The 139,816-nt window shown below is 42.7% G+C and overlaps 12 protein-coding genes and 1 long non-coding RNA gene across 17 annotated transcripts in view; 7 read left to right on the top strand and 6 right to left on the bottom strand.

Annotated features, from left to right (window-relative positions):
- The window catches only part of chordc1a (cysteine and histidine-rich domain (CHORD) containing 1a), a 3,722-nt gene extending 452 nt beyond the window's left edge, over positions 1–3,270 (bottom strand). The window contains exons 1-5 of the mRNA XM_078284263.1: positions 3,207–3,270; positions 2,312–2,369; positions 1,487–1,609; positions 984–1,086; positions 753–819 (exon numbers count right to left, since the gene is read on the bottom strand). Coding sequence (XP_078140389.1) covers positions 753–819; positions 984–1,086; positions 1,487–1,609; positions 2,312–2,369; positions 3,207–3,270 — 415 coding nt within the window. The remainder of the gene's footprint in view (positions 1–752; positions 820–983; positions 1,087–1,486; positions 1,610–2,311; positions 2,370–3,206) is intronic.
- A 6,104-nt stretch (positions 3,271–9,374) lies between these two features.
- On the top strand, positions 9,375–11,406 carry LOC144539388 (uncharacterized). Its single transcript, XR_013504922.1, has 3 exons — positions 9,375–9,434; positions 10,811–10,849; positions 11,265–11,406. It is a non-coding gene; the product is annotated as an uncharacterized LOC144539388 (long non-coding RNA).
- A 652-nt stretch (positions 11,407–12,058) lies between these two features.
- Positions 12,059–15,978, top strand: LOC139931540 (uncharacterized). Its single transcript, XM_078284313.1, has 7 exons — positions 12,059–12,145; positions 12,387–12,496; positions 12,903–13,238; positions 13,702–14,043; positions 14,357–14,701; positions 14,874–15,236; positions 15,538–15,978. Exons 2-7 carry the CDS (start codon positions 12,427–12,429, stop codon positions 15,558–15,560), a joined length of 1,479 nt encoding a protein of 492 aa, XP_078140439.1. The 5' UTR covers positions 12,059–12,145; positions 12,387–12,426; the 3' UTR covers positions 15,561–15,978.
- A 1,268-nt stretch (positions 15,979–17,246) lies between these two features.
- nlrc3l (NLR family, CARD domain containing 3-like) lies at positions 17,247–29,458 on the bottom strand. The gene is made up of 12 exons (XM_071925629.2): positions 29,131–29,458; positions 28,727–28,882; positions 27,488–27,580; positions 26,263–26,437; positions 25,093–25,240; positions 24,400–24,492; positions 23,240–23,592; positions 22,100–22,309; positions 21,734–21,909; positions 19,901–20,174; positions 18,473–18,685; positions 17,247–17,818 (listed from the first exon to the last, which is right to left on the bottom strand). Exons 1-12 carry the CDS (start codon positions 29,154–29,156, stop codon positions 17,429–17,431), a joined length of 2,307 nt encoding a protein of 768 aa, XP_071781730.1. The 5' UTR covers positions 29,157–29,458; the 3' UTR covers positions 17,247–17,428.
- Positions 29,459–30,493: 1,035 nt separating this feature from the next.
- numa1 (nuclear mitotic apparatus protein 1) lies at positions 30,494–48,787 on the bottom strand. Of its 2 annotated transcripts, XM_071925561.2 has the most exons (24): positions 48,656–48,787; positions 48,274–48,346; positions 48,087–48,172; positions 47,842–47,915; positions 47,401–47,489; positions 47,185–47,259; positions 46,907–47,000; positions 46,489–46,696; positions 45,802–45,941; positions 45,427–45,538; positions 44,771–44,888; positions 44,490–44,630; positions 43,576–43,689; positions 39,279–43,295; positions 38,852–39,061; positions 38,302–38,492; positions 37,478–37,615; positions 36,466–36,601; positions 35,665–35,881; positions 35,331–35,467; positions 32,327–32,614; positions 31,946–32,047; positions 31,501–31,818; positions 30,494–30,911 (listed from the first exon to the last, which is right to left on the bottom strand). In XM_071925561.2, exons 2-24 carry the CDS (start codon positions 48,310–48,312, stop codon positions 30,882–30,884), a joined length of 7,074 nt encoding a protein of 2,357 aa, XP_071781662.2. In that variant the 5' UTR covers positions 48,313–48,346; positions 48,656–48,787; the 3' UTR covers positions 30,494–30,881. The 2 variants fall into 2 exon arrangements, with proteins under 2 accessions (XP_071781662.2, XP_078140481.1); XM_078284355.1 differs by lacking the exons at positions 46,907–47,000; positions 47,185–47,259; positions 47,401–47,489; ... (2 more) ...; positions 48,274–48,346; positions 48,656–48,787 and having other exon boundaries at positions 45,802–45,938; positions 46,489–46,507.
- A 1,109-nt stretch (positions 48,788–49,896) lies between these two features.
- lrrc51 (leucine rich repeat containing 51) lies at positions 49,897–52,353 on the top strand. The gene is made up of 4 exons (XM_071925746.2): positions 49,897–49,948; positions 50,791–50,996; positions 51,403–51,551; positions 52,218–52,353. Exons 1-4 carry the CDS (start codon positions 49,897–49,899, stop codon positions 52,351–52,353), a joined length of 543 nt encoding a protein of 180 aa, XP_071781847.2.
- Positions 52,354–52,898: 545 nt separating this feature from the next.
- lamtor1 (late endosomal/lysosomal adaptor, MAPK and MTOR activator 1) lies at positions 52,899–58,166 on the bottom strand. The gene is made up of 5 exons (XM_071925732.2): positions 57,946–58,166; positions 56,798–56,943; positions 56,577–56,654; positions 55,718–55,841; positions 52,899–55,367 (listed from the first exon to the last, which is right to left on the bottom strand). Exons 1-5 carry the CDS (start codon positions 57,985–57,987, stop codon positions 55,275–55,277), a joined length of 483 nt encoding a protein of 160 aa, XP_071781833.1. The 5' UTR covers positions 57,988–58,166; the 3' UTR covers positions 52,899–55,274.
- A 739-nt stretch (positions 58,167–58,905) lies between these two features.
- On the top strand, positions 58,906–62,035 carry sfrp2l (secreted frizzled-related protein 2 like). The gene is made up of 3 exons (XM_071925652.2): positions 58,906–59,513; positions 60,481–60,561; positions 60,840–62,035. The coding sequence occupies exons 1-3, from the start codon at positions 58,991–58,993 to the stop codon at positions 61,256–61,258; spliced, it is 1,023 nt and encodes a 340-aa protein (XP_071781753.1). The 5' UTR covers positions 58,906–58,990; the 3' UTR covers positions 61,259–62,035.
- Positions 62,036–64,103: 2,068 nt separating this feature from the next.
- tomt (transmembrane O-methyltransferase) lies at positions 64,104–66,706 on the top strand. Its single transcript, XM_071925708.1, has 4 exons — positions 64,104–64,365; positions 64,815–65,011; positions 65,340–65,462; positions 66,509–66,706. The coding sequence occupies exons 1-4, from the start codon at positions 64,104–64,106 to the stop codon at positions 66,704–66,706; spliced, it is 780 nt and encodes a 259-aa protein (XP_071781809.1).
- A 198-nt stretch (positions 66,707–66,904) lies between these two features.
- On the bottom strand, positions 66,905–70,918 carry anapc15 (anaphase promoting complex subunit 15). Of its 2 annotated transcripts, none has more exons than XM_071925758.2 (5): positions 70,870–70,918; positions 70,347–70,476; positions 70,033–70,092; positions 69,511–69,651; positions 66,905–68,921 (listed from the first exon to the last, which is right to left on the bottom strand). In XM_071925758.2, exons 2-5 carry the CDS (start codon positions 70,464–70,466, stop codon positions 68,874–68,876), a joined length of 369 nt encoding a protein of 122 aa, XP_071781859.1. In that variant the 5' UTR covers positions 70,467–70,476; positions 70,870–70,918; the 3' UTR covers positions 66,905–68,873. The 2 variants fall into 2 exon arrangements, with proteins under 2 accessions (XP_071781859.1, XP_071781868.1); XM_071925767.2 differs by having other exon boundaries at positions 69,511–69,648.
- A 1,125-nt stretch (positions 70,919–72,043) lies between these two features.
- folr (folate receptor) lies at positions 72,044–83,745 on the top strand. Its single transcript, XM_071925721.2, has 5 exons — positions 72,044–72,335; positions 79,963–80,099; positions 80,481–80,669; positions 81,242–81,377; positions 83,446–83,745. Exons 2-5 carry the CDS (start codon positions 79,971–79,973, stop codon positions 83,718–83,720), a joined length of 729 nt encoding a protein of 242 aa, XP_071781822.1. The 5' UTR covers positions 72,044–72,335; positions 79,963–79,970; the 3' UTR covers positions 83,721–83,745.
- A 4,494-nt stretch (positions 83,746–88,239) lies between these two features.
- On the top strand, positions 88,240–123,375 carry inppl1a (inositol polyphosphate phosphatase-like 1a). The gene is made up of 27 exons (XM_071925605.2): positions 88,240–88,676; positions 98,219–98,282; positions 99,381–99,528; positions 99,648–99,729; positions 102,008–102,154; positions 103,203–103,293; positions 104,922–105,011; positions 106,635–106,733; positions 109,235–109,385; positions 109,988–110,094; positions 110,865–110,967; positions 111,548–111,744; positions 112,100–112,217; positions 112,779–112,875; positions 113,066–113,204; positions 113,315–113,414; positions 113,709–113,797; positions 114,175–114,256; positions 114,463–114,552; positions 115,415–115,528; positions 115,950–116,126; positions 116,401–116,556; positions 116,973–117,057; positions 118,024–118,113; positions 118,409–119,147; positions 119,397–119,530; positions 120,117–123,375. Exons 1-27 carry the CDS (start codon positions 88,507–88,509, stop codon positions 120,214–120,216), a joined length of 3,759 nt encoding a protein of 1,252 aa, XP_071781706.1. The 5' UTR covers positions 88,240–88,506; the 3' UTR covers positions 120,217–123,375.
- Positions 123,376–126,571: 3,196 nt separating this feature from the next.
- On the bottom strand, positions 126,572–129,920 carry phox2a (paired like homeobox 2A). Of its 3 annotated transcripts, none has more exons than XM_071925679.1 (4): positions 129,698–129,920; positions 127,408–127,595; positions 126,994–127,072; positions 126,572–126,954 (listed from the first exon to the last, which is right to left on the bottom strand). In XM_071925679.1, the coding sequence occupies exons 1-4, from the start codon at positions 129,918–129,920 to the stop codon at positions 126,572–126,574; spliced, it is 873 nt and encodes a 290-aa protein (XP_071781780.1). The 3 variants fall into 3 exon arrangements, with proteins under 3 accessions (XP_071781780.1, XP_071781774.1, XP_071781763.1); XM_071925673.1 differs by having other exon boundaries at positions 126,572–126,974; positions 127,014–127,072; XM_071925662.1 differs by having other exon boundaries at positions 126,994–127,079; positions 127,391–127,595; positions 129,698–129,911.
- Between the last annotated feature and the right edge of the window lie 9,896 nt (positions 129,921–139,816).

The following is a 139,816-nucleotide window of genomic DNA, read 5'->3' as shown; positions in this document are numbered from 1 at the left end:
ATACATTATGTGACCCAGGAGTTTTGTTTAGGTTTGAACCATTTTATGGAGGAGCAGGATCAGATCTACTGTAGGAAAAGATCTGGTGTGATGGCGCGCCACACTGAGCACTAATAACACTCTGATCTCAGGAAAATCCTTTCCATTGAAAATAATGAAAGAAAGACAACAGTGCTGTAAAGATGGGCTTTCTTTGCCAGTTCTCCCTTGGAAAATAGTTTTTTAATGTCAGTGGGACTAACCTGAAGGTAAAATTAAATGTTAAATTGAGAAAAAAAAAGTTCCAATGAAAATTAATGTTGCCCTACTATACCTAGTAACTAAACTAAGATTAACTAAGCTTGATCGGTTTAATCTCAATACATTTGAACTACCTCCTTGCACTGAAATCAGCAAATATTTGCAAAAAACATAAATGCATTACAGGTTAAGTGTGATGGTGGCCCTATGTATTGGCCTTATATACATCAGCTCACTCCTGCAGGAATTAAATATCTTTTCTTATGGCTATGCTAACACTACAAGACTTTCAGGAGTTTTGTTTTTCCTTATTCATCTGTCACAGCAGAGGTTTAGAGAATGTCGCCTGAATCCTATTGAACGCCCCTAACTCGTCTTTGTCACAATGGAGCTCAGACATTCAGCAGAAATCGCCTAAAACTGCAATCTGCATGGTTTCCCTTTAACACATATTTTGTTTGTTTTATGTTCACTGCTTTGGTTTTACTTTGACTGTAAAGCAAGATCTTCACTTGCCCCCCATAAGCTGATCTTCTGTTCAAACTCTTTATCTCCCTCAAACACCACACAGACTTTAACCTGGAACAGTCAGGGACAAGGTTATGTGAATATGTGAATGTGTAATTGAGAGGGAGAGAGAAAGAGTGAATGAGTGCATATAATAATGAGTGTGCATGTGCTGTCATGTAGCTTTGTGTGTGTGTGTGTGTGTGTGTGTGTGTGCGTGCCTCTTGTGTTTTTACCGTGGTGCTGTTGGCCTCCACATAGCTGAGCTCTGGTAAGGAGTTCTTGGCGTAGATGGAGATGATGACCTGACTGCCTGTTTGGTGCCAGTCAAACCGACACTGCATCACCTTCCCTAGAGAGAGAGAGAGAGAGAGAGAGAGAGAGAGAGAGAGAGCATGATGGAGGCAGAAATGGAGAGGCAGAGGGGGATAGTGAGTGAAGACACATTATGAGAGACAAAATGACACACAGAGGCAGAGAAGAGGGGAAGCAGATCAAAAGCAGAAAAGAAGGATACAGAATATTGAGCATTCATAACACCAGTTCAGTCAAATTAGGTCAACTAAAGACATGACCTTTTAAATGAGTAGACATAAGACTCTTTCTCTCTGACATGGGGCTGCAAATGAAAACTTCCTCACCGCTAATGCTAGCATGTTTAGATGTGTGTGTGTGTTATACCCTGGCTGACTGTGACAATATTGTCTCCCCCCTTTCCTAGCCCTTTGGTCTATGTCGGGGTGCTTCCTGTCTGACCTGGTTGTGTTTCCTCCAGAGATGCCTTCCTGTAGTGCAGCCCTGCTGGGACAGAAAGGAGTTGAAGTCAGCTGTCTTCTTCCTGCAGCAGCTCCAGTACTTCATACTGCAGACAGACAGAAAAAGCACACATACACATTTATTCAAGGCAAATCAGCACAAATATTTCAAAAACTACACTTAGTACAACTACATACTAAAGCCTAATTGATAAACACTCTTAGTATCTTAATAGCTCATCACACACACAAAGGTTTCCAATGCAAACAAGGTCATAAATATGGTGTGTGCATGTGCATGTGCTTGTGTGTGCGCATGTGCATGTGCATGTGCATGTGCGTGTGGATGTGTGTGTGTCCTCACCCCTCATGGCATGAGAAAGTGTGTGTGTGAAAGAGTGACTAAAACAAAAACTCATTTTAGCTTCATGCATTGATGTCAGCTGCTGCTCCCTGGACTGATGTTGACATCTGGATGCCTTCCACTGTGGGCAAAATGCTGACATCACACCAGGGAGACCATCTTTACACACCTGGTCCATACTGGCACTTTTTTACTGCTGATTCCAAGTACTGAGCTGATCAATTACTTTTACTCAACAATACAGACTTAGACCATGAGCTTGAGGACAAAAAAAAAAAGATGAAGATTATCCCTTTTTCCCATTTCAGAGATGTAACCTTTTAAGGGTGAACATGGCTAGAAAGCAAGATGTTTTCTTTTGATTACTAACATGTAACCGGTATCAGAGCCTGTGCTTCCTAACAACTCACCTGCCTACAGATATTAGCCATTTATTTCAAAGGGCTGACCCACCTTGAGAGCATCGTGAAACACGGGCACCCCAGGGTGGAAGGTGCAGGCATACTGTGTGCGGAGAAAGAAACATGACAGAGCTCACTGCTTAATTCACAACAACAATACGCCTCTTGTTAATGATCAGCGTTACAGATCAGTATAAAATTTACCTCCACTGCAGTGACAGGCTTCATATGGCCTGCCAATTTGCATTGCAGCTGCAATTTGTTATCTGCCTTTGGAGTAAAAAGGTGTGGGTTCATCTCACGGCCAAAGGGTTGAACATGTGTGTTTCTAAATAGTGTTAAATGACTCTAATCACAAATAGATAACATGAGCCAGCAAATTTTCAAAGCATTAATCCATTGGGGTCCCAAACTGGGGTCCAGGGACCACGAGGGGTCCTTGAGGGGGATCCAGGGGGCCAGGCAAACTTATAAACAGTGTAATTTCACTCACTAGTGGTCAGCATAATGAGAAAATACGTACAGATGACTATATTGATGATAGGCTTGACTCTCCACTGTAATCTCCACACCTGCTGTACAGTAGACGTTAATGTAAATCTATACCAAGTCATTTCTAACAACAAAAATCTTCTCAGATGGGGTTTCTTGGGACAAACTCTTATCAAGCAGGGGTCCGTTGTTTAACGCCTATCTATCTGGGGGTGCCTGACACGAAAAAGTTTGGGAACCTCTTTAATAACACCAACAACAAGCAGGTGACAGCAGAGAGACTCTGAATATCAGCTCATGGTAGCTATACCGACACCTATCGCCAACGTTAAACTTGCCATTTTAACGAGCAATCCCGAAAGACTAACTTTTAAATTCCAGTTACTATCAAATATAACGGCAGAATAAATATGTGAGATGTGTTTTGAGGAATGTAACGGTAGTCACCGTCGGGGTTGTTGTCCGGATCAAACCGTTGTCCGCAGCCCTTGTTGTAGCACAACAAAGACATGCTGCTGTCCTGTCGAAAACTGACAACTTCGGAAAATCATCAAATATATGCCTAATCTCTTAATACATTTAATTTGTATTTAAATTATATCTAAAACTAGATTCATTTCATATTAATTAACTGGTTAGCTGTTGTACGACTTTGTGCATGTGGGACTTGCGGTTGCTGCAGCAGCTCACTTTCCACAAACACGCACGCACGCGCACACACACGCACGCACGCACACACACACACACACTCGGCATGGCATGGTGTCAGTGTATTGGATTTAATCAATTCCATCACTTGCTACAGTTCAAAACACGTGGTTCATTACAGATACACGTGCAGCATGGAGTAGCCTACACTCATTGATAGACTACAAAAAATTGAAACACAATCATCTTCATTGTCAGAAAAAAATATTTTACCTCCTTTGACTGCAACAGAAGTTATAGTCACTTAAGCAGCAATCATTTATTATCTCAACTGGTGGATTCATCTATGCTACAGTTAATGTCATCAGAGATGGTTATGTCAAGACAGAGGGGCACTTGGACTGAAGGTCTGTATGTTTCTTTCCAGGATCCTCCAAGGAATCATGGGCGGTGGCAGGGCCACATTCAGCAATCCATGCATGACACTGCAGTTTAGGAAACTGTTGCCATTTATATTTGTGTCACCCTCACTGCATATAGGTATAGCACTCTGCACTGTATATTATTCTAATAAGGTCTAATCAATGTGCAAAAAAAAACATGCAAATTGACTAAGAGTACACGACATGGACATGCAATCGTGAATCCAACATCTTAATATTCAGTGGTGATTGTGGGCAAACTCTGTCAAAGAGGTGGGTATAGGTGGTATACTGTGATGCCAAGGCAAAGGCAATTGGTTTGATTACTGGGTGTACTCACCAAAAGCACTGGGTATGCTCTCTACACCTGAGTACACCCCAACTACACCACTGCATATGGCTCATGAATTCGATGTCTGTCCATTTCTTCTGCTGGACTAAAGACAGAAATATTACATTGCATTAATGCTATCTAATGCACTCCAGTCCTACATGTTATGAACAATATGCACTTTAACTCTCAGTCTGCATGCATTTTACTTTAGCTTGCTTGTTTTCTTGATCATTATTTTTTTTTAATGATTTACCTTGTGATATTTTGAACTATTTTGCAGCTAAATCTGATGCTGCATTAGGTCTATACGGTGTGCACTTTATTGCAGAGGTGTGACCGAGTCAACATTGCTCGAGTCTCAAGTCAGTCTCAGTCTTGAGGCCCAAGTCTCAAAGTCAAGTCTAAATGTGGATTACCAAGTCAAGTCCAAGTCTAGTCCATGTCATTAATGTCAAGTCTCAAGTCAAGTCAAATCTCAAGTCTAAATGTAGAAAAAAAGCTATGAAAAAAGCTGATATTAAAATGTCAGAACAAATGAAGTTTAAGTGAATTCATTTAATATCTTAAAGAATACAAAATATCTATGACTTTTCAATGCAATATCATTTTAATAGTTTTTAGTTTATAGATTTCTATAATCAGTTTCAACTTCAATAAATTCAATCATTCCATACAAATTCAGTAAACAGAATTTAAATTCAGTCGTCTGGTGGAACAAATCTCATAACTTTCAATCTAAGTAATTTACACAAGTAGTCCATGGGCTCAGACCCAAAATTTAACGTACCGGTACCGCCAGATCTGACAACGCATCATCTGCGGTCTAGCACGTTTAAGACTGAATGAGTCAGGGAGGACTCAGACACATCGCGCAGATAGAAACGGATGAAAAGGCACGGAGAAGCCCAAGATGCCGCTGCACAGATGTCTGCCACCGCCATCCCTCTGAGGAGGGCCGTAGATGATGACAAGGCTCTCGTGGAGTGCGCCCGGACGCCTTGTGGCGGCTCGGCTCCCGCCGCACTGTAGGCTTGTGTGATGGCATCACACAGCCAGTGTGACAGACACTGTTTTGACAGAGCCGAGCCTTGTGAATGCCCTCTGTAATGAACAAACAGCTGCTGTGTCTGTCGGATGTTTGCTGTGCGCAAAACATACTGAGACAAAGCGCGCACTGGGCAGAGTCGGTGAGACGCTTCCTCTGCCTCATTTCTGCGAAGCGGGGGGAAGAACCCCTCGGGGGAAATAATTCTCGACCGAAAGGAGTTTGTTAGGACTTTAGGTGTGAATGAGGGATTTGGCTGTAAAGTCGCTGCACTTCCATCCTCTCTAATAGAAAGGCAGGACGGCGAGACCGACAGCGCGCATAAGTCACTCACTCTCTTAGCAGACGTCAGGGCTAGGAGGAGCGCTGTTTTCAGGGATAGCATCTTGAGAGAGATCTGGGCTATCGGCTCGAAAGGGGGACCCCCCAGAGCGCGCAACACCAGAGGTAAATCCCACTGCGGAGCTAGAGAGCGTATGACAGGTTTCTGTCGTCTGAGTCCCTTTAAAAAGCGCTTAACCAAGGGATGCGCGAAAACTGATCTCTCTCCATAGCCCTCGTGGCAGGATGAAATGGCTGCAGCATACGCTTTGATTGTAGATGGAGCCAAATCGTTATCTACCAACGTCTGAAGGTAGGTTAACACGAGAGGCAGAGGACACGACGTGGGATCTGAGCCTCTCTCCACACACCAGCGCTGAAAAGCAGACCATCTACCCGTGTAACACGCTGTAGTAGAAGGGGCTCTCGCACCTTGGATAGTGCGCACCACCGCAGGGGGCAGACCTAACCTTTCCAAGCGCTCCCATTCAGCGGCCAGGTCCACAGTTGTTGGCCTATTACCGGGAGGTGGAGGATCACACCGTCCAGCTGTGACAGTGCGTCTCTGCGCCATGGGAGCTGCCACGGTTTCCCCGCCAGCAGCTGCACCATGGTCGGGAACCAAGATGCGCTCATGCGTTCTGGTGCCACCAGAATAACCGCTAGGTTCTCCTCCTGAACACACGCTAAGAGGCGAGAAATCAGGGGAACTGGGGGAAACGCATAAAGGAGAGCCAAAGCGGGGGATGTTTGACCGGCGGCTCCTGGACGTACACATCCCCGCCTAAGAGGCCATGAGCAGGTGCAGGTTGCTCTGCCAGCATCGCTATGCCCCTCAAATCCACCGCCTGCTTAATGATGTCCGGCAAGTCCAGGAGAAATCCTTTGGCGGCCGGCATGTGGCTGGCAGATTGGAGCGGAGAAGGAGAGTACCGCAGCAGCAGAGTACCGCAGCAGCGGAGCTCCTTGCCGCGGTGGGGAAGGGGAAAGCCGCAATTGCGGGGCCCCGCCCTCAAGATCAGGCTCCAGGTCTCCCGACAGGGAGACGGCAGAATCAGGAGGAGAGCCCGAGATGGAGGGAGCCGAGCCGGCTGACTCGTGCCCGCCATCAAGGATTTCCTCCGGAATATTCGGGAAGTCGTTGCCGCAGAGGATCTTGTCCAGCTCGTCGTCCGGAGAGACGGCGCCGCGGTCAGCCCAGCTACCGTCATCGCTTCCCTCCACCTGGAGCGCCGTGAAGGCGTCCGCCCGCCGCTGCAGTTCCTCCACAGGCAGTCGAGCACAGAATTGGCAGGAGGCCTGCGGAGTCAACGCTAACCCGGCGTGAACAGCACCCAGGCAAGCCTCGCAGCGGGGGTGGAGGTCCGACGGCAGGATGTAGCCGGTCCAGCAGGCGGTACACAAGTGGACAGCTCCTCCGGCGTGGTGAGATGACTTCTTCATCTTCTTGTTCTTCTTGACTGCTTGATCGCTGAAGAAATTTTGGGAGCAGAGCTCAGGTCCTGACGCTGTATATTCTGTAGTTGAGGACCTGAGTGTAGCCACTGTAGCGTAAAGTGGCGGGAAAGAAAATTGCTAAAGAAAATTAGCTAGCTAGCTAAACTAGCTAGCTAGCTAACGTTACCTCTAAATATGGATCTGGCTGGGGATAAGTTAATTCACTTGAGGCGGTAAACACAGTCTGGTTACGTTTTTAAACCTTTTATTCTGTTGATGGGTAGACTTTATCTTTGTTTGAAGTACTTTGAACAAAATTACTTACAAGGGCAAGGCATCTGTCACAGACTAGCCTATGGTCCTAGCAGTCACCAGCCACTAGACTCACTCACTGAACACGCAACTCACGTGCTACAGAGATGCTACAGAGATGGAATCTGGGAAACCTGGACATAAACAAAACCTTCAAAAAGTGCTGTGTTTATGTGTTAATTATTTCAAAAGTGGAGTCGGCTTCTATTAAATATACTGTATATTTTCAATTACATAATTTATTTAAAAATAATTTATATTGGGGGGGAAAGAAAACAAGAATAGCAACAACAACAAAATCTACAAGCGCTAATAGGGGAAAATAACAAAATGTCCAATAAATATGAAAAGCTGCTCCTGTGGAAAGGCTATCATATATTAATTTACTTATATTGACCCTATAAACAATTTAGTATAGGTAAGGTTTTGCCCACTCAGATGGTACCGATATCTGGTCTGGCCCATGGACTAAAGATCTGTTGTCAAGACTTTAGAAACCTTTTAAAATCATCAAAGTATAAGTCAAAGTCCCAAGTCACCAGAACCCAAGTCAAGTCAAGTCTCAAGTCTTCTCTTCATGCATCAAGGCAAGTCTCAAGCAATTAAAACTGTCCCCACCTATGCCTTATGCACGCACGTGTTATATTGTCTTTTTGATAAGCATTTAGCGACAGTATAGCAACCATTTTTCATACAGCAAGTCCACAATTAGAGGCCAGTTTGTTCAAATTTAACAACGGAAATTTAGAGGGGATGGGTGGGCAGGTAAACATTCCCTCATGTTTTCCTCACATCCTAGAACCTACAACAACAGATACATTTTTATCTTGTATACTGATCGTGTAATTTCCTTAAATTTCTCTTTTCTGTAGTAGATAAGCAGTTTCCAGAGAGACAGATATTTGCATCCTGTAACAGTGTAAACAAAGCTCCCGTCTTTGTAAGCCTTTTGGATTTGGATTTGGATTTGCATTTGCGTGCAGTTGGTGGAGACGGGGAGCCGTTGTTCCTTATTCGTGGATGGACCAAAACATCTCTTACACACAGTTACAATACTGCCTGATTATTCCTGTTGCATCAGACAGAAATCATGCAGAAATACCAGCCACACTCAATATCAAACAACATGCTAGCTTTTTATTTTGTGGTTACAGTCACACTGCTCAAATATTTAAATATCAAGTTATGCAGAACATTGTTGTGAAGTATGCCTCTCTTCAACACAACATCTGCATTTTATGGTAGCATATGGCTTTGCATGTTTTTGTTGGACTGGACAGAGTTGTTTTGCATCGAATTTGGATGCACTGTCGATTTGCTGGGGCACATCTTACATGGGCATAGCTTTGTACTGACATACATGGCAATATACCTGACACACCTAGTATATTTTATTTTGATCTTTATTTTATCTATTTTATTCTGTTATATTTACTGCACTTTAAAACCATGTTTTTTTAGTCCTTCCTCTTATTTTATTGTATATTGTATCCAATGCTGAATTATTTTTATTCTGTTGTGTTTGCTCCATGTTTGTAAAGCACTTTGTAACTCTGTTTTTGAAAAGTGCGATAATAAAGTTTAGAAACAAGTTGTTGTATTTGTTACAGAATATTCTCTGCTAAACATCAAAAAGACATGTTTTATTTTGAAAGGGAAGGACTTTTTCAGTATTGGTTTGCATTCATCGGTCTATACTGCAAAAGTTCTGAAAATAAAATATTATTTAGCAAGTCAAGTCACAGGACTATAAACTTCACTATGACAAACTGGAAAACTGGTCTCTGTTAAGTACTATTTCTCTAAAACATTTGGTACACTGGTAACCTATGGAGGCAATAGAGATGGGCAATTCTGACAAAAAAAATATGACCACCAGTATGTTTTCATGATATTTTGGTTGTTAGTAGCTCTCTATGTTACCCACATCCCCATCTAAAGCAGACTAGGATAAACAAACTTCAGTGAAATTCAGTGGTATTCCCCTTTAAGACGAATAAGCGCCCAGGTCCAGGTCTGGGTGTGGTTCTCTGGTCAGAAAAGGGGAAGAGAAAAACGCCTCTATAAACTGATGTTCTGTGAAGATTCCTGTTCATATTTCCCTGCCCATCCGTCCATCAGGTCCTGGAGAGGGAAAACAAGTCTTCATTGACTGGGTAAGTTACCCAAGGCACTAACACCTGCTATGACCTGTCACTAGAATGAAACATTTTGTATAATTACTTCATTTCAAGTGATGTACATTCAGTCAAGTCTTTTTTTCCATTAGAATTAAGAAAATTTCTAATAGGTAGCCTACATGGTAAAAAATACTTGTATAAGTATCATTTATGGCTGTCTATATTCTACATTTTTTCTATGATATTAAAATGTAAAAAAAAAAAAAAAAAAAAAAATCAACAATCTCATGATACTTTAATCATTTTATTTCTACATAAGTTAAGTGTCAATATCAGGCAATATTGCAACTGAAAAATATACATACTAGAGCTATGACAGTAAATTTCTTATTAATTGCTTATTAATAATGTTGGTATGGGAACATTATGTGTACTGATACACTGTACTGGTTTACTATTGTACTGCTTACAATCATTGTATTTTCCTGTGAGGCACACACCACCCATCTGGTATTCCAGTTGAGGTCTGACTGAACTAACTTCTCTGTACAGCTGTTTAGTTTTGCTCAGATGGGCTACAGAAATACAGAAAACATCCACACTGGATATTTGGTTTGGTTTGAGAAATCTGGTTTAATAGAAGTGATTTGTGGCTCTTCAGGGCCAAAATACATCAGATAATGAGAGCATATCTGAGACCAGTTTGTCATGTGACCTGAATCCAGCCAGAGCTTTCTCCTCTGTCCCTATACTGTCTGAATAAAAGGCTGACAGGACAGTCCATACGTCTTTACCAGTTAAAAAAAAACAAAAAAAAAACACTTATCAGACCTGGGTCAAATAGTGGTTCCAAATAATTCTTAGCATTAGTTTGAACCCACTGAACTAAGGTTTACAGCCCTCTGATAGTTTCAGGTAAGATGTCACTCACAGAAAATTATACTAAACTGACTTTCAAATTCTTTCTTTACTCTTTTCTTTTCTTTTCTTTTCATAATTTCTTGGCTCTCATTGTGCTGTCCTGTGTGTCAAGAAACCCTTCTTATCACTTTAATTAAAAGAGTCAGATTATTTATTCTGACTCAAATTATTAAAAATAACAACCACTAAACATGGATAGTGTTTGTAAATGTTTGTATTTCTATATCTGAACAGAAATAAGCAGTACAGAGATGCCTTTTTCATTGATCAGGACCTATCGGCAACATTATTGAGATGAGCATTTGACTACCAAAGCACCTTTACACAGCCAAAACAGTCATACATTGCCTGATCATATTTCTAAATCCATGTACAATTTTGATGAATGATTGGAGGTAAATCAGACAGATCAGGGAATTTTGAGTTGTTTATACGTTTTCCATCTGAGCTCAGCAATCTGCATCCTTGTTATGTCTTTTCTATATGTTTAGAGGCCATGGCACAGTTGACCCCTCTACTGCTGCTGCTGGGTATGTTCCTCACTCAGTGGCCATGATCAGTTTGTAGTTATTTTTAATAGGTGAAATATTTTTATAAACCATTATTTGTTTTTATCCCACCTACACGCATTTGTACTTTTCTTTTCTTTATGTTTTAATCACTGTGGGGTTTGTTTGTTTTTTTAATCATTTAAGTGTTTTATCGCTGTTAAATAAGCGTAACTAAAGTGGTAATTACTATAGGTGTAATTCTCTGCATCTAGATTTACATTAGAATAGAATATCTGATTCTTATATCTGATCTTCTGTTTCTGTGTTTGTTTCCTTGCTGATGAGATTAGGCTTGGAAAAAAAAAAAAAAAACAGTAATTTCTATCAAATATAAACAAAAAAGTGTAATTCAGAGAGATAAAAATGTTCCTGATGTGATCTCCCAACTTTGCAGCAATCCAACTCCCATTGGTTTCAGGGACTGAAATATGGGTACCAGAGGGATTCAGAGTCACTCTTAACTGTGACTGCAGGTATAGATGCTGGTTTTATCGGAATGGATGGAGGAATTGCCATTATGGAAACGCACATCTGATCATTCAGCCAGGAGACAGCAAGACCTACACTTGCTGTAAAACCAAATATTTCCAAAACTGCAGGGTTTCATATCATGTGACGGTAGTAAAAGGTGAGCACTTGAATCTCTTTGACAAGCTGGGTGTTATGTTAATAATCAAACTAAAACAACATCCCACCCCCTAAAAAAAAAATCAAAAGGAACTGAGGTGATGGGGTGAGGTGGGCAGGCAGTAGGGGGTATAGTTGATGGGGGAAAGGGAATGGGATCTGTGCAAAAGGCTTTTCACAATCTTAAATCTTCAACCCCATGGACAAATTGATGGAGTTCCTCTTTTTCACTGTAGTGAGTAGTGTATTTCTAATTTATATTGACAAGCTGACAATGTGACATTTAGGACACATTGTATTTTTCGTTAGACTGAAGTTTGTGATCCAGGAAGCAGTGAGTTCATTTTATTTTTATATTGCACCTGAATAAGCTATAGCCTATTTGCCAAGAGAACGGGATTTAGCAAGTACAGAAAATGGATGAATGAATGAATTAATTAATTAATGGTTTAAAATGTCTCTGCACTCCCACTTTAACGATTTTTGTGGATTCTGATATCTCCATTCAACAGACTGTATCACAAACCTGCTACATGGTGTTGACATTTATGGACCGTTAAATCATCACAGCACAGAAGATAGTCCAACTAACTGTAGGCAACGCTGTACCAACACTGACCACTGCCAATATTTCACATTTTATAAACGGTAAATGAAAATATTTTTTCCCCATGTGTAATAATTGCCAATGAAATCAATGTCATAATTACATGTGGTGTTGTAGTGAGTATTGTCTTGCCACTGGTGATCTCAGTTTATGTGAGCCAGCATGTTTGTGTCACATATTTTATGATTACAGAAAAAAGACACACTGTAGCTCAATATAACTATGGGGAGCATTGACTCAATAAAGCTTCTTTATCAGATTCCTATTTTTCTCCCATATAAGTAAGGATTGTTTCCTCGGGTACTCAGAACCTCATAAGCATATGTGGATAAAAGCTAATGGAGAAGCTATCTCTGGGTACTCTCTCAGGAACTGCAATGGAATTGCTAGAGGCAAGTACTGTAGTTTTTTACCTATTTACGTTACATTTTAATTTAGGTTTCTTTTACCTAATTTAACACCACAAGTCAATGAAGAACAAATCCTTATTTGAAATTATAGGCTAGTCTAGAAAGAGGCAAAAGGCCTCGTGAGACGGAGTGTGGGCTGTGTCTACATTTGAGATTTGTCTAACAAAACCAGAGATCCAGAGATAGATAGTCTACTTCTCTTACAACAATTAGAATGACTTTTATCAAAATGAAATTTCACCTGGGAATTGCTGAAGATGTTTGTGGTGTAGACCTACAGTATCTGTGGTAGCAATAAGCAGGCTATGCAACATTTTTGCCAATGAATACTTTTATATGAATTATTGTTTTCTTACTTTACCGGTAATTCTCACTTTATTTCAAACAGTAATTAATTCAGCCAAGAAATACTGCCCTGTCAACCAGCCGGGAAACTGGAGTGAGGCGAAAAGACACTGTGAACAGAAAAACATGAATCTGGCCATCATACACACCGAGGAAGAGTCTAAAACCTTGAACAAGTTGAACCTCCAGGCTGATGTATGGATCGGGCTCAAAAGAAACAGTAGTATACCCTGGAAGTGGTCTGATGGAGAGGACTACATGTACACTAACTGGGCAGATGGTTATAATCCTAATTCAGACTATCACTGTGCCATTTCTGCAGACCTCAAGTGGCGTCCGACGCAATGTTCCGCTACCTTCCACTTTGTCTGTCAAAATGGTACAGGCCTTCACATTTACCTTTTACTGCTATTTAGCAAGAGACTACCTGTTGGTTGTTATTGTTTTTATTTCACAGTGACTCATGACAGTTAATACATAAGAACATGCTATAGGCCTACTTGAAAGGCCTACTTGTCTCCAAAAAGCAATATAGGTTATTCTGACCAAAGGAGAACACCGGTGTCATTTAAAGTAAAAGCCCATTTAATACAGTCTAAGTTCACATATTCAGTCATTCTGCAATGCATGCCGTAATTAGATTGTTTAACATTTACTCGTTTTTCGTTGTTTGTTTGATATGAAAACACTCAACTTGGACACAATGAAATGAGGATAAAACAGAAACGCTGACAAAACCAAATTAAATGATGGATGTAGCTTGGGCAATTTTCAAATCTAACTTGTTTTTCATATTGTACAAAAATGACATGCAACAACCTCATCTCACATCTTTTTCTTAGTTACTAACAGATTGGAAACAACAGAAAAAACATATCAAGTGATTCAAGCTGAAAAAACACAAAAGGAAGCTGAAGAATACTGCCAAGATCGTGGACAGATGATAGCAAGTATCACCAACAAAGAGGAACAGGTGGCCTTTGATGCACTAAGAGCAGGCGTTTACTGGATTGGCCTGAAGCATGCCAATAAGAACAGTCCCTGGAGGTGGACCAGTAGAGAACCGGTTCCCGGGGACAAATCCTGGTTAGATAGTGCTGATGGGGATTGTGTGAAAATAACCTCTGAAATGAAGTGGGAAGCAGATAGCTGCTCCAGCAAGAAAGACTTCCTGTGTTACGGAGGTGAGCTCTACCTAATAAGATGATCAATCTAGAACTACGAGCAACAGAAAAATCTGAGTTTTTAATCCTTCGGAAGCCATTAAATAAAAAAAATTTAAAAATAAAAAAAAAAGATTTGAAAATATGTTTCACATGCAGTTAAATATCAGATGTTTCTGCTTCTGTGTGGATACTGCCAAAGCCTCAGCCATGCTCAAAATGATTGTTTTCCATATTGTGAATTTTTAAATATTTTTGTCTGAAGCATCTCATCAGAATCATGAAATTAGTGAAATTCTTCTTATTATTAAATGCTGTAATGCTCCCTTGACAGATGAGGACTCTGACTGCGAGGAAGATGCAACCACTCCTGGTAACGATGAGAGTTCAACCACTCCTGGTAACGATGAGAGTTCAACCACTCCTGGTAACGATGAGAGTCTAACCACTCCTGGTAACGATGAGAGTCTAACCACTCCTGGTAACGATGAGAGTTCAACCACTCCTGGTAACGATGAGAGTTCAACCACTCCTGGTAACGATGAGAGTCCAACCACTCCTGGTAACGATGAGAGTCTAACCACTCCTGGTAACGATGAGAGTCCAACCACTCCTGGTAACGATGAGAGTCTAACCACTCCTGACTGCCATAACGGTGGAACCACTCCTGACTGCCATGGTGAGTATATAGGCCTTTAGAGAGAGAGAGAGAGAGAGAGAGAGAGAGAGAGAGAGAGAGAGGATGCATAAATGAGCAGTGTGTGTGTGTGTGTGTGTGTGTGAGTGTGTGTGTGTGTGTGTGTGCTCTTTTAATCTCACATCTCTCTCTTGTGTTTTGTGTGGAACCACAGGCCATGCAGGCCTGTGGTTCCACAATGAATCCAAAAGCTGGATTAATGCCCTGGAGCACTGCCTCAATAATGAATCCAGCCTGGTCCACATCACCGATCAGACAGTGCAGGTTGCTGTGGACCAACTCCTGGATGGCAAACATTTACATCGAGATGGGGCGTGGATCGGCCTGGAGCGGTCCATCTTTGGCTGGGACGTCCCCTGGGTGTGGACCAGTGGGCCACCAGTGGACTTCAAACAGTGGGACAGCAGTTTCCCCCGCAACCCCCTCAACTACCACTGTGGAAAGATCATCCAGAGGGAGAACGAACTCAAGTGGCTGGATGACTGCTGCCATGTGGAGTTGCCTTTCATCTGCCAGTGTAAGTTGTTGACTGAACTCTTGACGGAGGCCCAATCTGGGATCACTGTCATTGCCATGTTGTGTTGATATTGTAATGTGATTTGAGACCTGGGGCAAAGCTCTTGCCATAATGCACGTCGCTACTGGGACCTAGGGTTAGATTTTCTAAAGCCATATAGAGGACCATGTAAACCTTAAGTCCAGGCACAACAGGAAAACTGACAAAAACTGGTGTTTACAAGATTTCCAGGTGACAGCAGAAATGAACTTCTGTCTCACTGCAAATTCTGTCTCTTTTTTTGTCCTACATGTGTCGGCAGATTTCAAACACAAGACTGCATGAGGCCCTCCAGACTACACAAGAGTCATCTGCAAATGCTGTCACAGCTTTTTACACTTTTTCCATTCTTTTAATATTGATTATTTTATTGAATATTGGTGTATGGGCTATTGATTGTTTGATATGCTGTTTATTGCACTTCTATTCCTTTTTGGACAGCTCAGAACTCTGATAAGCTATTTTCCCCCCTCAGAAAATCTATGTAGGCCTATGTATGAAAACAAGTGTTTGTTAATAATGTTATCATTAATCCAATAAAAAAAACTATATCCATCTGATGAAGTATTTCACTTATTCTTCTGTATTCTGATAATGGTTTGAACATGCTTGACTGAAAGGTTGAACACCGTAGTCACACGATTAAAACTCAAGGGTAACAATTCACTATATAAAGCACAACAGTAGTAACAATTTCGGATTGGTAGACATGGATCTATTTTTGATTGGCTTATTTGGATTGGCTGGACTATATGAAGTTTTCAACTCCAGTGAATGGTGCCGCCAGCCTGCATGTGCACATCTCAAGCACAAGCGCGGCGATTTCACGGGAATGAGCTTTGCTAGGCAGAGCCAGCAAAAATCTGCTCACTGGTTCCACTGTGAAAATCATTTTTATGATTTTTATTTGTGCCTGAGAGCACACACACATACATGCCAGAAAATCCAGCATTATAAAATGTAATTTTTATTGATCATTATCACAGAGAAGCTTGACTCAAGAGTGAATACAGCAAGTACAAATGCACACATAGGCACACGCATACATAAGCACACACACATAAAATGATTTAAAGCCCAGCGTATTTGAATATAAAAAGGAATCTCTCTCCCGCACTGATCTTTTTTCCATCAGATTGTCTTTCAGTTTTATTATGCACAATCCTTTTTTTCAGATGTTAAAGATTAAAGTAGACATCCTACAAGACAGCTTCATCCACTCCATGCCACACAGAAGAAAACACTACCTCTAACAACACTGACAAAAAAACCTTTCAGCACATCACAGTGTGAACTTTCTCCAGTGTGGCCTTTCAGGTCGCTTCCCCCACTTTTTTGTTTCAGGTCTGTCCGCAATAAACTGTAAAGCTTCCTATGAGTCCACAAAGTCGAACTCCCATTGATTGCGTTTCATCACACCTTGTTCTCCAGATCCCTGTGCCACTTAGTTTCAACTTCCAAAATCTCTAAACCAAGGGTGGATTCCATGTCAAAGTGTTTGTTTTTTTTTGCCACTCCCATGCCTTTGGTCGAAGGGGAAATATCCACAATATCTAAATAAAAAATGGGAGCCAAATGAATGAAGCTCCATTCATATTACGTCAGGTGAGGTAACATTAGTGCTCACTGTATAGCGTGACATTATATATTCTAGTTAGATTATTGCAAAATATCCCCTGGATTGGAATGCATAGATTGATCATTTTCATTTGCCCAGTACAGTGGTAAGATGGCTGCTATTGAATGTCTGATGTTGTCATCGAAATTAACATTGGTCTAATGTATGAAACTCAGAAATTTGATGCATTACCACAGCCAAGACATCATTTAACTGAACAATCCACGTTGTGTAGAGTGTTTCCAACGTTTTGAGTCTCACTCTATGATCACTAGAATTTTCTACAATTCTATTCTTCGTACAACTCTATGACAGAAACATGAAGACAACCATAACAGACCAGGAGATACTCATTCTGTCCATCTTAATTCTTTAATTCCAACTTTCTCAGTCTCATGCTCTGTCCACACATCAAACACAGCTCATTTCCATAAAAATGCAATCTAAAATTCTATGGCAACTATCTTAGCTGGGCCATAGAAGACCATGATTCACTGTGAATCCTTTCAAGCCACTGCACTCAGGTGCCTCCATCTTAATCATCCTGCTGGGTCAGTTCTCTGAGGCACTCCTTCAGGTTTTCCCGTCGCTCTGCTGGGGCGCTGTCGATCGTCTTCTGCAGCAGCTTCTCCGCTTCGTCCAGTCCGCCCACCTGCGGGGTGCGGTGGCGGGAGAGCAGCCCCCTCAGCAGATCGTTGTGGTTTTCCCGGCAAAGCATGCCGCACAGGAAGCGCAGGAACAGGTCGTAGTGGCCCAGCGGGGAGCTGAGGGTTCGCCCCAAAGCACTGTGGACCAGGCCTGCCGCTGACTTGGTCTGATCCTTGAGCATGAAGAGCTTGGGGATGTGCAAGCCGGAGTGATGACCCAGAACGTTCCTACCCTCCACACAGAACATCAGGAAGGTGTACACAGCGGCCATGAACTCCTTGAGGAAGGAAGAAGAAGTGTTGCTTTTTGAGATTATCCCCATGAGATATCCCGTCACATGCCACGTACTTGGGACGCACTTTGTGGTTTAAATGCCCGCCATGCACCCACTCTCTCTCCGATAATTCCTATCTCTCTAAACTATATTTAAACTGATAAAATAAAATGGAGGTGAATTTATGATCCTAAAGGAGCCCAAAAAATACCATAAGGCATTTTTACTTAATTTGATAGTCAGCTACAGCATAAGGAGACAGAAAAGGCAGGACAACGAGAATGGGAAGATAAGCAACATCCAGATTCAAAGTCACAATGCTGTGAAGACATGGGTATATGTACATCAGCCAGCTAAGCTACCAAATCACCTCAACCTCAATCTCTATTCTCAGAAAGAACACGTCTATCATCATTAACATCAATTTCTGTAGCTTGCAAGTCTCTGAAATGTTGGCCTTTAACTTCTTTTACAAGTATATTTACATTTTATTGGCACGTATAATCATGGCAAAAATTGAAAATGCAAAGTAAATGTTAAATGCAAGATAAATGTTATTCAATATATTAGAATTACGGTACCGGCCAATACAAAACAGGATATTGAGGTATAGTTTCTGAAAGGTGGCATATTTTGATATTATCTGACAGATTTTACCTGAAAGGTGAAGTGAATGAAGCAGAACTTCTTCCCATTTGAGGCGGCGGTGGGGAGCTCGGTGCAGAGGCCAGAGAACATGACCACCTCCTTCACCTTCAGGCCGTGCTCCTTCAGGTCCTCTTCAGAGAACAAACTGATATTCTTCTCCAGCATCTTCAGGGCCATCTTCCCCATCTTTGTCAGCATACTCCTGTCATCATCGGACCATTTCTGAGAGGAAAGGAAACAACAGCATGTGAAAAGTAGCTCCTCTGACAAAATGCTGGCATGAAAGTAAAACTCGGTGTGACATATGGCTTAAGTTATCATTAGCCATTTATTACCTTTTCTTAAATTGAGTTATGAATATCAGGTAGTGTTTAGCACTGCTAACCGTATATCTCGATAGGTGTGGCATACTGTATGTTAGCATATACTTTGATATTATGTAACCAGCCAGAGTGCATAGAAACCACATTCTTAAAATTTCAACTTTCAGCTCTTGACTCTTCATATAAAAATAACACAACAAAAAGTAATAACAAAAATGTTGTTATCTTCATTTGGAATAACAAGAGGCACTTGAGCTGCCTAATGTCCTAAACATAAGCACCATGATATATTAAACATAACCAGTTATGCTAATGAGGTTATTGATTAAGCTAATTAATGCATTAATTATACAACATACTTGTCTTCAAATAACACATAGGTGGTGTTAACATGAACTCTGTATCTGTATTTTTTACTCATTAATATGCAAATCTATACAGCAAGGTGCTCCAAAATCTCATCAGATCATCTACTCTATAGGGGGAACCTGTGGTGTCAGTATGAAGTTTCTATCAAGTTTTGTTCTTGAGTTATTGTGTTCACAAAAATGTGTCTACAGACAGACAGACAGACAGACAGACAGACAGAATGTCCTTAATATCAAGTACCATGGTGACAAGATATAAAAACTAGAAGTTATCAAAATACTACTAGTCACTTATTAATAGTATCTAGTAACAGCAGAATAGTAACAAGTAAACATTAGGATAGGAAAAAAATACCTACTAGTAATTAATTCATAATAACTAGTTAGAATTAGATTAGAGACTAGTACTAATTAAAATATTGACTAGTGAGTTTCTTTTACTAGTAAGAACATAAAAGTGACTTGCAAAAATGAAATTATTCACTAGTAACTAGAAAATAACTACTAGTATTTATTAAATTGTTACTAGTAAAAAGAGATAAGTGACAAGTAATAAACAAATTAGTCGCTAGCATCTGTTAAATTAGAAGTACTATCTATTATACAGCAACTAGTAAAACTACAATAGTGACTAGTAACTAGTACCTGAATAGTGACTAAAAAATAAGTACTAGTGGCCAATTTCTGACTTGTGCTTCTTAGGGAATAAATGACAAAACGGCCTGCCGCAGACAAATGCACTCTACCAGTTCGTTTTCCCTCTGTCCATAGTAGCGCAGCAGCTTGCGGTTCGTCTGGACGACCAGGACGTGGATGTAGAACGGCGTGAGCTTGGGGGGATCCAAGCCATAGCCCTCGTAACGGTAGCAGCGCTCGAACACCGTGCCCACCATCCAGCAGACAAAGGGTTGGCGACAAAGCATTCTGAGTGACGGCAGGCGCTTGTGATGGGCCTTGATGTTCGCTGCTAAGCCTGGATCCATAAAGCGCCTGGTCAGGAAGTCATCTTTCATCTCATCACTGGAGGAACGAGAGCAGAAAATTAATAAACTGGATTGGTTGACTGAAATTGAAATTTACAGAACTTACTGCCGACCTTTTTTGTCATTACTAGACAGATGAAAGTGGGGAGAGACATGAAAGATGAGCAAAGAGAGCGGAATGACATGCGCCAAAGGTCCTGGGCCGGATTTGAACCCCAGACATCGCGGCCACATGGCACGCACCTAAAACTGTCCGATTTTGTCCGTTTTCATGCCATTCCAGACAAATTTTTCACGTCTGGGAAAAATCTTTTGTCGTGAACGATGGTCGCCAGTCTTTGTTTGTTCAGCGTGACAAGGTCAAGCACAGCCGGCAGTGTCAGAAATTTGGGCCCATATTGGTGTAGTATGACCGGTGCCACGACACTATTCTGGTGAGTGACCAATGGGAGCCCAGTAGGAAATGATGGCATATTAGCACGCCAGCTGTATAAAATGTAAACAAAACCAAACAACCCAAAAATAAAGCGTGACGAAGCCACTGACATCTGTTGTGATACAATAAAAGAGGGCAGACTCCTCTTTTTGGGCAAAATATTGCTGTCATTACCGCCGGCATTTTTAAATTCCCTGGGTCACTTTTGTTCAGCGTCAGACGCGGGGCGTCGCAGCTCAGTTGGTGTGCCGTCAGCAGCCTCGTCGCTCAATCAGTCGCACAATATGACAGTGGAACGGCTTGAATTCGCACAGTCTGTCAGGCTGATAATGAAGATTTTACATCTGACATCTGACGTCATCAAGTGAACGCAGAAGATGGTCACAATCGCACAGTCTGCAAACAGCTTTAGACCACTGAGCCACAAGGACGCCTCAATCAGACAAATTTAAATTACAACATTAATGCATTAAGTACACCAACAGAGCAAGTAACAGCAGCAAAAATGAGCAGAGGTCGTTTGGGTATATGGAGATTTTAATCCATGATGCATGGAGACTGGGATTACTTTTGTTTGTTCAGGACGTTATGACTTACTGTGCTTTTGTCCATTTACTTAAATAATGAATAATAGCAGTGGTGAGCACTGATAACATATGCATATGTGTGCAGTCACTGCCTGATATAAATATGGAAATGGATAAAAGAAAATATATAATTTCAGCTTCTGTGACAGTTTTCATAGAAGCAGCACAACTTAACCTCAGACTATTAACTCTAATGTACTAATTACACTGATAATTACAAGATTTTGAACTGATACTACAATAAGTGTTTCCCTGCCCGTTTTTACTTGTTAGCAGCAGAACAGCAGGGTTGTAAGGGTTGCAAGGATCATTATCTTAAGTCATCTGGGGTATGTCTTTCTAGCAAAAATGTATGGCAAATAATAATGCGACACGCAAAAAACACTCAGATCAGGTACCACTGTACTTTTCAATGCAACAATAGAACACAAATAAACGCACGCACCCACGCACCCACACAAACAATCAAAAGACTGACACATGCACATACTCAGACAAGAAAGACAGACACATACATAGAGACACACACACACACACACAGACACACACACAAACACACATACACACACACACCTGAAGCCCTGTATCTCTGTGACTGTGTCTATGAATTTAGCTGGTATTTGTGAGACAGCTGCCCGTCTCCCCAGCACCCAGACGCGGGCAGCGGGAAGCAGAGTGCCTCGGATGAGATTTACAATCAGGACGTCCGGATGTGCTGGAGTGTAAATGTCAGTTATCTCTGGAGAATTCTGGAGGGAGGAACCAGAGAAAAAAAAAACAGAGTATTAGTTGTTGTTTTTTTCTTCAGATCTGTTGCTGGTTACCATTTGTTAGCGCAGTGCCTTAAGAAGTGTGTACCGCTATCATGTTATATTTCTTGCTCCTATACACAGAATACGTCTATGTGTACTGTAAGTGTGTGTGTGCATTGGCAGATACCTCCCAGTCCAGAGCAGTTTGGTAACAATCAAACGAGTCCAATATGAGGAGAAATCTACAGTCAGGCTCCTCCAGGAATGTCATGCCGCTGCACTCATAGTGATGATATTCTATCACCTCCATAATGGACATCATCTTTGAAGGAGGAAGGTGGTGGTTGCGGAGAGACCAGAGGCTTTCGAATGGGAGCTGGATGACAAACTGCAGGTCCTGAGAAAAATGGATGGGAACATGGTATCAATTGCACACAGAATATCGAAACAAAATCAATCTTCTGCGCTACTTGCGTAAAAGAACCATTTGCAGAATTCACATGTGCTTGCACCCTGAGTTTCCCCTTAAATTTCCCCTTAAGTAGCCTCAAAGTTAGAAAAAGCATTTTCAGTATCAAACTGTATCTGCTCGTTCCAATGCTTCATTGCAGCTATAGCACGCTTCTATTGAAACCCAAGATGCCATTTTTATGGCTGCACCATTACATCAAATGGAAAAAATCCAGATGTTTGTGCATCATTTTATTTTATCCATGTATTCTATGTTAGTAGCTATTTCCTTTATTTCTTCTTTATTTCTTTATTACCTGTACTTGACTTACTTTACTTCTTTGGTATTGTCCGTCAATTGCTGCTGTGGCACCTGAATTTCCCCAAGGGGACCAATAAAGTGCTATCTTATCTTATCTTATCTTAATTCAGCATTAAATGTTTGGTATCTTTGGAAACCTTGGGATCTAAAGTTCTGTAGGTTTGAACAAGGCTTGGCCGCAAAAAAAAAAAAAAAAAAAAACCCTCCAAGCTATACATAAGATAAAATGTTGACAATGTGAATAAAATATTGAATTCATAAGTGGCCCAGTGTTGCTCAATGGGTAGAGCATGCCACTAACTCTTCCGGGATTACAGATTAATTTCCAGTCGGACCTATACTTTGTTTAAGATAATCTAATGTACGATCTCATCGTACTATAAGGCGCTTTGCGTAAAAATGTTCACTAAATTAGCGGGATCTGTGGACCAGGGGGTCCCCATCAAAAATGAGTGATAGTTAAATGATGATAGAATGTATAGCAAAAGTTTGGGAATCCATACACAAAATTACATGTTACGTTAGGGTGTAGAATTAATTTTCATCATATCCCACCTTATTGGCGACCTCCTCTGCCCAATCCAGGGAGAACCTGCCCACAATGACAGACAGGCCGATTCCTGGAATCCCAGAGGTCAGCACTGTCCTCACCAGCTGGCCGTTATCCTTACGCATACGGAACAGGCTGTTGACCCCAACAAAAGTGTCGGCGGTGGGGACCTGGACAGGCGAGGGGGGGTGCGGTCGGAGCTCATGGCAGGGGTCGATTCCTCCGTAACCACAGGTGGAAATCTGGGGCTCAACGTAGATGGTGTCAAGGAGGTTCTGCTTTCCCGACTCGGGGACCCCCTCATAGATGACCTGGTGTTTTCTGATTAAGTACTGCTTCAGATGAAAGCGGACCAGCGCTGGCGTGAAAGATGAAGAACAAAAGTAAGAAAACAGCCATAAGCCTTTTAATAGTAACGTGATACTTAATTGATCTCATACGGAAATTGTCTTTCTGTCCTTGTTTTAACTGTCTCAGCTTGGACTGAGATGGTTTCCTAATACTCCTTTGATTTATATGGTGCCTGTAGAAAATCAAGAAATGGCTTGATAGGGAATAGATGTAGCAGAATGGATTTTTTATTGACAGCAAAGTCCTACATTGGAGGAAGAATATGGTTTGTCTCTTTTCAGCTGTTAATACCACATTTCTTTACGGGGTGAATTCGCACCAACATGCAGGAATTTCCATCACTGGAAAACAGGGGCAGTTAAGAATAGTTCAACAGAGTACTCATGACCCTTCCCTCTGTGCCAGATGAATCATGGGAAAAGCAAGTGTGAAGAGGGCAATCACTGAAAACAGTGGCTATTGTGTTCATTACAGGAATGTTAACACAAGAAAAAAGAAATTTTTGCACACCTAAAGGTCTTTGAGTGACAGCGGCGTAGAACAACAATCAAAAAGGTAGGTGCTGAGAAAGGAATAGAATCCCGCACACTGTCTATACTTGCTTGATAATTTAATACGACGTTTGGTTTATCGCCCTTCATCAGGCAAACATTAATTATGAACATAAATTATCATGCAAGTATAGACAGTGTGCGGGATTCTATTCCTTTCTCAGGAATGTTAACAAATATGATAATGACATGCTGAACAGACATCTCAGACAAACCACTTGTCCCCCTGAATTGGGAGCAAAACCAGAGAAGTGCTCACTGACCTCTCTTGCAGTTCTTCTCCAGTTCGTCTGCCTCCTGTAGTTTTTTGATGTGTCGTAAATTATTGATGCCGTTCCACAGGGCTTCATCTTGGTCTGCATGACAAAAATAACCAAACATCAACAAATCTATCACTCCTCATACATTGCACAGGGCCTAATCCTGACCTGCGTGGCAATGCACTTTACTGCAACTGCTACAACTATTGCTACAATAACTACTGCTGCCAATTTACACACCCGTCTGTTGGGTGAGCTCTTCACTGCGGCCCCACTACTGGCCAGACTTCACAGATGTATTTTCCATCACATCGCAGCAGAAGCATATGCATTCGTTGATTTTATTTCCTGAATGAGTGCGGACTGTGTTGTCACTGATGCGAATTGTACCACAGTTCGCTTGGAACCGTACTCAGACCGCCGAGTACAGGTGAACTTTGGTGCGGTTCCTTGGTCCGCACCCGAGTTTGAAAAAAGCTTTCACATTACCAACTTTTGACAGGAACTGTACCCAGATTCGGGCTAAAACACCAGTGTGAAAGCCACCTCAATGTTCACTTCACACCCACCATCCCAAACGGTCCAGGTGTTGAAACCTGCAACCTGATAGTCACAAACTCACTTCTCTAACTTTTGGGCCCTATTTCTACTATACCTACTAAATCTAGAACAGCTGCTGCTGCCGTGTTTTCTTACCAGTGAGCTCTATCATCTTGTCCACCAGGTCGAGAATGTCACCCTCCATGTCACCCACCCGGGTGATGTCTTTTTCAGTTTGAAAAAACCACAGCTTAAATGCCATGAGCTCTTCCCTGGTGAGCCCTGACAGGATATTCTGGAGGTTCTACAGATGGAGAGAGAAAAGTATGAAAAGACAAGTAAACATATCATCCTGCACAAATGATGCAGGCACACATTGGGCCAATCAGTAACAAGATGCATCATCCCCCAAGTTTCATCAAAATCAGACCGGTGGTGTAGCAGTTACGGCCTTTTAAAGTTTAAAATTTTGACCTTTGATTTTAATTCTACTAATTATTAAAAAATAAGAGTCCATGTGATCTAACTTAATGAAAATGAATTTAACTTGTAAAATTGAAATTGACAAAAGGCTATAATATCAGGGCAGCATTCAGGACAATAAGCTGACATTTTGGTGATGTGCAATAATTTATCACAATGACTAAATCATAATATCTTGTCAGTTACCAGTCATTGCTCCACTTGTCCACAGTAATGTAGTTGTGAGTGTATTGCATTCATCTTGAAAAAAAAATCGACGAAAAGGACCTTGTAATATCGAGATCTATTCTCATTATTATCACATCTTTTTTCATCTATTTTCATCCTCATTATTATATATCATATATCATCACTCACAAATAAGCTGTGAATTGGAAACATCCTCTGCCTCTGAGTGAGGTGGGGTGTAACCATGGAGGGCGTTGGCAATTGGTGAAGTGTTGTCCAACGTGGGACTTCCAATATAAACAAAAAAGTGTAAACAAAGTCATGAGAGTTTTGAGTGTAACTGGCCGAGCTAATCACGTTACCATTTGGAGAGGTTTATTTTTTTTTATTTTAAGGGTCTGACATTGTTCTGATGATACAGCTGTGCTGCTACTTCATTGTTTCAGTGTTTACATTTTCGCCTAATGTCAATGTCATAGATACTCTTGCCCCGTTCGTCCAATGAAGGCTTTCTGCGTGCATTAATTCAAAAACATTCAAATGTATTTGGATAGGATCTACTTTTATGTTTTTTTAAAGCTTAATTAGGCAATGCCTAGCAAAAGTTTGTAGATGCACATATCTACTTCATGGATTATGCCCCCCCCCCCCGCAGACCAACTGGGGTGCACCAACCTTGAATATGTGTGGCATGTCCTGTTCTGGGTGTTTCCTGTCCCAGTCCTCAACCTCTGTCTGCATCTGCTCCTCTGGTTCCACAGGAGAAGGCGGCTCTGGGGAGTCCGCTACCACGACGTCTTCCTCCTCCTCTCCATCCACTTCCTCCAAATCCTCCAGTTCACCAAACGACCTGAGGGGCAGGATGAGACCCATGAGCTTGGCTAAGTGACTGCACTGCAAAAAATGTCCATTTTAACAAGTCACTTTGTCTTGAATTGAGTCTTGTTTACCTTCAAGAATTTTGCAATTTTTTTCTTGAAACAAGTGACAATATCTTGAAATAAGGCGGATCACTCCACTAAGATGGATATTTTTGCAGTGTTCACAGGGATAGACTTGTTCAAATCTTAACAAAGGAGACCTAGCTATTGGCCACTCTCCGGTTCAGGTCTTATTCGGGTTAAGCTGTTTACATGCACCTTTACCCTCTTTACTCCTGGCATTATAATGCATCTCATATCCATATTGTGTCAAGATATCTTTTAGCTGGATTGCATTTACACCTGCCGTAAAAATGCATCCAATTTGGGATCAGATTCATCTTTCCCTCGCGAAGCGCTACTTGTCACGCATGTCACTTTCCCTCATACATCCTAGAGATGGCAAGTGCTAAGAAACTGGCATAGTTTACTTCAGTTACCTTTCATTTACACTACTTTGGTAACGTGGTCAAATGCATCTCTGACCACCTCCGGAGGTGGTTTGAGTTATTGTATCTTCAACGCGTCTTGAATGCATTTACAGCTGGATTTTATGTGCAGTGTTAATGCCAGCTGTAAAGGGGTACGTAGATGTTCCTGACAAATGTCTTGATGTTACAGGCAATTTAACTTTTCACTATAATGACTCGGACATGGACATTAAGACTGCCAGGCTATAGTTGCTGCTGGAAATGCATTCACCCCTACAAATTTACCAGCATAAAACACCAAAGTTATTGTTAAAAGTTTTGCATCAGGACTGATGGGAGAAAAATGAAGGGAGTGAGATGTTTACATGTCACAGTGACCAGGTAAGTGTTGGAGTAAGCCAGGCATTTTAACTGAGTACGAGCTTACCTGAGTCCTTACCCTGAGTCTAACTAAGTTATGGTGTTTACATGCACCTGTGTGTGTGTGTGTGTGTGTGTGTGTGTGTGTGTGTGTGTGTGTGTGTGTGTGTGTGTGTGTGTATCCTCCACCTGGTGTCTATGACACAGGCTCCTAGTGGTTTGGTCTGCTGTGTGGTCTCAGTGTAGAAGGTCTCTGGAGACTCGGAGCGAATTAGCTGTAACCTGGCAAAAAAAAGAACAAGAGACAACATCACCCTGGTTAATCTCATATTTACAATTTAAAACATACTTGAGAACACAGGATAAGAATCAAGAATAGAACACATGGTAATTAATCAAGTTTACAGATAGACATGCCAATATAGAATCCAAGCTCTGTCGGGCGTACACAGCATACCAATGCAATCAATTTGTTTTGTGCGTTGTAAAAATGATTGGGATGTAGTCCATTTTTTCATTAGAGATCTAACATCTGTCCATGTTCCATAAGGTTAAAAACAAGTGGCTTTAGAACATGTTACGCCTGACTAGTGTTGAAATGAATGGTTGATTAATTGATTAGTCGATTGACAGAAAATTAACTTTTAATTTTGATAAACGATTAATCGTTTTAGTCATTTATCATGTAAAAATACCAAACATTTGCTGGTTACAGCTACAGCAAAGATTTGCTTGCTTTTTCTGTTTCATGTCATTATACTTTTTTGGTGGCTAGTCAGACTAAGTAAGAAATTGTAAGACGTCCCTTCTGGCTCAAGTAACTTGTCATTATATTTTACATTTTATAGACTAAATGATTCATCGAAAAATTAATCAATATCAATAATGAAAATAATAGTTAGTCGCAGCCCCACACTTGACTCTTGATATCGGACTTCAGTTCTGGGAAAATTACCTCAAACTGTTTCTATATCTTAACCTGATATTGGCCCAAGTTCCAAGAACGGTATCAGGACATCAGTCTGTTTCTACAGCATTGATCATCAAGCTGTGTGTTGTGATCTTTTTGTATTTCCTGGCATGGTGAGCTCGTTATATTTTTGCCATTTAGTCAGCTGAAGGTGACTAAGAACTGACTTCACTTTTCCATCAACACACACAGACAGTTGGGAGCTAATCAGTCTTGCATTGTGGCAGCCCCACAACCCCCCTGGATCAGTTTGCAGGTGAAACGCCTTGCTCAAGAGCACACCATCAGTCATTTTTGTGAGAGAGCAGCATTAGCAACTCTCCAATCATCGACTTTACTCACAAATCACAGGCTCTCTACTTGAAATGGTGATCAGAAATAATAATTTAAAAAAAACATACACACACACACAAAAGCTGGGCTTCCAGATGGGTTCATATCCAACAAAAGCACAGTACCCTGTGACATCCTGAGCAGGTATTTCAGGTAGTGCTGCTGGGACAACCAGGGAGGGGTTGACCTGGACTACCTCCTCCTCCTCACTGTCACTCCTCATGGAGCCATAACTGGAAGGTGGTCGCTCCCACTTCTCCTCATTCCCAGGCTCAAAGATCCTACACGGACAGGGGGAGTCAGTATGCGTGGGTGTGAGAGACATAGAGTTTGAAATGTATTAAGTAGATATATAACTGATATATATAAATGTCATAACGATACAGATCATATGTATTTAACAAAATCTGACAGATGAGCACACAGACTGATAGACAAGCAGCATACAGCTTGAGAAAAAGAGAAATACATGGCCTTAAAGTGAGGTGTCAATAGGCCTGTGGCAGCTGAAGGCTGTGTTAAGACGCACCTTTCCACCTCTGAATCCGGGTCCATGGCTCCGAGTTTATTGTACAACTGTAGAAAATGTTAGCTTAAAGCCTGACGATATTTATCGCATTTGATCCAGCGATTCGAGGAAGTGCATTCAATGTGCTACTCCAAATGAGACGTTAGGCAGCTGCTTACTGCGATCATAGTAGTGTGTTATGCTAACATTTGCAACAACGTAACCATACATATTATATTAGAAACATTTTTTTCAACAAATACACCGAAACAAGCTTCAAATTGTTTCAAAATATCGCTTATCTACCCTCCCCCTGAACTTCCTCGAGCCTCTTTCCGTGTCGTCTCTTACTTTCGGTTTCGGGATACCTACACTCGTGTTGAGCACAAGGAGGCGCCATACGACAACTCATCTCGCGCAGCCACACCTCCGTCTCGAGCTCGCAGAGCGTCTGGAGCATGGACTGGAGTTCTGTTGGATAACGAGACCTCGCGGAGCCAGGGGTAAACATTCGATTGGCTCTGAGTTTGAAAACACACACCCCGGAAACGCCACCTAGTTTGTTTTTCTGTCCGGGTAGAAACCTCCTTGGTAGAAACAAGTTTCCTAGTGTCGCTCAAGGAGGTTTTATATTATCGCTTATTATAGTGTTGCTACACTAATGATAAAAATGGATGAAAACTTCGATTTAAGACTACTTCAGTTTTGTAATTAGTATGCCGTCGACATCAAATAGAGTCAACGTCGAAGTAGGACAATATACAGGTGAACACAGGGGCCATGTGACCATAAAATCAGAGGATTAACCAACATCACAGATATTAAGAGACATGTTACAGCATACATATTTCATCACATTGAATAAAGGCGGAATATATAATAAGGCATTTGGCAGACTTCTTACATGTGATGTTTTTCAGGGAAGTAACAGAGTTCCAGATCATTTAAAAATAATCAACTCATTTACAATAGACATATCAAGACATATCAATTAAAGCTTACAAAATAAAATAGAAAAACAGTCTAGTGTAATAGTTTTCTAGTCTTACTTAAATTAAATAAGTTTTCATATCGTTCCAAAAAAGCTTTTCTAACCAACTGCTCTGCTGAAAACTTGTTTATCCATCTCTTATTATGGGTTATTATCTATCATAATCCAGACAATATTAAAATAAAAATAATTTAATTTTCAGTTTATGCTGCCATAATTTAGGGGGGTGATAACACTGAAACCTATCAGAAGGCTCTCAATCCTGGGACCACCCACAGCACCCATGAAGTGACCCAGACTCAACTCTGACCCAACAGCCACCAAGGGCTCACAGTCCAACAAAAAGCCAGCAAGCTTTTCAATATAGCCATCCCCAAAATAAGAGAACATCCGTGCCATTTAAATCATTTATTTTAAAGACAAAACACGTAAATATAATACATGGAGAAAAGAAAGGTAAACCAAGACAAGGCTTTAAAAAGTCCTGAAGGGCAACAAAAAAAAAAAAGCTGATCAAAGAATGATCAAATAAATGAAACCCCTGATTGACACCGGCAGTAAAAAAATCTATAAGAGCCATAGCCAAAGATATAAATCCAGAGTGGTAAAAAAATAAAAATAAAAATAAAAACTTGAAAAGTGCCATATTCACTTTGGGGAAAATATAGTATTTAACAAAACCTGTAGTGTAAAAATACAACTACTGCCCAGAATAGCATTAGAATCTTGATGAAAATCAAGCTGGACTGAGGACGATCAGATCTGGACTGGCAACCAGGCCTCAGACCTTGAAGCTCCTGAAGCTCATCATCTGTGGAGTAAAACAAACAGCAACCAGCAGATTAAACCAACAGCACACGCAGACAAACAGAAGTTCTTACACAATGTGAATATGACAAATATTACTTAGTTCAACAGTGGCATCCCTGTGGGAGAAGTCTTGTGCTCCAGTATAAGAAAGGCAAAAGTGAGCATTCCATAGGTTGATGCATAAAACAAAAACACAGTGAATGTTATTCTATAAATGAGCACCGATGACCAGGCTGCAACAAGTGTGGAGAGAAAACCCGCAAACCAAAGTTAAAATTCCTTATATTGACCCATATAGACCTTTTATAGTCTTTCAGGAAGATTTATTCTTTACAGCAGACACACCAGGCCTCTGAAAACAGTTTTCAATTGCAGCAGTTAGCAACAAGGTAGGCATGATATGTTTTTATTTTGACTAGTTGAGCAGGTTAGGTCACTTATGAAGGAAAGCTGCTGACCATAACCAACTCCCTTTGTGTGCATCTATGTGCTTGTATACCTTGTATTTCTATTATTAAATCTCTTAGTGAGTGTGAATCAATGAATGGTTAAATGGATCATAGTGTGTCCCTCAAACAGTGTGTGTTCACCTTGCGAGCGCTAGCCGTCAGGCCTGGTGACTTGGCCGTGTTGCTGGTGACTCGCGGAGACTTCCTCTGTCCTCTAGCTGCCACCTGGGGCGACTTGATGCTGCCAATCCTTGCTGCTCGTCCCACGCCGGTACGGGAAGCCGCTGAGGACATGTGTCCCGGGGACTTGCGGGAAGTCGTCTGAGCGGGCGACTTCCTTGAATTTTTGCCTGGGGATTTCCGGGTGGAGCTGCGCAGTTTGCTCAGCCCTTTCTGCAGGTAGCTGTTTTTCTTGGGGGTGTTTTCAATGGTGAACATCATGGATTCCCTTCGCGCAGCCTGAGAGAATCACACATGGTGCAATTGTGAGAGGAGTGTGCAAAACATTATATGCAGGGCTGTGTTCATGACAACATACAGTGTGTGTGTGTGTGTGTGTGTGTGTGTGTGTGTGTAAGAGACTCACTGGACTGAGGACGGGGCGAAGTTGAGAGCTGGAAGGTCCACTGTTTATGTTCTTGTTTTTGGGAGTGAGGGGACGGGGGAAACAGCTGGCCTTAACCTTTTTCTGTCAGATTGAGATAGGAAGACAAATGTGGAAAGACAGATACAGAATGAGGAGAGGGTTGCAGGAAGGACAACTTATGACTCAGATGTGGTCTTTCTCCATTAGATTCACACTTATGCCATTTAGCTGACACTTTTATCCAGAGCAACTTCACAATGACTGCGGTAGGAGAATAACCTTAAATTCCTAGATCACCAACATTACAGCAACCAACACTATGGAGTGCAAAATTTAACAAATATTCATCTTCCCCCCCAACAATACTAAAAGCAAACCAACCTCCGGAGAAGTCTGAGGCAGGAACAGTGTGGATGAAGGTCGCTTTGTGCCTTTCGGGCTTCGCAGCTGAGAAGAGCTGCCGGTTTTTGATGGAAGCTGGCCGGGCATCAGCGACTGACGGTGGGAACGAGTACTGGCACCTGTCTGTCCCACCATGTAGGAGAGGCGGTGGGAGGTGAGAGAGTCTTGCAGCTGGCCAGGCATCATGGACGCCCGGCGGATTGTCTCAGACGGGTCGCCCATACGGAGTTCTTCGTCTGTGAAAGTGAAGGCAGGGCAGAGGCCAGGCTGGAGGAAGAGATACAGACAGGGATTTAGTGAGATTGGTGGGTGAGGAATGAAGTAGTGGAGAATGATCCCCCAGATGTCCTGGATCAAAAATCATTTCTTCTGTTTTCTTAGTGTTTACAATGAGATGATGGTCATCACACCATTGTACAAACTTTTTAACCTCCAAACTATAGCCAGAAATGTCAGTGTCTGTATCCATGAGTCCCAATATGGCAGTGTCATCAGAAAACTTGACAATAAAAGTGCTGGGATGACTGCTTCCACAATCATTTGTATATAATGTAAACAGAATGGGAGAACTCACACATCCTTGAGGAACACCTGTATTGATGACTTTAGACTCAGATAATGTCTGGTTCACTCAGACCTGCTGGGTCCTGTTGGTCAAAAATGAGTGATACCACCTGATGATATATGGGTTAACAGACATCTGTCTGAGTTTACTGAGGAGTGTGGCTGCAGAGTATTAAAAGCAGAGCTGAAGTCTACAAACAGCAGTCTGGCGTAGGCCTTGGGGTTTTCAAGGTGTTGCAAAATATAGTGTATTATGGTTAGTATAGCATCATCAGTGCCACGATTGTCTTTATAGGCAAACTGATAAGAATCTAACTGTCCATTTATGTTTGACTTCAGCTTCCACACCATCAACTTTTCCAGACACTTCATTACAATAGAGGTCAGGGCTACTGGTCTATAGTCATTATTTTCTTGAGGAACAGGTTTTTTTGGAAGAGGAGTAATGATTGCCATTTTCCAGAGAGATGGAACTATATGTGAATCAACAGACCTTTGAAAGACAGAGACCCAGGCTGGTGTAAGTTCCTCTGCACATGTCTTCAAAAGGAAAGCTGAGACATCATCAGGGCCTGTTGCCTTATTGGTGTTTGCTGTTCTAAAAAGTCTTGTGACTTCCCTGGGACTAATGTCTATCCTTGGAACACAATCATCAATTGTTATGGTGCTAATGACACATGTCACATTCTAAAGAGAAATCATGTGAATCAAACCTAATGTAGAAGTTGTTCAAATCATTTGCCATGGTATTGTCATCTGTTGTGTGCAGTGGTTTCCTGGTGGGAGTCATATTTGTAATGGATTTCATAGTGGCCCACAGGTCCTTCGTAGTATTTGCACAGAAGTCCTCCATGGATTCCTTGTATTGTCGTTTAGCTGTGTTCAGTTCCTGGTTCAGCTCGCTCTGTGCTGATCTTAGTTGCACTAGGTCCTTATTCCTGAAGGCAAGCCTCTTGCGTTTGATACAATCCTTGACGTCCTTAGTGATGTAGGACTTGTTGGGATACAGTTTTATTGTCTTTTGGAGTATCACAGCATCCACACAGAAGTTAATATAAGCTGTGATGACTTCTGTGGATTTGTTCAAATCAGACTCATGGAAGATGTCCCAGTCTGTGCTCAAGTAACACCCCTTCGGAGTTTCAATACTCTCGGTGGACCAGACTTTAACAGTTTTTACAAGGGGTTTGCTCCTCCTAAGGACTGAACGGTAGATGGGAATAAGCTGAACAGTGTTGTGATCAGAATTGGACAGCGGTGGTTTGGCTCTAGCTGTATATGCGTTCTGGGTATTTCCATAGCATTTGTCAAGAATTTTACTGTTTCTAGTGTCACATTTAATATACTATTCAAACCCAGGTAAAGACATTTCAAGTTTGCAATGGTTGAAATCCCCCAAAATGAGCATGGGAGCATCTGGTGTACGTTGCAGCTGTCTATGTGCACAGTCTGCCACTTGGGCCACAGCTCTCCCTGCGTTTCCACTTGGGGGCACATAAACAGCACAAATCACAATGTTCCCAAACTCCCTCGGAAGGAATAACGGCCTGAGACTCAATAGCTCAACGTCCGGGTTACAGATAGTCTCTCGTGTGGTGTATTGCCTACACCACTTATCATTGATATAAACACATAATCTGCCCCCTCTTGTCTTACCCAACTCAAGACTCCTATCAGAACGTGCCAGGGAAAAGCCATTCAACTCGAACGAGTGAGCTAGAAATATCCGGCAACCAAGTTTCTGTAAAAACCATGACACATGACTCGCGGTACTTGTAGCAGGTTCTGGTGTAAAGTTTGAGTTCGTCCATCTTATTCCTCAGGGAGCGCGCATTACACAGGATCAATGATATTACATACATATACAATATAAATACATTTACATACATGCACTGCTTATACAATGTGTTTTTAATTTTAAAAAAGCCAGAGTACGTGTTGTCTTATAAGAGCATTTAGCTTTTCAATTCCTTAATTGCAGCACTCTATGCCCACTAATATGAGAGAACAAACTGAGTTCTCAAGTCGTGTGACATTGTGAATTCATTTGCATACAAGAAGGGAATTATGGGAGTTAAGTGAAAATTTACAAATAAGGTGTGAAAATTCATATACTTTCACAAATTTCCCTTCCTTTTATTTAGTAGATGCTGCTCAGTAAAGACATGAATTGTAGTAAACAATTTTGTCAACCGATGGCCCACAAATACCGAGGAGTGAATCATCTCACCATGACTGACTGATCCGAATTTGCCTCTTGAAAAACTCTGTGCGGTGCCAACTGCACCATGGCAAATACAAAAAATAAAACTGCATCTGACCAAATTGCGCCTGCTAATTGTGTATATTGTATACGTATGTGTGATTGCATGCATTTAGTGTTCAGACAGTGTGTGTGCTAGTCTCCCTCTCTACTAACCCCAGACTCCACGGGGTAGCTGCTCTTCAGATGGGGAAGGCAGGCCTTGTTTCTGGCCTGGAGTTCAGCAAGCCTCATCCAGTCATCACCTGCACCGTCTGGCTCATTCTCTGCGCCCACACAGAACGTACTTGTAGCTAGAAATACGCAGATGGAACAAAATATGTATATACATTTTTTATTATGATTAAAAATTACCTGTACACCTTGTAAACCCCACTTCTTCATTCATGAAGCCCGTAGTGTGCTGCAATAGGAGATTATTTTTGGACGATACCGTTTCGCTTTCCCTAAATTCAACCTGCTGTGAGCGAGCAAAGTTTGTCCTACTCACCCCGTGGATGGACTGTGCTGTGGACGGTGCTACGTCTGTACCCTGGAAGACTGAGCAGCTGGTCACTGGCAGCGCCGGCCATTTTGGCGGGCGTGTCAAACAGCTCCATGGAGATTGGCCGTGAAGTGTGTGTGCTGTAGAGGTTTGGCTGGGAGCGGGCAGCGGCCAGGCTATGGAAAGTCTCATCACAGTCACCCTCACCATGGCCTGGGGTCTTCTACAGGTGAGAGTTCAACAATCACTTACAAGATATTTGACTGTACTAGGAGGGGCAATTTCAGGGGGGCACGACAACGCACAGCGTGTAATGTCTCTTCTCCTGTAAAACTGTAAAATTTAGGTCAAAACTGAAGTTATTTTCAATCTTGGCCTCATGTTTTTTACTTAGTTTTTTTTTTTTTACATTAGATTTTTCAATTATCCATGGCCTGAAACTTAAGTATATTGCGACATTAGATACGTTACTTTACTTTAACTAAGCTAGTTAGCAAGTAGAACCTCGGTTTAGTAACACCAGGCTACAGATTCAGACCTAGATAGCACAACCTTGCCCGCCTAAGACAAGATACACCACACTGGTTAGTCATAATCATAATGACAATTTATGAGTGAGCCATAAAAAGAGTGAATGTGATTTTTCACCTGTGTGTAATTGTCTTTATCTGTGCGTACTTATGCTTTCATGTCCGTTTTCCAATTTGTATTGCTGTCATTGTGTGACATACTGTGTTTAACAGTGCATGTGTTTGTGTGTGTGCATGCACAAGAATACACGTGTGTGTGTGTGTGAGCTCCCTCCACCTTGGTCATGGTGATGTTGATAACCTGCATAGTCCTGCGTCGTTTGACAGACGAAGTTGGATTTTTCCTGGCTGAATCCAGCGCAAGATCACCCAGAGAGGTCAGGCTGTGTTCCAGTTTGCGCTCTGTGCTGGTCCTGCAGTTGGAGCAATGAAAACATGGATGTGATCATGGTGACACTAACAAGAACACTAACAGCTGGAAATTCTGTGAGTGTGTGTCTGTGTGGGAGGGGTATTAACGTGAAAGGTATGGGTTTTTCGTGTCCAAATATATCTGAAACATGTATTATCCAGTCAATATTATAGATATAGTGGTAGAGTTGCCGGCAAATAAGATTTGAAAAAGGGGGCGTATTTCCAGGCAAATAGCCAAAACAGTGGTGGTGGGCAAAGTAGTAAACATCAGTCGGCCATTTTGCTGAAACAGCAGCTTGAGTGTTATATGCAGGGTTGTTGTTGACATATTTTCCCATTTCAAAAGTCACATTTTTCCAGACCTAAATTCCCTGATTGGATTTAAAGATTTTGGGTCAGAGTTCAGTATGATTGTTAGCTAAGCTATATCACTTTATAGCTGAAGATTAGCTATACATCATAACAACAAATATAATTTGTGAAATGGCAGAAGATCGAACATCTACACATGAAGTCATGTGTACTGGATCTGAATAGTTCAAATTAATTTTCCATACATGTACAGACATGCATAGAAAACATTCTCCATTCTCCTTGTGCTTTCTGGCAGTTGATAAAATAACAAAATTGTGAAAAACTAGCTATTTGAATATGGAGTAACAATGCAGCACTGAGCAATGTTTTTTTTTTTTTTTTGGTTTAACCAGGCTGGCCAATTCAGAACATTTTTTTTTTTACATACACTGATGGCCTGATGAGACAGGGGAACACTGCAACCCCCACTCATACATACATTACTGATAGTTTGGGTAAAAAAAAAAAAAAAAAGGGAAAACAATGAAAATTCTCTGGTTATTCTGTTAAAATGAGAAGACCTGTTGATCTGTCTGCTGTTCATGGGTGTGAAGTAGAGGGTCTCCAGTGACTCTGCCTGTACAGTGCGTCGTTTGGCCGCCAAGCGCTCTGAGCTACGAACCAGTGGAGTGCTGGACTCCTCAGGTGCTGATGGTTTCCTGCAAGGTAAGCAACAGAGGGCATTATATAGGGTTTCCACTGTGGGCCTGATTTAACATTTCATGACCTAAACATTTTTTTTCTCGCTGGTTTGATAATGTTTTTCAGCTCCGGAAAGAATAGGGGTAAAAAGTCTGGTTTCCTCTACAGTTGGGCTTGCTGTGGAGAAGTGGCGATACACTGCACTAAAAAAACACCATGCAGTAAATACATGGAATATGCACAACAAAATGTAAAATACATTGTTATACTCTGGTTAAGTGACCCATTTGTACAATTCCTTGATATTCAATGACTTCCAGACAGAAAAAGTCAGGGAATTTGATTACACAAAATATTGCTGAGATTAATTGGGGGAAATCTACAGGGGGAAGAGAGCGTATGGTATCCCCCTTGATAGGGCAAAAAGCATCTCCAAGTATGATGGAAAATAAATGGTAATGTAGTCAATAGTCAAAATAAGGGAAGAAATAAGGGCAGCATATAAAGCAGGAAATGTTTTTTCTGAGTCTAACAATTAACTTGCAGTCAACACTCCTTTTTTAAATACAGTATATGCAATATTTATGTTGTTCATTCTCGTTTGGACTGGACTAATTCTTTGGGGACAAAAAAAACATTTGGGCAGTTGCACTTGAAATGGCTGCCACAGATTTCACGCGACTTGTACTGTGAGGTGCATTACCTTGCGGCGTTGAGAGAGTCTTCCAGAGAGCTATGTTCCAGGCTGTCAAAGCTAATGTTATGCTTCTCCACCTGTGGCCGAGTCTGAACCCTTGTCCGTGCGTTGGGAACCTCAAAGTAACCTGACTGTGTTACTCTTTCATTACCACGGATCTTGTTCTTTTCCCGCAGGTTATGGTCAGCAAAGGCCAGCTGAGACAGAGATATAGTCAAGATTGACATTAGGACCTAGTGCTTTCCCAAGGTTGCACAAAACTAAAATGTGCCATTATGGCTAATAGATTACCATACAAAGTATTGTAACTATAAGCAGTAAAACTTCCTTCAATTTTTAGTCATTTTAAAGTTGTCCCTCTAATGTTGCATTTATTGGCTACATTTTATAACATTGATAGATACTAAACTTTTTGACAATTACTAGGTACAGCATTTTGCTTTTGTATAGCAGAACAGACAGTATTTCAATCTCTTTTTTGTGAGCATGTGTGTTATTCAGTGTGTATAATCGCTGTATTCAATGTGTGTTTCTCATGTTTCAAAACAGTACCAACCTGTGCTTCCAAACTGGCCACCTTGCTCAAAAGGTTCTTCTCATTGCTTTGGGCCTTGTCCAAATCTAGCTGCAGCAGCTTGATTTCAGTAGTGACAGCCTTTACTTCGTGTTCCTTAACCTCTAAGGAACGCTGCAGTTCAGCCACCTGCTCCTGGCTTTCCTGGAGGAGCTGTTTCTTGCCATTGTAGTAACTCACTGCCTTCTCCATCTGTGATATTATAGAATGAACATATAGCTTAGTCCTAATGCAGCACATGTAGGAAGATAACATGGCTAGTGAACATTAACAGACTGGTCAATGGAAGTAAATATCCAACTCTATTATTATTGACATTCAACAATTAAGTTAGAGGTATGCACAAGAGATAAATTGAAAACTTCAAAGTGCGTTGTGTTCAGTGGGGACTGTGTGTGATCACACTCACCTGTGCCTTGTAGTGTTCTACAGCCTCTGATTTAGCCGAGAGCTGTTCCTGCAGGCCTCTGCTGAGCTTCTCCTTTTCTTCAGCTTTCTCCTTCTCCTCCAACAGTCTTTCTTTCTCCATTTTCAGTGACGCCAGCTCATGCTGCATCGCAGATTTCAGCCTATCAGAGGCTTTGCTCTCTCTCTCCATGGCCTGTTTGGTTTGAACAAGCTTCTCTTTCTCAAGGCCCAGGACTTCAAGTTGTTTCTCCAGAGCTTTCTGATTTTGTTCTGCCTGGAGTATTCTGGTCACTAGAGCTTCTTTCTCCAGAACAAGAGCCTCCTTTTCCCTGTGAGTGGATATCTGCAACTCCCGTACAACCTCTTTCTGTCTGAGGGATGCTGCTTGCATCTCTCTGTGTTGGCTGAGGTCTGTATTAACTGAGGCTAACTGCTGCTGGAGGAGGTCTATCTGTTGAGCATGCTCCTGCTGAGTTTTAATCAACAGCTGCTCTTTAGCCAGAACCTCCTCCTCCGCCTTCTTCAGGGAGCCAGAAATGCTTTCCATCTGCCTTTTCAGATCCTGGATCTCATGCTGAAGGACATCTCTCTGTTTGGAGCTCTCCTCCTGTACCTTAGCCAGGATTCCCTCCTTGGCTTGAACTTCTTCTTTTTCTTTTCGAACCAAGTCAATTTGGACAGCAACCTCTTCTCTGAGGCTGTTGAGCTTTTGGTCCTTATCAGCCACGACTGAGTTCAAGGTAGACAACTCTGTCTCAAGACTCTCAAACTTCTCTTGAGCCTTTAGGAGGAGGTTTTCTTTCTCACTCTGAGCTTCCTTTAGCTTTTGAATCTCTCCCTCACATGTGTAAATCTGTTTCTGCAGAATCTCCTCCTGTTGGGCTCTCTCCTGTTGATTCATGGCCAACAGCTCCTCTTTAGCCTGAACCACCTCCTCTTTGGCCTGGATCTCTTCCTTTAGTCTCCTCACCTCCTCTTGAGAGGCTACCATCTGTTCCTGGAGCACTTCTCTTTGCTCAATACTCTCTTGGTGGTTCTTGGCCAGCAGATCTTCTTTGGCTTGAACCTGCTCCACCGCCTTTTTGAGAGAGTAATCCATATTGTCAACCTGATTTTTAAGACCTTGGATATCCTTCTGTAGCAACTCGGAATGTGCAGAGTTCTCGTTCTTCAGCATGACCAGCTGTTCCTCTTTCACTTGAATCTCCCCATTTAGCCTCTTCACTTCCTCTTGAGATGCTACCATCTGCTCCTGGAGTGCCTCCATCTGTTGAGTATTCTCCAGCTGCTGCTTGGCCAATAGATCTTCCTTGGATTGCATATCCTCCTCAGCCTTCCTCAATGAGGAGCCAAGACCCTCCACCTGGTTCTTTAAACCTTGGATCTCATCAAGTAGCAGGTGTGATTGCTCTGAGCTGTCATTCTTCAACAGGTTAATCTGTTCCTCTTTAGCTTGGATCTCCTCCTTCATTTTCCTCACCTCGTCCTCAGAGGCAGACACCTGTTGCTGCAGAAGTTCTTTCTGATGAGCACTCTCCTGCTCCTGGCTGGTAAACATAGACACCTGAGCCTGAACCTGTTCTTCTGCCTTTTTGAGAGAGTCACCCATACTTTCTACTTGGTTTTTCAAACCTTTGATCTCTTGCTGTAGCAATTCAGAATGTATAGAGCTGTCGTTTTTCAGTATGACCAGCTGTTCCTCTTTAACCTGGATCTGCTCCCTCAGCCTCCTCATCTCCTCCTCAGAGGTTGCCATCAAGTTTTGAAGTTGATCTTTTTCCTGAGAGCTCTCTAGTTCCTGCTTAGCTAGCAAGCCTCCCTTGGCCTGAACCTGTTCTGTTGCAGCTTTGAGAGATTCGCTCAAGCTTTCTACCTGAACCCTCAGACTTTGGATCTGATTCTGCAGCAATTCGGACTGTTCACAGCTCTCAGTCTTTAACAGATCCAATTGTCCCTCTTTAGCTTGTATCTCCTCCTTGAGCTGGTTGACTTTTTCCTCAGACGCTGCATTGCGCTCTTGAAGTGCCTCAATCTGCCATGAGCTCTCCTGCTGCTGCTTTGCCAACAGATCTTCCTTGGCTTTAACCTGCTCCTCAGCCTTTTTGAGAGAGTCACCCATAATTTCCATTTGGTTTTTCAGACCTTGGATCTCTTGCTGTAGCAATTCAGAATGTGTACAGCTCTCATTCTTTAGCAGGATCAGCTGTTCCTCTTTAGCTTGAATCTCCCCATTTAGCCTCGTCACCTCCTCTTGAGATGCTACCAACTGCTCCTGGAGTGCCTCGCTCTGTTGAGTGCTCTCGTGCTGCTGCTTGGCCAATAGATCTTCCTTGGATTGCATATCCTCCTCAGCCTTCCTCAGTGAGGAGCCAAGACTTTCCACCTGGTTCTTTAAACCTTGGATTTCGTCAAGTAGCAGGTGTGATTGCTCTGAGCTGTCATTCTTCAACAGGTTCATTTGTTCCTCTTTAGCTTGGATCTCCTCCTTCATGCTCCTTACCTCCTCCTGAGAGGCAGACACTTGTTGCTGCAGATGTTCTTTCTGATGAGCACTCTCCTGCTCCTGTCTGATAAGCATAGCCACCTGAGCCTGAACCTGTTCCTCTGCCTTTTTGAGAGAGTCACCCATCATTTCTACATGGTTTTTAAGACCTTTGATCTCCTGCTGTAGCAATTCTGAATGTGTGGAGCTCTCATTCTTCAGCATGACCAGCTGTTCCATTTTAACCTGAATCTCCTCATTTAGTCTCTTCACCTCTTCTTGAGAGGTTACTATCTGTTCTTCGAGTGCCTCCCTTTGTAGATTACTCTCTTGTTGGGTCGTAGCCAGTAGGTCTTGCTTAACTTGAATTTCATGTTCAGCCTTTTTGAGAGAGCAGCTTAGGCTTTCTTCCTGGGCCTTTAAGACCTGAATTTCATGCTGAAGAATCTCCTCCTGATGAGACCTCTCCTCCAGTAACTTGGTCAGCATCTCTTCTTTGGCTTCAATCTCCTCTTTGGCTTTTCTAGCCATGTCTGCTTGAAAGGCGACTTCTTCTCTCAGGCTGTTAAGTTGTTGGTCTTTATCAGTCGAAAGAAAGTTGACAGTACACAACTCTGTCTGAAGACGCTCCATCTTTTCTTCAGCCTGGTGGAGGAGGTTTTCCTGCTCTCTCTTAATTTCCTTTAGTTTTTCTATTTCTTCTTCAGAAGCAGCAATATGCTTTTGTAGCATGTCCTTCTGTTCAGTTTTCTCTTGCTCATTCTTTGACAACTGTTGCTCCTTGGCCTTAATCTCCTCCTCTGCAACCTTGATCGAGACACTCATGCTCTGCAACTGTCCCTGGAGGTCCTTAACCTCACCTCGCAGCTCATGCACTTCCTCCTGAAACATAGTTATCTTCTCCTGCAGATCCTCTTGGGTTTTGGCGCTTTCTTGGTGTTGCTTGGCCAAAAGATCGTCCTTGGTCTGCACCTCCTCCTCAGCCTTCCTCAATGAGGAGCAAAGACTCTCCACCTTGTTCTTCAAGTCTTGGATCTCCTGATGTAGCAGTGCTGACTGCTCAGAGCTGTGTTCCTTCAGCTTATCCATCTGCTCCTGTTTAGAGTGGATCTCCTCCTTCAGTCTCCTCATCTGCTCCTCAGAGGCTGCCTTCTGCTGTTGAAGTGCCTCCGACAGTCGAGTACTCTCCAGCTGATATTGCTCATCTTTGATTTGAGCATCCTCTTCAGCCTTCTTCAGTGACGTGCTAATGCTGTCAACTTGGAGCTTGAGATCCTGGATCTCTTGTTGAAGAACATCCCTCTGCTCAGAGCTTTCCTTCTGCAACCTGGCCATTATTTCCTCCTTGGCTTTAATCTGTTCTTCTGTTTTAGACATTTGTTGCTTCAGTAGCTCTTTCAGGTGAGTGATTTCTTGTTGATACTCCGCCAACTGCTGTACTTTGGCCTGAACCTCCGCCTCTGCGTTCTTCAGGGAGCCGAATGCACTCTCCAGCTCGTTCTTCAAACCCATGATTTCATTCTCCAAAGTTTCTTTCTGATTAGACAGTTTGTGGAAAGAGGAGTTTGTTCAGTGGTTAATAACTTATCTATAGCAAAAGAGATTTAAAGGGAAAATCCATCTCAGATAGTTCATATACTTCTTAAATTTCTTTCATATAATTTATATCTTGACCAGTCAATCCATTTTGAAATATTTTCTCCAAAAGCTAAAACTAAACTAAAACAAAACTGAAGCTGGCCCATTGACAACATACAGTATGTTAATTATTTTTTAGGCTAGATTTTGACCCATTACAGATATGTATACACTTTACCTCCATTATGGGCCCCATATTCTCTCCTTTCTCTTCCTTTGTGACTCTGCTTAGTTCATCTTCCAAACATGCAATCTTGCCCTGGAGGATCTGAATTTGTTCACTCAGGAGCTCCTGAGGATAAAGGAAGGACATTAGAGGATATTAGTAAAGGAGCACATACAGACCAAACAATGTTTCCTCTAATTTTGTATCACTGTTCGTTGGGGGCAATCTAGGGTTTGATCTCGTGTCTTTTTTCCTGGATTAAATTAGTAGTAGTACTACTAGTTTTACAAGTGAAACTGCTCTTATTCATTTTTTTGTTTGTTTTTCTGTTCTTAACTGTGGGCTTAAAAGGATAAAACCCCACCAGTGTATTTGCCACAGTCAAAAAGTACTGTGTTCTACTGCAGGTTGGCCCCTAATTTTTTACAAAGTCTTTTATCATTGGCAACGGGTAGCGTTCATTAGAATAATGGATTCTCATCAGCACAAAACCTATACAATTGCTTTGCCTTTTGATCTACGTATCCAGCAGACAAAAAAGCTCACCATGTGCTTTTCTTTTCATGTTCTTACTGTAACTTATGTTTTCCCCTACATCGTTTTACCTATTTAGGTCAAAATAAGATCAGATCAACAAACAAGAGAGATCAAACCATTCAGGGCGTTCCTGCACAAGGATAATTAACTTCAACCCAATGATTACGAAATTAAATAAGATAGTTATGTGTGGTTGTGATTAGTTATTTCATATTAAATGACAAGCGATGCGCTTTGCAGTGTTCCAAAAGTTGACAGCATTTAAAGTTTTGGATAATATTGCTTAGCAACAAAATTTAGTTCCAGGGTGTAGAAACTGAATCAGTTGAGGCTTAAAGAGTTCCAGACCCATTGATGTCTTAACTTCAGCTGTAAGGCTTTAATCTGACCTTCTGGGCTGTAGCTTGGCTGAGTTCAGACTGTAGGTAGAAGGTTTTGCTGCTCCACTCCGCCTGAGCAGATTCTTGGGTTTCTGTAAGCCTCCCAACCTCAGCCTCGGAGATGGCCAGCTGTGAACACACTTCTCTCACCTGACACAAATGAAAAGGAAGCATTAATACTTAAAATTTGGGATTTTGTCTTCTATCCTAAGCAACTTAAGAGGTGTAAAAAGTAGAATAGGCCAAGCTTAACAAGATCACTATTATTTCAGTTGCCATTATTTCATTACCTGGACAGAGAGCACTCCATTCTCTTCTGTCAGCTCATCCACTTTACGCTCCATAAGTGAGGAGTCACTCCTGAGGTCTTGATTTTGCCTTAACAGCTCATGAAGACGCATTTGTAACCTAAGAGAGACAGTTAGGTGAGCAGTGTTTCTCAAACTGTGGGTCAGGCCATTTATACATTAATAAACACAGCTTACCCAGAGGTCCTGTAGCTTTTTCTGTCCGAGGCCCAAATGAGAAATAGTCTCTTGTCATACAACCAGCACTCATGAAAAAAAGATTCACACCACAAGAAGCCCCACATGTATTTTGGATCTCTCTGCCAAAGCTGGGAAACCAAGACTCTGGCCCATTACATCAAGGCAGAAGTCATGAACCTGATCCACTGGGAGACTGACTTTGTGGAATCAAAATATTTGGACCTCTACATCCAAAAAGGCTTTCATTGTAGTACTCAGATACTAACAGTTATGACCCAGAAAATATTCCAAAACGTTGCAAAAATCGTACAAAAGGAAAAGCTGCACAATATATCTATCTGTGACACTGAGTCTTTCAATCTTATTTAAAGCTTTGTGAGTTTTCCCAATACTAGGCTGAATTGTCCAAGATCTAGGGGGGGGTTTCTTTAGGTGTTTTGAGTTCTTTAGGTGCTTACGTGTTGCTCTTGGTCTCTAGCTCATGTATTTGTTCACTGGCAACCTGCTCCTGTTCACCTTGCTCTTCCTTCAGCTTATCCAGACGGTACTGTAACTGGTTGATATGGGATTCTGTAGAGAAGACACGCGTGGATAGAGAGAAGTTTACTGAGTGAGATGAGAAACAAAGCAAATGTACAGGAGGAGGTAGGTGGAGTTTAACAGTTTGAGAAAACTCATTCAATTTGTGAAATATTACATGTAAAAAAAAAAAAAAAAACATGTTACATAAGTGGTGAGAGTACAAGAAGGTTTTACCAATTTCTGCTGTGAACCTCATCAGTTACTTTAACCAACCACAAACTAGGGGATAACTGTGCTTTTAGATACTGTACCTCTCTGTGTAATGAGGGTCATCTTGCTAGCCAGCTCCCTCGCCAGCCCATCCCTGTAGTCTCTCTCCTTGATCATCTGCCTTTGCATCTTCCTCATCTGAAACTGAGGCGTGTTCATGACATCTTGCAGAGGAGACCTGCTGCAGGAATAAAGGCAAATTAAAGTATTAAAACCCAAATTTTAAGGCAAAATATTTCTCAACATTGCATGGACTCACAATTAGCTTGTTTATTGGACAGAGTTTTGGTAACCTGTCATCCCAAGATGTTAGAGACTTTGGGGGAATTAAAACAAATCTGATTCCCCTCCATGTAACTTTAGCAAAGCATGATGGAATTGAGTATCTTGAAATTCGAGTGGGTGGGAAGTTTTTGTTCCAAAACAGAGTACGGACTGGAAAGTGAGTTTTGAAAGCCAGAAATCTCAGCACCTGGCAAAGTAATCGTTCAGTTATTCGCATTGATTAAATTCCTACCAACCCAACGCAAGACATATTATGGTCATTTATGGGACAGTAAAAATGTCACTTATTGCCCCTTTAATGTTTTGTGAATTTGTAGGAGTTTGCCTGTGGATTTCAGAGAACTCTGTAAACTTAGGATTCAAATGCTAGCCTTTCACCATTTACTCACATTTGATGAATAAGACAAGCAAGGTGTCAGATCAATGCAAGTCCAGAATGATACCTGACTGAGGAAGAAGCCACAGTTTGCAGGTCCACAAACTTGACTTTCTGCGTGCGACGGAAGACAGGGGACTCATCATCTGAGAGTGAGGAGACAGTTGACAAACTGCAGGTGGAGGGGCTTTCATCTGAGAGTGAGGAGACAGTTGACAAACTGCAAGTGGAGGGGCTTGTTGATTCCTCACTTTTGACAATCGAGGCTGGCACATCTGAAGTTGATGGAGAAAGAAGAGTTTATGACAGTATGGTCATTTTACATCTCGCAGGTTAAGCCCTAACCACAATGCTAGCATGCATTTCATTTTGCAGCTGAATTGAAAAAAACATTATAAATGAGTGTGTAATACTGATGGCTAAAAACTCTTAACAAGATGTTGTATCAACCAACGAATGGAAGGTGAAATACTATTGTGTCTTACGTTTCCTCCCCAAATAGGCCTCAAGCCCACTGCTCAGGGAAACACAGCCCTTGCTCTCCTTCACAAAGCGGTCAGTTAGGGTTGCAATCTCCCGCTAACAGACAAGAGTGGGGATGTGATCAGATTGGTCAAAACAAAACAAAACATTAATTACAAACAGCAGGAACACATCTCCAGAATGGAAGAAGTGATACAACATGGTGCTGAACAACAGACAAAGGACAGCAAGTAGCAAAATTATTGATTTATGTGCCAAGCCAGAGGAGCGCTCCCCTTACCTCCACTTCATACTCCAGCATGTTTAGAGTACAGCGGTCATTCATCATGTCATGGTACACCAGCAACAAAAGCACCTGATGAGACCACAAGGGACGAGTCAGAATACGGCTACAGTCAAAAATATATAGACACTTAGTCCACAAAATTGTGTATATTTGCAAAGAGATAATGCAACCAAAACAAAGTGTGCATAAGAGCACGTAGCGAGCACATACCTTTGATATTTCCATTGTTAAGTTGACGCCATTTCTTATGTTGTCCCATGATAATGAAATTCCATTGCCTGAACTGAATCTGCAGTCTCCTAACAGGCAACAACAACAGAGATGAACAAAACCCAAAATGAAAAAACTTCACCAACAAGTTGCAGAACACAGGAGAAGCACTGACAGTGTAAAATAGAATGCAAACGGTTCATATCTTTCAACAAACAATAAGGTCCAGTGGAGAACTCAGGAAATAATGTGCAGAAGTACCAGTTTTTTCACCTCATCTTGTTTGTACTCACCTGGCCTTTAAACTGAGTTTAAAACCCATGTCTGACACTGTACAATACCGCTGCACAACCCCATCTCACTCATTTCACTAAATTCCAGAACTTGACTAAAAACCTAATTTATGAAGATATCTGACAATTAGGGGGGAAAAAAACTCACTTTCCAAGAAGTCAGCGATCAGCTTCAACCGATCCTCAATCGACTGATCGAAACAATGATTGGATTCTTTTTTCCTGAGATAACATGGGGCGAAACAAGACGTTAAGGTGTGATCCAAGGCATGGCCACCTCTACACTATCAGGTAAAGAGGTGGAGCCATGTTTGAAATGTAGTTCAAAACCAAATCATCTGACTTCATCTTGTTTACAAAGACCAAATATTTCAACACCTCGCTCCTACTCACAATTTATGAACGACTTTCAACAGGAGTATCCCATCTTGCAAATCGTTGATATTTAGCTCTCGCTCGGCCAATTTCGTTTTGTTGAACTGTAAAAAGATGGTTTCACAAAGTCATGACAATTTAGTCCAACCGCAGTTATCTCGTAAAATAACACTAAACAGGTTAGTGATGTGAGTGACCCACTTACCCAGTCGAGCAGAGCCTTAACGCCCAGGTTAATGGCCATTTTGGCTGTCGCTTGCTCACAAAGCGTTTGCAACCTGGCAGTGTAAAAACCATATGTGAAAAGAAACCTGTAAACAACTCAGTAGTGTAACGAGTGAGTCGACTTGGGCTGTTTTAATTAACTTCAACGTATCTGGCGTTAAATTCAGTCATTTCCATTAATAAAGTTTAAAGCAAAGCTAACCCTACCTTAAACTTTATGCACAAGTTAATTTACCTCGAGAATGCTTAATGGCTAATTTAGCTAACGTCAGCTACTTACAGAACAGCTCGCTAACTAACGGCGTAGCATTAACTGTTAATCTACAAGTCTACTAAAACATATCACTCAAACATTGACTTACTTTAACAGCCTACCCTCGTAGCCACTTCTTTTTGCAGCTTTAATCAGTTTATTTGAGACAAGGTCCTGCCTAAACAAATTAACGTTAGTAAAATATCAAACTAGCGCTACGAAATAAACATTTCCTCGCAGCTCTATGCCAAAACCAGACTAAATTCAAATAGGTAGTTGAAGATTGAACCAACCAATCCTCTTTCACTCGTCGGCGCATGTGAAATTACAGGAAGCTGATTGGTTTAATGCCCGGAGTGAACAGAGAGGAAGTAAAGAAGTGGGAGAGAAATCCCGTACTCACGTTCATCGTTGTTTAAATGCGTAACCCAGACCGCCTCGTTTACAGGAAGTGAGTCAAAACAATTTTGTCTTGGAGTTGGTCCCGTTGTGCACATGCACAATGTACCGGCCAACTTGCTAACATGAACAGAAGTTTAAACTTGAAATTGTTAATTGATGCTGATCGTGAATCCTTGTCGTTTAAAATAAATACTGGCAATCGTCTTTGTTGCATCTATCAGTTTGTAAATGTGCGCATGTGCAAACTCTTCGAAACGCGTCTATTGTAGATTCGTATCATAAATATTTTTTTCATTTGTTAACAAATAATTGTTGGCCTAATTGTTAATTACGCACCTTTACTACTGCTTATTACACATTCAAATAGAAGCCTGTACGAAAGCACAATTTAATCATGGAGAATGCAGATTTTACTCCAACTACAATTCCCACAATATATTTGTTCGTTTGGTTTCCTTGGAAACGGGTCGTTGTGTGAGAATTGGTATGTTTCTAATATGTTTTTTTTAGCTAACGTTAGGTCAAAGATTAAATCAAGAAATAGCTTTCTAAAAACTGTGACTTAAGTCATATTGTAACTGTCGCTGATAGAAACGTCTTTGGACCTGACGTTAGCGAGTCAGCTAAGAAAATGCTGGGATAACGCATTTAAATTTTTAGAAGCGACGGAGATAGGCGATATTGTCTGCCAAGAGAGTTAGCAGGACAGTTAAATCGAGAGTTAATCCATATTTTCTGGCTGACAGCCTAAATCGTCATAAATTCACAGTGTACATCATAGGAAGTAGTATGCAACTGATGTAATTTATATGCCAAAAGGGTGTTTTAGCAGGGACAAAAATAAATGTATGCTGTTTCTGAAAATCGAATTGATTTAGGTTTAAATTTCTGGTTGTTTGTCTTTAGGATCAAAGTTTCCCCACCTGCTTGATGTACCACTCCTGGAAGATGTATGGCGCTCCAGTGGATTTATCGCACAGATCCATCAACTCTATGAAAGGTATACCCTAACAGAAAATCCCTATAACATTCCTATATGGTTTTTTAATCTGTCTGTGGTTCTCAATAGTGAGTTTACAGTGAGTGACCTTATGGTATTTATTTACTCCCTTATTCCCACAATCATCCTATAGGCACTTAGTGTTGCTGTGATAGTTGTAGTATCCTAAAATGTATCATAGGATTACACCCTTAGAAAGGAGCCATCATATTAGTTTCTCCCATCTGAAATCTGTCTCAGTTTAATGGAAGCTCTTTGGGTTTGTTAATCAGAAGTACATTTTCCGCTAGGACCCCCACTAAGAAAGTTAATTAAAATATGCTCATTATAATATGTAGCTGTTTTTGCCATGTATGGATACAACCATAAATTAACTCCTCCATATGCTGCCTTAATGCAGTGCCCATTTCGTGTTCCATTTAGTGAATGGGAATAAAATAGAGGAATTTGGTGTAACTCAATTAAAAGTAGAAATACCTTGATGGAATGATACTCTGGCAAAGTGTCCACCAATCAAAACTGTACTTGAGTAAAAGTATTTAAGTATTTGATACCAAGTGTACTTAAGCATCATAAGCAAAACAGCTCAAGATAATTCCTCGTATTTCTGTGCTGGTAAGCATTCCATATTCAACAGAATGGACTTTAGTGATAAAACTAAAGTTGCCAGTGATCTATTTATGCTCGCTCTGATTGCAATGCATTATTTTTAATGACCTGAACATTTATTTTAAAACATTTTTCTTCATAACTTCACTTGGATGAGTGAAGTAAAAAGTATATTTCCTTTGAAATGCAGTGCAGCAAAAATATGAAGTTAATTACTTTTCTCCCTGTTTCAGAAGCACAGTCGGAGAAACCCAGAGATGGTCTGCGGCCTGTGAAGAGAAACTGTGAACAGAAGTACCTAAGCCACTGCCTGCGTCTCAGTAACAACAACATCAGTGACCTGAGCGACCTCCACAACACCATCGCCCACTTCCTGGCTGTGCCGTCGCAGCTCGCCTGGCTGGACCTGTCCTTCAATCACATCTCACACATACACCCAGTGAGCTTGCTCTCTCCTCGGCGTGCTTGTTTGCACGTTAGCTTGCTCCGTTGCTTTCTTTCTGTCTTTCTTTCTTTCTTCTTTTTGACACATACGTAGATTTACTCACGTGCAGCTAGCACACATTTTGCATTTCCATGTACTGTGGGCCAACTATAACAGGAGTGATAGCATTCCATTTCTTTGCATTTCTCTATCATATCTAACCAGAGCAAAGGAATGTTGAAAATTGTAATTGCCCTGTAATTGCTTATTTATTTCCATATGAATAGCAAATAATTTTTTTCTATATCATGCCTAAATAATTTTTACATTTACTTTTTCTCATGATATTTGTGTCCCTGTATAAGGGTTTGCCGCTAATGTGCAACATACCTGTGTGTATGTGTGTGTGTGTGTGTCCCAGGTTTTGTGCGAGCTGCGGGAACTGCGTGTGTTGTATCTTCATGGCAACGGCATCTGTAACCTGCCAGAGGTGGACAGGCTGGGAGTGCTGCCGCATCTACACACCATCACCCTGCATGGAAATCGCATAGAGACCGAGAAAGGCTACAGGTCACTCTTTGTTTGTTTGTTTGTTTGGTTCTTTCTTTCTTAGACACACACTCCCTGGCTCTAAGATGTTGTGTTATGCCTTTATTTCTGGGCCATTGTTTCTGGTTCATAATAAGAACTGAAATGAAACTGTCAGGCACCCAGCAGTGACCCACAGCTGCTGGTGTTTTGCCAAGGACAGAACCTGATACAGACACACAGATGGCGCCCCGTACTCTCACACACTTGGGGGGTTATTCCACCGCTAGAAGTCTGCAGTTACATTGTGTGTGTGTGTGTGTGTGTATGTGTGTGTGTGTGTGCATGTGAAAAATGGATGCCTGGCGAGCTTGTAGGTACATAGCATTTTAACAGGTGCTTAAATGGAGCAGAGATCAAGCTCATATTACATATCCTGTTCCAGTCTGCATAGCAACACCAGTTACACGCACGCACACACACACTCACACACACACACAGAAAGAAAGAAGGGTCACACTTGTTATTGGCTAAAACTGTATTCCAGAGAACTGATCACTCGTGCATCAATATAGCTTTTTGATTTCATTTTATTGAAATGATTGATTGAAATCTCTCTTCTTCCTCATTCAACATGCACTATGGAAACATAAAAATGACCATGAAGCATCTGGATTCTCAGATAAACTGGTTTGTGTGTTTGTTTAGGAGTCATGTGATTTTTGCCCTGCCTCAGTTGAAGACGGTAGATTTCAGCGCCGTGACATGCCAGGAGCGAGTCATGGCGAATATTTGGCATCGTCGCAACAACCGCAGCAGAGATACCAGGAAGAGCCTCCAGTGACAGACAGATGGCTCCACGGTGCTGAACTGCAGTCGTAGTTTCACCAGTATGTTCTGTGCTCCACATTCACAGCCGGAAAGCTCTCCAATGAAGTAAACACTAAAACATCTAATATTTACCTCATGTCTGTCTGTGTATATCTGTGGGGAAACCAGTACTTCCTTTCTCAAAAAGGTTCAAGTTTTCTTCACTGTTTTATGAAAAAACAGTGATTTGCTTTTAATAAGTAACAGATGGATATGAAGTGATGGGGAGGCACATGCATGAATGACACTGAATGGCACATGCTGACACATGGGGACTTTAGCTCTGAAATTGATGTTTGTTTGCAAAGTTCACTAATGTAACAGCAAATATGTGGGGTTTTTGGAATATCTGAATATTGTTATGGATAACGGTTTGGTTAACTGGCTTATTTTGTCGTATCTTGGAACAAATAAATCAGTAATTCATTTTATTATGGGCTGATTATTTAGTGAACCGACCACTCCCCAGATACACGTACACAAATTTGTGCATTATTCTTAAGACACACTCATCAGTGCTTATGTTGAAAGTCTTTAATGAATTAATTGAACAAAAAAAACGAACAGAATATCTTAAAACTTTTTGGTACTAGCCTAAGAAATTACAAACATAAGTCAGGTAGTATTACACATTTTGAGTAATAAACAAAACCAACAAAAAATATGCTAAGAGCCCACTGCAAAAAGCTCAAATTAATTGTCTGGTTGAAATAATCACAGCCTTGCAGATCATCCCTTTACAGACCCAAGAGAGGCTCACCCTGCTCCCTGACCACGCACACACTCTTGTGCTCTCATCCAAAGAGCAAAATACATTTAAAACACAAATAAATAATCACAATAAAGGTCATGGATCATTTTATCTGTGGCGGGACATAGATTGTTACCGCTCTCCCACACTGCTACAATGGTTAGTTTCTGATTAATATGAATAACTCAATCATATTACAATCTGCAGCTAGAAGCTTTGTTTAAAAAGCTAACAAACTCAGGTGTTAAAAGTGTTCTTGTGTTTCATAAAAACTTTTGTAATCCCCACAAGACCTTAGCCAATCCTGACCAATAAACTCTCTACAAAAGGGGAACTTCATACAATCTGTCTACTGTTTTACTGGATCAGAAAATTCTGTACAAAGAAGGCATCACTGCACGTTGTCTGCCCCTGCATCCCCCCACACCCCCAACCCACCTCTTCCAACATGCCTCCATCGCTATTAAATATGTGACGTTCTGGGATATGAATCAAAGGATTTGCCAGCTTGATTATTTTAGTGCTAGAAAACTGGAAAGAGGAAGCATGTTCCTTTCTGTAAACTCGGACAAATGTGCCTCAAGAAAGCTCCCATCTGTGCCCGCCCCCAGTAACATTTGTTGGCTCACCCAGCACCCTCTGCTCGTGTTTGCATCCTCACCCAGCGAAGGATACCAGCCTTGACACCATGCCCAGGTCACTCACGATTTGGCCTTTACTGGAATAACTAACAGATTACCAACCCTGCCTGTTTCAATGTTAGTTTTCTACATTATTCCAGTGGAATGTGAACCAAATTTACTGATACCTTTGTTGAGACTCAAATTAATTTTGATTTCAGTTTAATGGTTTGTCTTCAGGTTGTCAGGATTAGAGGTTTCTTAGTGCGGCGTGCCAGAGCTGTGGTATGTTTGATGGCCGTGTCTGGCCTGCGTACATCACACACGATAACAGGGGCTATTTAGCATTACTATCTTCCAAATTAAAGTGACAGCTTAACTAGAAAAGAATAGAGATTCCCCTTATTTTGACTGCCATCTTGTCATCTTTTTGCTGTGCTAGGAGAGAGACTGAGGAGTGGACAGTGTCATCCCATGAAGTCAGAACAGGGTTAAGACACATGCAGTGAGAACTTCAGCAATGTGGTAATTTTTTTTTATCATAAGTGGGTAAAACATGACTCTGCAAAAATTAAGTGTAGAACCTGCACACGATGCTCCAAAATCACTTTTATTAATTCATCTTCAAGTGATTTTGGAGCATCGCGTTCATTTTTGCAGGCTTCTCTTCAACCCAGCACCGAAGAAAATGTGCTTATGACTAAATGAGTTCTAAAACATGACTCTGCCATTGCACTTCCACTTCTGGACTCATGTGACGTTTCCACGACGACACAGACCGCTCCTCATTTTTCCTGTTCTTGGATTCCTCATCTCCTGTTTAATGGAGATTGTATGAAGTAGACAGACCAATAGCCCCCACCTGCCTGGTGCCCACAACCCTTAAGCTCCATCCCTGGTGAATATACATTCTTCCACGGCTGTGGCTAACAGGCTGAGGTGTAGCGCCTCGCCCTGCGTGCCTGGTTATGTAACTACAGAACAAGCCAGGGAAGCTTCACATGCAACACCAGCAGCAGCCTGAATATTCATTACCAAACACTGTCACTCCAAACAAAACATACACATCTTAAAAAATATCAACAACCGAAACAGTCCTGACAACCATTTATCTTAACTGGGCATCTTAAAAATCTTAGACAGGCAGATCATTAATAGGATGAGTGATTAATTTTCCAGAGGTGGTTCTGATAAATGCTGTGATCCAGTCTTTAGGTATAGAGGAGGCCTGGTTGTTGCAAATCTCAGATCACACCCTATTGGCCCATCTAGACTGTCTTCCACTGCCCACTAGCCAATGAGTATTTGCCATTGGCCCATAATGAAGCATGCTAAAGGACAGCCATAGGGTGCAATTTGAGGTGCAATTCCAATCGTCTCTGTCTTTGTAGCTGCTAGAGGCATAGCTAAGAAGCACAGGGACCAAGATGCTTAGATACAGGTCGGGCTGGGGAGGTGAGAAGGCAGGACTGACAGAGAAAAGAGAGGGATGGGAGGAATAATATGCAGGCCAGAGGGGCAGAATCAGGGAATGGCAAACTGAACCACCAGTTCTTCTTTCGCATCCACCTTGATCTGAGAGATTGCACTGTAAGCGTAAGCTGCTATCTTGGACACCTGCAAAAAAGAGGAAGCCAATAAGAGTTAATGTACAGTGTGCAAATACATTACACATTAATTGGACAAAAGTGTGTCCATCAGAAGGTGTTTTTGCTTATTTTGTACAAAAAACACATTGGCTAGCATAAGGGGCTATTTTATGCCACACTTATAGCAACAACCCCAACACACACTGAAATATCATACAGCTCCCCATGTTCCATATTGTTATCAAAAGAGTATCTCTCCATTCCAGAAGGAAACCAACAAGAAAAAGGCACAAGGATGAAGGCAAAAAAAATGCTAGAGCTGATCACGCATCCCAACTTATATCTCCTGTATTTCAGTATCTGCTGGTGCATGATTACCTGTTGAACATCTGAGTATGGCACCAGGTCACTAGCGAGCACTTGGTGGGGCTGGCTGGTGAGCGAGGGGAGAAGGTGGGCTTTCTTCTGGGGCAAACTATTGCTCAGCACAGCCAGCTTTGTACTGAAACACAGCAACGGAAGCTTGTTTAGTCCTGAAACACTCAAGAAGCGCATTTACTCCAGCAGACCTGGCTAACAAACAGGCACAGTGAATTAAAATAAACTGCAATGCAAGAACATATTCTATTCATTCTGCACAATCATTTTAAGTTCTTTACTGATGAGCGAATAAAGGCTTTTTGACCGCACATTTTACTTTTTGGAATATGCATGTATGTTCTGAATAAGCTTTGCCCCCCTCCATAATATTTCAGCAATCTTAACATTTAACTAGAACATTTAAATAGCTTTGGGTTAGTGAGGTTTTACCAGACAATATAATGACTTATAGCACCACATAATGTACCTTCAGCATAGAACTTTGCCCAGCGTCTTGTAAACTAAGAGTGTTACCATTGTAGGGTTATGACAAGTCAAATAGCAATACCATCTCAAAAGCTTATAGGCCATCGGTGATTCAGCTAGTGAATGATACTACCTGCACATGAGTACAACACAGATTGATTCATCTCTCATTTTAAAGCCACCCTTTGTCCAGACAGACAGACACACATACCCGTCCCATACCCACACCCACGCACAGAAACAGTGTATGCTCTGCACAACAGCAACAAAAACAGGAGACAGCGGCAGAAGAGCAAGAGCACTCCGATGAATGGCAGTGTTGTGTCCAAAAAATCCCTCTAAATCTATCAAGAAGTAAAACATTAAAAATAATTGCTGATCACCCACATACCTGTATTGCCGAGCTTTGTCCATGTATTCATGCTGCTCCATCATGACGGAGTCTGCAGCCGAGACATCAATGATGTTCCTGCAGAAAGAGAGAGAGAAAAACATTGGATTCATTAAGTGAACACATTACAGCCTGGGCATTCCACTGTGAAAAAACGTATTACCAACAAATAAGTACTCAAAGGCTGAAGTCTGGCTAGTTTGTGGGTTTATGTGTCTTACTGTGCTGTCTTGGTGAGGATGGATGTGAGGAGGGCCTGTTCATCAGTGCGCGCCGAGGGGACGTTGGCAGTTCTCCATTCTGTGCCGTTTGGAGGTTTGCTGTCGGGGTTGGGGTGAGGGATCAGCGGCTTACGTTCATCAGGGTCCTTGGACACAGAAAACACATCATGGTCAATCAGAAAATAAGTGTATGGATGAAGATCAAAGTTTTTCCAATCAAGGAAATTATCAGGACAGCCCAAAAGGCTCACATACACTCACACACATCTCTCCAGGAAACCCACAGGCAGAAAACCTGACCTGAAGTCAGATTTGCCATTTCCCCACTAAAGTAAAGTGTTAGAAAGGGAGCATGAATCCTAAACTTTGTTCTAGATTCACCAAATTGAAAAACACCTGGATAAGAGCTCACCCTTTCCAAATCCCAAATAAATCCCTGGTCCTAAATAGGTTAGGTAATTCTAATTGAATCACTGAAACCAAGACAGTTCACTCTGATATGAGTCAATTGAACTATGAGCCTGAGATGTCTAAAGATATTCTCCATGAGGGAAGAACTGACTGTTTCCAGAAACTAAAAGCAGTTTTTTTTGTTGCAATGCGACTTTGCTGGTCATATGATGCAACACGCATCAGGGCGACGCTGTCCGGAATATAAGGGTTGGTGTTAAAGGGCCTGTTTACGGCAGCGTAGTGGTACTAACTTAGTCAATATTGTTTACACACTGATGCATAACGAGTTTAGTTTTACGAACGAAGTTACAATACATTATCTCTGCTGATCGTGTCCAAAAGGTTAAACTGACTTCAAGGTGACCGCAATATTCGATGACGTAAATTGTTACTTTTCCTTAGAAACATGCTGGTTTACCTTCAGATTTGTACAGTAATTTGGGACTGGCTACTTGCTAGCTGCACTGCCTGCCCTAGGCCAGGCCGTAACTAAAGGCTTTAGTTTAACAAGCAAGTTGTAGCTGTTAAGGTGTCACAATCAGTTTCATTTCCAACACCTCTTGGTAACGTCGATCCAGGTTTGTCAATTAACAACACCCACTATAAATTAAGCTCTATCTAGTACTTTGTTTCCTGCTAAATTGCAGCGTTTAGCATGATAGCTTCCAGCGTTAGCTAGCTAGCCAGACGGCTACCTGTTCTGTGGTCTCGTTTTCGCTGCTGTAACAGCAACCCATGGCGTCCGAGGGGCGTCCGGCGCTCTGCCAGACCACACAACCCCAGCTTCTCTGCTCGGTGACCCGTCTGCCCAGAAGAAACACCGGCTCTGTCCTTCACAACAAGCGGACAACTTCTTTCCTGGTTGGTTTCCTTGCTTCTTCTAGCAGGCTACTGTCAACAGCAGCTCCTCGGACGAGCTATCACATGACAGCAGCTCTGGCGCAACAACACCGCGACCACTTCCGGTATTCGAGAAGCCGCTGTGACCCTCGTCACGTGATACTGGATTCCTTTATTATAACAGAGAGCGAGGGGATGCCTGGAAGTTATTTCTGAAAGGACGAGGAGCTATTCACTTTGGTGAAAGCAACAAACAAACATAAAATGGCATATTTTATTAAATTCAAACATTGTAAAGATTAAATCAAGCACTCTCGGTCTGAACTCCATAAGACTAAAGAAAAATGTTAAACAGGCAACAGCAGGCGAAGACAAATGAAGAGACCACAACATCTGAGAGAGCCGATCTAAATTACGGTTCTGATAAGGCTGGTTGGTTCTCATGTCAAAGAGGAGTGTTTTTCTGGCAGAAGATTAAAGGGTCTCTGATGATAGAGTGCCACACACACACCATCTTCAGTCATCCACAATAATCAAGACTAAAATCAGTGTCACAGAGATATGATGCCCAGGGCAAACTCGCATTTAAAGCCTCGCTCCTATCTGTTTTGCCTAAAGTATACAGTTTACAGGAATGCCCACATTAACAAACAATAGATCATTTGTTTTAATCACAGATACCGGTAACCCCCACCCACGCCGCTAAGTGTGGAGGCGTTGCAGAAACCAGTCTGACAGGGTGGGATGCCTGGGAGGCGCCTGCCCTCTCATTTACCCCCATTTCCATTTCCTCCCCTCCTCTTTGTTTACACCTCAGGCCGGTCAAGTCTAGACTGGGACAACGAGGCGAAGTGCAGCTGTGTGGGCTCAGTCTGTTATTGTTCCCTGCCGAGACTAACCATGTCTGTTTCTGTTATAACTTTTATAGGACTATTTGCAGTTTCTTATGCCTCTGAAGATCCTCCCGCCCAGCTCGGGCCGCCGTCCCTCGGGTTCAGCTCCTCGGTCCGCTCGGTGTGTAAACCCATCCCGAGTACTTTGTCTCTGTGCCACGGGATAGGGTACAGGCAGATGCGGATCCCCAACTTGCTGGGCCACGACTCGCTGCGGGAGGCCCAGCAGCAGTCGGCGGCCTGGCTGCCTCTGGTGTCCAAGCTCTGCCACCGGGACACCAAGAAGTTCCTGTGCTCGCTGTTCGCGCCGGTGTGCCTGCCGGAGCTGGCCGGGCCGGTGAGTCCCTGCAGGAGCCTGTGCGAGGCCGTGAGGGACGGCTGCGTGCCCGTAATGAGCGCGTTCGGCTTCCCCTGGCCCGAGATGTTCAACTGCACCCGGTTCCCGCGCGGGACCAATCTCTGTATCCCGGCAACCGGAGAGCTGGAGGCGCGCACGAGAGAGGAGGTCAGGCACGAGGAGGCGTCAAAAGGTCAGTGAGCGGATCGGTTTCTGCCAGAGACACTGTGACAGCTGTTGGTTCGTTGCTGAAAAAAGCAATTCGTTACTCGTTACTGATTTAGAAAGTAATGTTCTTATAGTTACTACTCACCAGGAGCAGTAATTCGTTACTCTACTCGTTATTGTAGGCTATTGTAGGCTCCATTACACTCCCAAAATTGGCGGTTGCATCCTCTTTTACCTTCAGAAGGATAACTACAATGTTGTTGTCATCCACTTGCTTAACAAAATCAAATCAGTGGGAATCTGGGGATACAGACGGACAAAGTAAACTTTTCAGCCGTTTCTTTAAGCTAGCTCAGTCTGAGAGGATGACGGCTACAAAATAGCTGTATGGGGATGGGATATAGATAATTCAACATCAACCTGACATTTAAAGGGGAGTAATAACAACAACTGGTAATTGTATTATCACTGACATTGAAATAGTAATTCGTTACATTGTTTGTTACTGGGGAAATTGATAACATTACTGTAGCCTACGATACCACCAACAGTGGTTTCTGACTACATGGCCAGAATGTCAAGTCCTCTGTACCCAACAAAGACGTCAGTGTTAATTTAACTGTAGAGTGTAAAAAATAGCACTATACCAGTGTTTATCCACACTCATCAAAGTTAATTTAACACTATGACAGGCTAGCTGTGACCATCCACACCAGAGCCACCTACTCTGTGAACAAACAACACTCCAGTCAACTCTTGGAAACTTTACATAATTGTCATTAACACTGGAAAAATTGCTGTGTAATGTTTGATGGAAATACTGGCACTGCTGCTCCAGGACAATAGTCCTACCACCCCATCCTTTAGTCAAAATCCATTCTTTTTTTTTTTTAACATCACACCACATGTAGACTATCTCCCACCACCCCCACTGCAGCCACACACACACATGCACACACAGTCATCTAATCCCCTGTCCTTTTCGTCCCCAGGGAGCGTTATCTGTGATGCCTGCAGTCTGGCTGCTGAGGGAGAGACTGACATCCAGGACAACTTCTGCCACAGTCCATATGGTGAGAACAAATAGCCTAGTTAAGGAATGACACACAAAATACATAAGTGTCTTTTCTTTTGTGAATGGAATGCACTTTGGGGAGAAGAAAAACAGCACATATTCTTCTTTATCCATTACTGTTGGTTTTGTCGAAATTGAAAACTTGTTTGTCACATCACAGACCACAAAACTGATTATCTACTCAAAGAGATGGTTGTGTTGTCCCTGCACATACACACAATGTGTGTGAAATGAAGCACACGTTTAATAGGTGTTCTCTCTCTCTCTCTGTCCCAGCCTTTAAGCTGCGTCTGGGCAGCGTGTCGATGGTGGGAGGCGACCGTCAGCTGGTCCCTCTGGGCCGGAGCCGCATCCTGAGGTGGGCTGGTGGAGGGGCGGAGAGGGCCGAGGGGGTTGGAGGGGCAATGGTCCACAGCGCTTTGTGGCTGCAGGAAGGAGGCAGCTGCACATGCCCCGGCCTGGACTCTTCACAGACGGAGGGAAAGGGGGGGACAGAAGAGGAAGAGATGGAGAGGGGACAGCGGAAGGGAGGAGGCAAGGAGGGGAACGGGGCCCCAGGCGGATGGTACCTGGGCCTGGCTCAGGCAGAGGAGGGAAGGCTGGTGCTGACTCGGCTGGTGAGGTGGACCAGAGAGGACAGAGAGCTGAAGAAGTTCATCAGGTCTCTCCTGAAACAACCCTGTTCTGAGCCATAGGCAGGCACTACAGTTTCCAGTGGCAGAGCCATGTCAGCTCTGCAGTCCTGTCCCATGGATGTTGCAGAGTAACTTGTGATCATGTGCAGCTTGTGATTCTATGGTGCTAATTAACTGGTGAGGGACAGGGACACAGCACCTACAGTGCAATCTGCCCAAAGTCTTTTTATCAATTGCCATCTCCTGCTAAGATCTATATCACTCTAACTGGGACAGGATTCATGTATTTTGCTGGACTTGCTGAATAAAATAGCAGCATCTTGGATTTGCATCATTCGGTGCGTCCAACCCATTCTAAATGCAGATTTTTCAAAGAGGGATGCTGATTAGTTGATGCTTTGGACACCTGCACCTCACAGCTCCACCCCCACCTCCTTACATAATCGTCACGCTTGTCACATCGTACACACATCTAACTTTTTCTCTCATCATCTTTATACTGACATTTTATTATGTATTATAATATCATTTTGATGTGAAATGGAGCTACTTCAGGCTCCAGACAAAATCTCAAATGAGCAACAAATCAGATGAAAGGAGAAGCACAAAAAGGGAAGGAAAGGAAAGGTGATCTAAATCTGCAAACCGCGACTAGATGAGCCCTGAATACCACAAATCTATATTAGTTCAAGTTATAGTATATTGTGACTTTTTTCAAAACAAGTGCCTAATATGAGGTGACTGCACATATTTCAATACATGGTTGCATTTGTTGTATATTCTTGAGATAAGTATGTATTATATTGTATTGACTGCTGTTGGATGTTATTCCATAAATTAGCTTTTTATACTTTACTCTGTGTTTGTGTGGATCTTTCCATGTGGGTGAAGAGAGAAACTGGACTCCACACACAGACACACACCTGCCGATGTTACCCTGATATATCAAATGTCTGTTTCACACTACCTCTCTCTCTCTCTCTCTATCTCTCCTCCTACACCCATTATAAGTCATACTGTAACTATCATTGGACATGAAGCTCCTTGTGCGTCAGATCAAAAATGACAAAGGCCGATGAACAGCTGTTGACATAGATATATTACAACCAATGACTGTTGATGGTAAATAATTAGAGGATATACATACGTGCGCGTGATGTATAAATTATTTACATACCCAGGTCTCTTACCTCCTCTCTCTCTCACACACACACACACACACACCTTCCTTCACTTGTCTAAGCAGTAGTGCCGCTTTCATCTTCGCTGTCATCCTCACTGCTATTCTGCCCTTGTCAAACTTTCGAGAAAGCAGGTGAGTTTGTGTGTTTGTGTCTTTGTTTTGATGATTTTTATACATCAGTTATATATGGTACAGGCTGCTTGTGGAGTCTACAGTTACAGGAGGCGGTAGAAAGATCTAGAGAGCCTGAGTTCACATCCACCATAGAGCCAGTAAGTGAAGGCATGTATTTATGTGTAGATCACATGTTGGGTAGATGAAAGGTATGGAGGCATTTGTTCCACAATGTTAGTTATCATTTTGGGGAAATTATTGTAGTAGTAGGGTTAGGGTTAGTTAGGTAATCATTTTTACCTTAAATTCAGCAATTAATATTTCTAAACTACAGATGATTGTATCAATTAAAATTTGACTATTTTAGAAATAATGGTCTTATAATAGCCATCTTAAATATTAGCTATTCCATAATATGCTTTATTTTAATGTGAAGTTGTGTAATGTCATTTCATGGCTTTGATCATAAAATAAGCAAACTTGCACAGACCTACTGCAGACTCTTGGCACCACAGATGAATGAGGCATGATGCATGTGGGAGTAAGAGTGATGAGTTTGCCTCTTAAATCATAGCTAAGCTTATTGTGTTCATGTGAAACGGCCAGTGATCTTACACAGGTAACAATGCTATCCCTGAATGCAAAGCCAGATTATTCTGGCACTCTAAATATAGAAGTAGTATAGAGTACTGCATGCCTCTGATAATGACAAGAGTCATCATAGATGTCTCCCTATATTTCCATACTCACTGCACTGCTAGTCTGCTACCAAGAGGAACTGGTTGGAGTATTCTGCAGCGTTAATGCAAGATACATGCAGGGTTTTGCACGTATAAGTCGGTCCTACTGCATCTGTGTGAACTTTAGATGGGGCCGTTTTAAGGAATGTTCAGGAGAAAGATCAAGCATCTGAGCCTGCACACAGAAGCCAAATTGACATTTTGTTAACACGCATGACAAAATGCATCGCCCTAACATCTGTGGCATTAGGTAAAACTGAGGGAAAAACACACCCTTCCTATCTGCCATCCCCCTTTAACTATGAACAAATCCACCACTAAGTACATATTGCCCTACAAAGGCAACAGGCTGCAACTACTCAGAGTGAAACTGAGAAAATGTCCCTTTAAAGTTTTCATAACTGCCCAAACAAATGACTTGGAAGAAGATCTTAGAAAATGAGGTGATGTAACATTCTGATCTAACACGGACAGAAAAATGAAAAAAATCAAATTTTCAACCAAGATTGAAGTTACTGCCTTTCTCCTTTGTAGGGAAGCATAACTATAGTGTAGATTTGAAATACAGTGAGCCAATGGTGTTGTTGTCCACCTAATGAGTGTGACAGCAGAGAGTAAAGCGACACCAAGGCACTTCTCTGTAAAGTATAGGCACAAAGTTCATGTAAAGGTTAATTTGAAGGAGCACAAGAGAAAATAACATCCACAAAATATTTCTCCCAAGTTAACTGAGAAATACACAGAAAATTGATGGGAAAACAACACTCTTGCTCTCCACCATCCCCTTGTTGCATATGAACATGAACATGTATGAACACAAATGAGCAGTGAATCTACCTGCCTCTCTGTTTTGCTTTGCACATGCAGGATGGTGTCTCCTGCCATCGCTCTGGCCTTCCTCCCCCTCGTGCTGACGCTGCTCATCCGGTACCGCTACTACTTTGTGTTGTTCTACCGGGCGGTTCTGGTCCGGGTGTGGAGGGACTGCGTTACCGGCCTGAGCCGGGAGGAGCGGGCCTTCCAGTACGTCCTGACCCACGCCACCCCTGGAGACCCGGAAAGCATCCTGGACGCCTTCGACACCTGGTGCAGCAAGGTGGAGTTCATCAGCAACATTGGGCCTAAGAAAGGTGAACAGATAACTCAGATAATACAACCCTGTGTCAGTTTATCAGCAACATTGTCCATAAGAAGGGTAAACAAGACACCATAAGTAACAACGCCTTACTTCCAAGAGTTGGGGATTAACATAATACATGTAATTTACTGTAATCTGAATCCAAAAAGGGTAACTGCAGTCTGTTATAGTTAGAAAAACACAGCTATCTGATGACAGATACCTTTGAGAAAAGCACAGAAACTCTGAAAGTGATTGAAGACTGAAAGGGCATTTAGATATAGAGGAACACACAACAGCATGAAACAGAAACTACAATCCTCACCTATAAATTCAAGTTATACAGTTTTGTCATTGGCTCTCACCGGGAGAATGAATAATGCGAGTATAAGTAAGTTCAGACCAAATGACCTAGTTTGTCTTTACCCTGGACATGTATAGCCTATGTGTGTGTGTATGTAGGGAAGATCCTGGACCGGCTGCTGATGGAGCAGAGCCCTCTGACAGTGCTGGAGCTGGGTGCTCACTGCGGCTACAGCACAGTGCGGATCGCCCGGGCTCTCCCGCTGGGCGCCAGGCTCTACAGCGTGGAGATGGACCAGAGGAACGCTGCCATCGCCGAGAAAATCATCCGCCTGGCGGGGTTTGACGACGACACGGTGAGAGAGAGGGGCTGCACACACATTCACCCACACACAGACACAGCTTTGCTCATACACATGCATATATGCACACACTCATACCTATGCACATGCACACCAAATAGTTTGCTATATATCCTGTAACATGTCACAGCAAATTCAGCACAGTACTAACACTACCAGGGTTAGGAGTTCAGTTCCCTGTGGAGTAATGCATGTTTTTTTCATTTCACTTCTACATATGGAGAGTGTAAAAATTATGTTATATTGCATCCATACGATGGAAAAGCTTCTCCAACTATATATTGGCCAAGTTTTAGGCTTATAGGCCAATGTGTGTGTTCAGGTGGAGTTAATCGTGAATCCGTCTGATGAGGTGATTCCTCAGCTGCGGTCTGAATATGGTCTGGAGAGGCTGGACTTTGTCTTCATGGACCACTGGAAGAAGTGCTACCTTCCTGATCTGCAGGTGACTGTTGGCAACAGAACATAACAGACTACTCACACCTATTCACAACTACTAGGACTGTCTTTTAATTTCTTTTCCTTGATGTCTCTCAGAAGGATGACTAAGAGGGCAGCATGATCTGAGGCAGACAGAAGTGGGGTGTGGTACATACACAAAGCAATGTTCAACCCACATGAGACTGCATAAGAAGCTCACAGCATGTGCAGACCTGAGTGAAATGTTGTCAACTCTTATTGTTTATTTTAAATACTTGCTTGGAGTATCAGAATGGTATTGCATTTGATTTTTCAGATACTTTCCTATGATAGTCTAAACTCTCTGGTCCTCATTTTTATTGTCTGGTGTTGCAAAAACACCATGTATCTGGCAACAAAGTAGGCTAAAGGAAAAATGTATTTGCCAATACTATTCCAGGTCTGCACATGTGCAGCATCCCAAGTTCTGACTGTGATGTCTCTACCAAAAGTGAATGAGAGAGGTCAATGTAAATGCTAATGCACCATCGAAAGTGTACCAAAGGAGATTGCTGTACTATTCTATGAAGTGGCCCTGCTGGGAAAGAAGTACACAAATCTTTTACTTCAATAGAAATATCCTTATAGATCAGTACTGTAAATGTTAAAGTCCTCCATTTAAAATTCAACTCAAGTAAAAGTACTGCTGTATGTATTTGAAATAAAAATTTGTTAGAGCATCAAAAATCAATCAGTCCTACAAAATACTCCAACTTTGACATGCTAACCTCCAAAAGGAGGCCAGTGGGGTCAGTGGTCCATCTATACTGACTAATTGCTTCATTTAAAAGAAGACTGAAGTCAACAATGGCCTTGGTTTATGAACTAATCATATTTTGCATGCAAACCTTTTTTTCTTCAATGCAGCTACAGTAGTAACTGCTTGTTGTAGATATATTTAGTGACATGGGATAAGAGGAATATGGACTTTGAAATATAGTGGTGTTAAGTACTTAATACTTAATTTGGTTACATTACTGCCTGTGTGTGTGTGTGTGTGTGTGTGTGTGTGTGTGTGGCTGTGTGTTACAGATGCTGGAGGGCTCTGGTCTACTGGGGAAGGGGTCTATGATCGTGGCCGACAACGTGTTGTTCCCCGGGGCTCCCAACTTCCTCCGACACATCCGCAGGAGCGGCCTGTACGAGTGGAGGGTCCACCGGGCCACACTGGAGTACATCAAGGGCATCAGGGACGGGATGGCCGAGCTGGTGTACCAGGGAGTCAAGTAGACTGGGACAGATATCACACACAACTATGAAGATACACTTTACACTGGCTGGGAGTGGTGTGAGGAGGGATGAAGAGGAATGACATGCCCCATTAGAATTAAATGTTTTTGGTAAAATGTGATTGAAAATGAACTGCAAATTACCTCAACGCTCCACAAACTGTTAAATTTCAGCCAATCATCCTCTAATAACTGGCATATGTCAATATTTAATTGTTAGTCTTTCAGAGATGCATTACATGTCAAACAGCCTCTGTTCTCTCTAAAGATATGACTTATTCCATATATCCAAGGCTCCCCACCGCTCATTTTACTATGATCACCAGCGCCCCCTGCTGGGTAAAAAATAACTTTCTAAACAGGAAAAACAAATGGTGCTTTTACAGGAATCATCTTGCATGGATTTCTATAATTAGTAAATCAGTGAGCCCAGTGCTAGTCTCTATATACAGCTTGTTTATTTAAACAAAAATAATTAACCATTTAGAAAATGATCATGAAGAGCAACTTCATTAAATATTTTATGCAAAATAAAACACCACGGTTGTATTTCATCCAAGCTTATGACTGTGCTTCATGTAGTTTAGTATAGATAATGTTCAGAGGATGAGGGACCTTCATAGTTCATGAAAGACCTGGGTAAAACTTGACCTTTAGCTGATAGTGAAATTATAGTTAGCTGACTATTAACCTCATCCCCAGGCGTTTCAATGCCTCAGGAATGCTGAGCACCATGTAAAAGCAACACTAAATGGGCATTGAGTGAATTATGGCCATGGCCTCCCAAAAGAGTATTTTTAGCTACACCAATTTCAAGATCATCCTGCATCAGCACTGCACTCGTTTCTGATAATAAACAGAAAAGGACAATGTTGACTCATATGTTGTAATAGCTAATTCAATATATCAACAGTAGCACTGAACTAGTGGAGGTGTGCATAATTTACCTCATCTAACATTTAGACAGCTTAAAATGCAGCCACATCACTCGCTACCATGGTAAACTGAGTGTTCTTCATGATTGAGGAATGAAAATATAAGAAACTACATTTTCTTTTTGGTTTAATAAAAATGACCTGTTTTTAACAGAAAGAGCCTTGTATCTATCTTTTTAGATAGACGGCTCTGGACAGAGTAAGAGTTCACTGACCACAGAATTTGAATGGACACAATGTGCATTCCTATTTCAATCAACATTCTTGAATGGTCACGGCTGCTACAAACCTTCAACATAGTTGAAAAAAAAAAAAAAAAAAAAGCAGTTAAAATGCACTTCACCCAGAGAACTGATGCATTGCATAATATAATGCACATTTTCAAGACTATGTTATCAAAATTGTATTGAAGGCATATGAGTTGTAACAAAAGAGATCAGCAGAAACAATATGGAAGGTCCCTTACTATCCATTCAAATTCTATGAAATTACCACATCCAGAAGTGCACTAGCTGACTGAGCTGTTGTTCGTGCCAAGTCAGCTGTTTGGAGACTCTCTGAGATGAGGCACATGACTGAAGACGCAACAAAGTCAAAGTTCAAATCAGAGGGTTAGTGGTTAGAGACGACTGAGGTCCTTAAGGGGGACGCCTGCTGCCGCCACACTGTGTGTGTCTGACAGAGACAGAAGGCAGCCAAAACATAGAGACTGTCTGCAGTTCTATAGGGGAGGAACGGATAAGAATGGCTTTGTGTGTGTGTGTGTGTGTGTGTTAGATAGGGGGGGTCTCTCCAACTACTTTAAAACATTTATCAGTGTTCACACATTGCCACTAAAAAAAAAAAGAAAAAACACAACTGGGGGCAATCTCACACGTACACAAGCGTGCACAAAAACACACATCCATGCTAGTATCTGACACCTCAACCTCTGTGTTTGTGACAGCGTGAATGTGCGCCATGTACAAACAATACAGTTCCCAGTTGAAGTCCGGAGAGTTTTCGAGGCTGAGGGGCGGGAGTGCAGCTTGACATGAGACACTTTAGCTGGATTTACCCCTAAGGCCTATAATGATATAAGCTTTGATTCAAGATCATTTCATATTCTTCCTGTTTACACAAATATGAAAATATATCTGCACCACAGACCTAAAGGGGTAGTAGTCAGGCTTTGAGTGGGCAGTGTAAACCCAGCGTCACACAGCTTGATGCAGACTGGACAAGTCTGTTGGCTTAAATCATCCATTGGTCTTGGTCCTGGTCCGCTCCCTCCATGTCCACCTGACACACAGAAACAGAGACAGATTCAAGACAAAACAGAGTTATTTCTCTGTTTAGGGAGAGAAAAGTCAACTAAATTCCACTTGTTAACAATGCCAAGTCTTCCACATTTTAAGCCAGACACACACAAGTTTTTCAACCAAATGAGCATCAAAATTACCCTCCTACCTTCATGCGATGGGATTTTAACACCAATCTTTTACAATTTCATGAAGCAACCTAGTCACATTGCAGTGGATGTTACACTCTATGTGACCTAATGTAAATCATTTACTGTGAAGTACTGAGAGGGCAGGGAAATGAACAACAGAGGGAAAAAAGGCAGATACATTTTGAATAAATGCAATTAAAACAACTGGAGTTTGCCATCTGCAGTGAACCCTACTTGTGTATAGAAATAAGCAATCACAGCAAAATCACTTCCACTAATTTAAAATACTATTTAAACCAGCAGCCAAATAAGATCTAAGAACACATAATTACTAGGAAAACTCTGTTCTAATAACAACAAATAAGATTAAAATAGATTAGTTCATCATAATAAATCTGCTCTACATCTCTGTGTTGGGTGTGACCCCTGAACTCTGACCTCGTTGATCTCGCCGTCATCCGGTGACTCGTTGTAGTCGTTCATCTCATCCATGTCCTGCATGTCCTCTTCATCTTCAGAGTCTTCCTCGCTGTCCTCCTCATCCTCGTCATCCTCCTCTTCCTCCTCGTCAAATGTCTGCTACACACAGTAAGCACAGACAACAAACATGGAGGAGACACACACACACACACACAGATCTGTTAATATAAAAAGGCAAAAACTCCTTGGTCTATAAATGGGTAAATATGGGTAGACTTAAAGGGTATGAATGAGTTATTTTTCAAATTTGCATCTTTTCTGAACTATTTACAATACAGTGGATGCCTTTTACAGTGCATTATGAAATGCAACAAGCTCCAATTTATTTTCTTGCATAGCACAGGAACCAGATGTAGCCAGTTACCATGAATTTCTTGCTGTGGCACAGCAACACTCTTGGTCAACTTTCATTTTTGCTTTAAAAATGCATTTGATGAGATTTGTTGAAATCCATACCCCAATTAAAGGCCAAATAAATACCTCAAAGATGGGTTTCCCAATGGGCATCAGGTTGTTGTCCTTCTCAGCAATGCTCTGTAACTAAGGTAGACAGACAAACACACAATATAATGTGTACAGAAGTTGAAAAATAGGTCTTTCTCTGGTTGAAATGCTGTTTTTTGTGTTTTTACTAATTTGGTGGCATACGTGAATGTGTATAAAAAAAACATGTTAGTGATTGTGCATGGACACATACCGCATGAACGTGTGTGAGAGAGGCCGTGCTTGCATGAACGTGCGTGTAATGGCTGCATGATGTGTATTTTGGATGAAGCCGGGCCGAGGCTGCTCACCCAGGTCTGGTGCTGCTGCTCCTGCTGGTGCAGCTCGGTCTCGTCAACACAGGGCCGGTCCAGGTTGAACCACAGAGACTCCGTTATCCGAGGGAACAGAGACGGGAACAGAGTGGACATCTCTGTCAGGCTGACCGACACACAGGGACAAAAACACAAACACACTGCCAATCAGCTTCAGGACGGTTGGACGTGTAACAACAGGCATTTAAACCCGGGTCTTCACTGAGGGAAACCAATCATTTCCAGTCAGTAAAAGGAAACGTTAGAACTGTTTGTGGCAAAGTAGGAAATGTATTGTAAAACAGCATAAACATGTAAACAAAATATGAGACGTGACAGAGATGGCGGGGGCACATTAACAGATCGTTACGACTTTCAGACCAAGTCTTCCTTTTCGAGATGACGCGCGAAGACTAAATTTAATCTCGAAGCCATGTGTGTCGTGGATAATCTAGGGAAACAACACTGAACAATGTGGAATTGTTTTTTGTAATCCTAAACAATATAATTCGAGATTTACCTGTCAGTATCTCACCGGCTTTCAAAAAAAAAAAAAAAAAATTCAAAACACTCTGGCCGGAAACCACTGGTGTTCACCAATAAATGCCCCCCGAGCCCCGTGGCCCACTTCACAAAGGTTCCGCTTTGGTTTTCAAAAGGAAGGTGAAGCTAAAAGAACAGGGTCAGCTTGCTTATATCAGGTGTGATAGAGGGATTAACTAATAACATATGAGTATATAATAATACATATAGTCTGTGGGACATTTTGGCGCATGAATAACTATCAATATCCCAATCAAGGACATTTGTTTAGAGCCTGATAGGCTACCATCCCTAAATGTCCACATGAGAGATATGAAGAGCTAATGATGGCTATGATGGATTCAAAGGTCCCTAAATCCCATCTGTGAACCTGACACTTGTACTTATCATCTGACCTAGGGTCAGATGATAAGTACAATTCACTGATACAAGTCACTGACAGGCCAGGAGACATCTGAAATTATTTATAATATCACAATACCATACTAGTTGTTCTTTTTCATGTGAAAACTATGATACAGCTGACTCATTATTTCTGTTTGCAACAATATGAAATACCATTTATATTTGGAGGAAGTTAATAAGTGACCCCCTGGCTAGCACTGTTTGGCTCTTTAGTGGAAACCACGCTATGTAGGTCTACTCTGAGTCAGCAACAATAAAACTAACGACATGTTACACAAAAAGCAAAAGCACCCAATGATGGTGCATGCATTTTAACAACCTGGCAGTATTTTAAAATACCTTAAACAGAGGATCAATAGAAACCTATCTTCATTATCACTTGTTTATTCTTCTTATTGCAAGATTGTGTGGTTATTTGTTTTTATCAATATAGACACGTCCAGGTCATGTTGCCATGTCACACCCAAATGGCCAGCAGAAATTGCTTTACTGTGTGTGTGTGTGTGTGTGTGTGTGTGTGTGTGTGTGTGTGTGTGCGTGTGACTGGGGTGGGGTGGGGGTGGGGGGAGGGGAGGGGGGGGGGGTAGTGTGCCAGTGGTGGTGGTGGCTAAAGGACGAGTCCTTGAGATAAGGCTCAACCTCCCTCACAGTAAGTCATAATAAAACCTGTGAATCTTGCACATTGACTCTCTCTCTCTCACACACACACATGCACACATACACATATACACACACACACACACACACACACACACTCCACCTCTCTCTCTCTCTCTCTCTCTCTCTCTCTCTCTTTCTCTCTCTCTGTCTCTTGGTCTCGCTCTCTATCTCAAACACACATGCCATTCAGACAGACTTTGATCTTTGGGAACATATTAATTGACAGTACCGCAATTATCCACATTTCACATGTTTTAGGGCAACCCTAAAACCATTAGGGTTTACACATACACATACACATACACACACGTTGACCAGAAAGACTGCAGATTGTTTGGATCAGCATTTCACAAAGGAATCATCAAGGGATCTTACAAGGTAAAGTGAATCATTTCATAGTTGTCTGTAGAACTCTTACTAGTCTTTGAACCTGTTGCCACCAAAGGTATAGGCTTTATTTTTCTTTACCTACAAGAAAAATACATCACCCAGTATATTGGTTTATAGTGTAAGTTTTCACTTTCTGCTGAATGAAGAAGACGGAAGAGGGATTACTGGGCTGCGTTTCCCAAAAGCATCATAAGTCTAAAATGTTGGTAAAGTAGCCTAGAAGTACAGTAGGTAAGGTTTCCCAAACTCTTAACTAACGATGCGATATCGAATTTAGAATTTAGTAAAGGTATGAAACTTTGATCAAGATATCAAATTACACTCGTAGGGGCACCACCTTCATAGATGAAGGAAAAACAGACCTTTACTTGGCTATACTAATCAGTCATCAATCTGAAGATCATGAGATCTTTTCAGTTCAGGGATTACTTTTCTCTGCAGAGAAGGAAATACAGAACAACCAACTTTATAGTGAATGAATATATTTATTAACTCCCTAACTAACTACTAGACAAACAAACAAACCATGTAATACATGAAACGGGGGAAATGTGTGACAAATGGACAGATGATAAACCAGAATAAAACACTAAACTATAGGTTGAATAATGAAATGAGAATGAAATAAAAATAAATTGAGAATGAAATGAAAATAAAATGAGAAGGAAAGGAATATTGGAATGACAATGAAATGAGAATTAGGGATAATTATTGGCAACAGTAAATAGTGTTATGTCAATTTAGAAACGAGGCGGGTCGCTCTAAGGGATCAATCAGACTATACTAACTTTCCTGATTGGATTAAGTGATAATTTTAGTAAAGCTTTTGCATCAACTCAGCAGAAAAACATGGAAAATGTTTCAGCCTACTTGTCTGGTCCATCAGGAGGTTTCGACCGTGTAAACTGGTTTCCCGAAGATCAGCGAGTCTGGTAAACTCGGCGATAGTCGGGTCGCCTGGCAACGGCAAACGATGGAGTTGGAGCAGGTCTTTTGAAAAAGATGCTCTTTCAGGTGGCTGTCCTTGCAACTGGCTTTCCGCTGTCGACCGGACTCCAGGCAGGATGGAATAGGAGGCTTCAGCAGGCTGATCGGTGGTCAGCTGAGAGAGTTGACTGGAGCTTCTGGCTTCTCTAACTTTTACTAGCCTAATTAACGGATTAATAGCTAGTTCTTAAAATAACTTTAAAATAACGAATAACAGTCTTCGCGGTTCTGGTGATGATAAAAGCGAGGCTCAACTTCGGCTTGTAAAAAGGCAGGATCACATTAGTGACAAAGAGTAGCTACAAGGCAGCGAGACTGAAGTCTTGCTTGTGAAGTGGTTGGGGAAAGAATCCTCAGAGCATGTGCATAGGATCAAATCTGTCCACATCAAGCACCCAGCATCTGGGCTGAAAATGACATGGGAACGTCTAGAACAATGCTATGGGACACCCGAAGCTATCGAAAGGGCTCTTTTTGCAAGATTGGAGAACTTTCCAAAAATAGCCAACAGAGACCCACAGAAGCTTTGTGACCTAGCAGACTTACTACTAGAGATCATATCCTATCTGGATACAGCCAGAGGTATCCATCCTATCATCGAAAAACTTCCGTACAACCTCCAGGACAAATGGACATCCTATGGCTCAAGATTTAAAGAAGAGTATCGTGTAGCATTCCCCCCATTTGCTGTCTTCTCTAAGTTCATCCACGATGAAGCTAAAGCTCAAAACGACCCGAGTTTCATCCTTCCTTCGTCCAGTAACACTCCTTCCAGGAGAGAGCGTCCCGCTGAAGGTTATGGTCATATGATACAGCGGGTGTCAGTTCACAAGACTCAGGTATCTCCTCCAGGCCAGGAAGACAAATCTACGAAACCAACCGCTGACCTACTTAAGACTGTCCCATCCACAAAAAGTCACACCCCCTCAACAAATGTAGAGGCTTCAGAGAAAAACCTCTTGAGGAACGGAGTATATTAAGGAGAACGCGATTTGTTTCCACTGTTGTGCATCCACAACCCACATAGCTAAAAACTGCAGGACAGCTGTCACATGTACAGAGTGCGGGAGTGACAGGCACATTGCAGCTCTACATCCAGGCCCTGCACCCCGGAACCTGATGCCACCTCCACCCAATGCAGAGCATGGCGGGGAGGAGGATGGAACCAAGGAAGAAGTCACACCAAGGTGCACAGAAGTATGTGGTGAGGGAATGAGCTCTCACGCCTGCTCGAAGATATGTTTGGTTAATGTGTACCCCAACGGTCATCGCGAGGCGACAAAGAAGATGTACACTATTCTCGATGAGCAAAGTAACCGGTCTCTCGCGAGACCAGAATTCTTTGACATCTTTGATGACAACAGCGTCCCATCTCCATACACATTAAAAACATGTGCAGGCATCACCGAGACAGCTGGAAGAAGAGCATGCGGCTATATGATTGAGTCAATGGACCAGAAAATCAACCTGCCACTGCCCCACCGCTCACTGGTTGAATATGATAAGATCCCTGACAACAGGTTAGAAATACCTACCTCTAATGCAGCTTCTCATCATAGACACCTCAAGGTCATCTCAAGTGAGATCCCTCCTTTGGACCCTGAAGCAAACATCCTCTTACTGCTGGGTAGAGATATTCTCCGCATCCACAAGGTTCGCAAGCAGATTAACGGCCCACATAATGCTCTGTTCGCCCAGAAATTGGATCTAGGCTGGGTAGTCATAGGGGATGTATGTCTTGGTACAGCCCACAAGCCTTCTGCTGTGAACACCTTGAAGACATGCATTCTAGAGAGTGGCTGTCCGAGCTATCTCACCCCATGTGAAAGTCATGTCCAGGTAAAAGAAAACTTCGAAATGACAGTTCATCAAACACTTCCAAAGGTGCAACCCATCTCACTCAGCACAACTAAGAATCCTGCAGGAGAAGATGTAGGTCAGTCAATCTTTCTCTGCACTAAGAACGACAATAAGCTCGCCCCATCTATTGATGAACAGAAGTTCATACAGATAATGGACAGAGAGGTTTGCAAAGACAGCGCAAACAGTTGGGTTGCCCCACTGCCCTTCTGTTCTCCAAGGAGACGGCTTCCAAATAACAGGGGATATGCTTACAAACGTCTTACAGCTCTCTGCCACACTCTTGAGAAAAAACCTGAAATGAAGGAGCACTACTTGGATTTCATACAGAAGATGTTGGACAACGACCATGCAGAGTTGGGCCCATCATTGCAGGATGGAGAGGAGTGCTGGTATCTCCCATAGTTTATCATCCCAGAAAGCCTGGCAAGATCCGTATAGTCTTTGACTCCAGTGCTCGTTACGACGGAGTCTCTCTAAATGATGTCCTTCTCACCGGACCAGATTTTAATAATAGTCTTCTAGGGGTCCTAGTGAGATTCAGAAAGGAGCTGGTTGCTGTCACAGGGGACATTGAACACATGTTCCACTGCTTTGTAGTCAAAGAGGAACACAGAGACTACTTACGGTTCTTGTGGTTCCGAAACAACAACATGAACAGTGACATTGTGGATTACCGTATGAAAGTCCATGTCTTCGGAAACACTCCTTCTCCAGCCGTCGCGATATATGGTCTAAGGAGGGCTGCAAGAGAGGAAGAGGACAGCTATGGGAGTGATGTGAGGAGATTTGTAGAGGAGGATTTCTATGTAGATGATGCGTTAAAGTCCTTTGCCACAGAGGAAGAGGCAATCAGTGTTCTCCAACAAGCTCGAGAAATACTCGCACTGTCCAATCTTCGGCTACATAAAATAGCCTCAAATAGAACAGCCGTGATGAATGCTTTCCCCTCTGATGATCTTGCCAGAGACGTTCAAGACCTAGATCTGTCGAAAGATGAGATACCCTTGCAGCGCAGCTTAGGGATTTGTTGGAACCTGGTCTCTGACAGGTTTACATTCAGAGTTCAAGACAACGACAAGCCATTCACACACAGAGGTGTGCTCTCTGTAGTAAACAGCCTTTTTGATCCTCTAGGATTCGTCGCACCCGTCACAATACAGGGCAAGTCCCTACTCAGCTGTCATCACAAGTAGGAGAATGGGACTCACCCCTTCCTGATGACAAGAAAGCAGAGTGGATGAAATGGAGAGAGTCACTTCAACATCTGCAGGAGCTGCAGATCCCCCGATGTTACTCCTCTTTCTCCCCTGCCAGCGCCAAGTCTAAAGAACTGTGTGTGTTTGCTGACGCCTCAGCCAAGGCAATCTCAGCCGTTGCATGCTTGAAGATCACCAACCGAAACAACCAGAGTGATGCTGGGTTTGTCTTTGGAAAATCGAAATTGTCTTTGGAAAATCGAAATAGTAGTCTCGAAGGGAGACTATTATTCCTCGCCTCGAACTCTGTGCTGCTGTCCTTGCAGTGGAAATCGCAGAGTTTGTAGTCAGTGAGATGCATCTGAAGATCCAACGAATCCAACAAATCAGACAGTCAACGTCTCCAGACCAATGGAAATATGTTTCATCTGAGCAAAACCCAGCGGACCATGGGTCAAGGTCGGTGCCAGCCGCACACCTCGCAAACACAACCTGGTTATCGGGGCCACCCTTCTTATCAAAGCCCCTCACTCTTCCCTCAGCACCTGAGGTGTCGTTTGACCTTATTGAACCTGCGTCGGACGCCCAGTGGTGTCTGTGCACATCACTCAGGCTTTCAAAGGTCAACTGGGAGTAAAGCGCTTTGAGTTTTTTAAGTTTAAATTCTCTTATCAGAGCAGTAGCATGTCTATCACACATTGCCCATTCCTTTGCCCATTCAACTGAAGAGAACAGAAGAGCTGTAAGGGGTGGCATCTATGTAAGAAGGGCTCTACTGTAGAGGAGCAGGAAAAGGCAAGGAGACTTGTGATCAAAAGTGTCCAGCATGAAGCTTATTCCGAGGAGATAAAGGCAGAAAACTGAATCCAATCATTGACAGCGATGGACTCCTCCGTGTAGGAGGGCGTATATACCAATCTCAGCTGGTCCTAAGTGAGATAAACCCCCTTATCATTTCAGGCTATCACTACTTTGCAACTCTGATCATAAGACACCACCATGAGATGGTAAAGCACCAAGGTAGACACTTCACAGAGGGTGCCATCCGGGCCAATGGATTATGGCTGGTAGGAGGAAAGAGATGCATTCAGAGCACAATCTTTAAATGTGTCACCTGCAGAAAGCTTCGGGGCAAGATCGAACAGCAGCAGATGTCAGATCTACCAGCTGAAAGGCTGCGCACAGCACCACCTTTCAGTTACGTCGGCCTCGACGTCTTTGGACCCTGGGAAGTTTCTGCACGGCGCACTCGGGGAGGTCACGTAAACAGCAAGAGATGGGCGGTGCTGTTTACATGTATGTGTGTAAGAGCAGTGCATATTGAGGTTGTTGAATCTTTGAGTACCTCCAGCTTCATCAATGCACTTCGGAGGTTCTTCTCTCTCCGCGGCGCTCCAAAGCAGATCAGGTCAGATCGAGGTACTAATTTCGTTGGTGCCTGCAAAGAATTGAAGATGGATGAACCACACACAGACCTGAACAAGTATCTTCAAGAGCAGAGATGCAGTTGGGTATTCAACCCACCCCACTCATCCCATATGGGTGGGGCGTGGGAACGCCTGATCGGTGTTGCACGCCGCATATTGGACTCCATGTTCTTGCAAATGATATCCCCTCAACTTACCCATGAAGTCTTCACCACTCTAATGGCCGAGGTATGCGCTATTATAAACGCCAGACCCCTCATACCTGTGTCGTCAGATCCTGAGTCTCCACTCATACTCAAACGAATGGCCTATGGCGGTGGTAATAAAGGCTTTCCCTAGTACGGATCAACTTACAAGGAAGGTGGAAGTCAGACATTCAACAGGGAACACCCAAGGTTTTCTCCAGGCCTATTACAGAACTTATTCTCCTCCTATCCCCAGCAGACTCGAATGTAGTAGTCTAGTACCTAATGAAGTGGTGTAGTGTCTTTAAAGACACCAGGCGGGGAGTGTCATGGCCTCTGTATGCCATGTCCTAAGAAATACATTAATCTATTTCATATTCTTCAGTCTAACACTGCCACCTAGTGACACAGAGTGAAAATGCTTGACACAGACGACGACATAGGAGAGACGTCTCTATTCAGCACTGAACATGGAAGAGGATAATCAAACTGAAGAGAACACACAAGTAGTAGGAGCCTTTATTCATGGACATTTTTGTATTGATTTCACAGTCAAGTTATGTCTCTCAGTAAACTCAACGACAACGCAACCCCTCGGTCTCAAGAGTCTTTCTGGGCATATTTGATTGTTTAGCTAGCTGGATAAACTGCTTTAACCATGGAGAGGGAGGCCAGCATACCTGTAAACCAACACTTATGGATTGCATAAAACCATTAAATGAAACATGATTAGACAATAAAACTTTCACTGTTCAAACTTTTCTGTGAACTGAGTTGTTTTAGCAGAACAGCCCAGATAGCCTACATACTTAATAATCTTAACATTTAAATCACAAATACATAGTAACTTTGGTGGTTGATATAGGGAAACAATGAAATAGCACATAATTATCGATGTGGGGGCCAAGAATGGGTAAATATAATCAGACCTTAGGTAGCAGTGTGGTCCCAGGGGAATAACTGGGTCCAACTATTGGGAGGATAATTAAAACACTTAAGCATATGATTAACCAATTTAGTATATAATTCACACTATTCTAAAAACTCATTGGAGACATTAGGAAATACCAAGTAGAGAAGAGGACTAAACCAAGAAGGAAAAGAATTTATGGATTTACGACTTTTATGGCTCTATCCAGAAAGGTGGGGTTTTCCTACAGAACTAAAAAGAGAAGGGAGAAAGCAATTCCTGGTCCTTTTGGTAACATGATACAAAATGTATTTAATTATCTAATGTGACTAATTCACATCAATTCAATAGAACTCAGTCTTCTGGTCCAGATAAAAAGAAATCTTATTTTAATTTGTGTGAGGGAGATCCTGGTCTGCAGTCTGATGTGGCTTGTATATAAAACTTCAGAAGAGTTGTCTGATTGGTGGAGGAGATCCCAGCGTCAAGGTGACACTTTTGTAGCTTTAAAGGTGAAGGGTCATTTTTGTTCCTGGGAAAGAATGTTACCCAAGGGTCCATTTTGAGCTGTGGAGACCTGGTTCTGCTACAACTAAATGACTGTGAACTGAGGAAGAAAACAGTGTGTGTGTGTGTGCGTGTGCGTGTGCGTGTGCGTGTGCGTGTGCGTGTGCGTGTGCGTGTGCGTGTGTGTGTGTGTGTGTGTGTGTGTGTGTGCATGCGTGTGCATAGCTTATTTGTATCTGTGTCTTCCTTGCAGTAATTACAGCAGTGGTCCTCAACCTTTGTCATATAGAAGTCAGTATCATCATTCAACAAGATGAAAAAGAACTGTCAGAGAAAGAAAATGCATGTGTTTACTATGAAGGGAAACCCCATGGTCATAAGATGATTTTATACATTTTAATAAAGTTATTGTATATTTTAATTTCACATAGATTTTTCCCCTCATCTTTCCTGTCCATTTGTTGTCAAATAATCCTGAAATGCTCCTTAAAATAATCCCTTAAAACATAAAATAAGAATTTCCCCTCTGTGCTCCCTCAGGCAGAGCTATGTGGGGAGTCGTGGTCTTGCTGCTTGCCCTGTCCAGTGGCGCCCTGTCTCTGGACAAACTCAACATGTGTATGGATGCCAAACACCACAAAGTAGATCCTGGCCCCGAGGGACAACTTTACCTGCAGGTAGTGAATAAAAACACCCTTGGAGATTGTCCTATCAAAGATTGGGTTGGAACCCAATGGTGAGGTGCCGGGACATTAAAATGGGTCCATACATAAGGAAGGCCGAATGAAATACTGCAAGATTGGCGTAGCATAAAAGCAGTGACTTTTTTCTATTATTAGCCTACTTCAGCATTAGCCTGCAAAATGAGTTTTGGCTCACAAAAGAAATTCAATTGAAAATGGGGTGCATGTCTTATTTGAATAGTGGTTTTAAAACCATGTCCCTGGAGCCCCATGGGCCCACAGAACTATTGTAATAACATATTTATGTTATGCATTGCCTGTCTGTCTGTCTGTCTGTCTCTCTGCCCCCACCCCCCATTTCCTTCTTTCTCCCAGTGTGCTCCATGGCGTGACAATGCATGTTGCACAGCCAACACCACAGCAGAAGCCCACAATGATAACTCATACCTCTACAACTTCAACTGGAACCACTGTGGCGCCATGAGCCCCCAGTGCAAGAAGCACTTCATCCAGGACACTTGCTTCTATGAGTGCTCGCCGCACTTGGGACCCTGGATACAAAAGGTGTGTGCTGTGCATATACTGTATGTGCGCTCTCTCTCACTCAGTCTCTCCCCTCTCTCTCTATGTATGTGCGCATGTGTGTACTCATATCACTAGATGGCAGCATAGGATACAAGTTGCAAATAGAAACAACTTGTCAGAATTACTAAATCCATAAATATGTTGCTGTAAAGAACATCGTTGTTATGCTGTTCTGAATTTCAGTAATCAACAATCACCAGCTAATTACTTTTTATAAACATAGACTCTGTAATCTGCCCCTATTTCATTTTTGGAGGCCCTTTGTAACTCATCTAATAGAGCATTGCATTACTACTGCCAGAAATAAGGGTTGTCCACTCAAAATATAGTATATATCCTCACATTACTTAGATCCAGTAAACAACACACATTATATATACAGTATATTCTGATGGGGAAATTGATGCCCATCCGTACTGTGCATTTAACAGTAAAACAATTGGCTCAGTTTCCTCATGGAGATCAGGCACACAATGAAACACAATGACCCCGCTTCCCCACAAGGATCACTGACCTTTTGCCTCATACAAACCACTCAACTGTGTGTGTAGGTGGACCAGAGCTGGAGAAAGGAGCGCATCTTGAATGTGCCTCTGTGTAAGGAGGACTGCCACAGCTGGTGGGAGGACTGCAAGCATGACTACACCTGCAAGAACGACTGGCACTATGGATGGGACTGGAGCACAGGTGAGTTGAGACACACACAGGCTGACACCTCACGCCCTGAGGTACATGAGCTTTCAAACAAACTGCAGGGGTGAATTCCAGCTGGGGATCCTGTCGAGAACACCGTGCAGAGAAAGATGGCCACTTATAGGTTACAGATATGTGTGCATTCAAGTACGACATGATTCAAAACACTGCCATTTGTGCACTCAATGACAGGAGTTGATACCTGTGCTTTCTTCCGTAAAATATACCAATGAAGGGAGCTGAACATAAAGGTAATCTCCACCAGTCTGTATGCAGGAACAAATTCCTCAAATATGTACTAGAGATGGTTCTGATTCTCACTCTTTCTCTTCACTGCTGCCTCTTGTTCAGGTCCTAAAAAATGTCACTGGTTCTGTTTTGTGTTCTGTGTGTGTTCTCAACAAAAACATACTCATGAGAGTGAAGAGAATTAAGATTATCACTAATAATTGGAATTGAGCGTGCCTGTCTGTCTGTCTGCCTGTCTGCCTGCCTGTCTGTCAGCCTGTCTGCATGTCTGTCTGCATGTCTGCCTGCCTGTCTGCCTGCCTGTCTGTCTGTCTGTCTGTCTGTCTGTCTGTCAGCCTGTCTGCCTGCCTGTCTGCCTGTCTGTCTGTCTGTCTGTCTGTCTGTCTGCCTGTCTGCCTGTCTGTCTGTCTGTCTGTCTGTCTGTCTGTCTGTCTGTCAGCCTGTCTGCCTGCCTGTCTGCCTGCCTGTCTGCATGTCTGTCTGCATGTCTGTCTGCCTGTCTGCCTGCCTGCCTGTCTGTCTGTCTGCCTGCCTGTCTGCCTGCCTGTCTGCATGTCTGTCTGTCTGCCTGCCTGTCTGCATGTCTGTCTGTCTGTCTGCCTGTCTGTCTGTCTGCCTGTCTGTCTGCCTGCCTGCCTGCCTGTCTGTCTGTCTGCCTGTCTGCCTGTCTGTCTGTCTGTCTGTCTGTCTGTCTGTCTGCCTGCCTGTCTGTCTGTCTGTCTGTCTGTCTGTCTGCCTGTCTGTCTGTCTGTCTGCCTGCCTGTCTGCCTGCCTGTCTGCATGTCTGTCTGTCTGTCTGCCTGCCTGCCTGTCTGCATGTCTGTCTGTCTGTCTGCCTGCCTGTCTGCCCGTCTGTCTGTCTGTCTGTCTGTCTGTCTGTCTGTCTGCCTGTCTGTCTGTCTGTCTGTCTGCCTGTCTGCATGTCTGTCTGTCTGTCTGTCTGCCTGTCTGTCTGTCTGTCTGTCTGCCTGTCTGCATGTCTGTCTGTCTGTCTGCCTGCCTGTCTGTCTGTCTGTCTGTCTGTCTGCCTGTCTGTCTGTCTGTCTGCCTGTCTGCATGTCTGTCTGTCTGTCTGTCTGTCTGCCTGTCTGCATGTCTGTCTGTTTGTCTGCCTGCCTGTCTGTCTGCCTGTCTGTCTGTCTGTCTGTCTGCCTGTCTGCATGTCTGCCTGCCTGTCTGCCTGCCTGTCTGTCTGTCTGTCTGTCTGTCTGTCTGCCTGTCTGCATGTCTGTCTGTCTGTCTGTCTGTCTGTCTATCTGTCTGCCTGTCTGCATGTCTGTCTGTCTGCCTGTCTGCCCGTCTGCCTGTCTGCATGTCTGTCTGTCTGTCTGTCTGCCTGTCTGCCTGTCTGTCTGTCTGTCTGTCTGTCTGTCTGCCTGTCTGTCTGTCTGTCTGTCTGTCTGTCTGTCTGTCTGCCTGTCTGCCTGTCTGCCTGTCTGTCTGTCTGTCTGCCTGCCTGTCTGCCCGTCTGTCCGTCTGTCTGTCTGTCTGTCTGCCTGCCTGTCTGCCCGTCTGTCCGTCTGTCTGTCTGTCTGTCTGCCTGTCTGTCTGTCTGTCTGTCTGCCTGCCTGTCTGCCTGTCTGCCTGTCTGTCTGTCTGTCCGTCTGCCTGTCTGCCTGTCTGCCTGCCTGTCTGTCTGTCTGTCTGTCTGTCTGTCTGCCTGCCTGTCTGTCTGTCTGTCTGTCTGCCTGTCTGCATGTCTGTCTGTCTGTCTGCCTGCCTGTCTGCCCGTCTGTCTGTCTGCCTGTCTGTAACCATCCCCCTCTCACTCCACACCCGTCTCTCTCTCTCTCTCTCTCTCTCTCTCCATCAGGCAGTAACAGATGCCCTGAGGGCAGCAAGTGCAGGAAGTGGACTGACGTTTACCCCACACCCAAGTCCATGTGTGAAGAGATCTGGTCCAAGTCGTACCTTTACACCACCCTGTCCAACAGCTCAGGCCGCTGCATGCAGATGTGGTTCACCGGGCCAAACCCCAACAAGAAGGTGGCTGAGTACTACCTGAACAGCGCCCGGCAACAGCAAAGCTTTGCCTTGACGACGCTACTCCTGCTGGCGGTCACATCCTTCTCTGTAATGATGTTCTGAATAAAACCATCGCAGTCGGCTGTCACTGTCTCGCATCTCTGTCTGTGTCTGCCATTGTAGTGATTTGGCATTTCTGTATCTTAGTATCCTGATGATATGATGGCTAAAGACACTCTCTGTCTATGTGATTTCATGTTCATAAGGTTTCTCAGAACATTAAGATTTGATTTCAGGTCAGGCCTCCTCAGACACTTTCTTTTTTTTTTTAACCTACAGGCCCAGTCTAGATATTTGGTCATGTCATATGGCCATTTGAACGTCTCCATGATGTAGTTGCATTGGGGTTGCCTATATCATCAACTTGACCTGTACAATCTGGTAGTCGTGGCGGAGTAGGAGTTACCAACAAAATTGACACTTTAATATGTGTGAATAGGACCCCTCTGCTGTGTGTCCTGGTGTGTAGACCCCCAAAAGTAAATGTGTATAGTGCGTTCATTCATCATTTCTCAAAAGTATGCAAAAAATGAGTAGATCTTATTTTATCACTTAGGGATTTTAACATCAATGTTTGTTGCCTGTCCTGTGGTTTTGCATCTGATTTTCTGAATCTTTGTCTTTTCATTTAGTTCAGTATGTTAAGAGACTTAATATTGTCATTTGGATTAAACCCAATTAATGTTGCAAAGAAATGTATGTAACTGACCGTAAGGCTATTGTTTTTAATGTCATGTTGCCTTACTCTTATCCCAGCCTCTTTGCACGTATCCGCTCTCACATCTTTAAATCTGCTTCTGCTAGCAAATTCTCAGGGGCATTTTTGAGAGACTCTTCCAACACTTCTCCAGTGCCTCTGCTAAACACCAAGGAGATTGTTGAGCATTTTTACAGCACCTGCTTAAGTATTCTATGCCATGTCTAGATGAAAACACTCAGGCCATCAAGTCAAGAGACAACATGGAAAAGCCAAATGCAAATGGGAGGCTGATAAACTGCAAGTGTCCTACTATATTATGAAGGACTTAATACCAAAATATAAAAGAAATTACAGCTGCAAGAGTGATGCATTTCTCTAACCTTATTTCAAAGAATTGAAGAATTCAGTTTGGTCAGTGTGAGCAGATCTTTCTCTGATACAAATGTCTAGAAAGCAACTATCCATTGTAGATCATCTTTTTATTTCTGTATCTAAGCAAGAACAAACAGCTGTTAAAACAAGTCTTTTCCAGAAACGTTCGTGAATACAGGATCTGATTTCTAAAGCTCTGGAAAACTGATTATATTTCTGATGAATGGAGCCTTTTTTTCCTCACTTGACCACAGGGGGTGGGTAATAGTTTATCTGTCTTTACACTCTTTCAGCTCCGTCCCTCTCTGTTTTTGTCGTTCCTTCTTTTTTCCTTCTTCTTTTCTCATCCTCTCTCATGTTTCTCATTTTGTATCTTCCCCTGCACCAATCCTTAACATCTCTTCAGCCTCTGAGCCCAGCCAACCATCAAAACCTATCAGTGTCTATCAGACAGCCGCAGTGTGCTTTCCATGGGAAACCGTCCATCTACTGTGACTAAATGGGATCAAATTCAACTCCTGCTATGCTGTCACATTTCTCTATCTTCTCTTTTCTCTTTGTTTTCTCTGCACAATCTGACATCCCTATAAACTACTGACCAATGATGGACAGTCCACTCTCCTTTTGGAAACAAAAGGAGAGTATTGCAACCCTTACAGTTGCAATAGAATCAGTAAAACATATGAAAAACTAGTTACAAAAACAAAAAGTAGTCATATAGCTACAATAACATCACCCAAAACAAGATTCTTTTTTACCATCAAAATGTATAAGTGGCAAAAATCAGGGTAGCACAGTAGTTGTGTGTTTAGAAAAATGTGGAAAATTCAAAATAGGTTGTGTGGAAAAAAAAAATAAAAGAAAAAGAAAAAAATGGTGCTTGTCTACAGTAGCCAGGAGGGACACACCACATAAGGCTGTGGGGTGAAGTTTCCCTTGAGCGCAGACTAGGGATCAGCTTCAGAACCCCTTTGTAACATCAACCTTTAGGGAGGAAACTGTAAAACTGATCCAGGATCAACTTCTCTCTACGCCGGGCCCCAGTGATCACAGCATCACATGACCACTCTGGGCCAGCTAGTGGTTAGCGGGCTGCACTGCTCAGTAATTACGGGGTTCGATTCCCCTGTGTGTGTGTGTGTGTGTGTGTGTGTGTGTGTGTGTGTGTGAGAGAGAGAGAGAGAGAGAGAGAGAGAGAGAGAGAGAGAGAGAGAGTAAGGGTGTGTTTATGTCTCTCTCTCCCCCTCTATTTATGTGTGTTTGTGTATTTTTGTCTCAAGATCTCTTTATGCGTGTGTGTGTGTGTGTGTGTGTGTGTGTGTGACTATGTGGGGCATGAGTTTGAATATGTGTCTCGATGCCACGTCTGTTTTCAGTCTGTATGTGGTCCATCAGGTCTTCGCCCTGTGATTGGCTGCTGGTCACCAGGTGTGTCACAGGATCTGGCACCAACTACCTGGAGCTGATCAAAGATGAGCTTTCACTAAAGATGGACAATTTCACTAAACGTGTCTGAATATGCATTTATCGACTTTTGTGCATTTTGCTAATTTCACAAGGCAGGACTGAACATTTTTTAACAAGAGACTGTTGATATAGTCTGCAGTACTTTTGTATTTTTTTTTAAATGTTACAATACCTTTTGACAGATATCAGATGATGATGATACTGGAACCGTAATTCCCTTTTTTTCTGTAAGCAGCCAAACCTCTTTTTCAAATATCTATAAAACAATGCCCCGAGGAAGAACAATGAGCGTCAGCTGAACTAGCACTCTAAAGTGTTAAATTGTCTATTTCTGCAACACTTGCCTTGACCAGAGAATATTTCACCAGGGTTCAAATGATAAATTGAAGTGCAGTCTCAACAAATACCAGCAATTCATCAGTGTCCCACAAATCCCTTATATTTCCAAAATGCCCCATTTTCAGGAACTGAGAAAAAACGGATTGATTGTTCCCATTGAGGTTATTGCCTTTTACAATATTTCACATCATATTTTAATATTTTTTAAAATTCTCATCTGAATGACTTCATCGTAAAGAGAATCGTAAAGGTTTTTTTTTATATAATCTCAGTCAATTACAGTAAAATGCAAAAGTGGAAAATTTGCAGAAATGAGTTCTTTGTAGGACGGAGTGGATTTTCTGCCACACTAGCTTTAATATGATGTGACATCTTGCAACACACTTTATAATCTCTGCAAGCAGACATAATGTTAGGCCACATGCTTTTACAGTCTTTTACAGTCTTGCACAAACACACACACACACACATACACACACACACACACACACACACACACACACACACACACAGGCAAACACAGAGTGATGCCATAGCCAGAAATAGCAAGGGGATGGCAGCAGTCCCTGTGGCTATTAATACCCAGCTTTTCTGAGGTCACTCGCAACACACACCACCCTGTCAAACTGTAACTCTCTGTCTCTCTTTCTCTCTCTCTCTCTCTCTCTCTCTCTCTCTCTCCCCTTCTGTATTCATACCATAATTCATCTGCAACTGGAAAAAAGTAGAATTAAAGTATGATAACAGAATAATGCAATATATATAATGATCTCCAGAATCTCAGTAGGCCTGCTGTTTCCAGTAGTCTGCTAATCTGCCCCTAAAGGTGGACACTTACACCTTGTGCAAGTGTGTGTGGTCTGACAAAGAATTGCGTAACTGGATTGGAGCTAGTGTTGAGCAATTAGCCTGGCCTGTTCAGTGGCTGAAGTCTCATTGATTTTCAAATAGGCAAGTCCTCAGGCAGTTAAAAGTAAGGCCATGTAGGCTTCAATTGACAGCGAGTCATCTGCGATGCCATGATACAATACTTGGCCGAGAAAAGGCAGGGTTACCTATCCATTATTAGTGAATTATGAAGGGAAGCTGAATGGTGAGCTATCTTTCTGTTCAGATTTGTAGCCTTTTGTCTAGATAAGTGAATTTATTTGAATAAAAAAGCTTCCATTGGTGCTGCTAACTGGTGTAGGCCTAGTTATGGGTATAGCAATTAAAAACATAGAAACATAGGCCCATCGCAAATGGGCCTATGTTGAAAGAGTGTTGAAAGAGAGTTTGAAATTAATAGAATTTGAAAAACAATTTGTCTAATTAGGCCTTAGTATATTTTGTCAGTGATGAGTCATCCAACAGGAGGGAGCAGTCCCTTCCTTCCTCCACCCGTTTATCCCTCTCTTTCTGGCTCTCTCTCCCTCCATCTCTCTTTCTCTATCCCTTCATCCCTCTATCTTTCCCTCCCTCTCTCTCTCCCCCTAGCTGCGTCAAGCTAGTCAAAGATAGCCCAAATAACAACGAAAGTGCGATGAATTTGCCTTCAAACTAAAACGTTGCAACGTACATTCGTCAATAAAGGCTTTTATTTTGAACATTTCGACCGGAAGTTGAATATGTTATATTTTGACGGGCTTGATGCTGGTTGTCTCTGCTGTTCTCCCCAGTCTCCAGTGTGGATTTACATACTCTGATTTCCGTGGGACTGGGAAGCGAGAGAGGAGGGCAGTGAGCCTTTTCAGGAACTGAGGAAACAGCCGCAAACAGCGCACAAATTAACAACTTGAAGCCCCCACAGCCCCGCCGTCGGTTTTTCCGCACTTCCTAACGTACCTCGGAATACTTTTCTCGCTTCTTCGGCTTTCAACGGATCTCTCACTGGATTTTTCCCCCTACAACTCTACTCTGGAGGTCTGTTTGGAGGTTTCGGAGAAGTCGGGAAGCAGCTTGAGTTTGAAGCCGGTTTGAAGGGCTGTGGCCATGGCCGGGGGTGGTGGGGTGTCTCCGCTGGGGCCCGCACCGCCGATGTGGTATCACCGGGACCTGAGTCGAGCCGCGGCCGAGGAGCTGCTGGCCCGGGCCGGGAGAGACGGCAGCTTCCTGGTGCGGGACAGCGAGAGTGTCAACGGGGCTTACGCTTTATGTGTGCTGTAAGTAACTTTAACGCAGGAAAAAAAATATACAACTCGCATGAACTTTGAATTTGTGTGTGCGGCCTCGATTGGCTTTGCTAACGGGTTGTGCGACGAGAAAAGTGCCACTGCTGTGGGGTTAAAATGTTCTTTTTCCAGTAGGACGTTAGTAGACATCCTTCCAAATAGTCTGGTGTGTGTTTTGTGTTTGAGTCACAGTCTGTTATTCTGGCTGGCTTGACACTGATTTGCTAACGATAGTTCAAGCAGCTACAGTTGTTTATAATATAAACTTCCCAACAGCAGCAAACTGGCATAATTTGTTCTTGTATGTGATCAAACTGTGCCATAGGCCTACACTCACCATTGTTAGACTTTCAATAAGGTTTCAGCCAAATGCATTTGTTTACTTTCTCCTGGAAGGCAGTGAGTGGGAGAGAGAGAGAGAGGGTGGTGAAACTCCAGCATGGCACACAACTTTAGGGCTGTCCCTGTCTGTCTTGTTGGATGTGGTCGCCTGCAGTGCCGTTTTAATAGGACACACTGCTACAACCAGCCTGCGGCTGTGAACAGTGACATTAGACTAAATGGTGCTCGAGGTAAACGTTTATAGCCCGTTGGAACCGTGCTGATGTTTCTAGGCCCAGCTATTGGGACCAATACAGTGATGAAGTAGTTGGCCTAGTTGATGAGGTAGACATACTATTCCCAGTCACCTAACATTTCATAAAATGGCAATAAGGCGGATGTGTTCAATGTGAAGGGGAATTAGAAGGCATGGCATCCCCCTTGCTAAAACAAATAATCAAATGCCCACCCTCCATTGAACAAGGGAGAGACCTACTTTGCCACCTCACCATCCCCAATTTTAATTGGCAACAAACTCTACTGTATATTTAATTATGCACAGTGAAAGAGGTGCTTATACTTTGTATACCTTCATATACCCCCGACTAGTTCAGTGGATCAGTAGGACTATCAAACTTCAATACACAGATAATTACTCCAGCTATTACAAATTTGAGCTGTGGACATTTTGTAATGACTCAGTCAGGTCAAAAGAGATGTTAAAGACCCCTAACACTGCCATTGACCAAACTGTACATGACTCATGTGCCCACACACACACACACACAAATGTATAGACTACTGATTGTGCAGATAGATAAGCACTGCAGGAAATATCTGCAGGCCTGTGCCATGTGACAGAGTACTCTGACATTGAATCGACCTACATCCCCTATCTGATAGTTTACCCCATGCTGTGTTCACTGTGTGTGTGTGTGTGTGTGTTTCTGTGTGTGTGTGTGTGTGTGTATGCGTGCACACCTACATATGTATTTGTTAGTATGCTTGAATCTGCAAATGCCTGCATACAACACACATACTTGTGATGGACGTGATGGATGACAGTACGGCAGAATACATATTTTGTAGTTTGAACACACTAGATGGAAAACCTTCCCTCTGTCTGTTAGATGGTCATGTGTGTGTGTGTCTGTGTGTGTGTGCGCATATGCCTGCACGCCTATTACACACAGTAGACGATGTTGTCACCAATTTGTAGTTTGGGACCTGGACATGAAAACCTACTACTGCAGTTGTCATGTTGGAACCCACCAGAAATAGTCCTGTGACCCGTTTTGGGTCCTGACCCATAAATAACAGGATCTATCGAAGAGAACGAGATCTATAAAAACTTGTGACAATATCCATTTGTTGGATGTAATTCAGTAGGTAAATCTAATGACCAACAACATTCCTCACATCCATATCTCAGCTGTTTCCTGTTTGATCCCCATGTCCACCCTCTCCCTTCCTCTGCATTTTCACCTTTAACATCATGGATTGTTTCATCCCAGAAAGTTGTTTCCTCCTTTATACTAAGAGCCATCGATGCAGCGAGTTTGACTTTGAACACACTGTTACTGCTTTTCCCCAGAAGAAGTTTTGGCTCCAATATGTAAAAGTACCATAACATTGTCATTGTTTGTGTGTATGTGTTTATATGTGTGTGAATGTATACTCTCTCCAAACGAATGAATAAATACTGAAGAAGTGGTACCAGATTAACAGGGACACATTAAGAAATCCTGAATAATTGGGATTCAGGGGCGCTAATATTCTGCATTTATTGGGAGGATGTAACATATTTGCCATTAATTCTGTTCAAACTCCTGTAATGTGAGTCCAACCTCAAACTCAGCCTGGTTTGGCCATTGCCCCGCTATTTACCCCTCTCTAGTCCCATCAGACATGTGCAGGGGCCAAAAGAAGGTTCAGGGAGGTGAACATCATTTTGTAATTTAGATGAATGTATCAGTCATAGTGCTATTTATATGTGATTATATATATATCTGTGAGGATTGGGTATTAAAAATAGATACCAATTAGGACTACACCATTTTTTTGTATCAACATCGATTTGAAGGCATCAAAAGGTGATGAAATGCATTGAAAAGATGTAAATTTTTGTATTCTTGCAGTGGGATTTATGTGGTTCTATTTCGAAAGCAGATCACGTATGCAAATTTTACACAGAAAATATTTTACTCTGTTATATAATAAAATATGCTTTCATTAAGGTGCCAAAATAGGTATTGTTTTAAATTGGGTATAGAATTTAAAGTGATGGAACTGATATCAAAACATTTCCAACTATACCCAGCACCAGGCCATGTGGACCACTGATCTTTTGAGCTGTCTATCTTTAAACGTTATGCCTTTAAAAGAAGAAGTTCCTAACGCATCCTGATGCCATAAATAACTCTTCATAGAGGAAAAGATAAGGTCAGACAACACTTTATATTCCACCCAGTTCACATGAGTTTTAGCTAATATTGTCGAGTAGTAAAATGCATTTCCAGGAAGTAAAAACTGAATCAGTGGAGGCTTGAAAAGGCACAGCGTTTTTAGTCACAGCTGTGGTGGTGAGACGTCCTGGAGACTCGGTGGGCGGAGGTCTGTACCAGGTACTCATGATGTTATTGCATCTCCTTTCATCATCTCCCCCTTCTTTCCTTTAACTCCCCTCTATGTTGTCAGCTACAGCAAACAAGTGAAAACTAGCAGAGTGCTAGTTACAAGTTTGCCATGTGGGAGTCTATGGGCACATAATGAAATATTGCTTTTCATTAGCTGCACTGATGTTGTTATAAATACCAGTTTTTATGTAATTTGTTGTTATGGTTTAAGCAAACCAAAGGTACAACAGTTTTATTTCAAGCAAAAGTAAATCTTAATTTGATTGGAGTCTTTCAAAGTAAAAATTAGTAGGCCAACAATATTAAATTACAGAGATGAAGTTGAGGTAAAAAGATAAAAATACATTGCCACAATATTTATCCTCTGCATACAAACCAACTGTGGTTGCTCATCATGAATAATTAAAAGATTTCTTCTTCAAGCTGAAGTCATGAGTCAGTCTAAATGAAAGGTTTTAGACAACTTTTTTTTAAAAATCCCTTGAAAATGTTCTTTTATAATGGATTGGAAAATATTGAAGTTTATCCAATTCATTAATCTTTGTGAATGCAGCATCCACTTGTAGTAGAGAACAAAATATGACAAACATTCAGTGTATCAAACAGACTAATGTAGTAGAATCAAATCACTTACCTTCTCAAGAAATCAGGGAACTTAGTTTAGGCCTAAGTCACACAAAAAATTGCAATGGAAAAAGCATTTTAAACAACCGCACTAAAAATGTCTGCAAAAGAGACAGTTACTTTACAAAAGACACAGACCTTACTGCCACAGGCCAGTTTACACAGGCACAGTTCAACAGACGCCCCTAGAGAACGGTTCAGTGGTGGGCCAAACCTGTACCACACATGACTTGTGTCTCTCGAGCCCCTTTCACACATAGAACCCCTAAGATTGCTGTATTAAGTTTACCGGCACCGCTAGTGGTTTCCCCCATTCACACTTCTGGCTACTGTCATCACACATGATGACATGACGGTCGCGGATAGGAGAGGCGAGGCTGGATGTTTCGTTTAAGGTACACGATGGAAGACGTCCCCTGTTACTGTGTTTCTCCTATACTATTATCAGTATGCCTGTTAATTTATTAGAAAATTTGCTAATTTTGCCAGTTTTCAAACATTCAGCTCTCCTGCTCCAAACAAATGCCTGCCGTGAGCAAGTTGCAGAATGAAACATGCCTCTGCAGAGTCTCCTGTGATTGTTTCACTCTCTCCACATCAAAGTTTAGCCTATTCCATAAAACTGTCGTAACCTTTTGCATACTTGACCCGGGCATCTAACAGCTTTTGTTCACACTAGCATCACAAAGGAACATTATTGGGAATTTCACTAGGTCTTGAGGGGGGGAAATTGCCGGATGAACTTTGCCGGAATAACGACTCCGGCTCCCGTTCACGCATGACCCGGACACAGAATATTTCCTGAAGATTTCTGGGTGAAGCTGAAAGGAGCTTCTGTTGTCATAGGACCTTAAGCTCTGTGGAACACTGCTGGGTTTCTCCCATGTATTTCGGTACCAAGATCGCCTTTGATTCTGGGATGGCACTGAGAAGGGGGATTTTAACGCCTTGGGCTCAGTACACAAACGGAGTTAATTGTAAATTGAGTCTTTCAACATGGAAAGTAAGCTAATTGAAACTGAAAATGGACCCAGGTGACCCATTTTGGATCCCAGCCCAAGAAACACTGACATTAATGCCAAGATGTTTTTTTTTTTTCGGAAATCTGGACACGGGTAGACATGGCTTCTTGTTGGGCTTGGGTTTGCCCGCGTGACTTATGCACACAGACACACACACTTCCTTATGCAGGGCTTCAGAGGCAGCAGTGTGTTTAGGAAGTGTTTCCAGTCCGCTGCGGTCTGAGAATAGACTGGTGAGAATAGTGTTTGTGTTGGTGAACGGCGGTGGGACTCCGGGGGCAGTTTGTCTCGAGGCCTCAGCCTCTCACTTCCTCATATTTTCAGTTTCACTTAGCAGACTTTGAGTTCTGTATAAATGTCTGCCTGCAGTTTGGTTTTAAAGGAATTCACTGTCTTTTTTGGGAAGTAAGCACTTTGATCAGCTTACCATTGTGCGATGAGAAGATTGACAGCTGGTTGTGTGTTCAGTATTTAGCATGCTCGCCGTCTTTACAGATGATGCTAAGGTAGCTTGTAATCATATAGTGTGCTGAAGCGTTGGACCTCTCTGTTCACTGTTGCAACTTGAATAAATACTGCAAACACAGAGGTCAAACTGCTAGTTTCTTATTGCACAATGGTAATTTAACCAAAGCGCTTATTTGCTGAAATATTTTTGTATTCCTTCTACAAAGGAGATAGTGGGCAGGGAAGTTTCCTAACTTTTACACCAATATCTTATGTTAACAAATGGGATGACAACAAGAGGGATGCCACCTCATTTTATCTCCCATCAAACCGCTACATCTGTGCAGGCAAGTCTGCATGCATATATGTTTGTGTGTATGCATGTGTGTGACAACTGAGGAACAGATACACAGAAAGATTTACAGTTATTGTTTTCAATTTCTCCTAGCAGGAAGATGTTCCTTAGTGTCAGTGTAGCACGTCTAAACATGTAGGGGTTCAGACATGGCCTGCTGTGTATGTGTGTGTGTGTGTGTGTGTGTATGTGTGTGTGTTGAGACCCAGAAGTTTTAGTGAAAACATTCCTCACCAGGGAGGTGTGTGTGTGGTGGCTGGTTGTGGGGGGTTGTTCAGAGAATGTAATTATAAAAATAATGGTTTCTTTTTGAATAGCCATTTTCAAAGTCATCAGAGTGCTTTGTTTAGTTAATGGTCAGTGTAAATCTATAACCCAAACTGCCAGTTTATCCTTTTCCTTGTTTTTATAACTGCCTTACTGTTCCTTGGAATTAGTTTAGGCTAAGCTACTTGTGATGGTAACTTACGAGTGTCTATTTATTCTACTGTTTGTGCTTACTGTAGCTTGCTCTGCACAAGAGCATCAGATGAATGGCTAAAAGCTGTGATGCAACACAACATTTGATGTAATATTAGGCCTATTTAATTATCAAAGCCAGTTGTTGGAGCATGTTGATGCACATATACATGGCGGTCTTGCCCATCGGCACCTCAGCAGTTTTGGGCTTACTTTCTGTAGGAGCACTTGTGCCCGCAAGTTGAAAAATTTGGGGGGCTAGTTAAAGTGCAATTTTTGGAGTACTGTAACATTAATGCATCACTATAACATCAAACAAACATACACACAACCACTCACTTACAAACACACGTATGTTTGTTGTCGTGTTTGATCCGTTGTTGTCCGGGGTTTCCTTGGTGTAGCAACCTTCTTCGTGGGTTTTATTTTGTGCCTCATTTCAGTACGTTTTTTATGCTTTTCATTTAGCAAGAAATCAGACAGTCAAGCTAGGCCTATGTGCTGGACAGACTAGCTCTCGCCTCCTCCTCACACTATACCTAGCCTGCTTGTTGCATGCGTCATCCATGATGTGCCACGCACAACCATATACAAAGTTAGAGATATTTTGGACTTGTTGTTTTTTATTATTCTGATTGTAGCATGGTTACTTGGGTGGAATCCTTTACTGAGCTACAATTTCATCATCACAAATGACGGGGTTAAAAAATCTGCCACCACAAGTCACTCACACCAGTGCGCGGCGCCTATATATTTATTCACATTCGCACACTGAAACTTTAACTCACACATGTGAGTGAAATGCTCCATAGATTGAACCAGCTGGCCTTCAACTATAAGAAAGAATCCTTTACCAAGCTGCTAACCTGCGGCCCTTTGAGGCCGTGGAGGTGGACAGTGTTGTCTGGTTTCTCCACCTTGAAGAAGGAGATAGGTTTGTGTGTGTGTGTGTGTGTGTGTGTGTGTGTGTTTAGCCCTCAACTGGTGCTTGTGTTGTTTGGAGGAGAGGAGGTAGCAGTCTAAACAGACACAAGGCAGAGGAAGTCAGTGAAGCAGTCTGTACCTTCAACACGCACCACTGTTGACAACACACACACACACAGCATGCCTTGGGCCTGGGTTAATACCTCTTCAGGCTAGCTCTCTCTCTGTCTCTCTGTCTCTCTCTCTTACACTCTCTCTCTCTCGCTCTCTCGCTCTCTCTCTCTCTCTCTCTCTCTCTCTCTCTTGCTCTCTCATTCTATTGCTATTATAATTTTGACGCTACTGAAACAATAGTATTTACTCCACAGACCTGCAGAGAATCTCATCAGCTGCCAACTATCCCCTAGCAGGAAAACACACACACACACACACACAAGACACACACACATACACACTGCATGGCCATGGATTCTGTGCCACAATGTGTTGTATATACATACATATGTTTGTTTTTGTTAATTTCATGATTGCAATGTGAGGGCTAATTATGGAGATGGGTCCAGAGTTCAGATAGACACCAGTAAAACAAAGGAACAATGGAGCCTACTGTCCGTCAGTATTTTACTGTTGGACTTTTGAAGGCAGTAGCAAATATTCATCTAAGCTTATATTAGAAGTCGGACCAACTGTTAGAGCTATGGTATTTGGGACAGTTTTTCAAGCAGTGTAGATTGGCAATATTGTACACTGCTACATTTATGTAAACCAATGTAACATGGCATATGGCATATGAGTCAAAACTGACCATCTGCTGTGGTTTCCAGTTGTGTGACTACTGTAAAAACCCTAAAGCTTTCAAAAAGAGGTATTGGTCTTGAACTCGATATCGCACTGTTCATTTCAGTTCTTCCCCATTCCTTATCTTTCACACATTTTCACACTTACTTAACATTTAGCTAAGTTGCTCACTCAGTCAATTTCTGTTTTTTTTCTCTCTCTCTCTCTCTCTCTCTCTCTCTCTCTCTCTCACTCTCTCTCTCTCTCTCTCTCTCTCTCTCTCAAGCCTAAGATGATAGACACACACACACACACACATTTCACTGGTGTTAAAAAAAACCTGATGTCAGAGAGTAACATCACCTATGAATATTTCAGCTCCTGAGCAGCACCATTCTTAATTCTTGGTTGACTCTGTCACTGACTGTGTTTGCATGCAGCCGAATAATCTCTCAATATTATTTATTTCAAATGAACTGATCTCAAATAAACATCTTAACTGTACAAGAGTGACAATCTCTTCAGTCAGGCTGCAGTCTGACTGAATGAACATGCTAGACAGTTAATCCAATCCAACTGTAGCAGTACTTATCATTTGGGATTGAAAGAAATAATCTAGTTGCAGTTTGATGTAAAAATATGTTAAAATTTGAATCCAGTCCGTGTTTTAGTGGCAGTAGGACACTGACCTGGAAAGACCGGAAAAACAACTGCGTGGTCAGGGCAGAATGAATTCCTGGGATGGATCTCTGCATGTAACCCTCATTCGTTTATAGAGCGTACATACACAGTCCACACACACACACACACATGCAAATAAGCAGCACATGGGTGTTTTGCACAGGCAACACCCCATGCAACCACACTTTTACAGAGAAGCACAACCAGTACTCACACACACATTAACACACAAAAAACCTCAAGGTTTGCCTGGCAAATTGTGAATTTTGTGTCTGGTCCACTGAACAGACATGAAGCGCACACATGAAAATCATTGAGCTCTGGATTTGACTGCAGACATGTAGTCACAGCCATGCAATAGTAATGTCAATAAATTGATCTGCCAACGGTTGACTGAAAAAAGGGGGTTCTTCAGTCAAAACAAAATCCAGATCCCCATTTCTGACACCAAGTTGTTGGCCGCATCAAAGAGGTATCCCAGGTTCTTAATCGTTTCTCTGTTTTGGGGAAAGATTTAGGATAGAGCCAGGAAAATGTCTTCTAGCCTGTAGCCTAACTCACCGATGCTGGTGTGTTTTTTGCTGTACCTTCAAGTCACGAAGTCAATGAAACGGCATTTTCGAGAGCATCTTGCTTCTGTAAGTTGACATATTTCCCGTTGAAACAGGATGTAGTGGCGGGACATAATACGAGGAGAGACCATTCAAAAGTGTAAACCAATGGGATATCAGTTAGGGAGAGAGAGACAGTTTTATTTGATGGGAAAGGTCGGAGTACTGGGATTTTGATATAAAAATACAAGAAAATGAAAATGCTGTACACCTTTTGGCATCTATTGTTAAATAGGTGCATATTATGGCATGGATAATTAGCTAGCAAGGTGTCATGTCATTGTGACTTTAACATCCCCCACTGTCTGCAAGCACAAGGTTCAGTTCTCTTCTGTTCTGCTCTACTGTATCATGCTACTGTAAGGCTAAAGCCCGCTCACTACTATGACAGACAGCAACAGGTTGTAGACCCCCCTCCACACACACACACACACACACATACACACACACACACACACACACACACACACACACACACACACACACACACATTGTCAGATTGAAAATGTAATTTGTCTGGTTGGAAGAAGAATTAGCAAATAGTCTAAAGGTCACTGTCTCTTTTTTTCCCTCCCTCCTTCTTTTACTCCATTTATTCCATCCTCTCTCTCGCTCTCTCTCTCTCTCTCTCTCTCTCTCTCTCTCTCTCTCTCTCTCTCTCTCTCTCTCTCTCTAGGTTTCAGAAGCATGTCCACACTTACAGAATCCTCCCAGATGATGAGGCATTTCTGGCTGTGCAGGTATAGAGAAGGCAGACACACACACACACACACACAATAAGGAGGTCTGAGTGTCTGTCTGTATCTAACCGTTGGGGTCAAGTACAGGCGTGTGTGTGTATGAGTGAGAGAGACAGAGAGCAAAAACTGTATTTGCTTCAGTAGCAGCTGGAAGGCGATGATGCTTTTGTTGGCTCTGAGCTCTCTCTCTCTCTCTCTCTCCCTCTCTCGCTCTCACACACACACACACACACACACACACACACACACACTAACACACAGCAGCCTCTTTGTGCTTTGTGCCCAACAGCTGTGAAGTCCCCACCACCACCACCACACCACCACTTGCCACACACACTCTCTCCATCTCACAGTTACACACACACACACACACACACACACACACACACACACTTCCCCAACACCGCACCCCTCACCCCCCTGCTCTCTTTATGAAACCCACTCCAGACTGTCCTTGTCGCCACATCACAGGCATCTGTCTGACTGGTTTATGATATTGTTGGGGTCCACCCACCCAGAGCCGTCTGTCCCGGAGAGCTGTGGCGTGAAACAGGGGTCTGAAACTTTTTCAGCCTCCTGGGAGTCCAGTTCGGCTTCCTGGAACTGAATTTGTTTGCATACAATATTTACCAAAACTCTTCTTCCTGGTTTGAATCGTATTTAGCCTGCTGGGTTATATTTGCTTACTGAACGTGAAATGGGGAACAACTGAGGCCACCAGGGATTTCACTGACATGGCTGTTTTTAGCTAGACAGCTCTGGATATACAGTATCCATAGCAGAAAATAACTTCCTCTCTCTTTCTCTCTCATTCTGTCTGACTGTGTATCCCTCCCTGTTTGTTTGTCTTTCCTCCTCTCTCTCTCTCTCTCTCTCTCTCTCTCTCTCTCTCTCTCTCTCTCTCTCCCCCTCCCTCTCCCACTCTCTCTCCCTCTCTCCCCCTCCCTCTCCCACTCTCTCTCCCTCTCTCTCTCCTCCCTCCCCCACTCTCTCTCTCTCTCTCTCTCCCTCTCCCACTCTCTCTCCCTCTCTCCCCCTCCCTCTCTCTCTCCTCCCTCCCCCACTCTCTCTCTCTCTCTCTCTCCCTCTCTCTCTCAGACGTCTCAGGGCGTGCAGCCTAAGCGGTTTAAGACGTTACCAGAGTTAGTGTTGTTGTACCTTCAGCCCAGCCAAGGTCTGGTCACCACGCTGCTTTACCCCGTCGACAGAGAGGAAACCGCTATCAGTGACGACAGGGACTATTCAGGTGACTATACAACACACACACACACACACACACACACACACGCTCACACACTCATTGGTGGCCTTCCTCACCTTTTGATCGATTCCCAGATGTTAACTCTGCTTTTCTCTGATTGGTAGATGGGGAGGATGAGAAGCCACCCCTCCCCCCTCGCTCTGCCTCCACCTCCACTCCCCCTGGGCCAGACACGCCCACAGACAGGTACAATGTCTTTGCATGATATTTTATACCATATATTTTTATTTTCAAAAGCACAGATACAGCACACGCGCCATGGCATATTGCAAGCAACTGCCTTTTTTGTTGTATGATAACTACACTCGCTAATGTTATGTGGATGTATAACATTAGAACATTAGTCACATAACATTTGTGTGTATACATATATATATATATATATATATATATATATATATATATATATATATATATATATATATATACAGTATACAAGCATTGTAAGTACTGAGACTCAAACTGAGAATCAAACCAGCAACCCTTTGTCTACCAGCCGGCCTTCTTAACCTCAACATGTTGCCCACGTACACACACACATTCACGTTTCAAACACACATACTTGAGTGGCCCTGTTACATACATAGACAGGTATGACGCACACGCACACACACACAAGCATGCACAGTTAAGGAAGGATATTGCTTCATTGTCACTGTGAATGTGATAGTCATAGCCGTAGTTCAGCGCAACACACACACAAACGGTAGGCACAGATACTTATCATCCTAAATACACAAACACACGTACACACACCCACTGACACTCTTCCTCTCTTTCTCTATTTGTCTTTAATGCATATGATGCATGCACACACACACACACACACACACACACACACACTATGCAGTAAACATTTTTACACACTTAAAACATACTTAATAAACACATAAACACTCCCTCACTCAGACATTCTCTCTTTCTCTTTTTCATTCACATCACACACACACACACACACACACACACACACACACACACCAAGCAGTAAACATTGTTACATAGTTAATAAACATACAAACATTCCCTCACTCAGACATTCTCTCTCTCTCTTTCATTCACACACCACACACACACACACATATCCTCTGTTCTCCCTGAGGGACCCCCTCTCTGTAGAAAGGAAAACCACATCCTGTTGAAAACCACGTTGCTTACAGAGGATGCCGGGTTTTGGTGGTGTGTGTGTGTGTGTGTGTGTGTTTGTGTGTGTGTATGTGTGTGTGTGTGTGTGTATGTGTGTGTTGTACTGTTTTCTGTATGCCATGTTTTTATGTGTTTATATCAGATCTGTGTACTGCTATAGAGGGTATTTGCATGCACATTTGCATGACTTGCTGAAACTAGACTGATGAACAGGTAAATTCCTGTCTTCCCATTTTTTTTACCTGAAATCTATAGGTAACAAGGGATTTGTTCAGTAAATTGAGCAAATAAGGTAGCAGATAATTGGATCCAGCTATTCCTTTGTCTCTATTTATAGACTGGATACTGGTTGATTTTAGGGTGAGAGAAATACTTCCAAGTGTTGCCTCCAAAGTTTCAGGCAGTGGTGTGTCTTATTTGAAGAGAGTTAGGTAATTGTATTTTCCATTCTGATGTTTATCATGCAGGGAAATATTAAGTTTTTGAGCTTTTAAGAGATGTACAAGACCAAACATTAGGCTCTTCCAAGGAGCTGAAACAAGTCACAAAATACATGTGTTGTAGAAACCTTTGTGACTCTGTTGATGTGACACTGAAGCAACATCCTCCTTCAAGATACAAAAGTGTCAGGGGGGCATTCTGGTGGCTCAGTTGGCTAGTGTGTGTGTGTGTGTGTGTGTGTGTGTGTGGGTGTGTGTGTGTGTGTGTGTGGAGGGGGTCGGGGAGGGGGTTGAGTCAGCTCTCTGCTTTAGAGGAAGTGTATGATTCTGGAATTCCTGACTGCACAAATATAGTAGTCATAAACTCACAAACACACACACACACACAGTTTCACAGATACATGCACGACTATGGACTTACATGTTCCTCATCTGAGCGAACAATGTTTTGGAACTTCTAAGTCACCATGAACTACAAAGACTCTATGTAACACTGAGTTTCCTGATACATGGGTTGTGATTCATCTGCATTTTTTTAAGGAATTCATGTTCAAGATAAGTTGAAATGTTGATGAACTCCGTGGGGAAATTGTGGGGAAAAACAGAAGATAAACAAGAAATGGGGGTTATGTGAACATACGTGCCCGATATTTTCAATGCCAGAAAACGTTAGGCAGAGTGTATTAATGAGAGGCATGGGAAAAAACTAGGGATTAATATTATTATGGTGTGAAAATGCCACAGATATGTAAATATATGCCGTATAAATTGACTGAATCAATATCAGAACACAAGAACATGCCATTCCTATTTATAAAGAGTATTAATTTCCCCCCAGTATTTTCATGTATGTTCATTTAACCCTGTTGGGTGTCTCTTAGCGCTCCGGCGGCTAACGGCCTCAGCACCATCTCCCATGAGTACCTGAAGGGCAGCTACGCTCTGGACCTGGAGGCCGTCAAACAGGGAGCCTGCGCTCTGCCTCACCTCAACAAGACCCTGGTGGCCTCCTGCAAACGCCTCAACGGGTGAGAGAGACACACATGTATGCAACAAAGACACGTATTCACTTGTACGTGTATAAGCTGCATACAGACAGACACACATATTCACATAAGATAGGGCTGCACGATTATGGCAAAAATTATAATCCTGATTGTTTTGCTAAATATTGTGATCACAATTATTAATCACGATTATTTGTCTCGGCTTCAGGAAACAATTTTATTGCACTTTTGTACCTCAACATAGATTTTCACTTTTTTCACTGCAGTGTTGCTCAAAGTAGCAGCAGCTAGAAAGTATTGTTTTCACTCTTACTGCCTTACTCTTATTGTGGTCCTTATTTACAAAATTTAAATAATAATTAAATAATTCCACTTTATTAATTACCTCTGGGCACAGCTACGACCCGTAAGGCAAATTTGCATAGTATCTGTACTTGTTTGCTGTCATCTGGTTTAAAGCCAAAGTATCTCCAACTGTCAGATGTTGATCCATTTTTAGGAACTAAAACAACATTTTCACATTCAGACTCGGGATAGGGATTTTCCTCTCTTCGGGCTTATCCACGCTTTTCCACTTTGCCCATCGCTCTGTTTCTCCAAAGATGCTCTATGTAAGGTTTCTCTTCCTTTCTTTCCCTGCCTGCTTCTTCATCTTAAGTTTTGTTTTGGTCACATGGGTGCACATTGCGGATTCAAATGTGACTGGCCAGGTGTAATGAAAGCGCTAGATATACATGTTGAAACAGGACTTACAGGGGAAATGCAAACATAACAGACACTTCTATATGGCTGAATTAGATGATTATTAATCGTGGAAACATGAAATTGTGATATAGGATTATCTACGATTAATTGTGCTGCCTTAATACATGCACAGACACACTGAATGTACAAAATAGGGGCACATACTCTTTTAATGAAGTAAACTGATGAGGTGAATCCAGGTAAAAGCACTTATCCCTTATTGATTTCCCTTATTAAATCTATACCAATCACAGAGGAAAAGATGAAGATGTGGATTGTGCAATAGGGGCTACATTTTCACCCTCCTCCATGTATTCCCCCATAGGGAGGTGGATAAGGTTCTGTCTGGTCTGGAGATCCTGTCTAAAGTCTTTGATCAGCAGAGTGCCTTCATGGTCTCCAAGATGATCCAACAGGTACGCCTGTGTGTGTGTGTGTGTGTGTGTGTGTGTGTGTGTGTGTGTGTGTGTGTGTGTGTGTCTTTGCATGCGTTTGTCTTCAGTGTGTGAAAGTGTGTGACTCTGTTGGTTGTGTGAGGTTTGTCTTTGTATATTGTCACTGTACCGCAAAAACCTTGTGTCTTCAGCTTTTTAGGAATTGAGAAAAACCAGTTGATTTTGTGTATGTGCGTGCATGCAAGCTTGGATGTCAGTTCTCCTTAATTAATTGTACATAGCAGCAACGCAGTCTGCTGTGTATTTGTGTGTGTGTGTGTGTGTGTGTGTGTGTGTGTGTGTGTGTGTGTGTGTGTGTGTGTGTGTGTGCGTGCATTGAGAATGAAGGCAAGGTGAGGCATTCTTGAACTCCCTGTCTTTCCAGAGTCATACATTCTAGCCCAACAGCTCTCTCTCTCTCTCTCTCTCTCTCTCTCTCTCTCTCACACACTCTCACACACACACACACACACAGTGAGACCTACGCACAGAAAGACACATAAACACAGGTAGACATACAGTATAGCATACACATGCAGAGTACATGGACACACAAGCTTAGACATAGTTGCACACATAAATACACACACACACACATGCACACACACACACACACACACACACACTCACACACACAGTGCTGTGGAGTGCATTGGGGGTCATGAGGAAAAAGCTCTTTTGTCTCCAGGGGTTCTTGCAGACAGCTGAGCTAGACATGATCATGCTGCGGTCATACACACACACACTTATGAGAAAAATGTATCACAAGGGTAATGCTCACATAGGGTGTTTGTACTTTTAATGTTTATCATGATTTGTGTTGTTTTTTTTTTCATTTATATATAGGCTACTTGATCTATATTGTGTAGATGTTCGCTTTTGTGTGTGTATAAATAGAGGTCAAATAAAATGGAAACGTCAAGAAATTAAGAAAAGAAACCTTATGGGATTGACCATTGCGCATTTTTGAAAATCATACAGTAGGGTTTTAAAAGGATTCTTGAGCCTTATCATCATGGAAACAACCCAAAACATCAAATAGTATGTAAACTTCCAGGTCAAACACATAGTAAGAATGCACTGATCAAGGGGCCACCAATTATAATCGGCAGATAGACGTTCTAAGTAGGTCATCTACGTAGATGATTCATTTTGTATTTGTTTGTTATTCATTTCTGGTGTTGTTTCATGAATTTCATAGCCTTTATGATTAGAAACAGTTAAATGTATTGGTCAAAAGGCAGAGCCGATGCTGCCTCAATGAAAATCTTTTTCATGTGCCACCAGTGGCAACAGGTGAGTAAGCACTTCAGTTGTCAAGCTCACACTAACATGTAATTAATTAATCGGCCGATCACACAGTTGTAATCAGAATCGGCCCCAAAAAGCCTGATCAGTGCATCCCTAAAACCCCAAATTTTAGTGATGGAGAGTCTTGTTGGCTCAGTGGGCTGGGGGAATATCATCTGTTTTTTGTAAATTTTTTGGACATAGAACTCCCATTCCAACATCCCATCCCTTTTCTCTTGTTTTGGTTCTCCTATTCTTCCTTTCAATCTCCACTCTACACACTGGATCTAATTAGTGTGAATGTGTGTTTCCTCCATCAGTCGGTGAATCAGGGTGGAGACCAGGAGTTGGAGAACCTCGTGACCAAGCTGGCGATTCTCAAAGACCTGCTCTCCTCCATAGAGAAGAAGGTATAGGCACATACATTCAGACATGTACAGACACGAACCCGCTCACATGCTCGCTCCCTCTGTCTGTCTGTCTGTCTGTCTGTCTCTCTCACTATCTCTCTCTCTCTCTATATATGTATATATACAGTATATATATATACAGTATCTATCTATCTCTCTCTCGCTGACTCTCTCGCTCTCTCTATATATAGTATCTATCTATCTCTTTCTCTCTCTCTTTCTCTCACTGTCTCTTTCTCTTTTTCTTTGTCTCACTGTATCTCTCTGCCTCTGTTTCTTTCTCTTTCTCTCTTACTCAGTCAAACACACACACACACACACACACACACACACACACACACACACACACACAGCTGTTAGGTGGAGGAGGTTAGTTTAGATAACCCTCTCCATATGATGGATCATCTGTCCAGAAGCCCCGCTGGTTGCATCTGTAGCCCAGCATGAAGACTCCAGGCTGGGGAGAGATACGGAGGGAGCCCCCTCTCTGCCTGGGGCCTGGGGTTAATACAACGCATGGAGGAGGAGAAAACGGAGCGGTATAGGGAGGGAGGGAGGGAGGGAGGGGTTTTTGTCACATCCGAACCAATGAACCTGGTTTCCACTACAGGGCCAAACACGCCTGGCCAGGTTGTTTTAACGCTTCTTTTTTTAGCACCATGGCATGCTCATTTTGTGATTTAAATTCTCATGTTTCAGCAGAAAATATTTGTTCAAGGCACTCTTTATTTATTGGCTAATACATAGCATACACATGTTTAAAAATGCTTAAAAAGCACAGACGCGTTGCAGCACATACATAGCCTCAGGGCCTTAATGAAAACCTTTTTCATGTGCTATCAGTGGCAACAGGTGAGTAAGCACTTCAGTCATCAAGCACACACTAACATGTAATTAATTAATCGGCAAATCACATAGTTAGTGATCTGCCTTGACTGCCTTGAACACATTTTTTCTGCCGAAACATGACCTTGTCACCCAAGCTTCAATCAGCACCTCTCCATACCACACTGAAGCCAAGGCAGCGTTCCTCTTTAGTAAACTGGTAAATTCTGATAATGTGTAAACTAAAAATTCAAGCCTGTATTCTAAACATCTGAACTGTCCTAATGCAGTAAAACCCACCCATCTGGAGTTCTGGTATTATCACCGATTAGCAAATACAATCTGACCCAGGTCTGGCATAGTAATAGACCAAAGTCCTTCATGCTGGACGTCACTGGTCAGGGGGTTTAGCTTGCTAGGAAGGAAATAGCCACAGCACAATCAAGCTATATCTTGACTCATGTGATGTCAGTGGCTCCACCTTCTCTGCTCCCGCTAGATCACATCCAGGAAATGGGAAATTGTTTCCTTGTTGACACCAACACTGAAGTTGAAGAAACTGTTCCACTGCCTCTGTCTCTGTCTCTGTCCTCTTTCATTCATCTCTTCCATCTTTTTCTCTGCATTCTCTGCATTGCATGATTTTTCTCTTTCTCTACTTTCTTCCTCCATTGGTCCTTTTCGCCGTCTCGTTCTCTCTTTTTTAATTCCATGTTTATTTTTCTACCCTTCTTCTCTCTCTCTCTCTCTCTCTCTCTCTCTCTCTCTCTCTCTCTCTCTTTCTCTCTCTCTCTCTAGGCTCTGAAAGCTCTCCAGGACATGAGTTTGTCCTCTCCTTGCTCTCCTCCTCCTCTCTCCATGCGTCACAGCAAAGCCATCCCTGTACAGGCCTTCGAGGTATACTCACTCTCTCAAGCACACACACACACACACACACACACACACACACACACACACACACCGTATTAGTGGGCGTGTCTCTCTAGCTACAAGGAGATGTGAGGTCAGTTAAGGAAGCAGTGATGATGTCATCCATTCCAAACTGTTGACCTTTCCAGAAAGTGTCTCAATACTGGAAGTAATTTGTTACCCTTTATGTAATAAGGGAAGATTGACTTGTGACAATTTTGCAGTAATGAAAGGGGATTCCCAGAATTTGGGAAAAATTGGAAAACAGAAAAAAAGGCAAAGGGTTTTTTTTTTGCCTTTTTTTCCGTTTTCCAAATTTTTTTTTTTTTGCTCCGAATCAAATGTTTTATGGTCACGATTCATCTTGTAGTTGGTTGGCTTGGTTCCAGGCTTAAAACTCTTTATATAAGGATTTTCTGAAACGTCAATGGAGGAATGAATGGGAAATTCACTTCCTGGAACCGGAGCCGTTCAAAAGTGGGAGGTCACTGTTGAGCTCTATATGACCTAAGGGAAGCATATACAAAGCAAATAATATAGGACCCAAGACAGAACCCTGAGGCACACCACAGGAAAGAGCAGCAGCTTCAGACGTGTAGGGACCAAGCGACACAGAAAAACTCCTATCAGAGAGATAGGAGTCCAGGGCACTGCCAGAGACACCCACCCACTGCCTAAGTCTTTCAGTCAGGATGCTGTGATCTACAGTGTCAAAAGCTGCGCTAAGATCCAGCAGCATATATATATATATGTTTATCATGACACTGGAAAGATCCATTGTCACTGTAGATACGCACAATATCCAAATCATCAATTCTCATATTTCCTGTTTTTTGACAGGATGAGGAAGCTGAGGAAAAGATTATTTCCATTGTGGTGATTGTAGTGTGGAGGCAGAACAGAGATTTGTTGTGCTACCAGTGATAAGGGCAAGGCTACCGAGAGCATGCCGAAGTGCCTCCAGCAGTGACGATGATTTTGATTTGATGAATGTTGCTATCTAGGCATGCGCTTTTGTTTCACATGGGACGGACTGGACCTGAATTACAGTAAGATGTGATGTCATCGGTGATGTCACCACATTCTAGGAAGTATTTCAGCCCAGTCGATGTGTGACAGCCAGATGACAGCACCCAAAGGAATGTTTGCAATGCATTTCCTGTGGCATCATCAAAGTGAACCTATCATACAATGTGGTAGTTTCGTATCTCCTTTGGTTTCACCATAATATGCTTATATGGAATTATAATTTTGCTGCAATATTTGTATCATAACCTTCTAAAATGTAGTATAGGATTACTATAGTTGTATTTCCAACAATTTGAAAGTCACCATAGGTGCCTTGAGGGCAAATCATTGGTTTACAAAGTAGGAGTTGTGGTACTAACAGCTTACTACTGCTTATTGAAACCACCATAAGTGTGGTTTTCCTCCTAGATTCTTTTACAGGCGAGTCTCAGTATGACTCGGGTTGTGACTCTTGGAGACTTTTCAGTTAGACAGAAGTAGCAAGTGTTAGACAGTGGGAGAGAAAGACAAAAAAGGGGAAAGAATAAAAGAACGAGTATGGATGAAAAGAGAGCGGGGGGGGGAGAGGGAGGGTGAGATGGGTGAAGGGAGGAAAACGAGTGGAGGGAACAATCAAATGAAGAGTGAGGGGGAGCGAGGGTGAAAAGAGTGAAGGAAGGTGAGAAAGAGCAAGGAGAAAAAAGAGGGGGGAGAGAATATTATTAGCTCTCAGTCAAGACTGAATTTTCTGCTAGTTTGTTTTTGACCTCCTTTTAGCTGCGTCCTGTTTGCACAGGAAGAGGATTGTTGTTTTGATGAGGAGATAGGTGGGAGATGTGCAATCACATTCACCTACTGTTCACTTAACAGTGAGGCTGGATCAAGGTTTACATAACCGAAACGTCACAATAAGTTTATTTAGTGTGCCTTTTGAATGATTAACATTTTTTTATGGAAAATGCTGACCCTTATGTTTCCAAGTGCATGTCCTACGGATGTAAAGGAAAGAAGGTCCACTTTCTTAACTTTCTAACTAACTTAACAGAAAGTTATTACTAAAATATTTGACAGATGAACCAACATTTGTGAACTGCCTTCCAACACTAGAACTCAGAGAACCAAGACTCTAATGTGTGATCATCAAGTTACAAGGTTTTTTTCTCTTCAAATTTATAATTTTGGTGGCTTCATGTATTTGATGGAGATTTAACACTTTTTTAATGGCATAGGTGGAAATTTAACAGCTAGTGTCCAGTTGTTAAATTGATTCTGTGCTAGCAATAGAGGGAGGGAGTGTTAGGAAATCCCCTGCCTTTGCTTTGGAGACCTCTGGTGGTGAGGGGGACTTGGTATGACTTGAAATGCAAGCGTTAGTTACAGCGGCACACACACACTCTCTCTCTCATAAATGCACAGTATAACTATAAGCACCCCCTTTCTGCATGAGTGTGTGTAACCCTTCACCCCTGTCCCCACTACAGGTAAAGCTAGATGTCTACCTGGCAGAGCTGACGAAGATAGGAAAGAGCCAGAAGCACACTCTGTCGGTGGACGTGGAGGGAGGAAGACTGGTGGTGATGAAGAAGGTGAAGGACAGCCAGGAGGACTGGAACACCTTCACACACGACAAGAGTGAGAAACACACACACACACATGCTGTATACACACAAATGTCCCAGCATTTCCCAAAGAATGAGACTAAACATGGGCCACGGGCCAGTTTCAGCTGGGTCCCTTCATGAACATGAACTTCATGAGTGCTATTAAGTCTGAGTAATGTGTTTGGACCCCAGGGCAAGAGACTAAGTGTACTTAATTCGGGTCCCAGCCTGTAATATAATATCCCCTATAATGTCCCTTTGAGACACAGTCGAGGTAATGAGGCAAAAAAATGTAGGTAAGGAATTTGTGGCTTTGTGATATTTGGACGTTTAAATATTCACTCTTACTTTGTTCTTTTGTCATTCTGTCTTTTCTCTCAATTTCATTTTCTCTCTCTCACCCTCCCCTCCCACATGCCTTCTCTCTATTTTTCCCCTCTTCCTCTCTCACCCAATTCCTTGTCCTCGCTTTCCCGCTTTGCCTTTCTCTCTTCCTAACTCCACCCCCCTTCTCTCTGTCTCTCCTCCATGTCTGTCTGTCTCTCTCTCTCTCTCTCTCTCACTCTCTCTCTCTCTCTCTCTCTCTCTCTCTCTCTCTCTCTCTCTCTCTCTCTCTCTCTCTCTCTCTGTCAGTCCGTCAGCTGATCAAGTCTCAGCGGGTACAGAATAAACTGGGCATTGTGTTTGAGAAAGAGAAGGACAAGAGCCAGAGGAAAGACTTCATCTTCGCCAGTGCCAAGGTCGGTACACACACACACACACACGCACGCACGCATATACACACTCACTTGTGCATGCACATATTAATAAATACGTTAACACTCATGCAAGCAAGCACAGGCACATACACACACAAGCATAGCTGTATAGATATAGACAGGCGTACACGCTCACAAATGCACTCAAATATACAAACAAACACATACGCACACCCACCTGAGTCGTGGTCAGACCTTGTTGATGTGAAAGTCAACACTACAATGGAATACACATCCATATTCAAACCGACAAGGAAATGCTCTCACATATTCCTTGTTATTTGTATATTCATAATCAGACAGACAGTGACATGGCCGGATCTGTGGCACAGGTCATGAGGGCAGCTGACTCTCAGACTCATATACAAATCTCTCTTTGTGGTAGGGGATTCGGCTTCCACTGAGGCACTTTCTGTACTGTGATCCTCATATGTCTGTAGCCGTCTCTGCTTTGTTATTACTTTTTTTCTTCAGGAGAAACTGAAGAGAAATGAGGAGAAAATACCTGAGGAGAGTTTACTGCCCACTCTCCTTAAAGAATATGAAGCTGTTGAGAAGTTAGCTGTTCCTGGAGCTCAGATCAGTTCGCAATGCTTCAACTTGTAGCAAAAGAGCAGACACTGGGTTTCACTAGTTGCATAACAAGAGAAGTAGCCATGGCCAGCCTTTACCATATGCCAACTGGTCACCTGGGCTAACTGGTGTGTGCGTGTGCGTGTGCGTGTGCGTGTGCGTGTGCGTGTGTGTTTCAGAAGCGGGAGGCGTTTTGCCAGCTGCTGCAGCTGATGAAAAACAAACATTCCAACCAGGACGAGCCAGACATGATTTCCATCTTCATAGGCACCTGGAACATGGGTGGGACATTCACACACACACACACACACACACACACACACAGGAGACTTTTACCTACCTCATTGTGTGTGTTTTTATAAGTTATGTGTGTTTTCTGTCATTTATGTAAATTGCTGCTGCAACACTGGAATTTCCCTTCGGGGATAAATAAAGTTCTCTATCTATCTATCTACACACACACACACAAAAAAATATACTATAATATTTTTACTATAAAAATACTATAATTCTAGATCTGTTAAAATAGTTTTTATGCTGCTGTACAGTGTCTATGCCTGTGGTTTTCAAAGCTTTTCTTCTAACGTGGGTGATTTTTTTCATCACTCAATCCTGTGCCCTTCCATGTACCATTCAACACATCTGTGTGTCTATATCTAAACACGTTTGTTTTACTTCTCAACACAGCCTATGTTAATAGCAACATATTTTGACACAGCAGCAGTTGTTATTTCCAGATTTTGTGTTGAAAAGTAGTCCCAAACCAGACATGTGGATATTTTGAAAATGATACATCCTTTTTAAGGTTACGTGGGTGATATCAGTATGTCTGAGAAGTTTCCATTTTGGTCTCTGTCTGCAGGCTCCGTGCCCGCGCCTAAGTCCGTGGGCTCATGGGTGTTGTGTCGCGGCCTGGGGAAAACCCTGGACGAGATGACCGTCACTATCCCCCATGACCTGTATGTGTTTGGAACCCAAGAAAACTCTGTGTGTGATCGGGAGTGGGTGGAGTCCCTCCGCACCACGTTGAAAGAACAGACAGAACTGGACTATAAACCGGTGAGGAACAAGGGTGGAAACAAATGAGACTTCAAGTAGAGATTTTAAATGCCGGACCATCTGCAAAATAACTACTACTATTATAATTAAGTTATGCTCCCTTAAAGCCTTATAAAAAATGAGACAAAATTGGATTGTGCAAAAGAGGGTGCAACTCTCTATTAGAATTATTAGAATGGCGATCTATTCTTAGTGTCATTAGAAAGAGATGAAGAGAGATGGCTCTTTTTGGCGTAGTGTGAGTGTAGCAGTGATGAGGGAGACTCACTGATTGCTGCTCATTGCTACTAACACAGAAGTTCCCATATATCTCTATGGAGGTTCCTGACTCTCTTTCTGTTGCTCTTGGTTGTAGATTGCGGTGCAGACTCTGTGGAACATAAAGATCGCTGTGCTGGTGAAACCTGAACATGAGAATCGGATCAGCCATGTGGGAGTGTCCAGTGTGAAGACGGGCATCGCCAACACACTGGGTAACAACACTACACACTATTGGTCCTTTATTCTTCCTAGACTTCCTTTACTTCCTTGTCCAAGTCTAAAGGAAAGACTGAAAATGGGAACAGCATTATAATGAGAAGGAAAACTGGGCCATCCCAAGGGGAATTACGGCGGTTTAAAGGGGGAATTACAAATGATTAAATATATTTCCGCTGGTCACATTGTGATGATTTGAAACAAATGGGTAAAATAGCTGGAAGTACTCATTAGATTCTGTGCTGTACTTGTTGAATGGTTGGTTGGTTGGTTGTTGAAGGACAAAATAAAATGTTCTATTCTCCCCCCTGATGGGACAAGTGCCATGGTATCCATTTAAACTCTCTGTAACCTTAATCTTAAAAGAGAGTCAAACAACTATTTCTTTATCCTCTCAAAATGAAGTTTTTTATAGCATTGTGTCTTGACATTTTAGTGAGATTCAGTGTTTCACAATAGGATTAGAATGATTATATGTTCTTTGGTTTTGGACAAACTCTGATGCTTGTCATTGGTCGATTATTTTGTCTAAACATTTGGAATTGATGGTTTCCTAGGTAACAAAGGGGCGGTGGGTGTGTCCTTCATGTTCAATGGAACATCTTTCGGCTTTGTGAACTGCCACTTGACGTCAGGGAATGAGAAGATTGCCAGGTACCGTCCCAAATTCAAAATTTCCTACATTTTCTGTTGTGAGGACAGACTGAAATGTTCTTTCAAACGGGCACTTTGTAAGTGGACTCATGACATACTTCACTTTTCAGTTCTCAAGAAGAAATCATACCAACACACTTCCCCCCCACTGTTTAACTTCTGTTCCACCTGTGACCTTTGACCCCTGCAGGAGGAACCAGAACTACCTAGATATCCTGCGGCTGCTGTCGCTGGGAGACAAACAGCTGAGCTCCTTCGACATCTCACTGCGCTTCACACACCTCTTCTGGCTGGGAGACCTCAACTACAGGCTGGATATGGACATACAGGTGGAGCAAACCACACACACACACACACAGATTCACACAGACTGATGAAATACAGCAGATTTGAATAACACCTCGTTCTGCGATTTTGTCTTGTGTGTCTGTGTGTGCAGGAGATTCTTAACTACATCAACAGGAAGGAGTTTGAGCCGCTGCTGAAGGTGGACCAGCTCAACCTGGAGAGGGAGAAGAACAAGGTCTTCCTACGCTTCGGTCAGTAGGCCTGCATGTCTGCCAGACACCTGTCTTGATGGCACTGGCTGCTTCTCTCATTGTGCGCAATGGAAAAGATGTTCCAGACTGGACTGGACTGAGAGCTGGATATGTTTTGAATGCTGGGAAATAATACTTAAAAGCGATGGTCTCAATTGTTTACGCTAGTCATACTAATGTCTAGAATCTGATAATGCTCTGTTGATGTTAAAATGCTGCTGAGTAGTTTAAACTCAACTACTCTTAACTACTACTTGTCCTTATCAGTGAATATGTGTGTCTGCTTGCTTGCAGCGGAAGAAGAGATCTCTTACCCGCCCACCTACCGTTACGAACGTGGTTCCAGGGACACGTATGTCTGGCAGAAGCAGAAGGCCACGGGGGTATGTTTATAAACCTAAACACAGTCACGATCACAGACACACACACACACAACCATGGATAGTAAATTGTTGATTTTCTTGGTCGTATGGCCTTCAAGGGCTTTGGCCTTGCATGCAGCACATTTAAGATGCTCACTTCCTACTAGATCAGCTTGTTTTTCTTTGGCTTCTTCTGGGATGTAAACACTTGGCTTTGACATTTGACATGCCTCCTGCCCTGTACTTTTTTCTTTTTGTTCTGTTTTTTTTACTAGGATTTTGAAGTGTTTTCATTTCTGACGAATGCCTGTGTTTTCCAAAATCCCCCACCCATTATTTCCTCTTTTTGTGAGTTGTCCTGATAACAATGCTGTCTTCCCCTTCTCCCTCCGTCCCAGATGAGGACTAATGTTCCATCCTGGTGCGACAGGATCCTGTGGAAGTCCTACCCAGAAACACACACTGTCTGCAACTCCTATGGTGAGACCGTTGGCAGGAGGCTGTTTGATCAGACATTTGTTTCAACAGAGTGAGATAGAGGTTTATGTGAAATTGTAACAACTGGGGATAGTGGTTCATTTCACTTAAATGCCATAAACCTTTATGTGTCCCACATGGGGCAGCTGAGATGATTCATGAACAAGGGGAAAGATGGGACTTGAGTGTGTATTCTTTTTCTCTGTCAGGCTGTACAGATGATATTGTGACCAGTGACCATTCCCCGGTGTTCGCTACCTTCGAGGTGGGAGTGACCTCCCAGTTTGTCTCCAAGAAAGGTACAGGTGGAGAGAATGGACATTTAAATACATCCGAAAATACATCTCTAATTTTCTTTGTCCTTTTTCCTGATTTCCTCTGCATGTCAATCACTCTCCCTGTCTCATCCTGTTTCTCTTTCTCTCTCCTTGTCTCTCGCCCTCTTTCTCTCTTACACCGGGGACACACTACATGACAAGTTTGGGGTAGTTTGCAATGCACTAATGATCTTGTAGTGTATGAGGGGTTAAGGTTTTGAATCTTTTTCCCCCCAATCCAATCAGGACCATAACAATGATTTTGAACATGTTGGATTTTTATGACTCGAATCTGGACAAATTTTGACGTACTCCTGTAGTGTGAGCTGGTCAACGACTCACATCTGAACAGAAACAAGCAATAGCCAATGACAGTTGAGCTTGAGAGAAGGAAAAAAAATACAGCAGCAAGCTGTTCCACGTCCATGTTTCTTTGGTTCACGTGTGGTTTGTGTTTGGTTCTGTGTTGCAGTAGTGTGAGAGCTTATGTTTTCATGAGATTTTGGGTTTGCATGGTGTTAGAATTCAGTGTGCGATCCCCGTCTTTACTTGACAAGCCAAAAAAAATCTATGAACGTCAGTCATTGAAGTATGCAGTGTCCAAGCTTTTCACAGTCTGTTCTAGTCATGTAGTGTGTTTCCAGCGCACACACTCTTTGTTGTTTATCTCTCCATTCCTCTCTTTCATTGAGCCAAATGTCACATTTACAAGTAAATAACTATTTCTGCGTCTGTCCTTTGTATATCCCATTCTGCGCCACCTACACATCGTCACTCTCTCTCCTTGTTTCCATCCCTCTCTTCCTCCACCCCCCCTCCCTCCTGGCCACCCTTTTCTCCATAGGCCTGCCAAAGTCTTCGGAGCAGGCCTACATCGAGTTTGAGAGCATCGAGGCCATAGTGAAGACGGCGAGCAGAACCAAGTTCTTCATCGAATTCTACTCCACTTGTCTGGAAGGTAAGATACATGTGCATGCACCCATGCACACACACACACACACACATGCACACACACACACACACATGCACAGTTTTTCCACAAGCTCACAGAAATTCATCATTCATTCATTCATTAATTCAATACAGCAATTTCTGTAACACCGCTTTGTGCCAGGTGGATATCACAGAATAATATCTCTGTCTCCTCTCTCTGTCTCTCACCCTCCCTCCCTCCCTCAGGCAGTCAGTATACCTTTGAGCCAGCATCCATTTTTGACCTGTGTTGCACCCCCTTCCCTCTCCACCATGTAATTTGGATAGAGCAGAAATGCCATAAAATAATCTCCCTCCTTCTCTCCCTTGTTCCTTCCCACCTCTATCCCTCTGTCTTCTCTCCCTACCACTCCGCCCTTGTCTCTCTCTCTCTCTGTCATCTGTAGAGTTTAAGAAGAGTTATGAGAACGACAGTCAGAGCAGCGACAACGTCAACTTCCTGCGTGTGGGCTGGTCCAATAAACAGCTGACAACACTCAAGCCCCTCCTCTCCGAGATCGAGTACCTGCAGGACCAACATCTGCTGCTAACAGTGAAATCACTGGATGGATATGAGTCCTATGGTATGGAGAGGGTGTGTGGGGGGGGGTTGTATATGGGAGTGTGTGTATATTGGCAGGGGGTGTTTCAGCTGTATGTGTTTTTGCTTCTGTTTGTTTGGCTTTATTTCATTTGTGTGTTTTTGTGCATGTACCTGAAATAGTTGATTTCATTCAGGCGGATGTCTGTCAGCCACCAGCTAAGCTATTTAGCTATGCAATTAGTCCACAAGTTGACAATTGATCTTTTCCAGTCAAACATTGTATTCAAGCATATGCATGTTTTTCTGCTTACCAGGAGAGTGTGTGTTGGCTCTGAAGTCGATGATCGGCAGCACAGCGCAGCAGTTCCACACTTACCTGTCCCACCGTGGGGAGGAAACAGGAAACATCAGGGGGTCCATGAGGGTCCGAGTCCCCTCTGAAAGGATGGGAACCAGGGAGAGACTCTATGGTAGTACACTATGTGTTTGTGTGTGTGTGTGTGTGTGTGTGTGTGTCTCGAGATAGTGGTGATAACATTGTCCTTACAGTACACACACAGGGAATTTGAGCAGGAGAGTATACAAAGTATTAGAAACTTTTCAAATCATTAGGATCCCATTCCATTAAATAGACTGATTCATTGAATCCATGTAAAAGCCATGAATCCCATCTGATTTCACATATTAAATCCACTTAAGCCATGCAGAAGAGATGTTACGTAAAGGAAGATGTAGATGAAGTGGAGGAGACAGGTTAAAGAAGGATTTTTAAGCTTTGAGACATTGAGACATGAATCGACATATGGCGTTCATGTCTAATAGTTTGGACACTCTGTGTATGATGTTTACATTTTTGCACTCTGACCCTTTCTTTGTTGTATTTCAGAATGGATCAGTGTGGACAAAGACGAGACTGGTGGACCTAAAGGGAAATCCACCCTGCTTCCCAGAGTGGGACATGAATATGTCAAGTTAGTCTTTTAACATTGCACTTGATGTAGTTTGTAGTCAGTGCAGATACCTTGGTCCTTCTCTCTTTCCTCCCCTCCAAATAAAATGTAATTGGATAGAAAAGGTCATAAGCCCAGAGCTATACCTCCAGGTTCAAGATCTTAGTTTTACTCCGAGTCAGGTTTGCAGCTGCATTCTGAATGGGAATCAGTGTTTTATATAATGTGTTTGCATCAGGCTCATAGGTGAGTTATGGAAATTTGAAAATTTGTCCCTAAATTGTTCAGAGGAAATTGGTTTCTAAATCTACTGTCTATGTTGTCTGGTGTATATCCCCACAATCAATACAATCACAATCAATACTGTTGCTTGTAGATTAGAGGTTAAACTTGGCTTGATTAGCCTGTACAGTAGCCCTCAAAATCTTTTTGTTTTTAAAATGTGGATCTATGTATTTGCAACATTGTAGGTTTGAATCCAACCTCTTTGTCGTATGCCATCCCCTCTCTTACGCTCATCTTTTCTGTCACTCCCAACTCTGTACTTGCTGTCTAACAAAGCAGAAATACCATAATAATAATCTTAATAAAAGAAAGAAAATGTTGGCCCCCAGATGAAATGTTGCAAAATTGCATCTGTGTTATACCGTCACACTTTGCGTTGTTTATGTTTGGTGTTTATGTTCACTGTTGCACTGAAGTTTGTTATGTGTTGTAAATGTCAGAGTGATTTTTCACCTGTGTTGAAATTAATTCTACCAGCCTGTCTGTGTGACGATAAAAGCAACTAGACCTTGAACTATATTATATTTTAATCATGCTGTCAGGATAGTGGTGCTGTAAAGGCCATGATACACGTGCAACATTTTGTAGCAACGTGGACCGGCAATTTAACCTCTTTACTCTTTTAAGTGTTTTTTACATTTTATGTTCTACATTTTGTCCCACTTGCTAACTCCTATCTGTTATGTTTTGTCCTCCATGCAGGCCGTCTTTAGCTCGTAAACAGCTAGGAGGAGAGCTGGGAAAGGTCAGTGAGGAGGGAGAAAGGAGCAGCAAGGAGGAGACTGCTGCAAGGTACACACACACTCACATACGTACACATGCTTTTATCAGCAAAAGACATAGACATAGACATAGACATAGAAATACATAGACAACCACACAGACACACATACTTGCCTTGAAAAGATTGTCAACATCATCAATTATCTTTACACAACTGAAAGTGTCCAAACAAGATCCAAACAAAGTTTCATACTGGGTCAAGACCCAAGGTGAATTGTGCACACAAAGTGTGTGTTAAGTACATGCACATACACACACACATGGACTTGCCAAAACAGCCATTCTGTTTCTCTGTGTTGTGAAGGTCTAAGCAGGATTCGTCAGACGATCCATCCGTCAGCAAGAACAGCTACAATAACCCCGCCTACTACATCCTCGAGGGCGTTCCCAACCAGTCAGCGGCTGCTATGTCAGCCGAGCTTCTCCCGTCTCCTACCTCTGCCAATCCCCAGGCAGCTAAAGCCCCTCCTCCCTCGGCCGGGGCACGAACCAAACCCCCCTCTGCAGCCTCAGGGCCCTCCCACCCGCGCAGGCCGACGGCAGGACACCCGGTCCGCACCATCAGTGAGGAGGGGTCCTCGGAGGACGACGGAGGCGCTTGCGCGGCGGGGGCGCAGGGGGGCGGGAGCGGAGCACCGGTCGGAAGCACGCTGAATCGGCCCCCACCTGACTTCCCCCCTCCCCCTCTTCCCAAAGGGGCTCTGGAGATGGTTGCCGAGGCCCCCTTCCCCAAACCCCGACCGCTGTACCCGGACCTGGCCGAGGTCAGGATTCCGGCAGCCAGTCCCGCCGCTCCGTTTGCCCTAGGGGAGGGTTTCAGGAGGGGAGGGGGCGGGGCAGGGGCGCTAGACGACCAGTCGTGTTCGGTGCTCCAGATGGCAAAGACGCTGAGCGAGAGCGAGTTTCCCGGGCAGCCTCCCCGCGCCCCTTCCGCCCCGCCCCCCCTCAGGGGACAGGGGTTAGGTATCGGCCTGGACGCCTGCCGAACCTTCCCCCCTCGAAACCCTATCACAGAGAGCATCGCAGAGGACCTGCCTGAGGAGGTGGGTAGTTAGTTTAAATTTGCATTTTAGGCAGTTAGCTGACTGTTCTATGTAGAATGATATACAATTAGTCAGCAAGAAGTTCAGTGTCTCGCTCAAGGACTCATGGCTTCACATGGCTTTTTGTTACTTTCAACTTTCAACTTTTATTTCAAACTAGTTTGAGGTAAAAATTCAACCCTCAATACGCTCAGTTCTTACAATTCAAATGAATGCAGTTCAAATCGTTGTTTGGTTTCCCCTGTGCAGGCGCTGTGGGGCAGCAGCAGCTCCTCTCTGTCGGTGGGGGAGTCTTCAGTGGGGGAGTGGCTCCAGAGACTGGGACTGGAGAGGTATGAGCAGGGCCTGCTGCACAACGGCTGGGACGACCTGGAGTTCCTCAGGTACACACACTCAAACATACATACACTGGCACACACATTGGTGAGTGGAAATATAGCATGTAAGAAGCAGTATGTGTGTGAATAGAGTTTGTCTTTACACACACACACACAAACGCATGCTGCAGACTCAAAACAATACATACTTATTACAGTTGTCAGTCCTAGTGGTAGAAATTGTGAAGTTATGGAGGCAAGGCATGAAACTGATCTGGACTCCCCATGGTGAGGAGCAAGATCTCCAACTTTAGTAAGGAGACTAAGTTGGGGTGTGAGCTAGGTTGAGACTCTCTGAAATTACAATCTCCTTGGTCTACTGATATTCTAATAAATATTCATGACTGAGGTAGGCTTACTGCACTTTGTGCTGTGCTTCAATGTCCTGTCATTTGTCAGGCCAAAGCATGTTAATCATAAATATGTATTAAGCGAATAGATCTGTGCATTTCTTTACTAAAAACAGAACTACAATGTATGTACTTTGTCCGCTATTTGTCATGTTGCAGGTAACTTCTATTTTAGCTTCTTTTTTTTTTTCATTTTGTATGTGTGTTCCCTACATCTCATCCAATCCCATGCACTCTTCCAGTGACATCACTGAGGAGGACCTTGAGGAGGCGGGAGTTCTAGACCCCGCCCACAAGCGCATCCTGCTGGAGAGCCTGAGGCAGCAGCAGCAGCAAAAATGAACTGCACCAATCTGGTCCATGACTGGTCCAAACTGGCCTGGTGGCAACCAAGTCTCAAACAGGCCAAATCTCAACTGAGCTGAACTGAACTGAACTGAACTGAAGTGAGCTGAACTGAGCTGAGCTGAGCTGGATTGTGCCAATTTATGCCAGACTGTGCCTTCTGAGAGAAATTGCACTCCATTTTTACTTTCAAAAACACTTGTTGAACCAACGTCCTTTTTCAGATGTACTGTATGTGTGATGTTTTTGTGGTAGAGGCGGCCTTATTTAATGATAATCATTTCAGTCCTTCAGGCATCACTACATAGCCCTTGCTTTGAACCTAGGGGGAAGATGCAGGACGACACAATATTATTATGACCAGCCAGAATTGGGGCTACGACCCATGTGTGGAGTAAATTTATGTCTTGACCACAAGAGATGGCAAGAGACTGCACAAGTCGGAGAGGAGCGTCGCTGCACGCGTGTCGTAGCGTCAGTTCAGACCTGCAGCTTCGTCCTAGCAGTAAAGCTCGTTTGGCTTGCTTTGCCCTGAGAAACCTCACATGTTTCTGTGGAGGTAATAGTTTATTAAAGACACCTCAGAACTGGGAAATTTCAGACTTTCAAGTTAACAAAAAAATGAGAAGAGGACGTTTTGTCATAAGAGCCTGGAGCTCTTGAAGTCACACTCCACATTTGCTTTGCTCCCTCAGTTCAGGCTCTTTTGACAACAGCATCCTCTCCTCAAGTCTCAGGTTTGGTGGTTTCCCCTCTAATGGTCAAGTTTAGAAAACTGGATGGGGAGAAGCTAATTCTCAGTCAGCACTCAAGTCACGTCACCCCACAGCTCCGGCTGAGGAGCCCAGTTGCTTCTGTGACGGAGGCGGACAGCAAGCGGTGACGTCATCAACACGCGACTGAGAGGACCGAGCCCTGATGCATGTCAGGCTACAGTGAGCACAACTCACATTTTTCAGATTGTACTTTTGTGTTGATGCGTCGGCTACTGTTATTCAGATGGTAGCACGTGTTGTCTGTTATTGATATTGATTCATTGTCTCTGCATGTATTTATGGTTTTGTTTTTTGTTTTTTTTTTAAGATAAAGGGAATATGGAGTGAACCAACCAAACCAGCACTGTGAGAGCTGAAAGTGCATATTTCACTTTGGTACAACATTTTCTGTTTCTAATATGCTCACCTGAAGTGATTTTGTTAGCTGTCAACCTTTGACATTACCTGCCCCTGAAGTGTGATTTTACCACCGACATTTGGGCTTTTGTGACACTTGCAGATAATTACAAGTAGGCTGAATTACTCTCTATCCTCTTAAGTTGGCATACATGTTAGAAGTCTAATTTTCAGACACCTGTAAGTAGCCTAAAACAAAAGTTAACAAGTGACGTGCAGTATGCTGGTTATGGGGACAGCCAGTGTTGGAGGTCGACTGGTCAGGAAACCATGAGGTGATACGTAAGACTATAAATGCTGCACCAAAGTGAAATATCACTTGAAAGATTTTACCCAGTATGTTGCTCCTGTTCACATTTTAATTGTCTGTGAGGACGTTAACTTTCAATTTACAGAGGAAGACAAAAAAATCATATTTTTAACTCCTTGTGACCCAGGTTTGATGGGCTTTATGTGTTTATATAGAGTTAAAAATCAGATCCTTTTTTTCTTGTGTAAACTCGACGCTTTACTAAATTACTGCAGTGCCATGTCAGTAGAGTTGGAGCGGTTTTCAGGGAGTTGGTTAACGTAGCCAAGTAGATGAAACTATTGGTAATTCTATTGGGGCTTCACTAGAGTAAACCAGCATATTGTCATTGTCTTGCAAAAACCTTGTATCACCAAACAGTGATCTTTTCTCTAATATAGAAGAAGTCTTTTGTTTTTCCTTCTCTTGAAATGCACCCATGCATTTTTGGCAATTTTAGATGGATTCTATTGTTGGCCTAGAATTATTTTGTACATATGGGAGAAGATGTCACCTCTCACAATACAATAAAAGCAGAAAAGTGCAAGAGTCAGGGTGTAAATCGGGGGATGAAGGTTTCTGCAGGACACAGATGATATGAGGCTGCAGTTGGTGTTCCCTCGTTTCACCAGCAGATGGTGCTGCTATTCCACAAACCTCAACAGTAGATGCTGACTGACGAACCTTAGGGAAAACAAGACACAACCAAGTCACGTTGAGTGAAAGGACTCGTGCTTCGTACTTCACCTCTTGTTTATCTATATATATATGTTGTTCAGTTTAAAGTCCGTATCACATGTTGGGAAAGAGTTGAATTGTTTGTGTTCAGACTGCCTTTCTTTTTAGCCTTAAGTAAAATCCTGCCTTCTCTTTCCCTCTGGCAACGAGACCAGAAGCCAAAAACAAAAATGGTGTACCATGTTAGTGTTTTAAAATGTGGAAAGATGCTGATGTGGATTTCATCCACATAAGCCCAGACATTTCTCCTCCTCACCATCACCTCTCTCTCTCTCTCAAAGGGTGGATCACACCACAAGATTTCTCCAATTAAGCCGAAGTTGCTTTCGTTGCTGAGAAAGCCTCTGCAAAAGTTAAAAAAAATTATTTTCATCTTTAAATTAACTTGATATTGTTTAATTGGGGCTAAATTTGATCAAATCTTAAAGGATTTGTTTTTTTCAGATGTATTTTCAGGATTTCGGGGGTTTTGGATGCAACAGTCACACTCATTTCAGATGGAGATTCTCCTTTTGCTTCTTTCCCCCCATTATTTCTTTTGTGTCCCAAACACATCCTTGAATCTTGTAGCTTGCATCCATCCTTAGACTCAGCTACTTCGGCGTAATGCTCCTGTGTGTTGTATATTGTGTCTCTCATGTTTTAACAACCAACAACATAATAGCCATAATACAGAGAATGTGGATCTGTCATTTAAATCTAAAGTCCTTTTTAAATGGCCTCTCATCTGTGTGTGTGTCAGTGTGTGTTTGTGTGCGTGTGTGTGTGTGTGTGTGTGTATGCAAGAGAGAGAGAGACTCGTCATTGTTGTTCTCTCCTTCACACTCCACCATTTTATCTTGTTTCTTAGTAGCCTTAGGAGTAGCCTCCTCCTTTGGTTGTGTTAAGTTAATGTAAGTTGTTGACACCATGGTGTTATTATAATTTTTTTTTTTCAAATAAAAACTAATATCTTTCCTCAATTTAAAGATTCATTCATTATATTCGTTTTTTTCCACATTTGTCAGAGGAAATTGTCATCTGCAGTAAAAACTGGAAGGACGCGAGGATGAAACTGTCTGATAATATATTTATGGTGAGCTTTTCATGGTCTGGTTAATTATAGACCTGTCTCGCTAAATAAATGTGAAATAAAATATAAAGGAGAAGTGTTTATGGTAAAATGCAGGAACCGCACTAATTTTGTCATATAGGTTATTGATGAATTTTGGTGGAAATTAGACCAGGATCCTAACCCATGAGCTTTATTTGTCCTCACTAGAATTTGAATGGGGGCAAAGCGAGGAAAAGGAGCGGACAGCCAAATCTCCCCACTGGGACAAAACCATTAACGGCAAGCTCCACCAGACTTGATATTCAGGTTGTTTCTCTGCAAAGTAGACATTTCCCTGAAATTCCCATCATCGAATTGCACTGCCTGAGATGGTTGAAAGCAAATTTAACGGCCAGTCATGTTCCTCTACCTATGTTAGAAATCGGCTATTTATTTTTCAATAAAGGAACAGGAAAATGACTGCCGTTGAGGTGTTTTATTCAACCATGTCAAGCAATGCCATGTGATAAAGTCATGGGACTGCATTTTCGTTGATTTTGAGAGCTCATACCTCAATACTCATGAAACAACTTGGAGAAATTTAAGGCCAACTTTTGTCCACCTAAAGTTGATTTTAGTGGAGTTCCCCGGTTCCACCCCGGATAAACAAACAATACCATACAATGCCGTGTCATCATCCAGTCACACAGAAGAAACAGATCATTAAACACTTGCAGTAGTGCTTCCATAATGTAGATTTATTAGACAGAATATTCAGAGTAGTGCTATAACTTCTCATTCGCTAGAGCTTCTGCCCATTCATAGTTTAATGGACATACTGGACTTTGAGACAGATGCTCTGGAATGAAATAAATCTTTAAAGCAATGTGAAAGAAATTAACAAAATGCTACCTAATATTTATATTACTAATTACAGAATTTCCAGTCACAAAATTGTATGTGGCAGTTCAAAGAGATCTGTTGGTTGCTCACTGACAAAATAAAAAATATTAATAAATACACATCTTTACCCTTTGAGTAGATATCCAGGACAGGGCTTCCAAAAAATCATTTAGATCAGTTTTGCCTCAGTGAATTACAATGAAATAGAGATGATACACAAGCAACTTGTCAAGATGAAAGAAACTGGAGACAATTGCTTTTTGCAAAAAGGATAGGAATTAGTAATGGGAACAAATCAGCATGGAAAAACAGCTTTTGGGGAGACAAAAAGTATTAAGTATTAAAAATGGACACAGGAATCTTTGCCAACAACTAGCCTATCTTCATCCCTTTAAAATATTGCCCATGCCTGACCAGCTTGTATTGAGCTAGTTATGCATTTGAGAAACCCATCCCATACCAGAGTGGGCACCATCGACTGTGGTGAAATGTGGCTGAAAGGTGATTAAAAGAGTGTGTGATGAGCATTGTTGTTCCACTAGAGCTCATACCACAGATTTCAGCACCAGCTGCAGAACAAAATCACAAAGGAGATCATATGTAATAAGCGATGTGCCACTTCCCTACAGTACCCTGCAGAACTGGAGTACATCTGAGAAAGAGGAGAAACGTTCCATCTGCAACAGGCCAGAGTTCTCACAATAAGACATTTCCATTATTCCAATGGGAGAATCATCAAAAACTCTTCAGTTAGTGATGTAGGAACCAATGATGAAGTGGGACTGCTGCTGAGCTGGACATGCCGTGATGCCAACGCCCACTACAAGTCAGTATAATTGGACTGATCGATGAATGCCTGCCCAAGTGTGTGTGTACACTCAACTACGGCTTTCAAACCCTCATGTTCCTGCAGTACCACAGAGGGAAGAGGCAGTCGGTACGGTGAATCAGCCCCCAGTCTTCTGTGTCTAACGCATCTTTCGAGGGGAAACAACGCTTCAGCATCTCCGCCTTTCTCGCTTGCTGAATTTGAACAAAGTGCCCACTGTTTGATAGAGAAAGCAAAGATGGGACAGAGAGGGAGTGAATGGATACTACTGGGGGTCACAGAGAGGATGAGAGGGGCAGTGGGGGGCGGTAAGGACTTGATACAGTAAAAGCAGGGAGGATGGAGGAGACAGGGAGGAGGGGATGCACTGGGGAGGGGTTGTGTCTGGACCCGGCCGCCCTAATTGGATTTTGGGGTGCCCTGTTCTGCTCGGCAAGGAGATTTAGGGGGTCCCTTCTGGTGGGGTCCCCCTGGGGTCTCTCTGTCAGGGGCTTAGAAGAAGTTGTGCTTGCTGGTAACACTTTAGGTTTTGTTCCCCCAGTAGAGACTGGGGCCTAGTGTTTAGCTATCTGCTTTAAACCCGTACCTGACTGCCATTCTCAGCAGAGTTGCCGCTGTCGCCGGGGGACCGCTAAGTGCATGACAGTATTCGCTACAATGCAATCTGTGTGTGTGTGAGAGTGTGAGAGTGTGAGAGAGATGGAAAAAGACAATGGCAGAGACTATGAGAGTGTGTATGTGTGTATGTGTGCATGCGTACATGTGTATGCACATCCGATGTATATATGACTCAAAGCAATTCTGTATGAAAGAGGGCAGGACACAACAAATATCATACCGATGGTGTAGGCGACACACAAACATCCTTTAACACTCACTTGAAAGTTTTTGTCAGGTCATAAATGAAGGGCCTGTACAGAAAGAGTTGAATACAATTAAGTAGAGTGGACAGTGGACAGTCTCTTGTCCCTTTCATAGTTCATCGATGGAAGAGCCATCGATGGACAAAGTTTTTGTATCAGTAGCTCTGGTGTTTCAGTCATAGCAGGAGGGAAAATGCAGGAGGACATGGTCGTGCCCAGTTAGATTTTTGAGTGTACAACACATGCACAGTTGCATATTTAATCCTTTTGGTGTGAAAATCAGTGACCAGACCTTTGAGAACTCTTTCTGTGCGTGTCTGAGATTTAAATCTTCTGAGAATTTGACGGGGCGGTTCTTTAGAGCAGATACCAGCAGGACCGGGGGCTTCACTGGACTACAGCAGACTACAACAGTGAATTCAGGGCTATAATGTGAGCGGGCATGTCCCGACTCTGTCCACAAAAGCTACAAACTCCTTACTGTTCCAGTAGACCGCAGAATGTCTCTCTCTCTCTGTCTGTGCTTCAGAACAGGTTCGTCTTGATGGTGGGGTTGGGTTTTCTGTGGAAGGAGGACAGGACGCCGGCGAAGGGCCCGGTCATACTGTCCGCCGGCTGCCAGGCCTTCAGAATCTCCTGAGTCTGGGCGGCAGGCTGGGCCATGGCCGGGTTAGACGGGCCCAGGCTGGACCAGCTGGGAGGCTTCAGCCCTTGGAGAACCGGTGAGCTGGAGGTGTTGGCGTAGCCGCTGTTGGCAGGGGCGGGGCTGGGGCTCAGACTGGCGGGGCTGCCCATGTTGCCGCTGGCCGAGCCTGGCAGGGAGGCGGTGCTGTCGGGAGTGGGGCTGCAGGTGGATTCTTTGGATTCGTCGTCGTCCGAGGAAGACCTCGGCTCGCCGCCCTTCTTGCCTCCAGAGCTGCTGCTGGTGCTGCTGCCGGTGCTGCCGCCAGAGCTGTTGGCACCCGACTTGGCGTTGGCTGCACGCTCCTGCTTACGGAACTTGGCGCGCCTGTTCTGAAACCAGACCTGTTGGACACACACAGACATTAAATGTAGATTTGATTATGGAGACAGCGTGGATGATTTGATTGGACATTTCAACAAGAACCCAGCAAAATAAATTCATTGTACTTATTGCATTCAAAGTTAAATTAATTGCATTCATTAATTAGATAAGGAAAGGTGATTTTATTTCAACATCAGCAAGATGCATAAAGAAAAGCAATCAACACAAAATATACTGTAGATTAGAGAAAGCAAATTCAATAGTTGAATAGATACCTCAATTAATTTCATCCTTAAAAATACACCTAATCCTGTCTGTCCTGTCTGCCATCTTCCTCCCAGAAGCCCCCTCTCACCTGGACCCGCGCCTCTGTGAGGTCAATCTTCAGCGCCAGCTCCTCGCGGGTGTAGATGTCGGGGTAGTGCGTCTCTGCGAACACCCGCTCGAGCTCCTTCAGCTGGGAGCTCGTGAAGGTCGTCCTGATGCGCCGCTGCTTCCGCTTCTCGTTCAGACCGGACGGGTCCGAGAAGAACTTGTATGGGACTGCGGGAAAAAATAACGTCGTCAGTTCACTGGTTTAATAGAAAATATCAATAAGCCAGCGAGAGGCCTTCAGGCACCAGGAGAACCGGTGTAAATTTAAAATGGCTTTTCTTGAATCACTGTGGCCTCGAGCGGGTTATTGCTTTTTATAAAACGACTAGGCTATTTTAAAAAGGACGCAATGTTCATGTAATCTTTTACGTTAATTGTTATTTTTTCGCCAAGCAATGTAGACTATTTCTTAACCTAGTTAAACAACGTGGTTTCTAAACGCAGTGGTATGAAAGTGATTTTCGATTAGTATTAATATTTAAATTCACAGGGCCGCTCCTATTTCACACAGTGACTCAGCCAATCAGAACCGAGGACCGACCTAAGTTAACTTGATGGACATTAACATTTTGAAGCAAATACCTAACATTATAAGATTATATTATAGATTATATTATAATATTATAACAAGTTGTTAGAAAGGCACAAGCTATATTAAGTGTAGGCCCAATGAATTTTGTTAGTGGCCTGGAATCCATCCAGAAAGAATTAGCAATAGTGCTATTATATAGTGCAATAGACTATTTGTTTCATTTAAAATTTATGCAAAAAGATTTTGTCCCTTTTATAATATAATTTTGACTGAAACCCCCATGACTCTTTGCACTGTTGGCAGCCTATTATATGTTGGATAAAAAGAGGAATATAGGTAAATTTACAAATAAAGACCTAAGACAATTTAATTTGGCTTTTTTGGCTATTTGAGGCATTTGTAAAATAATGTTTTAGAATAAACGTGAGCATCTTAAATAGCATATAATTCAACGGCAAGGCACGTAGGCCTAGTCTCTATAAACAGAAACCAATTTCATTTGAATGCTGATAACTGATACAAAATTCTTTTAAAATTAAATTAGGTATTGACTATATTTAGTTTATACTACAGCCAGACAAACATCCATAAAGCATTTCAGAGCGTGCAAAGCCTCTCAAAACCCACAGAAAGTGAGTTGATGAAGGATAGTTTTTCACTGTTGAAAAAGAAAAGTAAAACAAAACGAACAAAATAATAAAATTAGGCTAGCCTAAGTAGATGGTGAGCAAAAGGCAGCATGAAGCCTAACATGCAATATGTTTTGTGGCGAGTTACTGCCATAACAATCGTTTAGGACACACTTCTAGCTACAATGAAATAATAAAATTCCTGTAATTAAGTTTCAATTAAAATAGGTTGTTTTTTGGCAAAATTGTGAGCCGCAGAGCTTTCATTAGGCTGTAACAACAGTTTGTCTATGAGGTATCACAAGTGTGTGTGTGTGTGTGTGTGTGTGTGTGTGTGTGTGTGTGTGTGTGTCTTTTTGGATTTTGATTTCGGCAAACTCAAATGTGCAACTTCTACACGCTTTATTACTATTATTATTATTGTTATTATTATTATCATTATTATTATTATCATTATTATTATTATTATTACCTGACTGCCTTCTGATCTATCAAATATTTGTTAGGATGAATATAGTCGCAAATTAATATTCTATAGACAGAGTTTTTCAGTAGCCTATCTTTACTAGAAATGCAGATTGCACTAACATGTAACATAAATGTTAGCAGCACGGTGATTTAGGCCATGAAATTTTTCATGGCCTTTTCTCTCCTCAGTGACTTTTGCAGTGGTTTCATTCCCATGCACGTGTGGGAATTAAGTCTACTGAACCAAAAACCATGAAACCACAATTGCCTTTGCGTAGTAGGCCACAATAAACCAACAGTTAACTCAAAGATAGATGTTTGATCAATTACAACGAATAATAGACTAACCATTTTAATATTTTGCATTAGGCTACAGATTTTCTATTAATTTTTCCAATTAATGGGATAGGCCTACTTTATTGGTCAAGCTAGAGGGAAGGGGATGGAGACGTCGAGATTTGTTCTTCACTCAGACACTTTACCTTCTAAACAATTATAGGCTAATTAACAATAACTCTATTTGCTCTTACATAAAAAATGAATAAACAGAGATGTGAATAGAATAGGTGGATCTGCGTGGTTAAATAGGTTAACTGCCTGTTAATTTAATTGAACACACAGAACAGAACAGAACAGTTTACCTGTGGAGTAAGGAGTCGGCTGGTGCTCCCGCAGGGCGCCCAGGGTGCAGCTAGCCGTGCTGAGCGGGGTGCAGCCCGGGTTGGAGAACGGCCCGCTGCGGATCGGGTTGTACTGGAAGGAGCTGGCCTGGCTGCAGGAGCTGAAGTCCGCATAGGCCGAGGCTTCCATGGCCGCCATGCAGGAGTCATAGGAGTTCAGGTAGGAGTAATCCATCTTATACATGGAGGTCAGCGAGTGGAACCCCCGGCGTGCAAAAACGAAGTTCTAGCTGAAAACTCAGTCACAATATTTGATGTTGGAGTTTCAATTTTGTTTTCAGTTGCCGTTTATTTTTGTAGATTAAAAACTGTAGATTGGGTGATGTTCAAAAGAATCAAAGCCGTTGAGAGTTGCTCGAGCTGTCTGTCTCTCTAATATCTCCAAGGACTGTTGGTTCGGCTCTCCAGCTCTCTGCTTTTGGTGACACTGTCACGAGGCTCTTTCTCACTTGCTTGGAAAAGAAATCCAGATATTTTCCCCTTTCTCACTAAAGTTTCACTCTCTTATCAGTCGTATTTTTCATTTCCTTTCCTTCCAGGCTTTCTCTCTCTGTCTGTCTCTTCAGCTTTCCTTCCCTGACTGTCGTTCGTCCGCTCGCGCTCCGTTTGACAGCGCACTGTGCAGCTCGCGCAGTGTTTATAATAAACTTGGCAGAGCTCGAGACAATAGCGAGGCGGTGGTCTAGTTTCCATGACAATGCCTCTCGAGTAAAGGGAGGGGAGGGGAGGAGGGTACCGCCAGTGAGCGCGGACACGGACTGCCCCCCTCCCACCGCTCGCACCGCCCACGCGCTTTGGAACATCACCAGCGCGCAGGTGTCAGCTCGTGGTGCGTCCAACAAGGAGTATTATTCACCAACTTAAACCACAAATTATTTGGCGAATTTTGGTAGTTCTGGCTAGATTTCTGCCTTTCCTTTAAGCCCATATTAGGCCTTTCAGCGCATGAAACCTCCTAGTTGAACCCCTAGGTCCATTTTCGGACAGACAGCCAAGTGTGGTGCTTTTATGCTTAATGTCTATTAGCCCATTGTTTTGCTTTTCCCCGACCCACACAGCAATGACATAATTAGCCGTTTATTCCACAACTATTTGTTGACAAGATAGGCTACGGATTCAGCTTTAGGAGCCGAGAAAACACAACTAGCCTAGGCAAACGGCATCAGCAGGCTGCTCACCTATTACTGGTAGCCACAAGCGAATAAGCCTGTCTGATTGCTCGGTAAGCAGACTGACTTTGAACTCCAAAATATCAGTGTATCGTTACACAAAATTAAATGGCATAAAATGCCACCGGCCCATGCATTAGTAAACGCGTTTGAATACTGTGGAGCAACTGCTTATGGGGGGTCCAAATTTGGGGGAAAATGAAAGAAGCACGACGTGTCCGATATCTCACCGGCAACTGTCCGATAATAAACGCATTCTCGAAGAACATTTGTGTACAAAGACACTGAGGATGTAAACTACAGTGCGCGGCCAACTTCAGGTGCTGTTTCGGCAAAAGGCTAATGTGTGATCATTTTGCAAAATGAAACTAATATTTCGCTTCAGACGCGATAACTTTTTAGATGATATTCAGTTATAATAGTGTTGTCAAAATCTATCCTAATGCACGATTACAAACACAGGTGCAGAAAGCACCAAGGAATGTTCCATAATCGTTCAATATTGTTTGACTCTCCGCAAACGGCTTGTAGAAGCAACTACAGTTCAGCCACAGAAGTCTTTATGTGAGGGAAAACCTCCAGATATGACGGTGATTCCTGAGATTAAAAGCTTTGATTTGATTCCGATCAGTTTTACGAAGATGTCACCGGAGTGAGCGTCAGTTTGATGTATAGGACGAGTGAGGGAATTGGCTGCGGAAAGCACCTCAGACAAGTGAGCAACCACGACAGGCTAACCATAAACGCATTGACGCCTCAGAAATTGGTTTAAGTTTATTGTTCGGTGTCATACAATGTGATAAGTCATATCCCACACGGCCCCCATCATAGACAGGGCTTCAAACCGGCAGGCAGGTAGGTTACATAAAGGGAGGCGCGTGCTCCAGCTTCCAAATCTTGGGCTATTTAACGTCACGGCTGCTTGCTGGCTTTCAAGATCGGTTTATGCAATTAAGAGGCTTTTTGTTAGTGGATAAATCCCACCAAATAATATAATCCGCAAACCCAAATTATGTTTTACGCGCACGCGAGAAATTGATTAGGTTTGGGTGTGTATGTCTGCGTGCTCAAAGTGTGCGCTCTTATCTTTCTTTGCTTGACCAGCGGCTGCATGATGATGCTCCTTAATGTCATTAGATATCCACACCACGCACACACACGCGCACACACACACGCACACACACACACACACACACACACACACACACACACACATACTCACACACACTTTGCTGTGCATAGTAAGGCCCGACTCAATTAAACTATGAATACGATTTGGTTAAAGTGTTTATTGTCTGGTTGGTGTGAGGTGCGGAACACTAGGCAGGTCGGATTCCGTGCTGTTTTAAGGACCGAGGCCGCGCAGTTTTTCATGATGTAGGCTACTAGAGGAAGAAGGCTACACATCGCTCATTTGCCCTCTCAGTGATTATCTTCTGTAACCGGTGCTGTATCCGAGCCCGGGGCACGCAAAGGCCAGACATTAGACCTCTTATACCCTGTAAAGAGCCGCGCTGATGAAGCCCCATCTGTTGTTTCATAACAGTAGGTAGAACTTGAGGTGTTAAACAATTATACAGAGTGAATTTAAAAAGTGCAAAACGTCACAATGAAGGTAATGGGCTACTTTTCTGTGTTGTGAACACAGTCTGTAACTTAGTATCATGTCTTTTTTCTAATTCTAACTGTATCTAATTCTCGCCGTATTCTCATTATGGTTCTAATTCTAATTTGAATTGTAGCTATGAGGTCTTGTTCGTTAGGGTTCTAATTGGAATTCTGATTCCAGTTCTAGTTCTTTTTAACTTCTAATTTTAATTCTGATTCTAGTTCTAGTTATTGCTAGGTTCTAGTTCTAATTTCAATTTTAATTGTAGTTCCAGTTTTTGTTCTACTCATAGTTCAAATTGCAATTCAAATTCTAAATCTAATTCTAATCCATTCAAATTATTGGCCTGCATGGGAATAGGTTGGAATATTCCAAATCAGCAACTATAGCCTATCAGACACTTTTTCAACAATGGAGTGAGTGTGTGATGTGTCATTTCTGCAAAGATTTTGTGCCTTGCTCGGTAGGCTACTTCTTTCACAGAGATGTCATCGTTGTCTGCGACCAGCACCTGCCGCCCTGAGATAGGCACCATTAGTCGTAACTAGCCTAAGTATTTCTATTAAACTGCCTATCGTGGGCTAGTTCGGTGCAGTTTTGAGGCCCCTGTCTTTACTACAAATGTCAAAGCAAAGTCCTTTACGAATATTATAGGAATATTCGGCTATATTGGTCCTATAGGACTTGAAAGTAGGCTACTGTAAACTGACTAGAGTACTACAGACACACTTAAATTCCTATAGGAATATTATAGTGACACCACAGAATATATATTTTTAAAAAATGCCATAAGGTCGCCATAAACTCACTATCCAGTACCACAGATACGCTATAAATCCCTAGTAACATTAGAGGAATATTATGTTGATTTTTCGTTAGGGCTCTCACACCAGCCCAGGACTGTGGAAGCTCCCATGCAGGCCGTCTGTTGTGTGACCACGTCCCGTCTGGCGGGTTCAGAGGTGAGTTTACCGAGAAACTTAAACTGTTTCAAAGTTAAACCATCCCGCCCGTTTCTGTCTGTCCCTGCCTCCCAAAAGAGCAGCACAGGAGCGACCCTAGCTCTCCCGCTTTAAGCATTTAAACCTAATCCCTTCAAAGAGGGGACCGGTCTCTTCCCAGCCGCTAATCCGCCTTTTGGTGCTCCAGCGCAGGGGGAGACTTCTTCTCCGCGGAGGCTTTAACTTTGGACTTTTACATTCATGGAGCGATTTGACGGAAACAGTAACGGGGATCTTTTACATTCATGACGTCTGAGTCAACAGAGGGGAGCACAATGGGCCCCTAGAGGCTCCTCCAGGCCCCTGAGAGAGGGACCCGACTATAGGGATTATAGGGAATATTCAAACCTCACTTCACTGGACGCACTTAACATAGGCTATCCCTTTCTAATCAGTGTTTCTAGCCCGTTATTAATATCGTGAGGTAACATAACGGGTCAATTATCACCCCTTTGCTTCAGTGATATTTTCATTGTAAAAGCTATAGTAATCCTACAGCCTAATCATTTTAATATCACAGTAAATCACAGCTGTAGGTCCCTATATGAATATTATAGAGAAACGTTATAGATGTCTTTCAATTGAGAAATCAATTAATACGTTTTGTTTGGGGGAGTAGGCTACTCAAACGCCACCTCACCCAATCTGTTGCCTTGTTTAATGACCCTGGTCCATTATTAATATAGGCTATTATGAGTGAGGGAAGCCAGTGTGGATTAAATAACCTAATAATAATGACACTTTTCACTGAGGCAGTCCGTGTCGTACACTATCTTCACCCTGTTTCCGTCGTGTAATCACAAAATCTCTTGTTTCGACAAAAAAAAAGCTGCAGTGTGAGCCACGCGCAGACCCGATTAATTGGCATTTTGCCTTGTAGTCGGAAAACATCTTATTTCAACCAAAAAGGGGGGCATGATCTGTGGAGAAGGAGCCCTAATTGAATTCCCAACGTTTGGTCCCTCTCTGCTCCCGTCGCCTCCCTGTGACGGTAATTGTTTCCGATGGTCCTCCTCCCGTTAGACACCGGCCGGAGAACAGCCGCCTGTCTGCCGCTGTGTCTGCCGCGCTGTATGCAGAGAGGCCGCAGGATGGTGGATGGATGCAGATTGGCCTAACGAAGCAAGTACTATAGCCTACTAGGAGTGTGTGTTTGTGTGTGTGTGTGTGTGTGTGTGTGTGTGTGTGTGTGGGGGGGGGGGGGGGGGGGGGGGGGGGGGGTGTAAAGAGGGGGCACTATGATGGATGGGCGGACGGATGGATGGATGGATGGATGGATGGTCGGTCTTGATGGAGAGATGGTGAGACGTATGGACAGAGACAAGGTATAAGGGATGAGTAAAGGATGGGACAGCGACAACACAAAGAAAAGCCACGCGGGAGGCCCAACCGGTATCTGTCCCGTGACACGCAGTGGTGGTCTGAACCGCAAGTGAAGCTGTCAATCAAAAGCGAGCAGAGCCTGGCGCATCCATCATGAACTCTCAGAGAGTAACATGTCCCATGTGCTAAAAGCTGCTTCCCCGGCCTCAGACTGAGACAGATATTGACTTACAGTCTCAGGTCCAGAGTGTAACCTTTTTTGTCGCGCATTAAAACACAATCAAAGTGCTGCAGTCCAACCCACATATAAATACATCAATCAAATTAACACATTTTCCTTTAAATTATTTACTTTATTTGAAGTCAAAACGACAGGCCCGATCATGCACGTGTTTTCATTGCAGAGCAACATCTTCGCGCACAGCTGAGTGTGCAGCTGATGCCACGCGGCTGCTGTCCAGCTGCTGAAACAAAATGAAACCACAGGGACAAAAGGCAAAACAGGCTTCCTGCGGCTCGGAGGTAATATAGACACTGAGTTCACATTTTCCTCTACCGAATTGATCCCCCAATGAAAAGTTGGTTAATTTGATAATTCCATAATCACTTCATTAATGACACGAGCCTATTCAATTTTAACAAAATTCGAATATAATTCTAGTTGCAGCCTAATGACTGAAATAGGCCTAAAATTGGATGAAAGATACCTGTTCAACAATAGAGACTAACCGATGAATTCGTACATATTATGCCATTGAAAATTTTGATTATCCTTTTTTTTAATAGCCTAATTTATTATCTGTAACATAATTTAACATACACTAAATCTGGTGAAATTGAATAAATGTTCACTATCACTGAAATTGATTTTGTTTGAATGTCCTTGTTATAGCCTATAGCTCGTGTGTCTGTGTTTTCTCATCGAATTTGACCCACTCTTAAAATGCGATTTTGATTTAGACTTTGATTTAGGCCTTGGCGTAGCCAATATTGACTATATACTGTATAATATTTATAGCTCTGTGTTCTCACAATGAATATTAGAGAGGTTTGGTTGTCACACCTCCACACACACACACACACACACACACACACACACACACACACACACACACACGCACACACACACACACACACACACACACACACACACACACACAGAGAACAACCTCTGTTGAGGTCCTATAGAGACTTATAGTTTTGCAGTGATATTTGTATAGGCCTTGTATCCTTCTAAAATGTATTGTAGGATTACTATAGTTCTTTTCTCCAGCATTTGCTGCAGCTTGCTCCCCTAATCTCTGTATAATAACTCCTATATTTGGACTGACACTATGTTGAAACGACCAAAGCCAATATGAGCTGCTGCTCATACAGCCGGCTCTCTACCTGTGTCACTAAAATGTGTCGTTTCATCACTCCTCTTAATATATTCTCTTCCTCTAAAAAAATAAAAACCCCACTTCCTGCCGTTACAGGCCTGCGTCTGCAGCAGCAGAGCCGGGCGGCTTGGCGGTGTGCATTTGATTTACCCGGTGATGGATGAGAGCCGGTGCGCAGGGGGCCCGGGGCCGGGGGTCCCGTCGGTGCGCCTGTCCCCGCATTTCAATCCCCAATTACCGGAATGTACCGTGACGCTCAGGCTCGAGACGGCGGCCCACGTCTAACCGGGTTAGAGACAGGAGCAACACCACAGCATGTGACTGGTGATGGTGGAGGAATTACATAAACACTTCACTCAAAGCACAAAGTGTTGTCCCACATTATTAAACGGTGGGTTTGGTCCTTCTGACTGACCGTGGCTACTGTTCAAGGACTAGAGGCGGAAAAATAACATTTAATTATTGATTAAAGATATCCAAAAACATATTTCACTTTTACATTCTTATTATTATGGTGTGTTGCCACCGTTTTACGAGAGTAATAGGCAAGTCAGTCGAGGCCGTGATTTACATTAGAGACGTTGTTAAAGGCTCAACGTGAAGCGAAGCAGGCTATTTATTGCATAAATATCCAGATGGAGTAGCACGGGGGTAAAAGTCTTTCACTGTAAATTATAGTTATTGAAGTAACCAGAGCCCTAACGTGTACTCTGACTCCATGTGTCTGAGTTGACTAAAAAGCATCATATTTTCTTGAAGGCGATGATGCGTTTTGTTCAGGGCGATTTATAGCCAAGAGGAACTTGAGGCACAAAATGCATTTAGGTTGGATGAGTATTGGCAAATGTGACAAAATCAAAGAATCTCACATTGCCAAATGATACAAAACTAATATGTAAAAAACAAACAAACAAACAAACACAGCGGGTTGATTTAGATTAAATGATATAGATTCACTGATTAACTGTCAAAATTTGCTCTCCTATTTCCTCAAAACGTTAATTTGGAGCGGCAAAACTGGAGTCAGGATTAGCCTCACTACTAACCAAAAGAAAAAGGTTTTCATTAATTTATATCAAAAGCCATATAGCATCAGTTCAAGATTATGGAATTCATCACCCAAAATATGATGCGAGGCAACTGTTTCAATGCGGCTATTCATATGCGATGCACATCTCTTCAATGCACTGCCACACCAGACCTATATTATCCTAATGGATAAAGGCATGTTACTTAAAAAAGAAGCTTTTTAGGATAAAAACCAGGTCCCGAGAGAACACAGTACACACACACTCACACACACACCACAGCTGGAGCAGCGAGGGATGGCCGCGCGCAGGAGAGCTTCTCCAAACACACTAATTAGATCTCAAGCTCTGGCCCCGCGCTCTGAAAGCAGCCCAGCGGCGGGGCGCGCGGAGCTGTGGAAAGTTAATTGAATTAAATTCCCTCTAAACTAATTAGACTGCAATCTGCCACGCGAGCTGTCCCTGAGCAAGGTTCGAATTAGGCAGAATGGATTTGTTCCTTTTCTTTAAAAGAAAGGAGGGCAGACTGGTGTGTTTTTGGTGGGGTCCTTTATTTGTCTTTTATGCTAATTCTCCCAGGGGACTGTCACGTGCTCGCCTTGCGGTAGCCGGACGGGTTTGGCAGCAGCTCGCGGCTGGAGAACATCCGGTGTGCACCTCGGTCCATCCCACCCACAACACTGCCATGATGCCATCACAATCCGCGAGCATCACAGCCGCCATAACTCCAGGCATGAGCACAAGTGCCAAGAGTCTCATTTTTATGGCCTACCAACACATGAAGCATTAACACTCAAGTATGGCAGCAAATGAGTTTACAAAAATCCAAACCTAAAATAAAAAGAGTTACAGTTTAGGCTGTGATACTTTATAGATCTATGACTGAGGAGCATCTTCTTAAACTAACTAAGAGCTGAGTGGAACGAGGTAATGGTGGTGTAATCGATCGTATTGTGTCCTGGGGGACCAGAGAGAGAGGGAGATGGAGAGAGAGAGAGAGAGAGAGAGAGAGAGAGAGGGGAAAGGACAGAGGAGATGAGAGGAGAAGAGAGGGACACAGATGAAAATCCCCCGTTAAGAGCAGGACAGATATGATAATGGGCGAGGCTCTGGTCGTACATCATTCACCACCTCCACCTGGCCGGAGCCTCTGAGCCGCTGCTGCATGGGGCAAGAGCTACAAAACTGATTTGATATAAGGGATGTAGTGGAGGACAAACACACTGAAACTCACTTTACCCACCTTTTCATTTGCAGAGCAGAGTTTACCCTCCTTTTATAGGCTGAAATAAAGATTCATATGAAGTTCACAGGTTAGGTATACGAGGATGGGGTCATTTAAGAAAAAAAAAAAAAGCAGAAATTAATGATTTTATTATTTGGTGGTGGTTTGCCATATGATGTCACCAACTGGAGGTCATAGATTAATGTTATTAGAAAGGTTGATGTGTATGTATATACTCTATATTATCAGCAAGAGAACACAGTGTGTGAGGTTATATTGTAGGCTACATAGATTTGGGCTCTGTGCCTACACCTTCCATCTCTCTCACAAGTGTTTTATCCCCCTTCTCTCTCTCTCTCCATCAATTTTTTCCTCCTCCAACTCTCTTCTCCCCATCTTTCTAGTTTCCTGCATGTGTCTCTCTTTCTCTCTCTCTCCTCTGATGATTGATCTTTTGTTCCCTTCTCCTTCACTTCCCTCCCTTTCTGCCCCCCCCCCACCTTGAACTCTCCTCCATTTGTGTGTGTGTGTGTGTGTGTGTGTGTGAGAGAGAGAGAGAGAGAGAGAGAGAGAGAAAGAGAGAGCAAGAGAGAGAGGGGCAGGGAGACAGTACCTGAGGAGGGAAGGAAGGATTGTGTGTGTGAGAGAGAGAGAGAGAGAGAGAGAGATGAGAGAGAGAGAAACCGTACATGAGAGAGAGGAATGGAGAGAGAGAGAGTGAGACAGAAGGAGGATGGGCTCCCCCCATCCTCCTTCTGTCTCACTCTCTCTCTCTGAGTGAACAAAATGTAGAGAGAGAGAGAGAGCGAGAGAGAGAGACAGAGTTGCAGAGATAGACAGAGAGAGGTTAGGAGGATGGAGGGCTAGGTTTCTGTTTCTCCATAATCTAATCAGAGAAATGGCAGCAGTCAGAAATAGCCTGACGGACGGACTAAGAGCCTCTTCTCTTTCTCCTCCTCCTCCTGTCTTCCTCAGGGAGGGTAAACGGATACACACGCGCACACACACACACACACACACACACACACACACACACACACACGCCAGCTAGACTTCCTAAAACCATAAAGTGTAGATGTGTTTGAGGGTTATAAGAGACGGGAAAGGCCTCAAGGTATCATAGCAAAACCTGATCTACTGTCCAGATGTAGCCACTTCAAAGTCTCACTTTTAAATGTTTGCTGCTCTGTTGCTCCGCCTCCAGAGCGGCGGTGTAGTTGACGCCGTAGATACACCTTTATCTGCAGGCGTGAATCATTTATCCCTCTATTAACCATGGATGTAAGTAGGATGGTAGAGTCGTAGTATGACATTTTAGGTATTTTAGGTCTTTTCCAGTGCGA

The sequence above is a fragment of the Centroberyx gerrardi genome, chromosome 6 (assembly GCF_048128805.1).
Source record: "Centroberyx gerrardi isolate f3 chromosome 6, fCenGer3.hap1.cur.20231027, whole genome shotgun sequence".
Lineage (NCBI taxonomy): Eukaryota > Metazoa > Chordata > Actinopteri > Beryciformes > Berycidae > Centroberyx > Centroberyx gerrardi.
This window is presented reverse-complemented; position numbering and strand designations above follow the sequence as displayed.

Bases quoted from the DNA above. Each gene is read 5' to 3' on its own strand.
- LOC139931540 (XM_078284313.1), top strand. From the start codon at position 12,427: ATGTGGATAAAAGCTAATGGAGAAGCTATCTCTGGGTACTCTCTCAGG. The intron at 13,239-13,701 runs GTACAGGCCTTC...TCTTTTTCTTAG, and splicing joins CCACTTTGTCTGTCAAAATG to TTACTAACAGATTGGAAACA. The intron at 15,237-15,537 runs GTAAGTTGTTGA...ATGTGTCGGCAG, and splicing joins GTTGCCTTTCATCTGCCAGT to ATTTCAAACACAAGACTGCA.
- nlrc3l (XM_071925629.2), bottom strand. From the start codon at position 29,156: ATGGACCCGGATTCAGAGGTGGAAAG. The intron at 27,581-28,726 runs GTACTGTGCTTT...TTTTTTTGCCAG, and splicing joins CCTGCTCAGGATGTCACAGG to GTTACAGCTAATTCGCTCCG. The intron at 24,493-25,092 runs GTAAGAAAACAC...TTTGTCATGCAG, and splicing joins CAAGATGATAGAGCTCACTG to ACCAAGATGAAGCCCTGTGG.
- numa1 (XM_071925561.2), bottom strand. From the start codon at position 48,312: ATGGCCATTAACCTGGGCGTTAAGGCTCTGCTCGACTGG. The intron at 37,616-38,301 runs GTAATGCACCTC...CTTACCTTGCAG, and splicing joins GACTCTCTCAACGCCGCAAG to GAAACCATCAGCACCTGAGG. The intron at 32,048-32,326 runs GTTGGTTTGCTT...TCAATCTGACAG, and splicing joins TGCCTCAGACTTCTCCGGAG to AAAAAGGTTAAGGCCAGCTG.
- lrrc51 (XM_071925746.2), top strand. From the start codon at position 49,897: ATGTATGGCGCTCCAGTGGATTTATCGCACAGATCCATCAACTCTATG. The intron at 49,949-50,790 runs GTATACCCTAAC...TCCCTGTTTCAG, and splicing joins ATCCATCAACTCTATGAAAG to AAGCACAGTCGGAGAAACCC. The intron at 50,997-51,402 runs GTGAGCTTGCTC...TGTGTGTCCCAG, and splicing joins ACATCTCACACATACACCCA to GTTTTGTGCGAGCTGCGGGA.
- lamtor1 (XM_071925732.2), bottom strand. From the start codon at position 57,987: ATGGGTTGCTGTTACAGCAGCGAAAACGAGACCACAGAACAG. The intron at 56,655-56,797 runs GTAAGACACATA...CTCTTTCTGCAG, and splicing joins ATCCTCACCAAGACAGCACA to GAACATCATTGATGTCTCGG. The intron at 55,842-56,576 runs GTATGTGGGTGA...GCTGTGTTTCAG, and splicing joins GACAAAGCTCGGCAATACAG to TACAAAGCTGGCTGTGCTGA.
- sfrp2l (XM_071925652.2), top strand. From the start codon at position 58,991: ATGTCTGTTTCTGTTATAACTTTTATAGGACTATTTGCAGTTTCTTAT. The intron at 59,514-60,480 runs GTCAGTGAGCGG...TTTCGTCCCCAG, and splicing joins GCACGAGGAGGCGTCAAAAG to GGAGCGTTATCTGTGATGCC. The intron at 60,562-60,839 runs GTGAGAACAAAT...TCTCTGTCCCAG, and splicing joins CTTCTGCCACAGTCCATATG to CCTTTAAGCTGCGTCTGGGC.
- tomt (XM_071925708.1), top strand. From the start codon at position 64,104: ATGGTGTCTCCTGCCATCGCTCTGGCCTTCCTCCCCCTCGTGCTGACG. The intron at 64,366-64,814 runs GTGAACAGATAA...GTGTGTATGTAG, and splicing joins CAACATTGGGCCTAAGAAAG to GGAAGATCCTGGACCGGCTG. The intron at 65,463-66,508 runs GTGACTGTTGGC...TGTGTGTTACAG, and splicing joins GCTACCTTCCTGATCTGCAG to ATGCTGGAGGGCTCTGGTCT.
- anapc15 (XM_071925758.2), bottom strand. From the start codon at position 70,466: ATGTCCACTCTGTTCCCGTCTCTGTTCCCTCGGATAACGGAGTCTCTG. The intron at 69,652-70,032 runs GTATTTATTTGG...TACTGTGTGTAG, and splicing joins TTGGGAAACCCATCTTTGAG to CAGACATTTGACGAGGAGGA. The intron at 68,922-69,510 runs GTCAGAGTTCAG...TCTGTGTGTCAG, and splicing joins ATGACGGCGAGATCAACGAG to GTGGACATGGAGGGAGCGGA.
- folr (XM_071925721.2), top strand. From the start codon at position 79,971: ATGTGGGGAGTCGTGGTCTTGCTGCTTGCCCTGTCCAGTGGCGCCCTG. The intron at 80,670-81,241 runs GTGTGTGCTGTG...CTGTGTGTGTAG, and splicing joins TGGGACCCTGGATACAAAAG to GTGGACCAGAGCTGGAGAAA. The intron at 81,378-83,445 runs GTGAGTTGAGAC...TCTCTCCATCAG, and splicing joins TGGATGGGACTGGAGCACAG to GCAGTAACAGATGCCCTGAG.
- inppl1a (XM_071925605.2), top strand. From the start codon at position 88,507: ATGGCCGGGGGTGGTGGGGTGTCTCCGCTGGGGCCCGCACCGCCGATG. The intron at 111,745-112,099 runs GTGAGGAACAAG...TCTTGGTTGTAG, and splicing joins CAGAACTGGACTATAAACCG to ATTGCGGTGCAGACTCTGTG. The intron at 116,557-116,972 runs GTAGTACACTAT...GTTGTATTTCAG, and splicing joins AACCAGGGAGAGACTCTATG to AATGGATCAGTGTGGACAAA.
- phox2a (XM_071925662.1), bottom strand. From the start codon at position 129,911: ATGGATTACTCCTACCTGAACTCCTATGACTCCTGCATGGCGGCCATG. The intron at 127,080-127,390 runs GGAGGAAGATGG...GTCTGTGTGTGT, and splicing joins CAGGTGAGAGGGGGCTTCTG to CCAACAGGTCTGGTTTCAGA. The intron at 126,955-126,993 runs GCGGCAGCACCG...GCAGCTCTGGAG, and splicing joins GTCGGGTGCCAACAGCTCTG to GCAAGAAGGGCGGCGAGCCG.